Source organism: Mesoplodon bidens, assembly GCF_964165515.1.
Source record: "Mesoplodon bidens genome assembly, chromosome: 12".
Classification (NCBI taxonomy): Eukaryota; Metazoa; Chordata; class Mammalia; order Artiodactyla; family Ziphiidae; genus Mesoplodon; species Mesoplodon bidens.
The window spans coordinates 77,868,063-78,000,164 of NC_138168.1; the positions used below are offsets into that span (position 1 = coordinate 77,868,063).

The 132,102-nt window shown below is 40.1% G+C and overlaps 2 protein-coding genes across 4 annotated transcripts; one reads left to right on the top strand and one right to left on the bottom strand.

Moving 5' to 3' along the window:
• Positions 1–11,879: 11,879 nt before the first annotated feature.
• LOC308626251 (uncharacterized protein) lies at positions 11,880–12,674 on the bottom strand (the record flags this gene model as incomplete). Its single annotated transcript, XM_081251096.1, has 2 exons — positions 11,880–12,457; positions 12,512–12,674. The coding sequence occupies 2 exons, from the start codon at positions 12,672–12,674 to the stop codon at positions 11,880–11,882; spliced, it is 741 nt and encodes a 246-aa protein (XP_081107222.1).
• Positions 12,424–92,127, top strand: TAB2 (TGF-beta activated kinase 1 (MAP3K7) binding protein 2). 3 transcript variants are annotated; one of them, XM_081251038.1, is made up of 8 exons: positions 36,573–36,670; positions 46,523–46,577; positions 53,822–54,012; positions 61,569–63,069; positions 78,393–78,553; positions 78,769–78,862; positions 80,117–80,197; positions 90,161–92,127. In XM_081251038.1, exons 3-8 carry the CDS (start codon positions 53,911–53,913, stop codon positions 90,301–90,303), a joined length of 2,082 nt encoding a protein of 693 aa, XP_081107164.1. In that variant the 5' UTR covers positions 36,573–36,670; positions 46,523–46,577; positions 53,822–53,910; the 3' UTR covers positions 90,304–92,127. The 3 variants fall into 3 exon arrangements, with proteins under 3 accessions (XP_081107165.1, XP_081107164.1, XP_081107163.1); XM_081251039.1 differs by lacking the exons at positions 36,573–36,670; positions 46,523–46,577 and adding an exon at positions 12,424–12,443; XM_081251037.1 differs by lacking the exon at positions 46,523–46,577.
• The last annotated feature ends 39,975 nt before the right edge of the window (positions 92,128–132,102 follow it).

A 132,102-nucleotide genomic window follows, 5' to 3' on the forward strand; every position in this document is an offset into this window, starting at 1 on the left:
GGAAGAAGACAAGGTTGTCCACTCTCACCACTATTATTCAACATAGTTTTGGAAGTTTTAGCCACAGCAATCAGAGATGAAAAAGAAATAAAAGGAATCCAAATTGGAAAAGAAGAAGTAAAGCTGTCACTGTTTGCAGATGACATGATACTATACCTAGAGAATCCTAAATATGCTACCAGAAAACTACTAGAGCTAATCAATGAATCTGGTAAAGTAGCAGGACATAAAATTAATTCACAGAAATCTCTTGCATTCCTATACACTAATGATGAAAAATCTGAAAGAGAAATTAAGGAAACACTCCCATGTACCACTGCAACAAAAAGAATAAAAAGCTAGGAATAAACCTACCTAAGGAGACAAAAGACCTGTATGCAGAAAACTATAAGACACTAATGAAAGAAATTAAAGATGATAAAAACAGATGGAGAGATATACCATGTTCATGCATTGGAAGAATCAACATTGTGAAAATGACTATACTACCCAAAGCAATTTACAGATTCGGTGCAATCACTTTCAACCTCTCAATGGCATTTTTCACAGAAGTAGAACAAAAAAATTCACAATTTGTGTGGAAACACAAAAGACCCCGAATAGCCAAAGCAATCTTGAGAAAGAAAAACAGAGCTGGAGGAATCAGGCTCCCAGACTTCAGACTATACTACAAAGCCACATTAATCAAGAGAGTATGGTACTGGCACAAAAACAGAAATATAGATCAATGGAACAGGATAGAAAGCTCAGAGATAAACCCACGCACCTATGGTCACCTTATCTTTGATAAAGGAGGCAGGAATATACAATGGAGAAAAGAGAGCCTCTTCAATAAGTGGTGCCAGGAAAACTGGACAGCTACATGTAAAAGAATGAAATTAGAACACTCCCTAACACCATACACAAAAATAAACTCAAAATGGATTAAAGACCTAAATGTAAGGCCAGACACTGTAAAACTCTTAGAGGAAAACATAGGCAGAACACTCTATGACATAAACCACACCTCCTAGATAAATGGAAATAAAAACAAAAACAAACAATTGGGACCTAATGAAACTTCAAAGCTTTTGCACAGCAAAGGAAACCATAAACAAGATGAAAAGACAACCCTCAGAATGGGAGAAAATATTTGCAAATGAAGCAACTGACAAAAGGATTAATCTCCAAAGTTTACAAGCAGCTCATGCAGCTCCATATCAAAAAAACAAACAACCCAATCCAAAAATGGGCAGAAGACCTAAATAGACATTTCTCCAAAGAAGATATACAGATGGCCAAGAAACACATGAAAGGATGCTCAACATCACTAATCATTAGAGAAAAACATGACAGTGAGGTATCATCTCACGCCAGTCAGAATGGCCATCATCAAACAATCTACAAACAATAAATGCTGGAGAGGGTGTGGAGAAAAGGGAACCCTCTTGCACTGTTGGTGGGAATGCAAATTGATAAGCCACTATGGAGAACATTATGGAGATTCCTTAAAAAACTAAAAATAGGACCGCCATACGACCCAGCAATCCCACTACTGTACATATACCCTGAGAAAACCATAATGCAAAAAGAGTCATGCACCACAATGTTCATTGCAGGTCTATTTACAATAGCCAGGACATGGAAGCAACCTAAGTGTCCATCGACAGATGAGTGGATAAAGATGTGGCACATATATACAATGGAATATTACTCAGCCATAAAAAGAAACGAAATTGAGTTATTTGTAGTGAGGTGGATGGACCTAGAGTCTGTCATACAGAGTGAAGTAAGTCAGAAAGAGAAAAACAAATACTGTATGCTAACACATATATATGGAATCTTAAAAAAAAAATGGTCCTGAAGAACCAGGGGCAAGACAGGAATAAAGACACAGATGTAGAGAATGGACTTGAGGACACGGGGAGGGGGAAGGGTAAACTGGGACGAAGTGCGGGAGTGGCATGGACATATATACACTACCAAATGTAAAACAGATAGCTAGTGGGAAGCAGCTGCATCGTACAGGGAGATCAGCTCGGTGCTTTGTGACCACCTAGAGGGGTGGGGTCGGGAGGGTTGGAGAGAGACGCAAAAGGGAGGAGTTATGGGGATATATGTATACATACAGCTGATTCACTTTGTTATAAAGCAGAAACTAACACACCATTGTAAAACAATTATACTCCAATAATGATGTTTAAAAAAATCTACCATCGAAATTTCTCTTGCTCCTGACTCTTTTTTTTTTTATTGCCACAGGTTTGTTCAGGTTGTCCATACCTTTGCCTAGAAATGATTGGCTTTGTGGTCTTCCCACCTCCAGCCTCTTCTTTCTCCACCGAATAGAGGACAGATGAAGTACAGATGCAAGTATATTCCATTGCTCGTAAGACTTCAATGGTACACTACTGCCTACCAAACTTAATTCGTAGTGCTACCTTTTTCTGTCTTCTCTCCTACCACTATCCTACATTCTTCCTACAGTTCAACAAAACCAAACTACTGAATATTCCCAAAATATGGTCTATACTTTTCTGACTCTATGGCTTTGCACCTACTATTACATGCACCTGCAATGCCTTCCCTTGTTTTGTTTGTTTGGTTTGGTTCTGGGGTTTTTTTGGTCTTTTGCAAGCCCGTCACCTCTTCAAGGCCCAGCTGGAATATAATCCCCAAGAAACCTTGCCTGTGATCCCCTCCTCTTCTGAATTTCCAGAGTAACTTTGTTTCTCTTAAACTGCCCACCCTATTATTATCATCACTGTAAATTTTTTAAACAAAGAGAAGATGTCTTGCAGGATGGTATGGTGAAAAGGACCTGGGCTATGTGGTCAGAGGATCTGTTCAAAGTCCCACTGTTCACTTAATAATTGTTTTAGATTACCCAATCTAAAGTAAGTCATTTAACCTGTTGAACCTTAAAATCTTTAGTTGTGAATTGGTGGTGGTAGTAATAATGTATAAAACAAAAGAAACTGTGACAAACAGAGATGATAATATATGTGAGAAAACCTTGTAAATTGTAAAGCACTCTATAATAAATAGTGGTTTATAACTGGTAAATTTTATAGGCTCTGGGTTCCTATCACATTTGTGCATCACGCCAGTGTATCAACGTGCCATATTCTACATCAGACAGTTGCAACATTTTCTGATAAGGTCTTGCATCGTGATCTAGTCTCAAAAATGGAAATCAGCATGACTGGTTGGTTGGGAAGATAACAGACTTTTTAACTAATGGTTATCCAAAGGTGAAAAAGAGCCTTAAAAGTACTGAGCACCCAAGTCCAGCCTAAAGCTAGATTATGGAATTTAAACACTAGCTAATTATGCTGGCATAAACTATTCTGAATGAAACAGATTTTTATTCAAGAGTTTATGATCTAGGGTGAAAGGGAGAGACAAAGATGAGAATATTAGCCATTCTAATTCTCTCTGTTTTCAAGTCTAGTCCTGAGGCAAAGGGTAGCTGAGTCCATGAAAAAGACTGTTGATTTCTCATGGATCTGTCTGTTATTATTATTCTCGTGGAATAAGCTTTTAAATTATTCATAAAAACTTCTGGTGCTTCTACCAACAGTGGCATCACACAGCACACACATACCATATTTTGTACACATGAGAGCATGTGACATAAATCACATTGTTTATCCTAGAGAGAAATAAGACAACAATTAATGAGTGACCCCCTTCTTTCTTATCACTATCTCCTTTCCATACTTTTTTAATCCCCTTCCCAACACTCTTACTCTGAGCAAAGGACCTTGCTTTCTGCATATTTGAAAGCTTGGAGGCCACCACAACCTCTCTACTGTCCCTCTTTCTAAGATTAAATTTCTCTACATTGTCACCCATTGTTCTCCTTTTAGAAAATGTTTTTATTGAAGTACAAAATATTTTCACTAAAGTGCCTAAGTCACGCTTAACTTTAGTGTATATATAACTCGATGGATTTTTGCATGTGTTTAAATCCAAACAATCACCACCCAGATCAAGATGAAGAATATTTTAGTGCCCCAGTAGGCTCCCGCATGAGTCCTCCTAATCAAAACTCCTCGTCCTGTACCCCCCAGAGGTAACCACTATTCTGAATTGTATTACCATCAATTACTTTTGCCTGTTCTTGAACTTCACATATACAGAATTATACAATGTGTATTCTTTTCTGTCTTTTTTTTTTTTTTTTGCGGTATGTGGGCCTCTCACTGTTGTGGCCTCTCCCGTTGCGGAGCACAGGCTCCGGACGCGCAGGCTCAGCGGCCATGGCTCACGGGCCCAGCTGCTCCGCGGCATGTGGGATCTTCCCGGACCGGGACACAAACCCACGTCCCCTGCATCGACAGGCGGACTCTCAACCACTGCGTCACCAGGGAAGCCCTCTGTCTGTTTTTTTCTTCTCCTCTCAGAATGTGCATGAGATTCACTGATTTTGTTAAGTGTATCAGTAATTAATTCTTTTTAAAATATGTAACTGTTTTATTAAAATATAATTCACATACCATAAAATTACCTTTGCAAAGTGCAAAATTCAGTGAGTTTTAGTAAACTCAGAGTTATGAAACCATCACCAATATATAACTGTAGAACATTTTCATCATCCCCAAAGGAAACTGTGTACCAATTAAAAGCCACTCCATATTCTACCCTTTCCTCCAGCCTCTGGCAATCACTAATATACTTTCTATCTCTATGAATTCACCTATTCTGGACAGTTCATATAAATGGAAACATACAATATGTGGTCCTTTGTGACTAGTTTCTTTTATTTAGCAGAAGGTGTTCAAAGTCCATCGCTGTTGTAGCATGTATCAGTGCTTCATTGTTTGTTTTGTTTTTTAATTTTATTTATTTATTTATTTATTCATTTATTTATGGCTGTGTTGGCTCTTCGTTTCTGTGTGAGGGCTTTCTCTAGTTGTGGCGAGTGGGGGCCACTCCTCATCGCCGTGCGCAGGCCTCTCACTATTGTGGCCTCTCATTGCGGAGCACAGGCTCCAGACGCGCAGGCTCAGTATTTGTGGCTCATGGGGCTAGTTGCTTCGCGGCATGTGGGATCTTCCCAGACCAGGGCTCGAACCCGTGTCCCTTGCATTGGCAGGCAGATTCCCAACCACTGCGCCACCAGGGAAGCCCCGCTTCATTGTTTTTTATTGCTGAATAATATTCCATTTATCAGTTTTTTGATGGACATGTGCATTTATTTCTCCTGAGTGTTTACCCAGGAATGAAGTTGTTGGTGTATAAGAATTCTCCAGAGAAACAGAACCAATAGGATACAGAGAGAAAGAATGATGGAGAGATTATAGGAAATTGGCTCACATGATTATGTAGGCTGGCATGTCCAAAATCTACAGGATGAGCTGGCAGCCTGGATAGCCAGGGGGAGCCAATGTTGCAGTTTCTGTTCAAAAGCCATCAGGCTGGAGAACCAGAAAGAGCCTATGTTCCAGTTCAAGTCAGGAAACCGTCTAGTTGGGGAAATTCCTCCTATTTGGGGAAAAGTTTTTCTTTTGTTCTATTCAAGCCTTCAATGATTGGATGAAGCCCATCTACATTGTGGAGGGCAATCTGCTGTATTCGAAGTCCACCAATTTAAATGTTAATCTCATACAAAAACACCCTCACAAAAACACCCAGAATAATGTTCAGCCAGCTGTTTGGGCACCATGGCCCAGCCAAGTTGACACATAAAATAAAACAACATAGTTAGGTCATAAAGTAGGCATATGTTTAGCTTTAGTAGACACTGTCAAAGAGTTTTCCAATGTGGTTGAACCAATTTACAATCCCATCTGCAGTATATGAGAGTTCAGGTTGCTCTACACTTTTCTTTGCTAACACTTGGCACTGTTAGACTTTTTAACGTTAGCCCTTCCGTTAGGTAGGTACTGATATGTGATTGTGTTTGTAATTTGCATTTTCCTGATAAGAAATTATGTTGAACACTTTTCTGTGAACTTATTGGCCATTTGGAAATCATCTTATAGGGTACTTCTTCAAGAGTTTTTCCTTCTTTTAAAAATTGGGTTGTTTGGTTTTTCTTTTTGATTTATGGAAATTTTCTCATATATTTTGAATGTGAGCCCATTGTCAGATATATGTATTGAAATATGTTCTCTCTTTCTTATTCACTTTCCTGATAGTGTCTTTTGATTAATAGAAGCTTTTTTAAACTTCCCATTTAGGTCTATGATCCATCTTGAATTAATTTTTGTATATGGTGTGAGGTAGGAGTCAAGTATCCATTTTTTCCATATGAATGGCCAATTGTTCCAGCACCATTTGTTGAAAATATATCCTTTTCTCACTGAATTGCAGCAGTGCCTTTGTCATAAATCAAGTTCTATTTCTGGATTCTCTATTATGTTCCTTTTGTGTATTCATCTGTCTCTGTGCCAATACCACACTGTCTTAATTACTGAGACTTTTAATGAGTCTTTAAACTTGGTAGTGTTAAGTCTTAAGTTTGTTCTTCTTCAAAATTGTCTTGGTTACTACAGACCCTTCTATTTCCACATAAATTTTAGAATCACCTTTCAATTTGCACACACACATGCACAAACACACACAGATATTTTAGGATAGTCTTCCTTTCTTAATTATTTTTGTCTCAGAAAATGTCCCTTGTCCTAAAAAGCTAAACTCTCTTCTTGTGCCTTCAATATTATTCCTATGAGTTTCTCTTAGATGCTCGAGTCATCACCTCATTCTTGCACCTTCAGTCTTTCCCTCTACTTTGAATTTTTACCCCCAGCCTATAAACACAGCCAAATGTCTTTTATTTCTTGCCAAAGCAAAACAAGCCAAAAAAAGCAAATGTTTTTCAACCTTACAGTTACCTCAAGTTCCCAGTCCCTGTCTTTGCCATTTAATATTTTTAAATATAGGCAAATGTGTTTTAATTATAAAATTTCTATAACATACAAAGTTTGGAAAATATATATCCCATTGCTCAACAACCCCAAAACAATTATAATTATTTTATATATTTTATAGTATCCTACATATGCACACGTATATATACTTTTTGCTGTTACAATCCATGTCTTTGGTGTTTTTTTTAAGTTTCCTGTCTTCTTCCTTTGCTTAATAAATATTTTTCCATATTGTTCCATAATCTTAATTATTTAAATGACTGCATCACATACAACTGAGTACACAAATCCTAATTTTTTAAATAATAATACATTCATAAATTTCAGTTGCTTCCAATTTTTAGTCTTATAAATAAATATTGCTATAAACACCTTCATTCATATAGCTTTTCCTTTTGTGACTACTAAACTTTTTGAAAGAATAGTCAATATTTCATGCTTCTTCCTATCTATCTGCTTATCACTTAACTCCTGAAATATATCTGCTTCTATCTTACTATGAAACATCTCTCTTAAAGATCACAGTTACCTAGTTGGCAACCCAAAGTTTCTAAATCTTCATCATCCTGAATCTCTCCATAGCACTTAACACTGTTGGCTTTCTTGAAACTCCATCCATTCCCCTTGATTTATGTATAATATACGGCCTACTTCTCTGACCATACTTTCCCTGCATCCACTTTATTTTCTGAAATTGTGCTGTAGACTCTCTCTACCCCTCCTTTCCTTTGGCAGTCTCATGGCTTTGTTGATTTTCTCTCTGCAGAGGACATCCAATGCATATCCCCAACTTTGATCTTCACTCTGTACGTCAATCCCGTTTTCACATGCTGATCATTTCCACCTAGATACCTCAAAGTAGGACTCTCACAAAAATCATCATCTTTCCCTGAATAATTTCTCTTCTTCCTATGGACCGTAGTCATTTAGGCTTAAATTGTAGTCATCTTTGACTCTCATCTCTCCGTCTTTGACTCCTTCACACTTGTTCCATCATGTAAACCCAGGACTGATTCATGAATAGGCATGTGATTCAACTATGGCCTAGGAGATGGGAGGTAAGTCAGAGGGGGGATGGGGGAGTGGTTCTGGGAAACGTTTTCCCTCTCATAAGAAGAAACTCTTTACTCCCTCCAGACATTATGACCTCAGGAAATGATACCTGGAGCTGCCATTACCATCTTGCTGTTATTAGCTGGAGAATGATGCCAACACCCAAGATAGCAGAGCAGAGGTGGCAAGAGCCTGGTCTTTGACAACATTATCAAGCTTCTGAATCTTTCGAACCCAAAGTTTACTTTGTAATTACCAAATTTGTGAGATACAAATTTCCTTGTGGCCTAAGCCATTTTAAATTGGAATTTGTTACATCCTTACTGATAGACCGCTTTATATCAATTCATTATGTCTCATTTGGGCTATTGCAATGCTATGTAGTCTTTATGCCCTCAACTCTAATCCATTTCATACATGTGCTGCTAGATTATCCTTCCTAAAGAACTGTTTGATCATATTTTTTGTCTTGTCCAAAAGACAACTTCTTTTTTTTTTTGCGGTACGCGGACCTCTCACTGCTGTGGCCTCTCCCGTTGCGGAGCACAGGCTCCGGACGCGCAGGCTCAGCGGCCATGGCTCACGGGACTAGCCGCTCCGTGGCATGTGGGATCTTCCCGGACCGGGGCATGAACCCACGTCCCCTGCATCGGCAGGCACACTCTTAACCACTGCGCCACCAGGGAAGCCCCAAAAGACAACTTCTTTAGTAACTTCCCGTTGCTTAGAGAATTAGTCCAAGCTCAGCAGTTCAGCATTTGTGGTGTTGTACAGCGCTACACTCTGTTACGTACCTTGCACTATGGATACATAGAACAAAGTGCTATCCCTTGAATATGCCTCTCCCCTTCCTGCTTTGTTCATGTTGTCTTTGCCTGGAATACTCTTGCTCCATCTCCACTTGCCTGTACACAATCTTCTTGAAACTGTCCCTGACATTTCCTCTACTGCCACCCCCTGCAAAGTAAACTGTCCTTCTTCTAAGCTTCTGTGGTGTTTATTACCATCTACTTTGTATTGGTGTTATTTACAGTGTGTTCTCTTCTACTACCAGTGCTGTTCAATAATAGAACTTTCTGTGAAGACGGTTAATGAGCACTTGAAATGTGGCTAATGCAACTGGGGGCCTGAACATTTCATTTTGCTTAATTAATTTAAACGTAAATAGCTACAGGTAGCTGGTCGCCACACAGCACTAGACTAAAAGACTCTTGAATGTAGTATAGGGATTATATCTTGTTTTCTCTCTCTAATCGTTACAGAGAGCATCTGAAAGGCACAGTCTGCTTTCTTCCCTCATGTCTTCTCCACAGAGCCTTGTGGATAATAGACACTGAATATTTATTGGATCACTAAATATGGATATCACATTTACCAAATATATAGTAAGCGTTCCTAACTATTTCTGTTCCAAATTCAAGTAGATTAAATAGGTGAGAAGAAGGAAAAGTTGAATGACCCAAACTCCCATCTGTTACGGAGAAACAGATGGCTAGTTCCATTATGAAAGGATATCTATTTCTCTATCTCTACCTGTCCATCTCACAACATTCCTTCTCTTGGTTAAGTAGGGAACTCTGCAGTTTAAAGCTCTTTGTTTTTTAAAACTTATTTTGCAATAATTTCATACAGTGAAAAATTGCAAGAATAGTAGAGAAATTCCCATATTCACCAAGTTTTTAAAAATATTTAAACTATTTTAAAATTTAAAAATAACCAAGGGGACTTCCCTGGTGGTCGCAGGGAATATTTCAGTGTGTTTTCTGATGAACAAGAATATTCTCATACACAATATATATAATATCTAATATCTAATATAATATAGTATATAATATATTCAGGAAACTTAACATGGATAACGTACTTTAATCTACGGAACGTAGATTAAACTAACGTACTTTAATGTCCGGAATCTAGTTCATATTCCAACTGCATTGATTATCCCAATAACATCCTAAAGTATAGCATTTTCCTCCTCCAGTAAAGATCTAGTTCAGGGTCACATATTGCATTTAGTTGTTGTCTTTAGTTTCCTTTAATCTGCAGTTTTGTTTTGTTTTCATGACATTGAGTGTGTTTTAAGAATACGGGCCAGCTATTTTGTAGAATTTTCCTCTATTTGGGTTTGTTTGATGCTTCTCATGATTAGATCCGGGTTAAAGCTCTTCAGTGTTGGTGCAAGGATGTATTGTTATACATACCTTCTCTGCCACCCACTGGTTCTTAGACTTGAGCTATTCACACCTATCGTGTTCATAAGTTTAAATGCATTATATTTCCATTAAAATATGTATATATACATTTCATTAAATTTCTAACAATATTTCGTATAAAATATGTAATTCTACCATTTCAAAAGCAATTGTTGGCTCTATATTTTATAGTGGTTTCAAAGAGAAGTGAAATTTACTTAATAATGGATTCAATTTCTCTAAACTCATTTCATCAATTACTTCAACATTTAGTTCGGAAACAGTTCCTCAGAAAGGACTACTGTGAAGTATTAACGTTCAGTGATTTTTTTTTTATTACCAAGCATTGCATACATTAAAACTATAGTCTTCCCATTTTTAAAATCCTAATTTACTCCTCTTAATATCGACAATGGAGAGAAAAATACTTAAATTCTGATACAGTAAGTAATAATAAGTACTTCCGGCTTATGACGTGGTAAAGGTTTTGAATTGGTGCCCTATCCCAATATTTCAGGTATTTTTAAATGATGAGTGAAGGGAAAAGAACTGGCAAAAGTACCTTAACAGTAGAGAAGCCTGTACTTCTTAAGAGATTTTTGTTTTGTTTTGGGTGTGTGTGTGTGTGTTTAAAGGCTCTCGCTGTAACTACAGCGCTCATACTGGAAATAGAAAAATAAAAATGGTCCTTCAGGATTTTTCTGGGGAGTAAGAATTGTTTCAAGGAAGAAATTGGCAGAGAAATGGACCAAAAAAATTGTAGTGTTTTGGACACCATTAAAGCGCTAGAATGTTTAAATAAATATCTTACATGGTGAGAAACGTGTGAGTGTTAAACACGTTTCATTTTAGGAGGAAATTAAACAAATATTTCTTTAAGAAGATAGAGACAGAAGTGTTTGCTTCGCCTGACCCCCCCCACACACACACACACAAGTTAAAGTGTCTTTGGCTCTGCTTCTAGGACTTCTAGGAACGTGCAATTTAAATAAAATCGAAACAACAAAACCCTTACAGCATTTAGACTGGTTTTTTCTTTCCAGCGCTCAAGAAGACTCAGAGCCCAACATTTTTTTCCAAACTCGAAGCTGCGAGTTCTGAGCCTTCTAGGATGTGTCCCGCACACTCTCGGGACGACTCTGGTCTCCTGCTCTGGTCACCCCCATCAGCCAGCGGCTCTCGGCGCCACCCGCCTCCAAAGGGGTGTGTCCCCGCCCCGCAGCGGCCGCACAACCGGCTCCGCCGCAGGCCCACCTGCCGCCCTCGGCGGCCCGGGCCTGGGGAAGGCGCGGGGTTGCTGCAGTGCCGCGGCATCAGGTCCGCCCCCCGCCCGGAGCTCGAAGCCCCCAACCCGCGCGGCGAGGCCAGCAGCCCCACTGGTCCCGCCGCCCGCTTCCAGACGGGCCAAGACGCGGGGAGCTGAGTTCTTTTCTCCTTTCAACCCAAACTGCTATCGGCCCCCGTTGGGGGGTAAACCTGCTCTTTCTCTCCACACACACACCCCCTCCAAGTAACGGCGGCCGGGATAAAACTTAAAAAGTAGGATCCTGGGCCCTCCTCGGGCCGTTTGCCTCGGCGCCCCCTCTAGCACGGCCCCGGCGGCGGCCCGCGCCACTCCGCGCGACCGGGCAGCGTTCTCCCTGCAGCCTTCGCAAGACGGGTGTGTAGTCTGCGAGAGTCGGGGGAGGGGTGCAGGGCGGAGAAAGAGCATCTCCGCGCCACCGCCGCCGCCGCCGCCGATGGCCGCTCCCCCGCCGCCCGACTGGGGGAGGCCTAGTCACAGCCGCCGCCTCAGCAGCGCCCACAGATCTCGCGGTGTTTGCCGGCGGCCGCGCCGCCATATTGTGTGACAGTATTTTGATTTGCACTGGACTGGCGGAGCCGCGGCGAGAGCGAGCGAGAGCTGGGGGGGTGGGGGGAGGGCAAGCAAGCGCGAGGGGGGTGGGGGCCGAAGGAGGTAGGGAGGCCGAACGAGCTGGAGCCGAGGAGCGGGGAGCGGCGACGCCACCCAGCCATCGTTTTTGATCTGCAGCAGCCGCCGGCGGGGCGACTCAGCCCGACCCCCTCCCCTCCCCCTCAGCCACGAGCGGCGGCGGCGGCGGCGGCGGCAGCCGGAGGGAGTTGGCGGCGGCGGCCGATCGGAGGGGCTGAGCGGGGAGGGAGGGAGAGCTGAGGTGTCCCCCCTGCCGGGTGGAATCGGAGGCGGCGGCGGCGCTGGCGGCGGCTGTGGTGGTGGAGGCGGCGGCGGCGACGGCGACGGTGGAGACGGCTGCCGTAGTGGGAGAGGCGGCGGCGGCGGCGGCCGAGGAGGAGGAGGGGGAAGCGGCGGCGGCGGCGAAGGGTAAGCGGACAGCGCTGCGGGGCCTCGGCGGGATCCCCAATCCCGGCTCTCCCCTCAGCTCCCCGCACCCCCCCCCTTCATCTGGAAGGGACTCTGACGACTCGCGAGGCCCTTGCGGGGCGTCCGCTTCTTCCTCTCGCTCTTCCTCCCTCCGCCTCCTTCCTTCCCCAGTGGCGAGGCAGAGAGGGAGCCCCCCCCAAGTCCTCCAGACCGGGCGGGGGTGGGGAGCATCGGGCCCGGCCTGGGCTCCCGGGAAGAAGTGTGTAGGGGGAGGGGGAGATTCATTGGAGTCGGGCGCCGGGGAGAGCCCCGGGTGGGGGAGGGTGCCGGGGGCGGGGAGGGCCCCTGCCTGCACGGGTGCCCCCGGCCCGCCCCTTTGGCATGTGTGAGATATGGGGGGGCTGGGCGGGGGGGACGGAGATCTCCTCTGGGGGAGCCGTGGCCCGAAGAGGGATGACTTAGGGGCGAGGGTATTGCAGGCAGAGATCGAGGGAGTTATGTGGAGGTGGAGGGGAGAGCGTCGTTCCTTTTCCGATGTGGGTTTTCTGCAGCCTTCTGGAAGTGGGGAGCCAGCCCCGCTGTGAGTGTGTGGCCCTTAGATTTCAGAGGATGGTTCTAGCTTTCTGTCCTGTCAACCTCAAACCCTAAGATTGGGGTTGGGGCCGGGAGGCTGAAAGGGTCTGGGTATCGCTGAACAGGTGACAGGTGTATCTTCCCGTTGCTGATGCTGTAAGGCTGCTCGGGCTGGGTAGTATAGCAGAGTGGCGGAGCCCGTGTGGCTTCGTATCTATGCGTTTGGCCATGTTTCATTCCATATATAGTATATTTGCGATGTTCGGTTTCCATTCTTCAAGTCAGCTTAATTGTCGTGGAGGAATTCTTCAAATGTTTCTGATAAGCTGGGTTTCCAGGAGAGTGGAGGGAATTTGCAGCTTCACGGGGGTCTCGCAGGAGTTCATGCGTTTTGGGGTCCCCAATGCGAGGCTGTTTTGAGTGCCTCTCTTCATTGGAAGGTTCTTGAACACTAAGGTCGTATTTGAGGCAACAGTGAGGCAGTATACTTTTGCATCCATTTTGTCTGTTTTAGGTAAGTTTGTAAAGTGTCGAACTTTAGGGTCAGGTTGATTCGCATTGTATAAAAGGAATTCGTTTGTGCTTTAGCTCACTCTTAAAGAGTACGTTGCTCATTATGCAGTTTCAGATTTGGCCGGGAATTTTGGTGGGCATGGAATACAATTTTGCTTTCAGTTTTTACACTACTGCTGCTTACCACACTCTTCGTACAGTAGCAGAGTATTGACACCTTTTTAAAAGTATCTTTGAATTCCTTGGAACAGTGAAGTCGTGATTGGTTTTAAACCCTGACAGTTTGAAACTTTAGATTTTGAAACCACTGCATTTTCTAATAAAGACAGACACGCTCTTCATCTTACTGTAAGCTTTGGCTGAGCACGTAAATTAGAAACAATGGGAAGAATTGTCAGATAAATGAGTTACAAATTAAAATAGGGCCAAGTTTAAAAGGGATTCAATAGCTTTGAAAAAACGTGTCTGGAAGGAATATATTGAATGATGCCACTATCAGTGTGTTAACAGGAAATAGAACAAAAATTCCAGTGATTCAGAACTTCTGTTGGGGTTTTTTTCCCCTTAAACCTAATGAGTTTCTAATAGAGGGTGCTTAAGATTTAAATCTTTAAAGGATCAACTGAAAGTTGAATGCATTAATTAGATGAGTAAGTCGTCCACTGAATATACTCCGTTATTTCATTTTTCTCTTGGGCACGTGGAATACCTTTTCTTGAGTTCAGAAGTATTCTCAGGGGACACTGATGAAATGCAAGTGGTTCAACCCTCTTTAGTGAACTGTCGCATAGTAGAACCTGTGCTTTTGTAACCTGTTAAGAAGTGGGTAAATGATCGGTCTCATCTGATACAAATTTCCTGAAAAATAAGTTTCAACTTAATCTGATTTGATTGAAATAACACCTATATTTGGTCCTCTCTTTACTGGAAAGAAGCGCTTGCCTTCAGCTAGTGATATTGTTTAAAACTTGCATACAGTTATTGCATCTAATGAAATGAGGAGGTTTTTAAACTCTGCAGAGTTAAGTGGGCACACTACTCAGTTTCCCAGTTACATTATTATTGAGAATTGCTTGTTTAGTATTAGTAACACGTTATACTTGGGTTAAGTGTCTTAACATGATTAGTCTTGTGTCTTGACAGAAATAAAAATTTATTCTACTTCTGTAGTTTTCTCTGTAAGGAAAATTCTTTTCTCAAAATACTGTTGAGGATGAAATCTACATATGTATCTATGAACATATGGCATTTTGCAAAATGGGTGTGATGGGCACCACTTACATGAAACTTTGTGAGTTTCGTGCCAAAACAGTCCCATGAGGAATGTGTGAATTTTCTGAAACAGCATTTATTTTAGTTGTATAAATTCATCAAGACTAAAAGTGTATTTTTTAATGGTTATCAACGTATTTAAAAGGCAATGTTTACCTTGTTATAGATGTTTTGAAAAAAAGTTCCTGATAATCTTTACAACATACAAAGTTTGTAAGTTAAACTGTAATTCAGAAAAGCTTCAGTTTCATTATATCTCTACCTGGCCACGCTCCTATGACCCAAGAGAGAACAGTAGTAGCACTTCTCCATTGTTTCACTTATGTCATCTTTATTTGGTCCATCTAAGATTGGGACTCTATAAGATAGAAGGATTATGAGGAAATAATAGAGGCAAATGTGAAAATGGGGCAAAACAGTAATAAGGAGGAGAAGCTAGGGGATAAGATGCTAGTAGAGGATTAGATGCACAGTTTTAGGCAACTAGGAAAATGGAGATGTGGGTAGTGGTGGGTGCCAAGCACAGGAAGATGATCATGCTGAACGATTCTAAGGAGGTTTGGGCTGAATCTTTAGGTAGACTCTCACAGTCTATATGTCATTTTATTTTAGTCCTCTGTATGAAGATGGTAAGGATTTGGAGACTTGGAAATTGTATGAAATCTAAACGTATGCATGTTCATATTTATTTGCCTCTGGCTCGTATTTCCAAAATACTTATAATATTTTAACATGCCATTTTTTTATGATTCCGACCCTAAAAACCAAGGAGGACACTTACTTAATCAGAAAGCTAAAATCCCTGAGTAAGTACTCAAGGGTGGCCAGTACGGTACTTTTTTTTTTTTTTTTTTTTTTGCGGTACGTGGCCTCTCACTGTTGTGGCCTCTCCCGTTGCGGAGCACAGGCTCCGGACGCGCAGGCTCAGCGGCCATGGCTCAACGGGCCCAGCCGCTCCGCGTCATGTGGGGTCTTCCCGGCTCCGCGGCATGTGGGATCTTCGCGGACCGGGGCACGAACCTGTGTCCCCTGCATCGGCAGGCGGACTCTCAACTACTGCGCCACCAGGGAAGCCCAGTATTGTACTTTTTACATTCCCTTTAGTTAACTGCTAAACTCGCCTGTGATCTTGATAAGAGTCAGAGATTAAGAATGGCTGTCTTTTTCTTCATTTTCTAAGTATTCCATGCCTCAAAACACAATGTTTGGTACTAAGTAGTACTTACTACTAGCCTTCTAGCGTTAAAGTTATGCATTTCACTTAGACTTTTCACTTTGATTTTTATTGACTCATTTTACAAAGTATGCTTAGTTTCTAATTTCTTAATCCTCAGAAGGAATGGGCTACTGTTAAAAGCACAGTAAGATGCGTCAGCTGAGAACTTGATGTTTTAGAAGGAGATCCAAGTCAGAATTGCCACAAAACAAAATTGTGAATATTAATATCAGTGAAAGATCTCTGTGAAAATTGATTAAAGTTTTGCCACTTAAAAGTGCTTTGTTCAAAATATAATTCACGTAGACCCCCGTATCTCCTGACAGTGCTTTATAAATGAGGCTTTGCCGAATGTATCTTTTTGATTTGCCTCAACATTTTTAATGTAAAACTTGAGCAAGAAATTCTATTGGATTTCTGATAATCTGTTTCAGTTCAAAATTTGGTATCAAGGGAGTGGTAAATTTCTTTAGACCTTTAATATCTTAACATTAACCTTTTTAGTGTTTCCTGCATAGTAAAAGAGAAACTAATATTTATTGAATACCTACTAAGTGCCAGGGTTTCTATCGTTTCACAAATATTTATTGAGCACAGGGTTCTTTGCGATATTGGAAATGGCAGCAGTGGATAACACAGACAAAATTTCTGTCCTCATATAGTTTACATTTTAGTAGTGGAAGATATAATAAATGAGTAAAATCAAGCATGTCTGGGAGAAAAAAGTACTGTGGAGAAAAGTAAAACAGAACAGGAGGTTGGGGAACAGACATTGCATATTTGCTCTTTTAAAAACTGCATAGTGGATATTATCTTTGATTTCAAAAACAAAAACTTCCATACGTAAATTTTTTTCTTTAAGAATATACTTCAAAACTAACACAACGTTGTAAATCAACTATACTCCAATAAGAAACTTTTTTTAGAAATGTACTTCATAACTTGGGAACAACATTATGTTTGTGCTTCAGAGTTTTAGTTAATAGCGATTTCCTATTGTTAGTGCTTCAGAAAGCTGCTTTGTGGCTCAATAGAAAATGTGGAGTCTGCTATCCTGGTTTGAATCCTGGTTTGCCACATACTAGCTTTGTGATTTGGGGCCAACTACAATTTCTCAGCCTCTCTGAGCTTGTTTTCTTCTCTGTAAAATGAATAGAATACCTATAGTGTTGTTGTGATGCCAAATTATACATTTTGTGTAAATTATCTGATATATAGAAGGGGCTCAATAAACTGCAACTTTTTTGTCTGTTGCTTATCCGGAGTTCTGTTGTAAAACAAAATAGTTGATGTTGGTAACCTTTCCAAGAAGCTTTCATAGCACTGTGGGGGACATTGTTTAATACACAGTTTATTTGAACAACTAAAGCACTCTTCTCTGATAGAATAAGATTAATTAAAACTCAACTGTAATTTATGGTCACTAATACTTTCTGGAGCGTTTGCACATGTTATCTAGTCAATATGCTGTCAGGAGTAAACCTAGTCTTTATGATGAGGAAATGTTGTGACATATCTTGATGAGCTGGATTTCAGCATTTTGACAAGTAGATAAAAATATCGTATAAGATCCCAGTTCATGGAAGTACTTGTGAAACATTTAGTACAGTTTATGTATTCAATAAATGTTCGCTTTGTCATTAGTTATTATACCTTTATTGTGTGAAAAGGGGTAATTCAGAGAATTCACAAAGTATTAAGGAAAACTTTTATGAAGAGAAAGTAATGCAAATTGTGGATAAGTTTTTTGAAGAAAGAGTGGAATAGTCAGTCAAATTGCAATATTTGTTTTCATTTTTAGCCTGGGAAATTACTAAACTGTCTCAAGGACAGACCGTGTCTTATTTTCCTTTCAGTCTTGACTTCACCATATCTTCAGTGCCTGGCCTGTACTTAAGGAGCTTAAGAAATACTGTGCATTCAGTGCTGGATGGCTCTTAGTGATAGTTTTCCTGTGTATCACAACTCTTTTTGGTAGTAAGCACCTTCTGATTTTGAAAAGTGTTTGCACTGGACTTAAGTCTTTGAATCTCTAGTTTTAAGCGCAGACTCAGATATCACACAGTCTTCTGAATGCTATTTTTTTGAATCTAGCCAAAAGTTTGAAAAAACATCCTAGAAATTAAAAGGAAGAAAAGAAAGAAATTATTTGTAGCTAAATTAGTATTCATTAACCTATTCCTATGAAGTTGTTGACACTAAAGTGAAAAAGTGAATAGAAATTTTTAAAAGCAGAGTAGAAAAAATAATTCATATATAATTATGTGCTCTTAACCAGCCTTTAAAAGACAAGTTTGTCTTACCTCTTTAAGGCAATTTCAGTGAAACTGTACATTTATACTGACATTATGGATTAAATGGCTCAGTCACTTTCTTACATTCCTGTGATATGGGGAATATTGGTGTTTTCACGGGAAAGGGAAAACATCCCACCCCACCCTACCCTACTTTAACAGTAACCATTTTTCAGATGTTTGAATCTTAGCACCAGTAAGCTTTTTCCTGTTCTGTTATTCTCTGCCTAATGAATAATAATTTTAGCTTTCCTAAAACTGAAGACTTCCCTTAAGTTCTAAGATCTTTAGTCATTTATGCAAAATATTTCTTGGCTTTTAAAAAAATTCCCCTTGAAGATGTATAGAAACAAATTGCTTAATTTTTAAACTTGGTATGACACATACTGTTTTAGAAATGAGATAAAAATATCTACGATTGGATATTTTTATACTCTTGTGGGTTTTTGTTTGTTTGTTTGTTTGTTTTGAACTGTAACAACCTACCACTGGAAAGGGATACTACTACAGGGTGTCAGTTTGAGTGGCTTCAGAAAGAAAGTCAGTCTGATTTATCCACAAATAGGTACAACATAGACCAGGGCATTTTAAGAATTTGTAGTATTTTAATTGCCTTGTTAAAGAAAATAGCATTCTTGTTTCACCTAAGAAGAAAAACAAAAAACAATCCTGGTACAAGCCTCAGAAGCCAAATAATAAAGTAGAGGTTGGAATGGTCCTGCAGAGAGAGACAGAGAAGAGAAGCAAGAGTAAAGAAGTGTAGAATTTAAAAGATTTTGGTGGAAATATATGAATGCTGATTGTTTTTAATAAAATGATTCAAAAGAATTACTCTGTTAAAGAAAATTTGTGGTCTCTGCAACCAGCCCCTGCCCAAGCTTGCCAAAATAGTAAGTCAAAAGCAATGCCACATTCCGAGGTATAGTATAGAGATTAGTGCTACCATCAAAAACTTCAGAGTTTCTGGGGGTTGATTCTGACCATTTAACTTGTCTGTTTGGCTAGTGCAGAAGACAGGTTCTGGGAGAATAACAGATGACAGTGAATTATTGAGGGAAAAAAAGTGCACAAAAAGTAAATTTTCAGTTAGTAAATTCTTTTTATTCTTTGGTTTATTAACTATACTTTCATCTGAATTATTAAATAATACTCTTCTTTTGAGTTTTAATGTTTAAAGTTTTCCTCTAACATTTATATTAAGGAAAACTTATTTTGGCCCATAATATCTTAATGTTAACCTTTTTAGTGTTAGCAAAATGGAGCACATCACAAGTTTGCTTTCTGTCGGTTTGCCAGTCAGGCAGGCCAGATACTGCTTGTTTCATTAGTATAGAGCCAATGGCAGTTCAGCGGAATGATTTTCCATTCCCTATCAATGGGAGGAAGTACTTGCCAATACAAATGAAAACTTGAAATCTGCAATTTGACCTTGCTGAACACAGTTCTCACACCAGGCAAGTTTTGTTTAGTCAGAGAAATCAACAAAAACAATCATTCTGATATGAACTGGGAAAATAGGAGTAGAAGGGAGTTCACCTAGTTTTAATTCTCTCAGCTGCTGAAGAAAATACTACTTTTGAGTTTGAGTTGGTCTCTGTTAACTTGTCAACTTGTCAACCTCCACCCTTTTAACTAAACATCTTAATTTTATTGTGTTGGGAATCTGTGACGTATGATAAGAAAAGACCTGGTCTTTAAAGTCAGATGAGCCCAAGTTCAAATGTGAGTTCTATTACTAACTATAGCTTTGTGGTCTTAGGCTAATCACTCAAACTCTTTGAGTCTAGGACTTGTCTTTAGAAAAATACATAGGTATAATAATACCTACCTTGCATGGTAGTTTTAACTACATTATCTGTATTTCTTATGTTAGCTAGTTCTTCATTTATGTTACCTAGCACAGTACTTACCTGAACTTAGACGTCAATAAGTAGTAGTCAAAATGTCTGATATATCCTATGCTTTTTGAGGCAGATTTTTTTCCCTGTAACTTTCTTATATCAATATTAGCTTCTATTTAGCGAAGCTCAGTTTCAAAAAGTATTAATCTTTCAAACAGAACAAGGTGAATTATTTTTTCTAGTAGACATGTAGCTCAAATAATGGGAGGTAATCTTACATTTGGAATTTAGCTTTGTTAGGTTTTTCTTTCAGAATACCTGTTCAATTCATTTTCCCCAACAAGTAGAATAAAAGGGTAATAACTTCTATGCTGTTTAATTTACTGTACCTCTTCAGACCAAGGGTGAAATAAACAAAACATCACCATTATTGTTTTAATTACAAAATAAACATGCAAATTATTAATTCTTTGTATTTTTCTTATCTGTTCCTGTGAAAAAGCCCACATTTTTTATTTGAAATTAGTTTACAACCCATAATTTAGGTTTTTTTATGAAAAACATTAGAAAATTGGCATGGATCAGATTTTGAAAACACTGAAAATATATGAGCTTAAATATAATACTATAAAACATATACCACTTTATCTGTTTAAGGTGACCTTTGTAACTTTTTTGTTTTAAATTGCTAGTTAATATTTTTTTCAATTATTTTAATAGTATTCTTTTCTGTGTCCATATTTCACATTCAAAAAAGATACAGTGCTGAATTTCCTGATGTTCATTACTGGGTTAACTGTGATTTTTTGCTTTGAGTTTTCCTAAAAGTTTTTTTATCTTAATTCATTGAGTGAACTGGTGATTGTTGTTGTAGAATATTTTGCTGTACTAATTAGTATTAATTGCTATTTGTATAAGTAATATTTTAACCTACTAATAATACAGTTTGTATTATACAGTTATGCTTATACAAACATTTTCTGTTCATCAGCTTTTATTGGTGCTAAGTTATCACTAGAAAATAGTAACAGAGAAGATAGCAATATAGGCAAGAAAATTTGCTTTTTAAAAGGGCTTCAGAACAGAGTGTTTGTTCCATTGTAATTCATTGAGCACAGATTGTGGTATAATTGCTTGGTTAATTTTTAAAAGACTGTTAGTGACCTGACAAACGTGGGCGTCTACTCTTTGGAACTCAAGCAGATGCATGTAGGCATCACAGTTAAGTAGTTACTAGAATTGAAGAGAAAAAGTACTCAAGATATCTAAGGGATCATTGACAAACAAAAGTTGGTGAAAATACATGTACTGTGTGTTTGCATTGAGAGTAACTTGCTGTTTACCTTGTGACTAGCATATACCTGAACTGTACTTGACTAAGTACTGTTTGCTACTTTATGATGATTTTCTAAGGAAATAAACATGTGGAAGTGGGGTTTCAAAAAATAAAAAATTTCCATTCCCACAAAGCCAATTCTGCTTTTTTACATATGAAAATGTATTGACATGTTTTGGTTGGGCTTGATTTTTCTTTTTCTTTTTTGAGATTTTTCTAGCTGAGGTGGTGCTTGGCCTGAGTGAGACATCCTCATTCTCTTCATGAGATTTTCCCTTCATGAACAATGGCATGAATTTACAGGATGACTGTTCCGAGCCGTTGCTGTAGCTCTGTGAATGGAACAAGAAGTACTCTTTTGAGGAAGGTAACTGGTTCATGGGAAAAGTGAACTGGTGATCTTAGCCAAACCAAGCTACGGAATCAGTACTTCAATTTCTATAGGGTATCACATGACCAAAAGAATAGAAAGAAGCTCCATAGAGTTTGTTTCATATGGCTTCTATGATATACCTGTGCGAAATAGCTAACCCAAAAATCTGGCCTGACTCATTCACTGTGCCTCATCTCTGCCTTCTTTATTGGTCAACCTAATTCACCTATCCAGTGTTTTGAATTAGTTTTGAGTCCTGCTGTGTGCCAGGTATTTTGCCAGGTGATGGGATTGGGAAGATGACTAACATATTGTTCTTGCCCTCAAGGGACAGGTATACAGGCTATCAGTAGTGTGCTAACACTAGCAAATGCAGTGACAAGGTTAGGCATGAAACACTTCAGGAATCTACAGGAGGGAGTGTCTGACCCAGTGAGGGAAGGAGGGCTATAAGAAGGAATTCTTCATAGGAAGGCTGACACAATCTGTTTGTGTCAGATAGGCAGGGAAGAGGAGGACAGGTTGGGTGAAGAGAGGCCATTGCAGTCAGAGAGAACAACATGCATAAAGGAGGGAGGCAGGAAAGTCCACACCTCTTCAGTACTGTGAATAGTTCCCCAGTGCATTAGGCACCAGTGGTGGGTTAACTGGAAGTGAGGTGGAAAAGGAGAAGAAAGAGCATGAAAATACTTGTGTGCTCTGTAAAGTAGATTTGACTTCATCCCATAAATGATGGAATGTTTAAATTAACATTCTAGAAAGATTTCTCTGGCTGCAGTGTAGAGAATATTTAGAAAAGAGCGGGGGGGATGGTGGGGGGGGGCGGGAGGTAGCCTTATAACCATTTATTTGAGAATTGATAAAGACGTGAGTTAAGGCTGTAATTAAGGAGAAGAGTAGGTGATGGATTTGAGAAGAGAATACTGAGTGTGAAGTAAGTAAGTAATCACACATGCCCTGGCTTGAGTACCTGAGTGCATAGTATAATGCCTGCCATTCATCAATACAAGAGCATACCAGGGGCAGTAACAGGTGAGGAAGATATTTGAGTTCTGTTTGTTGGTTTTAAGGTTCCTAGAGAGAGAGAAAGAGGAAGAAATCATTTTATTTGGGAGGCAACACGGAAGTCTTCTCTGATTAGATGACATTTGAGCAGGTGCCTGAGTGAAGTAATAAAGGGAAAGAGCTTTCTAACTAGAGAGGCAGGAGCATGCTTGCCGTGTTCCAACAGCAAGAAGACCAGTGTAGTTGGAGTTAAGAGAGCGGGAGAAGAGGAGATGAGATCGTCTCATCTACTGATGTGCTTTCCATGTAGCTCTTCAGATTGTAGAAAGGATTTTAGTATTCAGGATGAGATGAGAAGCCACTGAAGGATTTTAAGACATGAGCTATTTGCCTTCCCCCCCCCCACTTCTTAGAATATGATTTAATTTGTTAGTGGTTGTGTGTGTACAATTTTATATTATTTTCATGTATGTAGATTCGTGTAACCATCACAATTAGGATATAGAACTAGATCTGTTCCATCACACAAAGAAACTCCTTTGTGCTACCCAGCCTTAACCCTTTGACAACCACTCATCTGTTCTCCATCACTATAATTTTGTCACTTCAAGAATTGTTATAAAAATGGAATCATGTGTTGTGTTATATATTTTGAGATTGGCCTTTTTTCACTCAGTGTTATGCCCTTGAGATCCATCCAAGTTGTTTCGTGTATCCGTAGTTCATTGCATTTTAATGCTAAGAAGTATACCATTGTATGGATGTACCACAATTTGTTCAGCCATTGATGGAAGGACTTTTGTGTTTCCAGTTTGGGGCACTAAAACTAAAGCTGCTGTGAACAGTTTTCCACGGGTTTTTATGTGAAAATACTTTTTCATCTCTCCAGAATAAATCCCCAGGAATACAGTGGCTGGGTTGTATGATAAATGTATGTTTAACTCTATAAGAAACTACCACTCTTCCAGAGTGGCTGAACCATTTTACATTCCCATCAGCAGTATATGAGAGATCTAATTTCTCTGCATCCTTGTCAGTATTTGGTATTGTCAGTATATTTTTTATTTCAGCCATTCTAATAGATATGTAGTGACATCTCTTTGTAGCTTTAGTTTGCATTTCCCTAATGGCTAATGATGTTGAATGTATTTTCATGTGCTTGTTTGCTGTCTGTATATCCTCTGTGGTGAAGTGTCTGTTCAAGTCTTTTGCTTATGTTCTGATGGGATTGTTTGTTTTCTTGTTGTTGAGTTTAGTGAATTCTTTGTATATTCTGGACACAAGCCCTTTGTCAAGTATGTGATTTGCAAATATCTTCTCCTGATCTGTGGCTTATCTTTTCATCCTCTTAGTGGGGGCTTTTGCAAAGAAAAAAAATTTTATGAAGTCTAATTTATCTTTTTTCTTTTATGAATTGTGCCTTTTGTTGTCAAGTCTAATAAGAGCTCTTTGCTTAACCTTAGGTTCCAAAGATATTCTCCTGTTTTCTTCTAAAAGGTTTCTAAAAAGCTTTACGTCTTGCATATGTAGATCTATGATCCAGTTTTACATAATCTTCACATAAAGGTGTGAAGTTTAGATTGAAGTTCACTTTTTGTCCGTGGATTGTTCGGCTGTTCCAACACCACTTGTGAAAAAAAATTATCCTTCCTCCATGAATTGTTTTTGCACCTTTGTCAAAAGTCAGGTGGCTGTGCTTGTGAGTGTCTGTTTCTAGATTCTCTGTTCTGATCCACTGATCTTTGTGTTTATCCCTGTTCTACTACCACACTGTCTTGATAACTGTAGCTATATGGTAAGTCTTAAAACCAGGTAGTAAAATTTCCCTAACTTAATTCTTCTTTTTCAGAATCGTTTTAACTATTGCATTTCCTTTCCATGGAAAATTTAAAATCTATTAAAAAAATCATGCTGGGATTTTGGTAGGAATTGCATTAAACCCTTAGATCAATTTGGGGAAAATTGACATTTTTATTTTGTTAAATCTTTCAAGCCATAAACACAGTTTATCTCTCCTTAGAGTTAGGTTGCCTGATTTCTTTCATCTGCATTTTGTAGCTTCCAACACACAAATTCTATACATATTTTGCTAGATTTATAACTAGATACATTTTTTTTGGAGCAGTTGTAAATGATACTGTGTTTTAAATTTTGGTTTCCAGTTGTTTATTGCTAGTTTATAGCAATATGGTTGATTTCTGTGAGTTCACCCTTTATCCTGAGACCTTGCTAAACTAATAAATTCTAGTCGTTTTTTTGTGGAGACTGTGGGTTTTCTAATGTGTCTATGAATAGAGACAGTTTTATTTCTTCCTTTCCAATCTGGATGCCTTTTATTTCCTCTTCTTGCCTTACTGCTCTGGTTAGTACTTCCAATACTGTGTTTAGTAGGCGTGGTGACATCAAACAAGCTAGTCTTATTCCTGATCTTAAGGGAAAGCATGAAGTCTGTCACCAGTAAGTACATGTTAGCTGTAGGTTTTTTGTAGGTGCCTGTCTCTTCCTAGTTTAAGAATCACTTGATATGACCATATGGTTTTTCTTCTGAAGTTACTGAAGGTAACTTTCCTTGTTAAAGATTCACTCTGGCAGCTCTTTGTGGAATAAACTATAAGAGCAGGGCAAAGATGTCAACAGGGAAGCCATATTGGAAATTATTGCAGTTATCCAAAGGAGAGCTGATGGTGGCTTAGACCAAAGTAACAACAGGAAAGAGTGTGAAGAGGTCAGATTTTGGATATATTACAAACCCTGGGTGGGCAGAAATTGCTGATGAATTGGATCTGAGGCATAAAAGTGAAGTCAAGGATGATGCCAAGATTTTTGGCCCAGGTATGTTTTCTTCATATTAAGGTATTCAGGAAAATACTTTTTTAAGTGGCATGATATTTTCTGTTATAACTGATTAATGCTTTTTCTTATTTATAATTTAAATATCTCAGCACTTTTTTCCCCATCACAGGATTGACCATATTTTATTATAATATTCTGTTTATTTTTCAGTTTCTCCCACTAAATAAGTTTTTACAGCATTAGTACAATGCCTTGACATTTAAGCTCTATGTAAATATTTGTGAATGAATGAGTGAACACACATACTACTAAAGTTTAAAGCTAGAAGATTTGCTTGCTTTTAAAAGTAAGTGAGTTTTTTGGGCTTCCCTGGTGGCGCAGTGGTTGAGAGTCCGCCTGCCGATGCAGGGGACACGGGTTCGTGCCCTGGTCTGGGAGGATCCCACATGCCACGGAGCGGCTGGGCCCATGAGCCATGGCCGCTGAGCCTGCGCGTCTGGAGCCTGTGCTCCACAACGGGAGAGGCCACAACAGTGAGAGGCCCGCTGACCGCAAAAAAAAAAAAAAAAGTGAGTTTTTGAGATTCCAGAGTATAGGTTGTGGTCAAATGTCTTTTCTGAGTAGTACCCTGATGCTTTCAAACAAATATTACACTCCTGAAGAATGCACCCAAACATAGCAACATTACTAACCCAAGGTCAGTGAAGCACGCATTTTTGCCATTTGTTATTTGTTCTTTTTTCCTAGTGGTAGTGGATTTATGCAAAATCATCTAAAGTTGGCCTAGACTTCTTGTACGGAATGGAGCACACATGGCAAATAGTAGACTGGGCTTAGAGTTCAGACCATAGTAGTATCTCATAGGAAATTTCCTATACACATTTTAAAAGAAAGTAACTTTCATCTGCCTTTAGGAGGACTAGGTCCTCCCTATTTCCAGGTAGATGGTAGGGGTATAAGCCTCTTTTCTCTTCAGTTAAAAACATTTTCATTTACCTTTCCTCCTTTGAGCTTTACAAGACAAAAATACCCTGAGCCTTTACTGTTCCAATTCAGATTTAAGCCCCAAGAGAAGAGTTATTTTTGAAAACCATAGTATTTTATTTCCAGATCCCTAGTGTGTTTTGTATGTGTATGTTTATGTACGTGTATGTATGTATATAGCTGTATATACATGTATATATTGTGCTAGTCAATGACATATTAATGAAATTCATAGGAAAAATGGCTTTCCTCTGGTATTGTTGACACCAACATAGTAAGAATGTAAATTGTTTGATGCTCTGTTTTAGGCATTGTGGGGAATAAGGCCGGGGCCAGAGGGGGCCGGGGCGCTATGTAAAATAATCCTTCTTTTCTCTGGGAGAGAACAATGTGTAGTCAGCTGAGTCTGATACAGAGGTACCTACCTCTCATGATTATTGAGAGCATTAAATGAGTGAATGCATTATAAATCATTTGGCCCAGTGCTTAGCACATACATAAATGCTTAATAAATGTTAGCTATTCATTGTTACAAAATTATTATAAAAATAATAAACTTAAAACTTCATTGTTATTCCTTTTTTCATTTGGCTTTCTTGATCCCATTCTTTCCTGTATTTTATCTAACGTTTCTGACTCCTTTGTTGTAAGTTCTTGGTCTTTAAGTCTCCTCTCTTCCTGCCCAGCCTCTTTTCCATTATTCCCTAGGTCAATGTCATCACCTTCTACCAAAACTCAGTACAATCTAATTCTACAAAATCTTTTACCTCTCTTGGGGAAGAAAGTGACATGATCCAGCTATGTTTAGGAGCTAGAAAGCTTGTTACCACTGTGAAATATAGCTTAGAAAGGCCTAAGAGTGGAATAAGCCATCAGATAAGAGATTATTGTGTTACTTTGATTATCCAGGTAAAAGATACCTGCAGAAGGAGGTTGTGGGACTAGAAAAGGGGATTAATGCAAGAAACATTTGTGGGAGTAATCAGTAGAACTTTGCCAGTGATTGTATATAGTGAGGAAAAGAATTGAAGACCCTGAGATTTCTAACTTCAGAATCAGTGCTCTATGGTTAGTAATTAACATATAGCTATATTATTGTGTGGGAGGCAGTGGGTTGAGTTTTGGACAAGATGACTTAAGGTTACTAGCATGGCATTGTCAGACTATTAGTTTATTTGTTCCAGTCCCACCCACTTATCCTTCCCCCTCACTCACTCAGTCTCTGAATTCCATTGCTATTAGTCTAAGAACTTCCCTTTAAGAAAAATAATTTCTATTTGGTCATAAACAGCACTAGAGATTGAAATGTGTGGAGAGCAGTTCCTTGTTTCCTACCCGCATTTGCATCCTCCTCCTCTTTGGGCTCTTCTCTCCAATTAAAAAGATTACTTAGAATAATATTTACCACCACGACTGCTATCACCCACCCCACTTCTGTGATATTGGTATTTAAGTTTATATATACATATATATATATATATATATATATATATGTGTGTGTGTGTGTATATATATATATATATATATATTTTTTTTTTTTTTTTTTTTTTTTTTTTGGCGGTACGCGGGCCTCTCACCGCTGTGGCCTCTCCCGTTGCGGAGCCCAGGCTCCGGACACGCAGGCTCAGCAGCCATGGCTCACGGGCCCAGCCGCTCCGCGGCACGTGGGATCCTCCCAGACCGGGGCACGAACCCATGTCCCCTGCATCGGCAGGCAGACTCTCAACCACTGCGCCACCAGGGAAGCCCAGTTTTTATATTTTTATATAAAGTAAATGAGGCAACTTGGCAGAGCTCTTTGAAGAAGAATAAAACTTCATGAAGTGTTTGTGATTAAAATATTAATCAAGTAGAGTAATACCTCATTCATCTAGTATCATTAGGCAGTAAATATCCTACAGACAATTGAAACTTATCCCCAAATCTATTTCTTGATAGATTTTATGTATAGAGATTTTAATGTTATATTTATATACTATGTAGATTATATATATATTTTTAATAGCTCCAAATCTTTTTCTTTAAAATGTTTTATATGATTTACTGCCTTCTGAGAACATTTCCCCACCCCAACTTTACTTATTCTGAAAGACAGAAACAGCTTTTTGTTCCAGAGCTTCATAATGAGAATCAGGAGCCCCAGGTTCTAGTCCAAGGCCTAACAGTAAATTCTTGTGTGAGTTGTTTTTGTTTTTCATTGTTTTTGGGTTTTCTGTTTTTCGTTTTTTTACCATTGAATCAGTGGAATCTGGAATTGTGCCTGGCATGTAGTAGATGCTTAGCAAATATTTTTTGAATGAATCATTGTTTTATGCCTACTTTAGCACTCCATTCCTGATTTATTACTTGGAATTCATTACTGCCTAGTAAATAAGTCTCTGAGTTTTTAATATAATATGACTATCTAGGTTCTGATTGAGGTGAATTATTAATATTAAGCTTAATTTATGAGTCTGTTTTTGCTGCTTAGTGGAATTTTCAGTCCTCTTGATGTATTTTCTGGTACTTAAACTTCCAAAAGAAATTGTCTTCTGATACTTGGTTTATTGAGAATAGTTTCTTTATTGAATACATTCGATGTGCCTATATTATATGTGGGCAGTGTCCTGTATACAAGCATGTCACCCATGTCCCCGGGGATCTTACACCTTGGATGAAGAGACACGGAAGTGGAACTATAAGAAAATAATTACATGTTGGGTCATTAAGCATTGACCCACAGGTACATTAGGAGTTCTAGGAATAGAGAGATCCATGTGGGCTGAAGAAGTAGAAAAAGAATTCGAAAAGGAGATGGAACATGAATTGCTTTTCAAGAGATAGTTAAGATTTTGATAAGCATCCAGGTGGAGAAATGATACCGTAAGCTAGAGCAGTAACATAGTCAGGAATGAAAGCAGGGTTGAACATGTTCAGACAAAGCCTGACTGAAGTTCTCTGACTGTGGGTATTAGTGGGAAATAAAAGTAGGTGGATTTAATAGAGTTTAACTCTAGACTCCATAACCCTGAAGAGCATCTGAGGAGAGAATTTAAAGGAGTCCCTGAAAAAAAAAAAAAATCTGTATATTTTTACCAACAAATAACCTGTAACTGAAATTTAATATTTCCTTCCATTATGATTTTAAACAATAAAGCACAGTAGTATTAGCAGTACCTGTGACTTTATTACTAATAGAAAAAAAGCACAGATATTTTCATATTACTTTACTGTTGTGGCTGTCTCTGAGTATAGTTTATGTAGATTACTACTTCAAAATTATAGTTGTTATTAGACCCCTGCTGGATTTTATTGTGTTGAGTGTTAATAAAGAAGCAAATATATAAATATATCATAAATATGGGTTCTAAAGAACACTTGATTACTGTGCTTTTCAGTATAATTGATTTTCCTTGTGATCATTTATTTTACTCATTAAAAATCATTCTTTTTAAAAAATAATTAGCTATATTTCGGTAAAACTGGCTTTTACTGAAAAGCCGGGGTTGGCCAGGGGGCTGTCCATGATACCAGTCCTAGAGTAACCAAACTGGAGAAGGCCTTGAAAACCACACTGAGGAATTTTAGTTGAAGTGATAAATAGGGGAGCGGCCTAGTATATTTTTCATTTGTTTGTGTTGTTTTAATTACAGAATTAATATGTCAATTTAGAAATTTTTCAAACTTCATTAAGTTTGAAAAAAAAGAGAACCTCTTCTTAGCTTACAGTTATAGATAAGGTTTAAAAGGTAACAAAAATTCATCTATAATCCCACAATCACCATCTTTACCCTCTTATTATGTATCTGTTCCAGTTTATTAAGTTCCTGTGCAAAGAAATGAAATATTTTAAGTGGTTATATAGGAGCCTTTCTTAATCTGCTTGATGGGTCAGATGGGAAGAACTTAATGGCAGGGAGGTAAACTATGGGTCTGGTCATTTAGAAATTGGGATGATTGGGATAGTGTGGTAGCCGTAGGAGTGGAGTAGAATTGGCAATTGTGGTATTTGGAAAGCAGAACCTATAGGACTTGGTGGTAAATATGGAGGCTGAAATGCATGGAGTGGTGTAAGGGAAAGTATCAAAACGAAAGTTAAGAATAGGGTGCCTAAATTAGGATTCTTGGAATAATATTGTACAGGTCCATGATACCTTTTCTGAAACCCTGGGGCCAGCTATGTTTTGGAATTCATAATTTTTTGAATTTTAGAAAGGTAACGTGTATATATTGTGTACTATGTAACATGCCCAGCAAGGTTTGAGGCATCACCCGGTAGTTAAACACTAGTATCTCTGCAGTGAAAAATGGAAATGTTTACAGTAAGTGGCTAAATAAAGCCTATAAGTAGCTTCACGTCAGTTCAAAGCAGATTTTTGCCACTACCAGATGAATTTTGACATGAAGCTTCATAAAAAATCTTTTCAGAACTTTTTAGATTTCAGAACTGTGGAAGTGACTGTGAACTGTACTGACTAATATCCAGTGAAGAGAGTCTCAGGAGTTGTGTTTTGAGGAATGTTAGTTATTAAATGGATGAAATTTGAAGTTGCGAAAGGTAAAGGAAGGCAAGAGAAAAGTTAAGGTAATTTCAGTTTTCAGGCTAACAAGAAAATTGCTATTTCTTATAAAAATGGGAAGTTGAAGAGGGGAAGCTAGTTTGGGGAAGAGTTTAAGTTTAAACTTAAGCACAATTAAGAGGAAAAAAAATCTTCCTGCTTCACATGAGATCCCCTTTTATTTCTCATGCATTCTGTATCATGGGTAAATGAGCTTAAAAGTTTAGAAGTGTTGGAGTAGAAAATTTCCTTTTAAAATGAGCTGTTAATTTTCAGAGCCTATAGACTCTGATGTTGAGATATTAAAGTACTTCTAGCTTGGGAGTTGTTGGAAAGGTATTCCTGGATAACTAAGGGTTGTGGCCCTGCTCACTAGAATAAAACTTGGACAATAGACCAAAAGGAGAAGAGTGAGATACTGGTCCTCTAACAGGATGCTTGTCTGTATGGCTGGATCATTAATACGGCCATATTTATAATCATATGAATATATTCAGAAGTAGTAATTTTTGGTGGAGAAGCAGCGGTAGCTGACACATTTTCAGTGCTTAATACATGTACCAGGCACTGTTCTAAGCAGTGTTCAGCAAACAGTCTAGTGGTATCTGTTCCTGCCTTGTAGACTAGGTCATGATTATCAACCTAGGTAGGAAGCATTAGGCTACGTAGTGGTGTGATTTTGATTCCCAATTCACTCTAAAAATCTGGAAGATAGATAATTAATGCACAAATATATAAAATTGAGTAGGTTTTAACTTTATTGCCATTCCATGTTTTTTAAAAAAAATTACTTTGGTAAGTGGACTCATACATTAGTATTGTCATATTAGAAATATGGACAAGTATCTTTAACAAAATGAAACAGGGGCCAGTAATTACTCTTGAAATTTTAGTTGCTTTCTATTTACTGTGTATGTATATATTTGTTTTATGATTCATAAGTTTAAAAAGGCAAATTTTGCTTAAACTTTTATTCAAATTCTGCTACTGACTTGTTTGAGTTGAACTTTATATTTTTCTTCTGTTAAATAAAGATGTTGGACTAAATAATCTCTAAGGTCCTTTCAACATCAAATTCTATGATTCTGAATGCTTACGTTTCATCAAGTAGAACAGGAAGCTTAAACTACAATTTAAAGGAGCTTCTCCCTAGATAATGCTGTAACTGTAGATGAGGTGCCAGAGCAAGAAGTGAGAGAATAAATGTCATAGTTTTTACTTATACATGCTTTTGACAAACATTAAGAAGTACCAAAATAAGGAACCTAGGATGCTAGAAGAATATGCAGTGTTGACCAGAAAAGTTTTAAAGAAGAGAATGATCAGTAAGTATTCAAGTTAGTAATTAATCAATCAAGGTAATAAAATATAGAGGAGGGAACCCTGGACCTGGAGTTAGAAAGCCACAAATACATCTCTGGCCCTAACTCTGCTGCTTATTGGAGTTTTGATAATCAGTAAATTGGTGTATTTTTCTGAACCTTGCAAATCAGAGTGATAATTACCTAGCCGTACTGGGTGGTTTTTCATGAGCATCAAATGATATGGTGAATTAAAAGTGCCTAGTAAAACTTAAAATATTCTATGGGAACTTCCCTGGTGGTGCAGTGGTTAAGAATCCGTCTGCCGGTGCACAGGACATGGGTTCAATCCCTGGTCCGGGAAGATCCCACATGCCACGGAGCAGCTAAGCCCGTGCACCACAACTACTGAGCCTGCGCTCTAGAGCCCGCGAGCCACAACTACTGAGCCCGTGTGCCACAGCTACTGAAGCCCGTGTGCCTAGAGCCCATGCTCCACAACAAGAGAAACCACCGCAATGGGAAGCCCATGCACCACAACAAAGAGTAGCCCCAGCTCACCGCAGCTAGAGAAAGCCAGTGTGCAGCAGTGAAGACCCAATGCAGCCATAAGTAAATAAATTTTTAAAGAATAAAATATTCTATGAACTTCCTTTTAAAAAACAAAATTTAACAGTACATTTGAAGATCTAATTGGATTTATTAAAAAAATATGAATCAAACCGCAAAGTTTTTGCAAAATGGTGGGTAAGGCTCCTGAAGAGGTTATTGGATTTGGTGATTTGAATAAAACTTATCAAGGGACAAAACTTGAAGGCAGATTAAAACAAATTTGAGACCATAGCATAACTACTCAATAGAGAAGTTTGGCAAGGCACAGATGGTAAGAGAGAGATGTCCTAGCATAGCTTGTTTGTTCTTTGCATTGCTATTGCAGTTTTTTGTATGCACGGTTGCGTTCCTTACTAGATTAGGAATAGAGGGCAGGAACTGCAGTTCATTCTCAGTTCCTTGAATAGAGTAGCAGTTTTAATAAATAGCTTTGTGAATAAATACTTGCTGAACAAGACTTAACTGGTAAGGAAAGTTTTTGTGGTACAAATGTGTTCATAGATGTATGTTTAAGATGGTTAAGACTTAAACAGGTTCGTAGGTTAAAGTGAGAGATTGAAAAGAAAGGGTGTTGTGGAAATGTGAAAGAAAAGGATAGGATCTGGAGCCACAAATGAAAATGCTGGTCTTAGCTGATATGAGACTCTTTCCTGCAAAAAGCACCAGATAATTAGCTGTGTATTTCAGAATATAGAGAAGAAAAGGTAAGCTTCCTGGTTCTTTTTATAAAGCCGCGTAACAGAAAATATGAATATAAAAGATTGCACATCAGTCTCACAAAAGTTGGTGCAAAAAATGCTTAATAAAACTGTCAAATGGAATCTAGCATTACATTAACAGAATAATACTATAACTGAGTAATATTCACTCTAGGAATGTAATGATAAATTAAGTCATATCAGTAGGTCACAGGGGCTATGAATATCTTGAGGGATATCAAAAAAAAGGGAAATCAACATTTATTTCTAATAAGAATGCTTAGTGAAACAAGAACGAATGAACATAGCCAAGATTTTATGTATCTCAGACCGGAAACCAGCATTTTGTTACTAGAAATGGTAAAATACTAGAATTCCTATTTTAGTATTTAGTGAAATACTAAATTCCTTTTTAAAAGTCATGAATCAAAAAAGGTCTGGCCAGCATTACTGTTACATAACATTGTCTTGGGAATGCTGGCCAATATAATTAGACCAAAAAACAAAATAGGAGGTGTAATTATTGAAAGGGAGGAGGCACATTTATTTGTAGATGACATTTTATATCTGGAAAATCCAAAAGAATCAACTGAAACATTATTTGAGTAATGAGATTTCAATATGATAGTAGTTATAAAATAAAAACAAAAATTAATGGTTTGTCTATAAAAGTGTTTTTCTTGATGTCTTTAAACTGAAAGTCTATCCATATGGGTTAATGAATAGGAATCCTCATTTTTAAATACTTTTTTTTCTTTTTTTTGCCTTCTGGCAAAATTTAGTTTAATCTTATTATCTCTAAGTAAATTGCAATCTCTTTTGATTAAGACTCTTTCTTTCCATGTTAACTTTTAAAAACTATTTGAAATAAAGTTGTAGCAGTGAATACATTTCGAGTAACTTTAAGGAAATTTTTTTTTTCTTTTTCTTTTTCTTTTTAAAATTCCTTGTGGCCTGCGATAATGCTCTATTACTTGGTAATGCCGGGGAAGGTGTAATCTGATCTTTGAACCATATTTGGTAAATAATAATTTTGTGTGGAACCCACTGTTCTATCAGTAAGAGGAAAATTGTTGCTCAAATGTAAGGCTTTTCTTTGCCCTTAAAGCATTTCCTGACTTAAAGACCTAGTTAGATCATATATTGATTCCTTTTGTTTTTTAAAAGGCACCGTATCCCAGATCTATAACCTTTTAACCTGTTGACAAAAGTATTTTCTCCTTTACTTGGAGGAGGAAGAATTACATGTCTACTTACTTGTTTACCACTAATTCTCTTTATATCCTAAATGTAAATTGTTCTATTTTTATTTATCATCAATTCTCAGAACTGAGCGTTCTTACATTTGCTTTGTTCTGAAATAAGTGTTGATAAATCAGTTATATCTCTTAGGATGTGACACAGTTGAGTTATTTAAACCTAAAGCTTGTTACACAGCTGTTGCTTTAGCATTTATGAAAATGAAAGCTTAAGTATACTCATATGTTTAGAACAAAAAAATAACATTCCATTATGCAGAAAAATGTATTGAATACCTACTGTGTGCCAGGTCATTAGGTGCTAATTCTCATGACAATCCAGTGAGGTGGGGGATGGTATCCTATTTAATAGACCGGAAACTTCTGCAGAGTTCTAGTTTATACTGGAACCAGATTTGAACCTAGATCTTTCTCTACCTGAATATTTTCACCTGCAACATGCCATCACAAAAGGTGGAAAATTGACATTTTTCTTAAAAACTACTTTCATTTTATTTTGCTTTGTTGTGTTTCTAGTTACTAGAAATGCAGGGAGTTAAGTTCTTTGAATCCTTGTCTTCACTACTTTTTTGTCCTGTTACAATTCTCACAATCTGCCATCATTTGACAGCAGCAGAGGGTTCAGTTTATTTTGACTGCTGTGGGATTGATTCGTTTCTTAGAGAGAGACTCCTAAGGGTATCAGCTCACCAAACACAAGGACATCATTTCCAGGCCCTAGTAATCTGATTAGTACAACAGTCTAACATTTTTAATAGCCTACCATTTATGTAACCTTTGTAGTTGCAAGTTTTGCGTGTGTGTGTTTTTTTAAATAATGTGGACCTAACCAAAAAAAAAAAAAAAATCATTGAATCTGTTTTGGTAATGGAAAAAAGAATTTCCAGTGTGGTTAAGAACCACATCTTATGAGCTGTTCTTTGCCTCCCTCTTTAAGAATTACGAAGTATTTTTAAAAATTGGAACTTGAAATTCAGTTCATTGCTTGGATATATCTAAAGCATTTCTTAAGAAACCTCTGACAATTGATTGTAGGAATTTAGGGGAATAATTAGAAGATGATTGGAAATAAGATAGCAAAAGAGAAAAGTGACCTGAAAATGAGGACCTTACAATTCCAATTTTACCAATGAAAATGAATTTATTGTTGTTTTTCTCGTTCTTTTATACTCTGTGGTCCCATATTGGACAGTCTATTGCTAAAAGCCAATAGAGATTTCATAAAGGCTACTGTTTTCGTTTCTAGAATTGGGAGTTCAGAGTGGAGTTGTGTAGATTAAGACAATGACTGAACTAATGCAAATGGCATCTTCTGGTAACTTGTAATTTAAGAGATTCTTTTCCACTTAAGAATATTTCATGTGAGAGACTTTGGGGACTACCTCACTGCTATTAGATCTCAATGTTATCTGGTCACGTTTCTTGTTCTGCCTACCTCTAGTTTACTCTAGTTTCTCTTCTGCTTTCAAGGCTCCAGACCCAGTTCCTGGACCTGCCCTGGAAAAGAAGTATCCAGTAGAGATGAGCTCACTGCAGTTACTTAATTAAAAATTTGTAAGCTGCAAAAATGGCAATGGGCCAATCAAGAACAGCTACCATTTGAATTTTTCTATTTCCAGGTATGCTAAAGTCCATGGTACCAGCCAAGCTTAGCCATGTAACTGCCTTACTATGAAATCTATAATAACCAAAACTTTACTTTCAAAATTTGTGGTCATCTTGCTTTAAAGTTTGGTAACATCCCTAACACCTAGATAACATGCAGCTAGTATTGACTTTAATGTACCTTTGCCTGAATATTTCTGATTTAACTTGTTTGCTAGTAGTAGCAAACTAATGCAAAAACCATTTAAGAAAAATAAATTTGACATGCTATTGAGCTAAGCCCTATAAATCTCCAAAAAGTATTCTGGTCTTCACTGAAAAGTAAACAGTAACAATAAAACTGTCTTCCTTTAAGAGGTTCACATATGGTACAAGTAGTTTAGAGAATTAAATGAAACTCGTTCTCTGTCCTGAGATCCTCAACTATTCTACACTACGAATGCCTTCACGTAAAGAGTTAATATGGCTTTCAAAAATTGGAAGAAGTAAGATTCCTGGATAGAATCAAGTAACGTATTATGTAATACTTTTGCCTGAAGAATTTAATTATATTTTAAATATAAGTATATAACTAGTATTTGCTATGTTTTTACTTGATTGCTCAAAAGAAACCAAAGTCATTAGTAGTTGGAATGTCGTGAAATTTAACAACAAAACTAAAAACTAAGGTTTCTTGCTACCTTAGATTTTAACCGAGAAAAAACCACTTACGAATGGTTAGAGGGCTGAGGTCAGTTAGCTTTTAAGGACATTTACTGCTTTTACCAATTTGTATAGATTTAGAAATAATTAATCCATAAAAGGTGACTTTATTTACTAAATGGGTAGATGACCTTACACATCGTTTGATTTTAAAGTTCAATTCAGTTAGGTTAGAGACTACCCAAAATTGAACAGAGGAATTTTATATCCCAATTGTTATTTTAAAAGATGATTCTAATATTCTAGCATATGCTTTGTATTCCTTCCTCCAGTGTTAATGCATAATGAATTTAATGTCAGCCAATCTTGTCAGCATTAGGTCACTGATTATGTGCCACTTCATTTGTTTGGTATGGAAATAATTATATCTCACTGAGTGTTGAATTAGGACTGGAAAGAGTTACTACCAGAGTTACTATAGGGTCATTACCACTGGTAGGTGAATTGAAGGGGAAATTAGAATTGCTTCTGAATTTCAAGTTGTACTGGTTATCACTGGGGCTATGAGTAATGGTGAAAGTTTTCTACATTATTAAATGCAAATTGTGTGTAAAACACTGTGCTAGGCACAGTAGAGATGTAAAAATTAAAAAAACTTGCTTTCAGTCAGTTTACAAACAAGTAATACAAAAAACATATCATAATAGAGGTACAAACAATGTAATTGAGAGTGCCAGAGAGAATCAACTTTGTAGAGAAGGTAATATTTCTTCAGAACTTTGAAAAGTAGATAGAACTGTTTAGCGAGAGTGACAAGAGTATTCCTAAGTTACGGAAGTCAAAGTATATAATATATTCTAAAAATTGTGAGCGCTCCAATGTGCCTACAGAATAGTAGGGTACAGAAGGAATATGATGGGTGATGGAGCTGTGTCACCCATGCTTTCAAATGTCTGATGAAGGAGTTTGGATTTAGTTCAGTAGGTAATGAGAATCCATTGCAGATTTCTTAGCATTGGCACACTTAAGTCAGTGAGGCTTTTGAAAAGCTGACTGCCGTACAGTGAGGGCTGAAACTTGATAAGGTTAGAGATGAAGCAGTAGGAACACCTATAAAGGACAACACTTACTGTTATGTGGTTGGGCGTTATGTGTGAAGAGTTTCACCTGCAGTTTCTCATTTAATCCTGACAGGAATGTTGTAAGAAGTAATTGAAATAATACAGGTTAACAGCGTTCATCACAGAGCCCAACCTGTAGTGTGTGCTAAACCAGAGTGATGATGCTATAGGTTCAGAGGAGGGTGCTCTTGTCCACCTTTATGTATGGACGTTTAAATCTCATCTGTCAAGACTCCTGATGACTGAGCGTTGTTGCAGTTGCTAACTGTATCGGTAACAGTTTCAGCATTGATAACATAGGCTTTGAGTTATTTGAAAGTACGTTGAGTTGGCTCAGTTCAGGTACTTGCAAATAATTCTTTCTATTCTGCTCTTAACTCTCCTACCCACATATCAGAATACAAGTAATGTTATGGGGAAATATGTAGGAAATAACTTTATAGGGAAAATATTCTGCTTTAAGCTCAATTGTTTATGCTTAATTATACAAGTAATACATGAATATATATCCTTATAAAAAGTTAAAACATAACAGAGATGACTAAATCTCCTTGGTCCATCTTCCATCCATGTGTCCCTTTACCCAGCCGGCTCTCATCAGTGCGTATCCTTTCAGAGCATTTCCTGTGCGTTCATATAAAAATAATCTGTTTAAAAAATTTTTTGTATCCTTTTTTTTAACACAAAGGGTATCATTATACATGGGTTTTGCATCTTTTTTCATTCAGTAATGTCTTATAGGTCTTTGCATATAATTACTTGGATTTCTTACTCAACTTAAAAAAAATTGTATGATGTTCTTTAGTATTACTATAGAGTAATTTATTTATTCATTCCTCGATGGTCATTCAGGTTGTTCTTTTAGTAATATACACTGAAGTGACATCCTTATATGCTCCTCTTTAAAACATGTGTTTGTCCATAGGTTAGATACTTTATATTGTTATAGATAGAGCTCTGGTACTTAACGATCAGTAACAAATTTCATTTACAACTGATTGCACTAGCACTGGCTAGTGACACCACAGTTGAGAGCTGCTGGCCTAGAATACTGCTCTGCTACTGACTTAGTTGGAACTATAGATATATCTCTTAATAAGTCTTTCCATGATTCTCTTCAGTTAAAAAGAAAAAAATATGGTTTACCAGTTGTCTTCTCTGCTTCACATGTGGAGAGGATGAAGTAAGATAACAAATATATGCTGTAAGAAGTCCAAAATAAATCTGAATTCTACTAATGTATAATCTCAGAAGCAGGGACTATATTTTATTCACCTTTGCATGTTTAGAGCACATTACCAGGCCTATAGTGGGCAGTGTTTGTGGAATGGATCCCAGATATCAAGGTGAACCAAAAAGTAGATCATATTTATGAGAAAGTTCCAGGCCAGTAGAATTTTCTTAGATCTTTTACATTATCTAGAATCTGTACATTTTTCACTGAAAACTTTCCACCTTTTTAGCCTTGTCTCACTTCCCTTCTACACTACAGCTATAATTCTTCAAATTTATTCTTTCATGGTCTTTCCCGCAACACAAACAGTAGTCAGTGATATCCTGCAAGACTTTTATGATTCATCTGTAATGGCTAAGTTCAAGCACTACATTCTTTGTGAAGTTCCTCCTGCCTCTCCTTAATTCCTAAGTTTTAGGCACTTCCTCCTGATCTCCACTGCAGCTTATACACCGCTAAATGGCACAGAGCGAATGTTGCTGAATGAATGCATGCCCACCTCTGGGACTTGGTGGAATGTCACAGAACCAGGCAGGGCTTGGAACTTCAGAGATAAATTATCTGAATCTGGAAAGTGAGAGGCATGTTCTTGCTGACTTGTGGGATTCAGCACATATGGTGCAGAGGAAAGCAATTAAGATCATCCATGATATGCCTGTGCCTACCCTACTTCTTCAGCCTCATCCTTTATCACACTTTCTCCCTGTTAGTCTCACTCCCTGCACTTCACCATTAACCAGCTACTTGTGGTTTCCCAAACTTGCCATGTATTTAAAGTCTTCTCCCAGACAACCACTTATGTTTGAAATATTCTTTCCCTCTTGCCTGACCATCTAGCGAACACATTTTTATCTTCCAAGACCCAGCTTAGGTGTTGCCTTCTTTATTTTATTTTTTTTAATTATAATCTTGTGATCATTTCATTTTTCATGTCATCGTTCTTTTTTTTGAATTTTATTTATTTTTTTATACAGCAGGTTCTTATTAGTTATCCATTTTATCCCAGTTCATCTCACCACCACCACCCTCCCCACCACTTTCCCCCCTTGGTGTCCATACATGTGTTCTCTACATCTGTGTCTCTATTTCTCCCCTGCAAACCAGTTCATCTGTACCATATTTCTAGGTTCCACATATATGCATTAGTATGGGATATGTATTTTTCTCTTTCTGACTTACTTCACTCTGTATGACAGTCTCTAGGTCCATCCACGTCTCTACAAATGACACAGTTTCATTCCTTCTTATGGCTGAGTAATACTCCATTGTATATATGCACCACATCTTCTTTGTCCAGTCGTCTGTCAATGGGCATTTAGGTTGCTTCCATGTCCTGGCTATTGTAAATAGTGCTGCAGTGAACATAAGGGTGTAAGTGTCTTTCTGAATTATGGTTTTCTCTGGATATATGCCCAGTAGTGGGATTGCTGGGTCATATGGTAGTTCTATTTTTAGTTTTTTAAGGAACCTCCATAGTGTTCTCCATAGTGGCTGTATCAATTTACATTCCCAACAACAGTGCAAGAGGCTTCCTTTTTATCCACACCCTCTCCAGCATTTGTTGTTTCTAGATTTTCTGATGATGCCCATTCTAACTGGTATGAGGTGATACCTCATTGTAGTTTGGTTTTTGGGGTTTTTTTTTGCGGTACACGGGCCTCTCACTGTTGTGGCCTCTCTCGTTGCGGAGCACAGGCTCCGGATGCGCAGGCTCAGTGGCCATGGCTCACGGGCCCAGCCGCTCCGCGGCATGTGGGATCTTCCCGGACCGGGGCACGAACCCGTATCCCCTGCATCGGCAGGCAGACTCTCAACCACTGCGCCACCAGGGAAGCCCCCTCATTGTAGTTTTGATTTGCATTTCTCTAATAATTAGTGATGTTGAGCACCTTTTCATGTGCTTCTTGGCCATCTGTATGTCTTCTTTGGAGAAATGTCTATTTAGGTCTTCTGCCCATTTTTTGATTGGGTTGTTTGTTTTTTTAATATTGAGATGCATGAGCTGTTTATATATTTTGGAGATTAATCCTTTGTCCGTTGATTCATTTGCAAATATTTTCTCACATTCTGAGGGTTGTCAATTCATCTTGTTCATGGTTTCCTTGGCTGTGCAAAAGTTTTTAAGTATCAATAGGTCCCATTTGTTTATTTTCGTTTTTATTTCCATTACTCTATGAGGTGGATCAAAAAAGATATTGCTGTGATTTATGTCAAAGAGTGTTCTTCCTATGTTTTCCTCTAAGAGTTTTATAGTGTCCGGTCTTACATTTAGGTCTCTAATCCATTTTGAATTTATTTTTGTGTATGGTGTTAGGGAGTGTTCTAATTTTGTTCTTTTACATGTAGCTGTCCAGTTTTCCCAGCACCACTTATTGAAGAGACTGTCTTTTCTCCATTGTACATCCTTGCCTCCTTTGTCATAGATTAGTTGACCATAGGTGTGTGGGTTTATCTCTGGGCTTTCTATCCTGTTCCATTGATCTGTATTTCTGTTTTTGTGCCAGTACCATATTGTCTTGATTACTGTAGCTTTGTAGTAGTCTGAAGTCTGGGAGTCAGATAGCTCCAGCTCCATTTTTTTCCCTCAGGACTGCCTTGGCTATTCAGGGTCTTTTGTGTCTCCATACAAATTTTAAGATTTTTTGTTCTAGTTCCGTAAAAAATGCCATTGGTAATTTGATAGGGATTGCATTGAGTCTGTAGATTGCTTTGGGTAGTATAGTCATTTTCACAATGTTGATTCTTCCAATGCATGAACATGGTATATCTCTCCATCTGTTTTTATCATCTTTAATTTCTTTCAGCAGTGTCTTATAGTTTTCTGCATACAGGTCTTTTGTCTCCTTAGGTAGATTTATTCCTAGGTATTTTATTCTTTTTGTTGCAATGGTAAATGGGAGTGTTTCCTTAATTTCTCTTTCAGATTTTTCATCATTTGTGTATAGGAATGCAAGAGACTTCTGTGCATTAATTTTGTATCCTGCAACTTTACCAAATTCATTGTTTAGCTCTAGTAGTTTTCTGGTGGCACATTTAGGATTCTCTATGTATAGTATCATGTCATCTGCAAACAGCGACAGATTTACTTCTTCTTTTCCAATTTGTATTCCTTTTTTTCTTTTCCTTCTCTGATTGCTGTGACTAGGACTTCCAAAACCATGTTGAATAATAGTGGCAAGAGTGGACATCCTTGTCTTGTTTCTGATCTTAGAGGAAATGCTTTCAGTTTTTCACCATTGAGAATGATGTTTGCGGTGGGTTTGTTATGTATGGCCTTTACTATGTTGAGGTAGGTTCCCTCTATGCCCACTTTCTGGAGAGTTTTTTTTTTTTTTTTTTTTTTTTTGCCGTACGCGGGCCTCTCACTGTTATGGCCTCTCCTGTTGCGGAACACAGGCTCCAGACTCGCAGGCTCAGCAACCATGGCTCACGGGCCTAGCCACTCCGTGGCATGTGGGATCTTCCCGGACCAGGGCATGAACATTAAAAGGGGCTCACTCAGAAGTAACTTTGTTTCCATCTTAAAGCCCTAATGTATTGAAAGATAATAATGGGGTATGAATTGGAAAATACACACAAGGTAGTTAGTTATATAATATGTTTTGATGGATTATAACCATTCTGCCTTAGATTTATTGCACTTTTCTTGATCCTTAGAAAATGGTAGCACTCACCACAAAACCACAATACATAAATTGCCAAGTGTGGCTGACTTGCACATTCCTTTTAGAGGAACTTATAACTGGTAAGCCTTTCAACTATAAGAAATGGTCAGCATTCAATGAACTTGAGGCAGTGTATTAAATGAGAAAATTGGGAAGTTTTTTTTTAAGAGGAGGTAATGTGGATCATATGTTACTTCAGTTATTAATATTTACTGTCTTTCTTTAGAAAATAAATTACTGTAGGCTTATAAAGTTGAGAGATACATTTTCTGGTAACATAATCCTTTGTTCCCTTTAAGCTTTTAACTAACACTAAATCTGAACATGATAGGTAACTTAAAGTAAGTAGCATTTAGGTGACTAACTTGGTGTGTTTCTGTTATTTTATTTTTGCAAATATCTATGTAAAATGATTCAGTATTACAGCTATTTTATGCTAAAGTTTATGCTACAGGTGAATTATACTTATCCTGTTTTTAATTGTAAATGATGATAGTATTTGAATTTTAGATTTTTAATTGCCATAGCTATAATTCTTACATTTTAAATCTTAGGAAAATAATATGATATTAAAGAATTTGGGGGGCAGTGAGTTTGCTTTGCCCTAATAAAGATGTAATATCATGCTCCAAGAAATACAGTTCTAAAAATTTGCTGTTAATTTTGAGATTTTTCATATTCAATTAATGACATTTATAAATTCTTTTAAAGTTAATCAGATGTGAAGTGCATCAACTATTACCTACTTGGCATTTGATGAGATACTTATACTACACCAATAATGAAAAGGTATTTTAAATAGTGTATATAATTAAGAAGGTAATACTTTTTTTTTTAAGTTTAATTCTGAAATCTTCATTGAGGCCAAAAAGTTTCAAAACTTGCTTTAACTTTAAAAAAGTTATAGTTAACTCACTGCACAGTCTGATCCTGTCAGCCAGTCCACAGAGAGACACAAGTTAAAATTAGTAATAAGAAACTGGTAACATCATATTGACAACCAAATATGTAAGTTGAAACATTCTACCTTCCAATTAGACATCCGGGGGAATTGAGTAACCGTTGTTGAGGTCAGGGGCTTTGCAGTACAAACGGTTCTGTTAAAATTTGACATATGTGTTCCTAAAAAACACCATACTGTGGAAAATAATGCAGTCAAAAAATAAAAAAACAAAACCCTACAAGACTTACGGGAAACATGGAATTGGGGTACAACACTCAAAATGTCATCAGTGAACATTTAGAAAGATAGGAACCTTAAAAACCATGATAGTATAGTTTTACACATGTTAAGTGGCTAAGAAATATGTAATATGTAAATACTTGTACAAATAAATATTGTACTTTGCTTTTAAACCCTCCTGAAGTTTGCCTTGTAAAAGAAGTTTCCACATAGTTGTGGAAGCTTGTTATTGTGAAGTGGTTGAAGAAGCGTTTTCTGAAATCACAAGGAAAGCTGAACACAAGTTGTGGATGGGTGTGACTGATTCCACGAAGATGCAGTGAGCTGAGGTAGCTGGCAGATGTTTGAGGTGTGTTCACATTTAAATTTTGTGTATTCACATGCAGCTTGTTTCAGCTGAGTATGGTTTTCTGCATTCACCTAGCGTTTCTGGCAGATGAAATCACAGCAAAATTCATTTAGTGTTCAAATTGTTCCCTAACATATCAATTGCATTGAAACAAATTTACAGTTTCAAAACAAGTATTACAGCAGCACTGACATAGCCGAGGGTAAGGCAAACACTTTAGTTTGGAGGGATAGCTACCATTTTTTATAGTAGTCTTTAATCTAGATGTATTCTGATCTGTATTTAGAGATTTATTGCAACAGTATTTTTTGAACATCTACTACTTGCCTTACACTTTCTAAGTATTTAGGGTACAGCAGCAGTGAACAAGGTATTCTCTCCACTTTGAAACTAACATTACTTGTGTAAAAATTTCTGTTTGTTGTCAAGGGTTAGTTTCAAGAGGTAAAATTGGATAGATGAATGGAAGAGGAAGTCTGGTTAAAAGAGTCTACTGGGCAGCAAGGCTTTTCTCTAACCTCTTAAATATATATACTTTTACAAGACAATTTCCTAGGGTTCTATCCAACTCAAGATTCCATTGTTATAGAAAAAATTATTGTCTCTGGAAGTCACTGTGGGAATCAGAGTTAAATTTTAGGATGGTATATATGGTTAAAGTGGAAAGACCTCCTTCTTGTCCATAAGCTAAAGGAGAATCCTAATGCAGTTGAGAAGTGAATTTTAGTTTTATATATTTCATCCTATTTCTCTGTGATATTTCAACATGAACTATATTTTTTGTTATAATAATTAAATTTGTTCCAGCAAAACTCAACCATGTACAAACTGGGCAAAGATAAAATATGTATACCAGTTTACATAATAATACTAAACCGTTAGTGTTAACTCAAGATCTTCTATAATAAAGGCCACTGTACACTTGCAGCCTTCATTGGCCTTTCTCGTCTTCTCTTGTAGATACTCACCACCCCAAACTCCTTCTTCATAATTCCCTTTCCTCCTGTCCCTCCTTCTTTTAGCCAGACAGGTGACTGACTCATTGTCTCCAGAACCTGCCCAGTATTTGGTTGCCTTGCTTCATACTTTAACCTTCTTATTTAAGTACCCATGATTCAAGACCCTCCCACACCCTCCCTCAGCCCAGAGAGCCCTTTAAACACCTATAGCACAGTTTATATCACTTATCTGGCACTTATATGCAACCTAATATTTGGTTTTCAGGTAGCTTTGTCTGAGTTACCCAATTAAAACAAATTATTTGTCCCATATACATGGGAAAAGAAGGCGTCAAAGGCTCAGTCAATTCCTTCAATATTCTTCAGCCAGAGTGGCCTGTAGCTGTGTTTGCTAAGGTTTTGTTCCTTTGTACTTTGTGGAAATTCATGATATTTAGAATAAATAATTATTACTACTAGTGTTTGTAGTTTTTGCTACAGGCCAGGCAAGTGTAATACCATTAATTTTCACTGTGTTATCACTACTCCTGTAAATTCTTGGAGTTTCCTTCATTTTACAAGGAAGAAATGATAGTGTTAATGGCTACCATTTACATAAGCTATTTTATTTACTTGTTTGCTTGCTCTGTGTTCCTTTTTATTATCTTATGTGTATTACTCATTTAATTCTAAAAATCATGTGAGGTAGCTACTCTGTCATCACCATTTTGTAGGTGAAGAAACTGAGACACAGAGGAGTTTAATGATTTGCCCAAGAAGACACTGCAAGTAAGTGACAGATTAAATTTCATAAATAAATGAGCACAAATTATAGAATCCTAGAATTTATACTTAACCAGCCATTTAATTGTCTCATCTTATTAAATGAAACAATGCCCACTAATGTAGAAATTGAGGGTGAAATATTTAGCAGTGTTATTTCTGTTTTTAACTATTAACATGTTCTTTTGCCAGAAAATTTTAGAAACAGATGGTTAGAGTATTGTTTCTTGAAATTCTACTGCTTAGGAAAGTTTTAAGCTTATCTGAGAGTTACATTTAATTTATTCTTTGACTTCTTTTTTTTAATAAGACTTTAATAATAAAGGCCAACACTTTGTCAAGTTTAAATTACGTAAATCTAAGTAGTTTATATGATACATTACCAGTTACTCCTTTTTTATTTATTTTTTTATAAATTAATTAATTTATTTACTTATTTATTTATGGCTGCATTGGGTCTTCGTTGCTGCGCGCGGGCTTCCTCTAGTTGTGCTGAGCAGGGGCTACTCTTTGTTGTGGTTCACGGGCTTCTCACTGCGGTGGCTTCTCTTGTTGCAGAGCACAGGCTCTAGGTGTGCAGGTTTCAGTAGTTGTGGCATGTGGGCTCAGTAGTTGTGGCTCGCAGGCTCTAGAGCACAGACTCAGTAATTGTGGCACACAGGCTTAGTTGCTCCGTGGCACATGGGATCTTCCTTGACCAGGAATCAAACCCATATCCCCTGCATTGTCAGATGGATTCTTTTTTTTTTTTTTTTTTTTTTTTTTTTGCGGTACGCGGGCCTCTCACTGCTGTGGCCTCTCCCATTGCGGAGCACAGGCTCCGGACGTGCAGGCTCAGCAGCCATGGTTCACGGGCCTAGCCGCTCCGCGGCATGTGGGATCTTCCTGGACCAGGTCACGAACCCCTGTCCCCTGCATTGGTAGACAGACTCTCAACCACTGCGCCACCAAGGAAGCCCTGTCAGATGGATTCTTAACCACTGCACCACCAGGGAAGTCCACTCCTTTTTTCTTAAAAGTTAGATCTCTGGGAATTTTGCTTTCCTCCATCATTTATTTTGTATGGTACCTCCTGGTCAGGAGCAGTCAACTTTAATCTTTTACATATCTGTATAGTCATACTTTGGGGGTTTTGTTTGTTTTTAATCTCTTATCAAAGTTTGTTTAAGAGTAATACATCTCATCTAAATCTATAATTTCAATAGTAGAATAGTAGTGTTTACCCCTATCCCCTCCCCTCTCATTTCTCCCCATTTCTCCTGGGGTTAGAATTGCGAGAGCTTTGCTGTTTTCTTGGACTTGATGGAAAGCCAGATTTTGGTCACATATGGTTAATATTCTACAGTCTTTTCATTAACAACACACATACTTTTCTTCCCAAAATGCTAGTAGGGGAAGGACCTTGGCGATATAATCCACTCCTCATAATAGATTAAGTGGTTAGACTAACAGTATTTACAGGAAAAAGTAATATAAATACTGAATATGGATTTAAGCAAAAAATTGTGAAGTAAGTATTGGGCAGATGGACATAGGAGTGAAGAAGCATGGTTATATTATGGGATGGGAACTAAGTTATAAAGCTAACTCTTCATTTTCCACGGTAGGAAATCCATAGAAAATGCATAAAATTGAAAAATCAAGAAATAGCCCTATAATCATCTTTGTAGGAATGTGGAGAAACAGCTCAGTGTTGACAGTGGAATATGGAATAGGTTAAAAGTGGAGAGGCATGAGACAGGGAAATTGCTGGTTTCTCGATAAACTTTGTAGTACTGTTTGGCTTTTTAAAAACTGTGTACATGTTTTCTTATTTAAATTTTTATTTAATTTTTCATTATAGGGTATATCCTTAAAATAGTTCCAGAACAAAAAATTAAGATATTTTAAAATCAATTTTTGTATATAATGTTTAGTGTTTGGGCTGGAAGGAATGTTGGCCTTTAGGGAAAAAATTAATAATGACTGTATAATGTTTTATACATAATATAACCAAGAATATATTTCTTTGAGTGTTCTTAAGTTATATGGTAGGATTGTCTCATCTGCGCTCAGATTTTAATTAATGCCAGCACCATAGATGCCTCTCAAATGTTTATCTGCAGCCTAGACCTCTCCTCTGAGCTCCAGGTCCATATATCCTAACTCCCTCTGTGATATCACTGTTTTGAGGTTTTAAAGGTACCCTAGACTCAGTATGTTCAAAACTAAACTTAGAATCTACCCCTTTGTTTTCTTGGACCTTTTCTGTTGTTCCCTAGTTTATAGATGGGACCACCATCTGAGCAAATAAGAAAGCAACCTTTATACCTCCTTCTTTACCCCAATATCTAATCCATCTCAAAGTTCTATTAAATTTTACTTCCTAAATATCCCTGAAGATCTTCCTTCTACTCACTGTCCATTGCTATCTCTGCGGTTACAAGCTATTAACTATTTCATGGCTAGACTACAGCATTTTTCTAACTGGTCTTCTCATATATTCTTTTGCCCCTTTTCTCTGTACTATAGCCATTCTTCATACATACAGGTCTTCTTCATCATGTCACCTTTCCTGCCTCTGAGCTTAAATCTTTCAGTGGCTTCCCATTACCCTGAAGCTAAAACCTCCAAATTCTAATGGCTCAAAAGGCACTTCACAATGTGACCCCTACCTTTTTCTTGCTGCTGCTCTTTATAGTTTTTCCTCATATACGCCCTTCCAGTCTGTTTCTGAATGATGTGAAAGGAATGAAAAAGATGACTGTGTCAGCAACAAGGTGGACTGAGATAGCAGGCAGCAGATCTGGTGGCAAGAGGCAGACAGAAGATAAAATAGTGGACAAGTTAAAATAGTTACTAAATTATGAGCTTGTTTTGATGTGCCTTTAATCCAGGAATGTCTGCGACCTGGAGAGCAAGGGTGTAGACTCTAATACTTGTATCTCCAACATGGTATCTGCTGCATACTAGGCACTCCTTAAATTCATGGGTTGTGGATGGTGATGATAGTCTAATTTTAAATATCCAGTTACCTCATAAATGCTCAAATTTTGATCAGACCTATAAGTCCTGTTGCTTTTCTTTATCGTTTTTTAATCTGAAGACTGTGGTCTCTTCTTGTGAGTACAGTTAAACCGTTATTTGTGTTATACTCTTACAGTACTGGAAGAATTCACCATGGTAAACAATAGTGAAAATGAAGACTTGATAATTATCATAACATGAAGTCTGAGTGAGCCATTAACTGACACTTAGTACTCTGCACTGTCATAATATTGAGAGGTCAGAAATAAATTGCTTACATACTCTAAGAAAGGAAAGAACATGGCACATTTTGTAAATCTTTCCAGTATATTTACGGTTGGGTTTTGTAGTACTGTGTATACTCTGCTACTGTTTAGAATCCTTAAGAAATTATTCCTCCTAGATCATTTGAGCTGGTGGCAGGTTAGGTGCCAAAATTTTGCACCTACCGTTAGAAGCATACCTATAAAGTATGACTTCTTTATTTTCTCAGAAGAGCAGTCATTTTGCATCTTAACCATAGAAAATATATTTCTGTTTATTATTAGAAATAATTTTCCAGATTAAGTTATAAAGTATTTCTTGGTTTTCCTTCCATAATTAAATAAATACCTGTTAGTTTCAGTAATGTGTTTAGTTGTAAAACTTATTCACTCACCCACAGAGGCTATATTTAAAAATAGTTGTCTTGCCTTGTCCTTAAAGTTTACTTTTGCTGGATGCAGAATGTGGATTCATTGTTTATTTTCCCTTTCAGCACTTAAATTTTGTCATTTCAGTGTCTTCTGGACTCCACTGTTTTTGATGAGAAGTCAGCATTCATTTGAATTGTTGTTTCCCTATATTTCGTTTCTTCGGCTCCTTTCAAGATTTTCTTTTTCTTTGGTTTTCAGCGCTTAAACTGTTAGGCCTCTGTGTGGTTTTCTTTGGCTTTTCCTGTTGAGGGTTTACTGATCTTCTTGATCAAGATCTTTGTGTTTGTTTGTTGTTTTTAAAACAGGCTCTGGCCAGTCTTATTATAGAAAAATTTTGCATGATTTACTTTCACCAATCTCTTTTGGCATGCTTTTAATGATATCAGAGTCACCTGGCTCATTGATAGCCGTTGTGCATATTCTTTGGTATTTCCCACACGCTGTGCCCAATTCAACATTATTGCCACTGTAGATGGATACCAGTTTTGGCCAACATGGCATAATACTCTGTTTCAGATTTCCTCAACCTGAGCAGTTGTTGGTGAGGATGACAGGTTTCACTTTGCCTTGTCTTATTTTCAGAGCCTGCACGTACCCCAGCATGTACTTTCCACTTTTCAACCTAGATTATTTGAAATGCATTTTAGAAGCAAAAAGTATGAAGAAACCATACAGTAAAACCTTTATTTCATCAAAAAAATGTTACATCTTTGACTTAGATCCTGGGGATACAGCAGCGAACTTCAAAGTTCTTAGTCCTGTGGAGCTAACGCTTTAGGGATAGGCAGGTGGGTAGGTAGGTATGTCAGATATTGATAAATGCTATGAAGTAAAAGCAAGGTATGAGGATGTGATAGGGAGGGAAGGGAAACAAGTGTGGCATTATTTTAGACAGAGAGATTGGTCAAGGAAGCAGTCTCTGAGGCAGTGACATTTGATCAGAGATGTTAATGAAGTAAGAGAGAGAGCCATGCAAGTATCTGAGTGAAAAGTGTTCCAGGCAGAAGGAGCAAGGAGTCTAAAAGCCCTAAGGGAGGAATGAGATTGGCTTCTCTTTGGAAACTAACCGGTGTGAGGGAACTGAGTTCGGAACTGAGGGAATAAAGATGGTGGTAGGAGACAAAGCCCCAGGGGTGATAGTTAGCCAGGGGCCTTGTTTAGGATTTTGCAGCTGGGGAAATGATTGTCCTGATTTACTTTCACAAAGATCACTCTGTTCAATAGAGTGGGAGGTGGGGGTAGAGCAAAGGGTTAAGGCAGGGAGGAGACCAGTTAAGAGACCTTCACAGTAGTAGTCTAGGGGAACTATGATGGCGGCTTGGACAAGAGCAGTAATAGAGGTGGGGAGAAGTGGTCAGATTCAGAATATTCTTTTGCAGATAACAGCCAGCAAAACTTTATAATGGATTAGATATGGCATGTGAAAAGGACCAACTGAATGACTGGTGGTGCCATATACGGAGATGAAAGAGACTGGGAAAGGTTTGGTTTGGATGGGGGAAAATTGAGAGTTCAATTTTGGACATAGTAAGTTTGAAGTGAATTTTAGATATCCAAAAGGATATGTGAGGCAGGCAGCTGGTTATATTAGTCTGGAACTCAAGAGAGAGAGAGCTCCCTTGGAGTTGGACGTACAGATTTGCAAAGCCTCTCTTTAAAGTAGTGTGTTTGGATGAGATTACCTTGAAGAGGAATGTAGGTGTAACTGAAAAGAAGCCCTAGATCTGAACTCCATAACTCACCAACATTTAGATGTTCCGAAAGGGAAGAGGATCTGACAAAGAAAACTGAGAAGGAGCTGCTAGTGGGTAGGAGGAAATCCAGAAGAGTATAGATCTCAGAAGCCAAGTGAAGAAATTGTTTAAAGAATGAGGGAGTGGTTGGCTAGTTCATAAGCTACAGAGAGGTCTGGTGAGATGAGGCCTGAGGAGTGACTGTGAAGTTTGACAACCTGAAGATCCAGGACAGCTTTGATAAGTGTAGTTTCAGTGGAGAAAAACTATGAAAACCTGACTGGGGTAGATTTAAAAGTGATAAGAGGAAGGAAATGAAGACAAAGTATAAACCACCCTTTCAAGGAGTTTAGCCCAAAAGAGGGAATGGGCAGATAAATGAGCTGGTAGCTGGAGTGAAGTCAAGGAGACTTTCTCAAGATGAGCAGTACTGCAGCCTGTTTATCGCCCCTTATTGTTATGTTAAAATATCTTTACTAATTTCCAGTACTTTTCTTTTCTCCTGCAACCCATTTCTAGAAACACTACATTGAGTGCTAAAAATTGTGTGTGTGTGTGTGTGTGTGTTTTAGAAATACATTTGAGAAATGTGTAATGCAGATAACTTGGTTTGGCAGTGCTTTTACCTGTGAGATGTAACTAAGCTGAAGTCACACAGACAAAAGAATTAAGGAAAAATTAACCAAATGATAATAAAAAGCTTGAGAGTCTTTACCAAACATGATATCTCAATGAGCTTTTATTGTGTTGAGGATTCGGGAGTCCTATCATAACTAACTTTACTCAAGAGTGTTTTACTATCTACTGTTATGCTGAAAACTGTCTACAGAGCTCTAGGTGTGTAATAATGGACAAAAGAGACCTAATTCCTATATTCATAGAGTTTACAGACTTGTATTTAAGCTTATGGAAAAGAGAAATACTACAGATAAGAAATTTGTTTTAAAGAGATTCTTATTGTCAAATTTATACTAAAATGAAATGTATTTTAATTATTATGCAAATGGAATGATTTTAAATATTTTAATATGTTATTTAGGTTTAATATACTTTATACTATTTATATCCCAAAGAGGCTTTCAAGATTAAACACGGTTTACATTAGGAATATAAGTAAGTTAGGTAATTCTCAACTTGGGCCATACGTTAGAATCACTTGGGGAGCTTTTAAATATCCACACGCTCATGCTGCTCCCAGCCAATTAAGTCAGAACCTCTGGGGTTGGGGCCCAAGCATTAGTATTTTTAAAATATTGATTTTATAGAAACAGAGGGAATCAAATGCTGCTAAGCCCCTGAGAATGAATTGATTACACATTTAAAGATTAAGTATATCTGAAAATTAAGGCAAAATATCAAATGTTTTGATTTACAGATCAGTTTTAGACAAAGCAGGCAAAGCTATTTGTAGGACCAAACTTTTTCAGGATCCAAACTTTAAAAATTTTAAGGAGAATAAACAAGATTACTTACCTTAGGCTGTCCTCTGATCATTAAGAAAAAAATCAGTAAAGTTACTCAGTTTTCCCTTTTAAAACAACCGTGACAGTTTCTTATTTGAATGCCTTTTGGCACAGCCATTATAAAGCATACAAATACATAGGAATTAGAACATTTTAAAGTTTGCCACCAGTAGTTATAAACTGAAAACACAGTATAACTATATGGGAAGCATTATAGGACTAAATAATATTTTTATAGTTTATATTAAATGTTAGGTACTAAAGCACATACCCTTTTGTATTGAAATTTTGAATCCACAACAATATTCATTCTATAACAGTTCTCATTAAAGTTTTTTTTCTTTCTTTCACAGAAAATGCTTGGACAGAAGAGATGAGTACTGTTTCCACTAAGGCCTAGAATTGCCTACTGTACAAATAGTCCTGATCAGGCAATATACGAATGGCCCAAGGAAGCCACCAAATTGATTTTCAGGTTTTACATGACCTGCGACAAAAATTCCCTGAAGTACCTGAAGTTGTTGTATCCAGGTGCATGTTACAGGTCAGTGTTCAATGATTTCTGAATTTATTAATACAAACTTGGTATTTTTTTAAACACTGAAAGAAAACTCTTTTATCTTCTTTGGCATTAGTGTACTATGATGGAGAGATGAGCTTTGGTGTCTGATAGTCATGTGGCCTTTAGCAAGTTATTAGGCTCTCTGTACCCCATCTGTCATATGGATAATACCTACCTTGTAAAGTAGATGTGAGGATTAAATGAGATCTCAATATAAAGCACTGATACATGGTCCACACTTACTATGAGCTTGCTTCACTCCCCCCTTTCCCCATTTTGCCAGAACTTTTAAAAATTCCAGGTCTTCATATGAAAGTGAGAAAATCATTCAATAAGGAGGAATCAGGAAACTTGGGATCTAATCCTAAATGGGCACCCTAAACATATTTGACAAGTAATATGCCTTCTTTTGTACTTTAGTTTTCTTATCTGTAAAATGAGGAAATTTGACTAGACAATGCCTGAAGTCCCAATTCTAAAGAAGAAAAATGTTTCTTTTTATATCTTTTAATTTAATCTGTAAGTTTTCCAATTAATACCACTATCTAATAAATTTTTACATTTTTCTTAGTATGTACAATTTTAGAAATCTGTAATTCTAAATATTTAGTGATAGTGTACCTTCTCATTTGATTAAACTGGAAATCTTTCTATCAAGAACTATTTTTCAGCTTGTAAAAATGGAGATATAAAAAAGTGATTTGGTTTCAGACATATTTATTCTTGATGAATGATTTTTAAAGTTTGAAATTATATGAAACTTTAAAGGCTAATATCTGATAGCAAGTGACTACATTTTGTTCACACCCTATCATCTTTTTATCTGTACATTTAATTGGTCTACCCACCTTTAGTCTAACCCAGCTTTGGTCTCTCCTATCTATCCTCCTCACTTCTGCTAAAAATGTCTTTTTAAATGCAGATTTTATCATATATCTACCTGTTTAAAAACCTCATGGTTGTTCCCTATACCCTTCAGAGTAAAGTTTATATATCTTGACTAGGACATACTAGGTCTGTGATCTAAAATCCTGCCTTCTTCTGCGGCATGATCTCTTACCCAGTCCTTCCTCCCCCACACCCTATGCTATAATCATCCTCAACTGATTGGAATTCTCCAAACATGTCTGGCTCTTTCTGTGGTATACTGTTTAAGAGCGTATGTTTTGAGTTAATAATACTGTACTGTATATTTGAAATTTGCTAGAAGAACAGATCTTAAGTATGCTTACCACCAAAAAAGAAAGAAAGAAAGAAAGAAGCCAGGGTGGGGGGAGGGATGGAGGAAGGAAGGAAAGAAGAGTTGACTATGTGAAGTGGTGGATGTGTTAATTGTAGTAACCATTGTACAATGTATATGTATATTAAATCATCACATTGTATACCTTTAAAAAACATCATGTACAACCACAATATATACAGTTTTTATTTATCAATCATACCTCAGTTTAAAGGTAGGGGGAAATAAATTTAAATAATAACAAATAGTATATATTTTGCTGATAAAGAGACTTGAGTTCAAGATTTGACAGTTATTAGCAGCAATTGAATTAACCTCTCCGACCCTCATTTTCCTCAGGGGTACAATGGGAATAAAGAAAGTTCACAGAGAGTTAAATGTGATAATGCAGGAAAGCAACTAGTAGGATACCTGATTCATAATGAGTGCTCAATAAATGTTAACAACCAATACGAATAACAGTAATAATAGTGGAAGGCCCATAATGAATATTTGGTGAATGAATCAGTAGTCCGTATTGATATCGGATGTGCAGTGAAATGAAAGAGGAAAAAAGGGTAATAAAAATGGAGTCAGAAGCTAAAGAGAGTATGGGAAGAAGCAGAGATAGTGAGGGGAAGGTATCTTCCCCTAGAACTCAGGTACCTCTTCCTAATTTTTCAAATAGCATTTTCTAATAAGACGATACTGAGAATGTTCAGTGAGTCATTGAAAAATACAAAAATACTATAGGTTCTTCAGTAAGATTGTATAAGATTTGCTACTGAAAGAACTGTCCAGAACATGGAGGGGGAGGGGAGAGAGGGAGGAGAGACAAACTCTTACAGTATGATCTTCAGGATATATTAAGTTAAAAAAAATATAGAGCAGTATATATAGATGTATGTAAATACATCTATAAATAAATATTCACATGTATGTATGTTTGCCCCTGTTTGCATAAGGAAATACTAGAAGGATTAAAAACAAAGTTAATAAAAGATGGTTACCCATGGTGGGTAAGGAGGAACAGGCCATATGGGAGTGAGACTTCTCAGCGTGTATCTTTTAATATTGTTTTGATCTTTGTAAATGAATTACCTAGTTTTTTAAAATGAATTACCTAGTTTTTTAAAAAATAAAATAAGTAAACATGTTTTCGACTTTACCAAAAAATAGAAAATAGATGATTTAGAATTTCTTTTGGGTACCCAGTTGTATCAACCTTCACTGTGTTAATCTGGTTTTACAAAAACAAACCTCCATATGACATGCTTCCCAACACCCAACTCTCTTTAAAGTGAGTTGCTAATCATTTGAATAATGTCCCTTTTAGCTGATATAACAAAAATGTGACAAGCAAGGAATGGGGAGGACTCCTCTGGGGATACAACTAAGGTGTAAGTTTTCCCAAATTTAGAGTTGCTTTTAAACTGTAACAGCAAATAAGCTACCTCTAAATGTAGTATAAACACCTCTTATTTGGTGACAGCCTTTCTTTTGGGAGCTGCTCTCCCTTTCTCAGTTGGGTAGGCTGTCTTTTCTCTGGAGAGATTCTCCCTATAATATACTGGTTCAGAACTTTTCTAGATGAAAAAAAAAGTATATAGAATATTGAAAATTAGTAGCTAAAGGATCATGTCACACTACCACTTTGTATACATGTTCTTAGGAGGAGAACAGAAATATCTATCCTCTGTTCTCTTCCTGACTTTGTTTACTGTTCAGCCCCCTCTTTTTGGAACTACTCACATCATTTCTTTGTGCTGTGGATTCTCTAAGATAGCTATGTTATCAGTGGATGTAATTCATATCTTTAAAATTTGGTAATTAAATCATAACTTAGAATAGTGTAAAAATATTGCATAGTTGACACTAATTTTTTTAACTGAAATTTTCACTAGTTTTTAATTCTTTTAATATGACGATTAAATCTGTAAGTTTAAAATTGCTATTTCTTTTCAAAGTAATGTGTTACTTACCATATCCTTAATTGAAGCCTTCTCAGGTACCCTCCACCCATAATCCTTATTCATATTTTTATTAAAACACCTGCCATTGTACATTATATTTATTTGCGTACACATTAATCTCCTCCACTGGACTGTGAGATCCTTAAGAGCAGCGATTATATTCCTTTCTACATCCTACTGGGATGCTCAGTAGATACTGGTTGAAAGAGTGAATGAATCAGAGTTTGAGAAGGATGATTATAGTGTATACTTTGATATTGTCTGTAATGTCTCTGTGCAAGAAGCTTGGGGAAAAATGAAAGATGAACTGAAAATAATGATTCAGACTCTTTTGTGGTTTTGAAAAGAATGCAGATTTGTATATATACAAAAAAGCAGTGATTTTTCAACCTTTTAAAAACTCATCCCATCTCTTTTGATACACTTCAAGGGAGTTCTATACAGTTTCCCACTAAAAGTAGCCAGCGCTTCTTTGGGAAACAGCTGGTCCCAGGTCTGGGATAAGAAGTGTACAAGATGATCTTAGACATCTTGTCATATTAGAAAGCAAGGAAGCTATGAAAGACTAATGAGCTCATGTCATATGTACACAGGAGCCAATTTGGAGTCATTCCCACTAGGCTGAAGATAGGATATAATGACCACAGTCAGTTGACACATATCAAAATGTTAAAGATACAGGAGTTTATAATAATACTGAAAATAAGTGTCACCTTTGGAAGTTGCTAGGGCACCAATTCATTATTCTAAAAACCAGTAAAGAGAACTTATTTATCCTGCCTCTTCTGTGCAAAGAGTAAGTAAATAGTTAAAGAGATCAAGTTCTATGAGGAAGAATTGCAGCTAATACATGATAAAGGAATCTTATATTTGGAATATCACCAATAGCGCCATTTTGCAACCCCTAATGAGATAAAGTTTCTAAACGGTGATTATCATTGGCTGATAAAAATCATTAGCTGGAGCTTCCCTGGTGGCGCAGTGGTTGAGAGTCAGCCTGCCGACACAGGGGACATGGGTTCGTGCCCCGGTCCGGGAAGATCCCACATGCCGTGGAGCAGCTGGGCCCGTGAGCCATGGCCGCTGAGCCTGTGCGTCTGGAGCCTGTGCTCCACAACGGGAGAGGCCACAACAGTGAGAGGCCTGCGTACCGCAAAAAAAAAAAAAAAAAAAATCATTAGCTGGATCAAGCTGTGACAACATCAGAACCTACCAATCAGCCTTAAGATCACAAAAAGACAGGCAGATATATTATTGTGCCTCCTGTGTGATACACTATGAAATAAAGCCCATACAGGGTCTTGCTAACAATTTGTATATGAACCTGCGCACACCTCTAGTTGTACCTTCTAGTTCACAGTGAAATACAGAAAATATTGATACCACAGGGTGCATTCAGCTGATCCAGATGGGAAATCTGCTGGACAAATGATCATTTTTCAAAAAACAAATGGCTTAGAAAATTTGAGAAAGAGGGGAGGATTAATTATTATTATAAGAAATCTAAGAGGCATATCAACCAAATGAAATATGTGGACCTTGCTTAGATCCTGATTTAAACTAACTAAGAAGATATTTATGAGACGATCAAGGGACTTTAACACTATTTGGATATTATGCGATCTTAAGTGTTGATTATTTTAGGGTATGATAATGGCATTGTGGTTATGTTTTAAGATACATATTGAAGTATTTAGAGATGGAAATGAAATAATGTCAGGCTTGATCTAGCTTGATGAAGGGAGCAGCTGGGGCATACACATTGGATGAAGAAAGATTTGCCATATATTGATATTTTTAAAGATGGATGATGAATATAGGAGTTTGTCATATTTACTCTCTATTTTCATACATGTTTAAAATTTTCTAAAATGAAATGTTTAATAAAAAGTACGTTTCCTTTTATCCTATTGTAGCCTTGTAAAATCCCTGTAAGTTCTTTTATGTTTTGCTGATAAGAAACTAATGTCTGTAGAGAGTAAAAAAACCTAAGGGCACGTGAGTTATGGCACAGCTGGGACTAGGACATATTAAATAATGAGAGATTATAAAGAATTGAAAGGATTTTTGAGAGCTCAAGAGAATTAGAGAAGAAGACTTTTTAAATAGGAGTGTCAGCTTTTAAAAAGGAAGTGTGGAATTGGATTTAGTAGGGAATATACATTTTAATTTGGGAATGTCAGAAAGGAGATGAGAAGAAGAGGTCTTTGTGAGCTTTGGCTTAGGAGGGAGAAGAATTTACTAAGAATATCAATAAACTTAGCTTGAAGCAAAAAGCACCAATTAGGTTTGGCAAAAGATAAGGTCTCACTATGGTAAGGAGTAATCAATTGATAAAGATTGTGATGAATTTTTAAATTTTCTTTGAAAAACTAGTATATATCAATTCAGAGTTATGTGTAGGATAAAAGGATTTTTATAGCATGAGAGATTTGAAGTGTTCATTTGGGGAAGAAAAAAAGTCAAATGTTGCTCACTAATCTTTTCTTTCGTATTACCTGGTCAAACTCTGGCCTGCCATTTCTTTTTTTTTTTTTTTTTTTTGCTGTATGCGGGCCTCTCACTGCTGTGGCCTCTCCCGTTGCGGAGCACAGGCTCCGGACACACAGGCTCCGCGGCCATGGCTCGCGGGCCCAGCCGCTGCGCGGCATGTGGGATCTTCCAGGATAGGGGCACGAACCCGTGTCCCCTGCATCGGCAGGCGGACTCTCAACCACTGCGCCACCAGGGAAGCCCTGGACTGCCATTTCTTAACAAGACTTCGAGATGCCTTTTAGTTCCATTTTCTCTAATAAGTTTTTATCTCATGTCAAACCACCTGTAGACATTTTAACTTGGCTATATTCATCCTCTTTACGTCTAAAACTGTCCCCTTTCTGTCAGGCTCTTGTCTTCCGGTTGTCTTTGAATTCTCTTTCTCCCTTATAGCCAAATTGTGTTGACTGTTTATTTGTAGTCTTTCATAATTTGTTTCCACCATCAGTCATTATTTCATATCTTCTAACCGATCTTGTCAAAAAGTTTTCCTTTCCTCTTCATCTTAAGTATCAGTGGAGTTCTTTATCTTCCCCAAACACCCTTTGTGTCTTCACTTCTTGTTAATGAATGTTCAGTGGCTCTCCCCATTGCCTGTATTAAAGCCCAAACTCTAGTATAACTCATTTTTAACAAGCCCCAATTATTTAACCGCAATCTGCTTTTCTAACAATTTGTTCCACAAAATTTCCAATACAAACCTTTAACCCCAGCCAGATCTGCTCCAGTCACCTTGTTTAGAACATACTTTTCCTTACTATCACATTTATGTCTGTCTTTAGGCATGCCATTCCCTTCACCAGGAATGCCTCTTTTCCTATCCAAGTCCTACATATACTGTGAAACCCATGAGATTATACCTCCCTCATTAACACAGTCCTTTCTACAGTAGCCTACGGTATTAACTCTCTGTTGAACTTCAATACCACTTATTATTTGACATATATTCATGTTTTAATAATGTTACCTTTTCGTAAATCCATGGTTTGTCTCCCTAATTGAGTTGCAAGCTCTTCTAGGGAAAAGTCTGGTTTTGTACATCATTTGAGTCTTCCACAGTCTCAAACAGAATGATGTACGTATCGTAGGTGTTCAGTAAATATTTTTATGGATTATTTATTAGTGGTTAGTTTCTTTTGAGAATTCTTTAGAAACAGTCTAATTTTTTTGGTTTTGTTTTTCATTTCTCTGGAGTAGAATTATATGATGCTATCTAAAGGCAAATATATGAACTCAGTTACTCTGGAGGCTACCTTGATCTCACATTACATATGTATATGTATGTGGTTTGTTTGTTTTTAACACAAGAGGAAGCACATAAGGAATTATAATGCCTTTGTTATGAATTTTAGAACTTTTTAATTTAAATACCACAAATAATAGTTTTTAAAAGGTCATTGGTTTAAAAGAATTACATAGCACATGAATATGCAAAATATTATACAGTATTATATGCTTAAGTTGAATGCTTATATTTTGTTCAAAATTCAAACTGCATTTTTAATTAAGTTGTAATTTTACTATATTTGCATGAATCCATTTTACTATAAAATAACTCCTAAAACAGAATAATGACTTGGTTCACTTTTAGCTATTGCTAGTTAGAGAACTTTTCCCTTACATTAGTAGTGAGGATTTTTAATTCAACTATTTGCATAAATACTAGTTCTTCTCAGGTAAAAGAGCTCAAGTGTATCTGTTATAATTGTATTAACTAATCTCTTGTTAATCGTGTGATATTTTAGTAGTGATGAGAGTATATGCATTGGCTTCTGGTTGTCAACACAAGCTGTTTTTATTTTGTCTTATAGAATAATAATAACCTGGATGCCTGCTGTGCAGTTCTCTCTCAGGAGAGTACAAGGTATCTTTACGGTGAAGGAGACTTGAATTTTTCGGATGATTCTGGAATTTCTGGTCTACGCAATCACATGACTTCTCTCAACTTGGACTTGCAGTCACAGAATGTTTACCACCATGGAAGAGAAGGAAATAGAATGAATGGAAGTAGGACTCTAACGCACAGTATTAGTGATGGACAGCTTCAAGGTGGTCAGTCCAATAATGAACTATTTCAGCAGGAGCCACAGACAGCACCAGCTCAAGTTCCTCAAGGCTTTAATGTTTTTGGAATGTCCAGTACATCTGGTGCTTCAAATTCAGCACCACATCTTGGATTTCACTTAGGCAGCAAAGGAACATCTAACCTTTCTCAACAAACTCCAAGATTTAATCCCATTATGGTAACTTTAGCCCCAAATATCCAGACTGGTCGTAATACTCCTACATCTTTGCACATACATGGTGTACCTCCACCTGTACTTAACAGTCCACAGGGAAATTCTATCTATATTAGGCCCTACATTACAACTCCTAGTGGTACAACTCGACAGACACAACAGCATTCTGGCTGGGTATCTCAGTTTAATCCCATGAACCCTCAACAAGTTTATCAACCTTCACAACCTGGTCCCTGGACTACATATCCTGCATCTAATCCTCTGCCACATACCTCAGCCCAGCAGCCAAATCAGCAAGGCCACCAGACCTCTCATGTCTACATGCCCATCAGTTCACCTACTACTCCACAACCACCAACAATTCATTCGTCTGGTAGCTCACAGTCTTCTGCCCATAGCCAATATAACATTCAGAATATTTCAACAGGACCTCGGAAAAACCAGATTGAAATCAAACTTGAACCCCCGCAAAGAAGCAGTTCTTCAAAACTGCGTTCTTCTGGACCTCGAACCTCCAGCAGTTCCTCTTCGGTCAACAGCCAGACCTTAAACAGAAATCAGCCCACTGTTTACATAGCTGCCAGTCCCCCAAATACCGATGAGGTGATGTCCCGTAGTCAACCTAAGGTCTATATTTCAGCTAATGCCACCACAGGAGATGAGCAGGTCATGCGGAATCAGCCCACCCTCTTCATATCCACAAACTCTGGAGCATCTGCTGCCTCCAGGAATATGTCCGGGCAAGTGAGCATGGGGCCTGCCTTTATTCATCACCACCCTCCCAAAAGCCGAGCAATAGGCAATAACTCTGCAACTTCTCCTCGAGTGGTGGTCACTCAACCCAATACAAAATATACTTTCAAAATTACAGTTTCTCCCAATAAACCCCCTGCAGTTTCACCAGGGGTGGTGTCCCCTACCTTTGAACTTACAAATCTTCTGAACCATCCTGATCATTATGTAGAAACAGAGAATATTCAGCACCTCACGGACCCTGCTTTAGCACATGTGGATAGAATAAGTGAAGCACGGAAGTTGAGTATGGGATCTGATGATGCTGCCTACACACAAGGTAATAATAATACTGGCAATGGGATCATTTTCCATTCTGGACTTAATTGGTGTACAGTTGATTTCACTGCAGAAGTGGATATCACTATCATTTTATCTTTTAAATGTTGCCTGAAGTAATACTACCTTAAGAACCTTTGAGAGTATTCATATAAATTTTAAATATCAGTTTTATCTTATAACTTGAAGCTTGAATGATAGCCTTATCAGATCTTCAGAGTAATCAACTCTTGATTTGTTTGTTTTCTTAACATTTATAAAACTTTCTTTTCAGTAACTGTCACCTGTAGTGATGCAGATTTTCCCTTAAATTTTCTTCAAATAAAAATTCATAAAAACACATTTTAATAAGAGATTAGTGAACTAATATAGTAAATCTGCCTTCTTTGACCAGAAGAATTCTCTGTTCTTCATTTTTCTAATACAACATTATTTGTCTTATTTTATAACAAAGTTTAAATTGCTGTGAATTCTTGAATAACTCAAAGAGAAATTTGAGTCCTGTTCCCGATACTTATTTCTTTCAGTCTCCCTTAAACATCAGTTAGTGCAACCTTTCTTTTTGTTTGGAATTGTGAATGAGGACATTAGTTTTAAATCTATCTCACTTGATTGTCCTTTTCTGGAATAGACTAGTTAATATTGGCATAATACTAAATTATATCTATATTAATTCAATTAGAGATAATTTCTATCATATCACATTTTATCTGACCCCTTAAGTTATTTAATCTTCCGTAGGAAACTGTTAAATTCATTCAGATAAAAAAGGAGAGGATGTTTGTCTTGACTATTGACGCAGGTTTTGTAAATTAGCTGGAGTCCTTTAGAGTAAGGATGTATCTCAATCATCCTTATATCGCCAATGAATTGTTCTAAGTATTATAGATTGGAAAATACTACATCATCACCCCATGCAGCATGTAGCCTCCTACTACTACTAGTACCACTTGTCCTTTTTAGAAATTCTAAAAGTAGTGATTTTACTGCTGAGTTTCTTAGAGGAGCCTGATTGTTTTGGTTTATTTTATGTTTTAAACAATTATATTCTAGTGATTCACAACACAAGCTAGGCTGTGGTGCTTTCAAATTCTTTAATCACCTACGAAGCTTTCAAAACATAAAAACACCCAGATTCAGTCCACACTTGCTCAGTTAGAGCTTCTTAATGGTGAAGCCTGGGTGCACATGTGCATGGGTGCTCGTGTGTGTTTTAAAGCTCCATGGGTGATTCTGATTTCACTAGAAATTGTGCTGAGACTTTATTTTCCATATATCTGTGACTAAACTGGAACCATTTTTGTTTAGTTTTGGCAGTAAATTATTTTTAATATAACAGTATTTTTTTCCACTGATACTTAATTCCTGTTCTTCCCTCAAAGTCCTTTCTTCTACTCTCCTTCCATCAAAATAATAGATTTCCTATGTTTGGATAGTTACTGATTCTTAAATGGAGAGTAATTTTTTTCTTCCAGTTTTATTGATATACAATTGACATATAGCATTGTATAAGCTTAAGGTGTACAACATAATGATTTGATTTACATATGTACATCATGAAATGATTACCACAGTAGGTTTACTGAACATCCATCATCTCATATAGATACAATATTAAAGAAATAGATTTAAAAAATATTTTTTCCTTCTGACTGAGAACTCTTAGGATTTATTCCTTTTTTTTAATATTTATTTTTTTGGCTGCATCGTGTCTTAGTTGCGGCATGCAAGATCTTTCTTTGTGGCACATGGGCTCTTTGTTGCGGCGTGCAGGCTTCTCTCTAGTTGTGGCGGGCGGGCTCCAGACCGCACAGGCTCAGCAGTTATAGCGGGTGGGCTCAGTAGTTGTGGTGCGCAGTCTCCAGAGTGCGTGGACTCTGTAGTTGCTGCATGTGGGCTTAGTGGCCCCGTGGCATGTGGGATCCTAGTTCCCCGACCAGAGATCGAACCCGCATCCCCTGCATTGTAAGGCGGATTCTTAACCACTGGAACACCAGGGAAGTCCCTCTTAGGATTTATGCCTAACAGCTTTCATTTACAACGTACAACAGTGTTAATTATCTTTACTGTGTTGTGCATTACATCCCTAGTATTTATTTATCTTATAACTAGAAATTTGTACCTTTGACTGCTTTCATCTAATTCCGCCCCCCGCCCACCTCTGATAGCCACAAATCTGATGTCTCTTTATTTGTTTTTGAAGTATAATTGACCTACAACACTGTATTAGTTCCTGGTACACATCATAGTGACTCAGTATTTCTATACATTTCAAAGTGATCACGATGATTCGTTGTCATCTGTCACCATACAAAAATATTATGTAATTATTGACTATATTCCCCATGCTGTACATTTTATGCTTGTGACTCAAAATTTCATAACTGAAAGTTTATACCTCTTAATCTCCCTCATCTGTGTCTCTCCTCCTCCCACCACCACCCCCAGAGAGTAATTTATGTTATGAAGATAACTTGATAAGGGGAATTTTTGCTTAAAGTAGATGTGAGATATTCGTACACTAACTGGAGTGTGAAAATAAAGTGTTGCTTAAATGTGCTAACTTCAACTTCTCTCCCATTCTCTCTTGAGTCTTCTCTAGTCAGGATTTTTCCCACTGCAGTCAGCCACAACTGCTCCTGTCAAGGTCATCAGTGACGGCATCATTACTAAACCCAGTGGTCTTTCAGCCCTTGTCTTCCTTGATCTGTATCAGTAGCGTTTGCCGCCGTCAAGCACCTTCTTCTCTGTGAAACATTTTGTTCATTTGGCTTACTATAGGATAGTACACTAGGATTCCACCCCTCCTTTTATTCTTTGGTGGTTCTCCCTCATCTCTCTGACCTTTCACCTCTTTGTTCTTCCACTTCTTTGTTCAAAGAAGTGAGATCAAAGCCTCAAGGTTCAGTCCTTTTTCTGTCCTTACCATTCCCTAGATGATCTCAGTCAGCCTTATAACTTTAAATATTATTCTATGCTAACAGCTCCCAAATTTGTAGCTCTAACCTGGACTTATTTCCTGAATTTCAAGCAGTTTGATTAACTGCCTACTTAACATGTCCATTTGAATGTTCACTAGGCATCCCAAGTCTACTATGTCTGAAACAACTCCGGACGTTGCCCCGAACTTACTCTTCCTATCTCCATCAGTGGCGGCTTAATCAGGCCAGAAACTTCAGAAATACCACTGACTCCTTCCTTCTTTCACGTTTCACATCTAATCTGACGATAAATCCTGTCAACTCTAACCTTCAAAGTATATCAAGAATTCGTTTTTCTTACCAGCCCCGTTCATTGTCACCACTCTGGCCTGAGCTACTGTTGTCTCTTAGAAGAATTATTGCAGTAGCCTACCTGCTTTCACCCTTGCCTACTTATGGTCTTGTTTTAACTCAGCATCTACTGGGATACAGTTTTAAAAACCAAAGTCAAATCATATGACTCCTCTGCACATGATCACTACCTAGTTCATTCAGCGATCCACTGCCTCTCCCCCGTCTCTTTTCCTTTTACTTACCGCCTCCCTCACTCTGTTCCAGCCCAGCTGGCCTTCATGCTACTATTCTTTGAACATAGAAGGCATACCTTAGGGCCTCTGTCCTTGCTATCCCCTCTGTCTGAAGTTCTCTTCTCCCTGACTCCACAGTTAACTCCCTCACTCCCTTCAAGTCTTTACTCAGAAGTCTACCTTTTCAATGAGACTCTCCCTGATCTCCCTATCTGAATCCACCCCCCAGCATTTCCTGTCTCTCCATCATTGCTTATATTTGCTCAACAGGGAAATGAATAATCTAATATTAAGGTATATAACAGCTAATACCTGCTGAAAACTTATAATGTGCTAGGCATTGTTCTGAAAGCCCATTTATTTCTCACAACCAACTATAAAATAGGCACTAGTAGTAGTCCTGTTTTCAGCTTAAAATACTTAGGGACGGATAGGTTAAATACCAGCCAAGGGACAAGTAGTGGCATCAGGACTCTCGAGTAGGCAGTTAACAGAGCCCACGGCACTGTCTGTCCAGATTTTCAAAACAAACCCTCTGGAAAGATGTTTCAGGTTTATCTGGTACCTTCATATAACCCCTGGTGCACCACTGTCGGGGCTGTGTTCGCCTCAGTTTGAGAAGCATGGAGCTAGATGATCACTCAATAAAAATAAATAAAAACAGGCAGCTATCACAAAAGAAATCACAATATAGATAATATATAGATATAATTTGAAAGAACTTGAAACAATAAAGTAATACCCTTGGTAGATGTAGGAAGCACCTTTTTATTTTTTTCTTTTATTTTTGGCCACGCTGCGTGGCATGCGGGATCTTAGTTTCCCGACCAGGGATCGAACCCGCGCCCCCTGCCATGGAAGCAGGGTCTTAACCACTGGACCGCCAGGGAAGTCCCAGAAGACCTTATAAAGACACCTGAAGGTAGAAAAAACTTTGCTAATGAATAAGGGCTCTGTTTTGAGAGCTCAAAGCCTACCCAAAAAAACCAGGTTTCCCCAGAATGGGCCACTCAAATTATTTCTCTTTACTGAACAACCCTCCAGACAGCTATAACAACCGTGATCACTTTCTTTAAGCATACCTACATACGTAAGGAATTTTCTGACATTCGTATGGCTGTGTACCCTTGTGTTATCTGCATGTGCACACTGTACTGGGGTGGGTGCTCTTCTGCAACCTCTTAACTCATTTCCTTCTGTTTAGTGTGGAACTGGTGTTGACCAAGATTTCTGTATCATCCAGTGTCAAAATCTTGATCTAGTGTTTCATTGACTTGGTTCTAGTCAAATCAAAGGACTGTTCTTTCCAGCAAAATGCATCTCTCGCGATGTTAACTTATACATGTGTAATGCTTCACAGTTTACACAGCACTAAATGAGGTGACCCGAATAGTACTGATCTTTAAGTAAGGATCTTTTCTGAACTCTAATTTGTGTGGTGTGGGTAATAAAGAGAAAAGAAATATCCCTGCCTCCTGCAGTGAAATTGATCTTTCTAAAGCTCCTGAATCATACTGTTTCAGAGTAGAAAAGCAAGTTAAGCCAAGTACTAGAATCATTGGAAAATATTTTTCTCAAATTGCGGCGAGAACATGCCTAAATAAATGTGGTAAACAAAACACATTATTTTTCATTTATTTATCATTTAACATTAGAAATATAAATATACTACAATAAAAATTTCAAAAATGAGAATTTGTTTTTTAAAGATCTATTGTTTCACATGCCCTCTGCTATAGAATGGAAAAAGAGGACAGTTAATGGAACTTCTTTCGTGACCCTGCTCATCTCAGCACCAAGTCTATCACCATCACCCCCTATAAAGGAAGTAAATTATACTTTAGTCCTTAATCATTCACTGTCTTCTGAGACTTTCTGGTGTCCTCCCCCCGTTCATAAAAGTATGCTTTTTGTAACACTGGAAACTTCTGTAGGTGTGGAGAACAAATGCTCCACTCATTCAAACCAGTTTTCATGGTTGGGGGTTGGGGGCAGTGGCCTGTGGTCTGTGTTTTGTTACAGTTGCCAGAGGCTCTTAGCAAACTAACATTGCTGCCAAAAATGATTTCTTCTTCTCCATTATCGCTACAGAAAGCACCTATGGCATTAATCTAGCTAAAGTAATAAGCATTTTTAATGATACTTTAATACTTTTTTTTCCAGTTACATTTATGGTCCCATTACATTGTCAAACTGCAGCTATGACTTTAAACCTAAAATAGAAATACAAATAAGAAAATGTATGAGACAAAATTAGCTTCTTGGACTTTCTCATTCCTTGTCATTTTTATCAGCAGTACTTCCCTCCAAATCACAACACCTTTCTATTTAATGAGATTTAATAAAAATGCTAATCATGACAGAAATTGAGGGGGCTAGATATTCTTTTCAAAAGGAACTAGAAATTAATTTAAATTTTAAAATTTGCGCTTTGATTCACCTGCTGATTGGAAATGCCTTTTTTCGAACGTTGACTCACTATGTTGACATTGAGGTCACCACATTAAATTAACTCAGTAATTAAGCTTGACTTCAAACCACTTAAAGAATTTTTTCCCTTTTGAATCTGGCCTACTTCTCATAGGTTCTTCCTGGTCTTAAGACTACCTACCTTTTTAATTTGGAATAAATCTCAAGGCTGGAAGAGACTTGTTTCATCTAGAACTCTGCAACAAACGTTATCCAGTCCAGTTAACCATCCAGCAGTTGGTCCTGCAGGACCCCTGTCAAGCATAAACCCATTGTGTACTGCGTGCTTTCTGAGGGACAAATTGCCTCCTAAGGCAGCACATTCCATTTCTGAAGAGTTCTGCCTACTAGCAAGTTATTTCCTATGTTAAACTGAATTTTTTACAAGTATTAATGAAAATAACATATCCATATGGTAAACGAAATTTAACCCAAAAAAGGGAAGATACAATAAAAATGTCTCCTTTTGACCCCTGACCTGTCCCTTCCCCCAGCCATCCCACCGTTTAATTATCAGAGGTAATCTCCATTAGCAGTTCTTGATCCTCCTTCCCTTTATAATTTCTCTCTCTCTCTCTCTCTCTCTCTCTCTCTGTCTCACACACTTTTTTAAAATGGGAATGTAATATATGTATATGGGTATACATAAATACATATATGTGGCATTATATAATCTATACATACTCTACAGTATATATAACATAAGCATACTCTTTGGGGATATATTATATACATTTTTTGCTTAACATATCTTAAGATCATTTTATTTTAGCATGTATGAATATTTCATTCTTTTAATTTACTTTAAAACAGTCTTAGTCATTATTTTCACATTTATTGAGATAAAGTTCATCAGTCATTTACAGTGTACAAGTCAGTGATTTTTAGTATAGTCACATGTGCGTAACCATCACCACAACCAATATTAGAACATTTGCATCACTTCAGAAAGAAGCTCCTATCCCATCACCTCCACCCTCAGCCCTGAGTAGTCACTAATCTACCTTCTGTCGCTGTAGACTTACATATTCTGGACACTTCATATAAGAGGAACTACATAATATGCAGTCTTTTGTGACTAGCTTTTTTCACTTAGCATAATGTTCTAAAAGCTCATCCACCTTGTAACATGTGTTAGGACTTCATTCCTTTTTATGGCCCATTATGCCATTGTATAGATATACTACATTTGGTTTATTCATTCATCAGTTAATGGACATTTAGGTTGTTTCCAGTTTTTGCCTATTGTGAATAATGCTGCTGTGAACATCTGTGTACAAGTTTTTGTGTGGACATATGTATACACATATGTGTAGGTATACACCTAAGAGTAGAATTGTTGGGTCCTGTGGTAGCTCTGTGTTTAGCCATTTGAGGAATGAACTGTTTTCCACAGTGGCTGCACCATTTTGCATTCCCACCAACAATGTGCGAGGGTTTTGATTTCTCCACGTCCTTCACCACAGTTGCTTTTTTCTTTGATTCTTGCCATCCTAGTGGCTGTAAAGTGGTGTCTCATTGTGGTTTTGATTTACATTTCTCTGATGGCTCATGATGTCGAGGATCATTTCATGTACTTACTGGCCATTCGTATATTTTCTTTGGAGAAATGCCTGTTTATTTCCTTTGCCTATTCTTTAATTGGGTTATTTGTTTTCATTACTGAGTTGTATGAGTTCTCTGTATATTCTAGATATAAGTCCCTTATATGATTTGCAACTGTTTTCTCCCATTCTGTGAGTTATCCTGTCACTTTGATAGTGTCCTTGAAGCACAAGTTTTTACTTTTGCTGAAGTCCAAGTTATCTTTTTCCTTTCATTATTTATATTTTTGCTGTGTCATATCTAAGAATCATTTGCCGAATCCAGGGTCATCAGGATTTACCCCTGTGTTTTCTCCTGAGAGTTTTATTGTTTTAGAGCTTAAATTTTGGTCTTTCATCTATTTTGAGTTCATTTCTGTGTAATGGTATGAGATAAGGGTCCAGTTTCATCCTTGTGCATGTGGCAGTCCAGATGTCCCATCACCGTTTGGGCTGTTGTGTTGTTGCTGCAAAGTGCTCTCCTGTACCATAGGTGGCCTTTTCTTTTTCTTTTTATACTGGAGTAGAATTGATTAACAATGTTGTGTTAGTTTCAGGTGCACAGCGAAGTGACTCAGCTATAGGTATACTTGTATCTACTCTTTTTCAAATTCTTTTCCCGTTTAGGCTGTTACAGAATATTGAACAGAGTTCCCTGTGCTGTACAGTAGGTCCTTGTTGGTTCTCTATTTTAAACATAGCAGTCCAGCACCATTTGTTGAAAAGACTCTTCTTTTCCCATTGAATGGTCTTGGGACCTTTGTAGAAAATGAGTTGACCGTAAACACATGGGTTTATTTCTGGACTTTCAGGGTTTTTTTATTATCTGTATGTCTATCCTTATGCCATTACTACACTGATTATTGTTACTTTGTAGTAAGTTTTGAAATTGGGGCAGGTAAGTTCTACTTTGTTCTTTTTTTAGGTTGGCTCTTTGAGGTCTCCTGCTATTCCATATATAATTTAGAATCAGCTGGTCACCTTCGGCAAAGAAGTCAGCTAGGATTCTATAGGGATTACACCAAAATATTTTTCTAAATATACTTGATTTTTTTAAAAAATGCAAACAGACCAAAAAGGGTTTATGATGGAAAGTTCCCCTCCCCGGAGACAACCAGTAGCTGGTCACAAACAGTTCATTTTGTGTTCTTCTAGAAATTGAAATTGTATATGAAGCATATATATATTTATACCTTTTTTTATACAAATGAAACATAGTATTTTACTCTCTGTCTTTATCAGTGTTTTTGTTTTCATCTCTTTGAGAGTATTCCATGTCAGGCATTGCAGATCTGCTTCTTTTAAAAATGACTGCATAGTATTTTGTACCATGATCTCTAATCAGTCCTTTTTTGACAGATCTTAGGGTCTTGTTTTTACAAACTGCTGCAGTAAAAAATTTGTGCATACAAATTTTGCCCACACCCAAGTATGTTGGCAGAAGAGATTCCCAGGAGTGGAAAACTGCTGTGTCAAAGGATATGTGTATTTTTAATCTTGATAGATGTATCATTTAGGCTTGGTTATGCTGCTGTAAGAAACTGTGTCTTTAAACAACAAAGGTTTATTTCTAGTTCACTTGCCAAATAGATTAGCTGGTGGGCTCTTCTACATCATCCTCACTTAGGTACCCAGGTTAAGGGAAGCTCCATCTCCGTGCTTCCGTGATTGTTCAGGCAAGACAAAGGACACACAGCAAATCGGCTCTGATTCCTTAAGCTTCTGCTCCGACACTTGTTACTCTTTAGAAAAAACAAGTCCACATAGCCACCCCTAATTCAGAGAGAATGGAGAGGCACAGTTCTACCACATACCTGGAAAGCAGAGAGGCAGAAATATTTGGTGAAGGACACTGATGACTGCCTCAGTACATGTTGCCAATTTTAATTTTGAGACTCTCTCTAAAGAGATTCTACCAGTTTATATGCCCATATTTATAAATGGGGAACATTTTTAGTAATATTTATAAGAATGTCCTTTTCCTCTTTCTTTCTCCCACCCATCACTATGTAGGTGATTGAAAAAAATACATCTTTGTCTGTCTGATAGGTAAAAATACATTGTTTTGGTGTTTTTAAATTTGCATCTTTGAATATGAGTGAGGTTGAGCATCTTTTCATGTATTAATTTTTAAACCATTTGTATTTCTTATTTTGTGAACTTGCTTGTTTTGTGCCTAGTCTGTTTTTTCTAATATGTTGTTACTTTTAACTTGGTCAATAAATTTTTTTGTTGTTTTATAAATTTTTTTATTTTTATACATTCTAACTTTTTAATCTTTTTTTCCTCTGGCTTCTGTTTATGTTTAGAAAGCCCTTCTCCACTCCAAGATTTTGAGAGAAAAGAACAGAAATCTCGTGTGTATCTTCTCTTTAGTTACAGTGATACTCCTTGAAATCATGTTGAACTGGCCTTATTTCTCTTTCATGTGGCATCCCTTCAAAAACTTGGAAATAACTACCATATCCCCTTTTAAAGTATAAACCTTTCTAAGCTATAAACATTCCCAGTTCCTATTATGGTTCATCCAGTTGTATTTCTTTGAGACTCTTTAGGTGTCTGTAGGCCCCAGTTCTAAAACAAAGCTTTTAGACAGTATCTGTATCATAATGCTGTAAGAGTACATGCAGCATCTTAATTATATGCAAATAAATGACAACAAAGTTGTCTAGCAGGGGTCCCATACTCATCTATTATTAATACTAATATATAAATAATTTAAATTTCTTGAAAATAATTACAGAGGTTAAGCATTATTTTTATGGTTTTGTTGTAAAATGTGTGTTGCCCAGATTACAGGCCCAGTTGCAACACTGTTGCAAGATCTGATTTCAAGCTGTCCTTAAAAGTGGCAAAATAGATTAAAACATCAGCATGCTTTATTTTAAAGAGTAATTGCCATCTCTGAATCTTGTGACTCAATCACCAAATAAGTGATTGTAATTATATAGTGGTATATAAAACATCTAAATATCCCTGCTGTCAGCAGTTACAGTCCAGAAAAATCTTGATTTATTGTAGAAGGTGACATTGTGCCTTTTTAGGTACAATGACTTAGGCCACATGGCACCACACTTGGGCATTTAAAATTGCCCTGACAGGCAAAAATTTTAAAGACACTAGAAATAAGTGTCTTATGTTTCCAGTGATAAAGTTTATCTCCTTCACTCTCTCTCTTTTTTTTTAAATAAGCCTAAAATCTTTGTATCCATAAATGCCTGGTACGTTTTCCAATGGCAAAGGCATCTTTTTTTTAATATGCCCATTCAATTCTCTTATTTTTTTTTAACTTCTGGAGAAATTAGATGTCATTTATACTTATAGAATGCCTAAAATTAGTAAAGCTAACACTGTGTGAAACTTAAGGTGAGTTTTTCTATTTACAAATAAAGTTGAGTAACTAATTGTCTCCATTGTTTATTGAAAGCTGGCCAAAGTTCGGTAAAGACTACGTTTTCGGAGATTACTGTGTGAACTATCTAGTATGCCTATAGAAGCAGTTTTAAGAGCCTTAGTATGTATTTTAAGTAACTAATTGTCAGTTATTTTAACAACCACCAGGGGGCGTTGCATGCCTAAGTTACCTTTATCCATTAAAATTTAATTTTGACTGAAAGATTTAAAACGTACTGAGTATTTTTTCTCTACCTGTTATTCCTCCTCCTTTTCTGTCTATTTAAAAGGACAAGGTAGATAGTCAAGTTTGGAAAACTAAAGAAATCGTTGTATGATTGAAATGTTAAATATAACCCTTATTTCCTTAGTAGAACTAGCATATAAAAGAGCCATCTTTCTGCAGTGTCAACAACCTAAAAAAGTCTTGCCATATTTTAAAATTATTAAAATTTTGCTAAGTAAAACATATTAGAAGTACACATTCAAGGAGACTTTAAAATAAATGTCCAATTTTTGTTTTAACAGTATTTCCTGGACATTTCTATTTCATTTTACTATCCATTAAAGTCAAATTATTGTTGTTATTTTAGATTTAATAGGTATTTATCAAGTGCCTACAATTTTCAAGGTTAAAAGTAGATACAAGATGATACAAAAATGTTTACCCTCAAGGAGATTGCAATTTAATTGAGAAATGTACTTTATCATGAAAAATCTAAAATGCTGAATTTTTCCAAGTGAAAAATGAAATGAACTCATCTAACAAAAAAAGATTCCCCTTTAGTGTGAAATGATTTATAAATACAAAGTAATAATATGTAAGCTCTTGACGTAGTTTATTCCCTTTGTTTCCTTCCTTCACACTTCACTCATGATAGTAATTTACTTAATGCCCTTTGAACTAGTACAAAAAGTAATTTCAGTTCCATTACTATTTAAATAATTTAGGGTTCCAGAATAGAGAAAATTAATGTGATTTGGCTGAATAATTAAAATATTATTACAATGCAAATATTACAAATGAAGCTGCAGCATAGTCTTTACCTGTGCCTTATTATGGTTTAACTACTTGTATATAATTGGATATTATTTTAATTTTATCAAGGTATACATACTTGTGTGTGTATATATATATATATACACACACACATATATTCTATGTATAACTACTCTGTATAGACCACAGTAATGTATCTAGGTATAGGTCTTTTTTTTTTTTTAATCGTCCATTTTTCTACATTCATTGGACCCCTTCAGTTTGAAGGCTAGCATCTCCCTTCAGACCAGGAAATCTCCTGATTTCCAGTTTCTTATTGCCTCTTTCCAGAACTTATTTAAATCAGCTATTTAACGTCCTGGACCAATTTTCTATTTATTTCTCATTGTCATATTCTCAGTATATCCCACCTCCTTGTCCTTCTGTTTTGTAGTTGAGATTTCCTTAAATTTTCTTTCAGTCCATGTATGAAATGTTCATTTCAGCAGTAATGTTTTTAATTTCTAAGAGCTAGTTCTCCGATTCCTTTTTCATAGCAGATTGCTGTTTTATGGATGCTCATTGTCTGAACTCTCTTAATGATGTTCATTAGAAGCTGAGTTCTCTCATCTCCCTACTCAATTATATTTACTTAGTGTGGGTTTAGTCTTTCTCTTTATCTGGGTCTTTCACATGTCAGATGTTCCTCAAATGTGTGGTGATCCTTGGCTATTGCTTCATATTTAAGAATAAAGGACTATGAGGGCTAAAAGCCCTGTGTAAGAAAGTGAGACTTGTCACTTGGCAGACTTTGCTTTGTGAGGAATAAGTGAAGAGCCTTCTGCTGCAAGAGAACACTCCACTATCACCACCTAGCATTCTTTGTGTATGGGAACCAGCTTGAGAAATGTGTGTTTGAAGGAGCCTTAAGAATAAGCATACAGCTACCTGCCCTTCCACAGGATGGGGAGAGATGAGCTGTTCCATAAAGAGATATCCAATTAACCCCCTTTTCTGGCCCACCCCTCACTTCTGCCTTCTGTTGTTACCTTCATTCTCCAAAGTTTGGAGCCTCTTTAGGTTTCTGCAGGCAAGTTAGCTGCCTCTTTGCAGTACAGTACTTGTCTATGAGACTGTAGCTTTCTCCTTCATAAGCCTATGCCACTTCATCTACTTTCATTCTCCAGAAACTTGTTGAAATTTCTCGTCCATTTATTGCCTTCTTCCTATTTTTTATCATTGTTGGATTCTATCAGTTTTATTCCTCTGTCATTTTCATGGGGTTTCAAGAGGCAGAAGATCATGTAAATGCAACGCTCAGTCATCTTTAAATGGAAGTCCTCTCTAATACAATTGATTCTTCGTATTTCGTTGTTATAACTCCTTACTTTGAGGTTCTCTCCTTGCCCTCGTGGTATGAATTTTGACCACTCAGCGTGTGATATAGGTTGGGTTTCAGTTTCTTAGAAAATCTGTTCTTATCCCCTCTCCATATATAATATTAAACAATATAACAAATGTGTATCTTATTTTCTAATTCAGCACAAATATAAATTATCACATATCGTTAGAACCACTAAGTAAATGTATTTTAGAAGAGTAGCCCCCGCTCGCCGCAACTAGAGAAAGCCTGTGTGCAGCAACAAAGACTCAGCGCAGCCAAAAATAAATAAATAGATAAATAAATGTATTTTTAAGTGTTTTTTTTAACATATTTAGGAAAAAACTTTTAGGGAGAAAATCTCCATTACTTTTAAGAAATACTGCTTTTAAGTAATCATTAATTTGAACAAATGTCTAATGCCACTTGAGACGTGTTGGTAGGTGGTCAGGGTTTAGAAATGAAGGCAAGTGTATTATGTACTCCTGGTTCTCCTCTGCCTTGCCCTTCATTCCCGCTTCGTGCCTCCGTCTTTCTCCTCTTATTATCCCACTCAAAAATTAACAGCCCACTCCTCATCTTTTTTAAGAGAATAAAATAAACCCTAATGCAGAATTCTTATATTTTGGAAATAGAGGGATAAAAGTCTGCAATTCAAATAAAATAAACCAAATTAATAAAAGCCTGACAAAACAAGCTTGGGGTAGGTATGGATGTACAAAGACACGGTGAGTTTTCTACCAGGAACATGTGTACCTCCAAAAACACTGCCCTGTGTTCTTAGAATATATATTAAAATGGGAGAGAGGGTAGCAAGAATCAGTCATGGTTTTTAAAACTTGAAACATAATGCCCTAATATTCTTTTCTTCCAAGAAGTAAGAAAGAAGAATTACAGAGGAAATACCTGTGGATTATATTAGTGTCACATTTTTGTTGGGAAAAATTATGTATTGTTTAAAGTTAATTTTAAAGTACTTGAGCCTAACTAGCCTCCCGCACCTCACACCCTAATTCTGATTCTAGAATACACTACCGGATTGAATGGCCTGAATGTTTATAGCCTTTTCCTTATTTTTTAGATTCATGGAAATTTAAGTTTGATTGATGATGACTATTTAGCATTAATCTAATCTGTTTAATCAACTTGACTTTTTCATTTTTAGAAGTTATTTATTGTATTTTCCCACATCTGCCTGTTTTCTCATGGTAGAATCGTCCCAAGCTGCCTTTTAATAGAAGTCTATTCAGGTATCTTCACTACCAGTCCAGTGTCCTAAGAAGTGAAGCTCACATTGTCCAGAGATGGCAAGAACATATACCAATTTTTATGGTTTAATAAGGTTTCCCAAGCAATTCATCATTCATGCGACAAGATTGATTGCTTATTTTCTTTCCTTAGGAAATCTTAGGAAAATATTTTCACAAAACGTAATTGCAATATAAGAAAATGTGTTTGATTCATCTGAATGGTATTGTTTTTAATTTTCAGTTTGAGGAATTTAATGTTAACATTCATGTGAATTGAAATCAGTTTTATTTGTTGTATACATCAAAGTGGATTTAACCTAACTCATGTTCCCGTCTAAAATATCTATAACATGTCTATATTAGGATACCTTATGTATAGTCCAAACATGTCAGACACTTTGGAGGAGAGGGGCTTATCCTTTCAAGGGGTCAAATTTGAATTAAATAGTAAGTAGGTTAATTGACTCTAGTAGACCTTTTGAGCGGCTATAGGCAAAAATGCTGTCATTGGCCATACTAAAACCTCCCCCCCCAAAAAAAATGAGTGACATTTGTATGCTTAAATAATTAAAATAATTTTCAAGTAAAAAATTTTGAAATTTTAGTTTCACTCACAATACTTTGTGTTATTGTTATCTTTGGGATTCTTGGCAGCCTCTTGTTTGTCACAGAAGTAGTCATTTGTTTTGTTTCCCCGAGGCTGTTTAAAGGTTAATTGACTAAACTGAGTGGGTCCTCATATTTACTAATCTGTATTGCAGCTCTTTTGGTACATCAGAAGGCCAGAATGGAACGACTTCAAAGAGAACTTGAGATTCAGAAGAAAAAGCTGGATAAACTAAAATCTGAGGTCAATGAAATGGAAAATAATCTAACTCGAAGGCGTCTGAAAAGATCAAATTCCATATCCCAAATACCTTCAGTAAGTCTTTCTTTCTCTAACTGTTGTGACTGCTATGCTTGAACATGAGACTAGGCAATCTGTCATAAGTATAAAACCTTGATCTTGTTTTCTAGAAATGCTCTTAATTCATACTTCTTTCTCTGTCCTTACCTCCCCCTGCAAAACTTCACTCTTTCTTAGCTAATAACACAAGAGTTCAATGTAGATCCTTCTCACATGGAATTATTTTTCAGCTCGAAGAAATGCAGCAATTGAGAAGTTGTAATAGACAACTCCAGATTGACATTGACTGCTTAACCAAAGAAATTGATCTTTTTCAAGCCCGAGGTAAAGTTCAATGCATACTCAGCTGAAATTCATTTTTACCGACTCTTTTCCCATGGCTAAAACCAGACTTATCCATTGTAATCTTACTGTTTCAGATTTGACCTTGGAGCCATATAGTGCTACTTGGATTTTTGTTTTCGCTCACTCTCCACTCCCCCCCAAAGTTACGTATTTGGTTGAGGAGTAATTTGATCCATTGTATAAGCTTCAAATCCCCTTTAGTCATGTGTTAAGGGAAGACAGTGATTAGTATGTCTGGCTGTATTGTCAAAAGTATTGCTGTTATGCATTAGTATAATCTGTTACAATATTTATTAAGATTAAAATGTACGTACTTCATAAACCTTTTTCCTTTTTCCCTTTCAAGAATTATGCTTTTAAGAACATAATTTAAAAGGCATCGCCACCCTAATGGTACTTTCTTAATTGCTAAAATAGAGACGAAAATAAAAATACGGCTTATATTTTTAGGACAATGATAGTTTATTATACTTGAGCTATTATTGACAAGCAATAACTGCTTATTGTAGAACAAAAAATGTTTACAGTTCAGTTCCATAGACAACTAAAAGGAATATTTATAACTTAAACCTAATTCTGAACTTTAGAAATAATAGAAATATATAAAATGGAAAAGACAGGAAAGGGAAGAAGCCAAAAAATAAGCCCTTAATCATACTTCTTAGTATGTGCCAAAATCCATTAAACTGAAAGATGATTTGTTTTATTTTAGTAAGTAAGCTGTTTATCTTGAAACATTCATTGAAAATGCCATAATTTAACTTTGGAGAGAAAAAGGAAGTTAGTGCCAGTCTAGAAACTATAATTCTTGAACTTGTTGCTTTTGTTTAAAATCTGAAGCACTGTATTACATTAGTACAAGGTTTTTATACTTACTTGAAGCCAAGCTATTTAGTTGCTTAAGACCATGTTAAAATTGTATTTTAAATTGTTAAATTTTAAGTTATCTTGTCACATAGAACAGGGGTCTAGTTCTAATTCTGTTACCGTCTTACTGGCATTAATTTGACTTCTTCCCCAATTTACCACTTAGACCTCTGTTATGGGTACTATATTATACCTATCTTAGCTGTTTTTGAAATCCTGACATGTAATTTGACATTAGAGGTGCAAAAAGTATTTCTTCTATTTATAATGTGATATTTTTTAGAAAGAAAATATTTGTTTTTTTAACAATTTTTAAAATATTTTTGAGCTATAAGCATTGATATACTTACTTTTTATGTATTTCAGGACCACATTTTAATCCCAGCGCTATTCATAACTTTTATGACAATATTGGATTTGTAGGTCCTGTGCCACCAAAACCCAAAGGTTAGTGTGTCCAGTAAGTGTGAGAACTGTTGCATTTTGAAAAGCAAGGTTTTGGAAAACCTTCCACTCTAGAAGTGCTTCAAACTTCGGCATTCTTGGATGGATTCATTCAGAAGATATTTATTTTCACTTACATGCTGGGAATTGGGGAGGGTGCAAAAATGTAATGTACTTAGCTCTTGAAAAGTAATATGCATGTCCTAAGGATTCATCATATACTCCCAAAATAGCAAATCTTGGCCAATAAAAAAAAAAAAAAAATCACCAGGTGCGGAAACTTGCATTCTTTGAAATTTTAGACAAACGTTAAGGAAGACACCTTAGGAAAGTTTATTTTTCATGAGTATTCTGTCCTATTTAGTTTACGCATCGTTCTCTGTAATCAAAATACTCTGAATTTCAGACGAATGGTTTTTTAAAATAATTACCCACTATCATTTTTACATCACTGATATTCACAGACTATATAGACACCAAACTAAGACATGTCGGAACATTTGTGTGGGTTTTTTTTACTCCAGGCATTAAAAAACATACAGAAATGGGAATAAGAAAGAAACAAGTCTGTTCCTAGTTTTTTCGTTTGTTACGGGAACGTTCATAGTCTCGTTCAGTATCCTGTACTGTCCACTCGTGTTTGTTCAAGTATAATTTAATGAGGCCTAGCTTTGTCTTCATATTTCTTAATTTAAATGTTTGTAAACATCGTTAGCTGGAACGTAATGAACTCTTATTACAAAGGAGCAAAAGTGAGATGAGGATATTTGGCATAGTACATGGGGAAGCCAGTGTTCAAACATTGGATGCTATTTGGATGTTAATTGAATAGAGGAATAAAGAAAAGAGTGGTATAGCCTAGCTTCTTAAAATAAGCAAAGTGGGTATTTTAGACTCTAAATGAGTTGCCTTAATACAATCTTTTTACTCTCTTTCAAAAACTAAAATTTTCGGGCTTCCCTGGTGGCGCAGTGGTTGAGAGTCCGCCTGCCGATGCAGGGGACACGGGTTCATGCCCCGGTCCGCGAAGATCCCACATGCCGCGGAGCGAGTGGGCCCGTGAGCCATGGCCACTGAGCCTGCGCGTCCGGAGCCTGTGCTCCGCAATGAGAGAGGCCACAACAGTGAGAGGCCCGCGTACCACACACACAAAAAAAAACCACTAAAATTTTCATATAAAAAGATCCTGTTTTGTTTCAACATACTCCAGTACTTACGTGTTGAGGTTAGGAGGGAGGTGGAATACAGATGAAGTAAGATTCGTCTTGAGAGTTGTAGAAGCAGGATAAGTGCCTGAGGGTTTATTTCACCGTTATCCCATGATGAAAAGTAAGAAAAGAAAAAGAAAAACTCCAGTACTTAAAAACCTTTGCACAAAAGATAGAAGCCTGTGTACTGGCTACTTTTGGAGAAATAAAGAATTAGTCAGTTTTGCCTTAAAGCTAAAATAGGGAGTTGCTAGTTTCACTTATAGAGGTTTACTTAGTTCTTGAAATCAGTTCTGCTTTGCAATGCAGGGGTTTTTTTGTTGTTTTCTTTAACAGCTTTATTGGAGTATAATTGCTTTACAGTGATGTGTTAGTTTCTGCTTTATAACAAAGTGAATCAGCTGTACATATACATATGTCCCCATATCTCTTCCCTCTTGTGTCTCCCTCCCTCCCTCCCCATCCCACCCCTCTAGGTGGTCACAAAGCACCGAGCTCATCTCCCTGTGCTGTGCAACTGCTTCCCACTAGCTATCTAGTTTACATTTGGTAGTGTATATATGTCCACGCCACTCTCTCACTTCGTCCCAGCTTACCCTTCCCCCTATCCGTGTCCTCAAGTCCATTCTCTACGTCTGCACGTCTTTATTCCTGTCCTGCCCCTAGGTTCTTCATAACCATTTTTCTTTTTTTTTTTAGATTCCATATATATGTGTTAGCGTACGGTATTTGTTTTTCTCTTTCTGACTTAACTTCATTCTGTATGACAGTCTCTAGGTCCATCCACCTCACTACAAATAACTCAATTTCATTTCTTTTTATGGCTGAGTAACATTCCATTGTATATATGTGCCACATCTTCTTCATCCATTCATCTGTCAGTGAACCCATAAGTTGCTTCCATGTCCTGGCTATTGTAAATAGAGCTGCAGTGAGCATTGTGGTACATGACTCTTTTTGAATTACGGTTTTCTCGGGGTATATGCCCAGTAGTGGGATTGCTGGGTTGGGTTGTATGGTAGTTCTATTTTTAGATTTTTGAGGAAGCTCCATACTGTTCTCCATACTGGCTGTATCAATTTACATTCCCACCAACAGTGCAAGAGGGTTTCCTTTTCTCCATACTGTCTCCAGCATTTATTGTTTGTAGATTTTTTGATGATGGCCATTCTGACTGGTGTGAGGGGATACCTCATTGTAGTTTTGATTTGCATTTCTCTAATGATTAGTGATGTTGAGCATCCTTTCATGTGTTTGTTGGCAATCTGTATATATTCTTTGGAGAAATGTCTATTTAGGTCTTGTGCCCATTTTTGGATTGGGTTGTTTGTTTTTTTGATATTGAGCTGCATGAACTGCTTGTGTATTTTGGAGATTAATCCTCCTCAGTTGCTTCATTTGCAAATATTTTCTCGCATTCTGAGGGTTGTCTTTTCATCTTGTTTATGTTTTCCTTTGCTGTGCAAATGCTTTTAAGTTTCATTAGGTCCCATTCGTTTATTTTTGTTTTTATTTCCATTTCTCTAGGAGGTGGGTCAAAACGGATCTTGCTGTGGTTTATGTCATGGACTGTTCTGCCTGTGTTTTCTTCTAAGAGTTTTATAGTGTCTGGCCTTACATTTAGGTCTTTAATCCATTTTGAGTTTATTTTTATGTATGGTGTTAGGGAGTGTTCTAATTTCATTCTTTTACATGTATCTGTCCAGTTTTCCCAGCACCACTTATTGAAGAGGCTGTCTTTTATCCATTGTATATCCTTGCCTCCTTTATCAAAGATAAGGTGACCATAGGTGTGTGGGTTTATCTCTGGGCTTTCTATCCTGTTCCATTGATCTATATTTCTGTTTTTGTGCCAGTACCATACTCTCTTGTTTACTGTTGCTTTGTAGTATAGTCTGAAGTCTGGGAGCCTGATTCCTCCAGCTCCGTTTTTCTTTCTCAAGATTGCTTTGGCTATTCGGGGTCTTTTTTGTTTTCATACAGATTGAAATTTTTTGTTCTAGTTCTGTGAAAAATGCCATATGTAGTTTGATAGGGATTGCACTGAATCTGTAGACTGCTTTGGGTAGTATAGTCATTTTCACAGTGTTGATTCTTCCAGTCCAAGAACAAGGTATAACTCTCCATCTGTTTGTATCATCTTTAGTTTCTTTCTTCAGTGTCTTAGATTTCTGCATACAGGTCTTTCGTCTCCTTAGGTAGGTTTATTCCTAGGTATTTTATTCTTTTCGTTGCAGTGGTAAATGGGAGTATTTCCTTAATTTCTCTTTCAGATTTTTCATCATTAGTGTACAGAAATGCAAGAGATTTCTGTGCATTAATTTTGTATCCTGCTACTTTACCAAATTCATTGGTTAGCTCTAATATTTTTCTGGTAGCATCTTTAGGATTCTCTAGGTATAGTACCATGTCATCTTCAAACAATGACAATTTTACTTCTTCTTTTCCGATTTGGATTCCTTTTATTTCTTTTTCGTCTCTGATTGCTGTGGCTAAAACTTCCAAAACTATGTGGAATAACAGTGGTGAGAGTGGGCAACCTTGTCTTGTTCCTGATCTTAGTGGAAATGTTTTCAGTTTTTCACCATTGAGAATGATGTTGGCTGTGGGTTTGTCATATATGGCCTTTATTATGTTGAGGTAAGTTCCCTCTCTGCCGACTTTCTAGAGGGTTTTTGTCATAAATGGGTGTTGAATTTTGTCGAAAGCATTTTCTGCATCTATTGAGATGATCCTATGGTTTTTCTCCTTTAATTTGTTAATATGGTTTATCACATTGATTGATTTGTGTATATTGAAGAATCCTGGCATTCCTGGGATAAACCCCACTTGATCATGGTGTATGATCCTTTTAATGTGCTGTTGGATTCTGTTTGCCAGTATTTTTTTTTGAGGATTTTTGCATCTATGCTCATCAGTTATACTGGCCTGTAGTTTTTTTTTGTGGCATCTTTGTCTGGTTTTCGTAGCAGGGTGATGGTGGCCTTGTGGAATGAGTTTGGGAGTGTTCCTCCCTCTGCTCTATTTTGGAAGAGTTTGAGAAGGATAGGTGTTCTCTAAATGTTTGATAGAATTCGCCTGTGAAGCCATCTGGTCCTGGGCTTTTGTTGGAAGATTTTTAATCATAGTCTCAACTTCAGTGCCTGTGATTGGTCTGTTTATATTTTCTGTTTCTTCCTGGTTCAGTCTTGGAAGGTTGTGCTTTCCTAAGAATTTGTCCATTTCTTCCAGGTTGTCCATTTTATTGGCATAGAGTTGTTTGTAGTAATCTCTCATGATCCTTTGTGTTTCTGCATTGTCAGTTGTTACTTCTCCTTTTTCATTTCTAATTCTATTGATTTGAGTCTTCTCCCTTTTTTTCTTGATGAGTCTGGCTAATGGTTTATCAATTTTGTTTAGCTTCTCAAAGAACCAGCTTTTAGTTTTATTGATCTTTGCTATCGTTTCCTTCATTTCTTTTTCATTTATTTCTGATCTGATCTTTATGATTTCTTTCCTTCTGCTAACTTTGGGGGTTTTTTTGTTCTTTCTCTAATTGCTTTAGGTGTAAGGTTAGGTTGTTTATTTGAGATGTTTCTTGTTTCCTGAAGTAGCATTGTATTGCGATAAACTTCCCTCTTAGAACTGCTTTTGCTGCATCCCATAGTTTTTGGGTCATCATGTTTTCATTGTCATTTGTTCCTAGGTATTTTTTGGTTTCTTCTTTGATTTCTTCAGTGATCTCTCGGTTATTTAGTAGTGTATTGTTTAGCCTCCATGTGTTTGTATTTTTTACAGATTTTTTTTCCTGTAATTGATATCTAGTCTCATAGTGTTGTGGTCGGAAAAGATACTTGATACGATTTCAATTTTCTTAAGTTCACCAGGGCTTGATTTGTGACCTAAGATATGATCTATCCTGGAGAATGTTCCATGAGCACTTGAGAAGAAAGTATAATCTTCTGGTTTTGGATGGAATGTCCTATAAATATCAATTAAGTCCATCTTGTTTAATGTATCATTTAAAGCTTGTGTTTCCTTATTTATTTTCATTTTGGATGATCTGTCCATTGGTGAAAGTGGGGTGTTAAAGTCCCCGACTATGATTGTGTTACTGTCGATTTCCCCTTTTGTGGCTGTTAGCATTTGCATTATGTATTAAGGTGCTCTTATGTTGGGTGCATGAATATTTACAATTGTTATATCTTCTTCTTGGATTGATCCCTTGATCATTATGTAGTCTCCGTCTTTGTCTTTTGTAATAGCCTTTATTTTAAAGTCTATTTTGTCTGATATGAGAATTGCTACTCCAGCTTTCTTTTGATTTCCATTTGCATGGAATATCTTTTTCCATCCCCTAATTTTCAGTCTGTATGTGTCCTTAGGTCTGAAGTGGGTCTCTTGTAGACAGCATATATACGGGTCTTGTTTTTGTATCCATTCAGCCAGTCTGTGTCTTTTGGTTGGAGCATTTAATCCATTTACATTTAAGGTAGTTATTGATATGTATGTTCTTATTACCATTTTCTTAATTCTTCTGGGTTTGTTATTGTAAGTCTTTTCCTTCTCTTGTGTTTCCTGCCTAGAGAAGTTCCTTTAGCATTTGTTGTAGAGCTGGTTTGGTGGTGCTGAATTCTCTTAGCTTTTGCATCTCTCTAAAGGTTTTAATTTCTCCATGGAATCTGGGTGAGATCCTTGCTGGGTAGAGTAATCTTGGTTGTAGGTTTTCCCCTTTCAACAGTTTATATGTCTTGCCACTCCCTTCTGGCTTGCAGAGTTTCTGCTGAAAGATCAGCTGTTAACCTTATGGGGATTCCCTTGTGTGTTAATTGTTACTTTTCCCTGCTGCTTTTTTTTTTTTTTTTTTTTTGGCGGTACGCGGGCCTGTCACTGTTGTGGCCTCTCCCGTTGCGGAGCACAGGCTCCAGACGCGCAGGCCCAGCGGCCATGGCTCACGGGCACAGCCACTCCGCAGCACATGGGATCTTCCTGGACCAGGGCACGAACCCATGTCCCCTGCATCAGCAGGCGGACCCTCAACCACTGCACCACCAGGGAAGCCCTGTTTTTAATTTTTGATAGTTTGATTAATATGTGTCTTAGCGTGTTTTTCCTTGGATTTATCCTGTATGGGATTCTCTATGCGTCCTGAACTTGATTGACTATTTCCTTACCCATATTAGGGAAGTTTTCAACTATGATCTCTTCAGATATTTTCTCACTCCCTTTCTTTTTGTCGTCTGCTTCTGGGACCCCTATAATTCGAATGTTGGTGTGTCCAGTGTTGTCTCAGAGGTCTCTAAGACTGTCCTCAATTCTTTTCATTCTTTTTTCTTTATCCTGCTCTGCGGTAGTTATTTCCACTATTTTATCTTCCAGGTCACTTATCCGTTCTTCTGTCTCAGTTATTCTGCTATTGATTCCTTCTAGAGAATTTTAAATGTCATTTATTGCGTTATACGTCATTGTTTGTTTCCTCTTTAGTTTTTCCAAGTCCTTGTTAAACGTTTCTTTTATTTTCTCCATTCTATTTCCAAGATTTTGGATCATCTTACTATCATTACTGTGAATTCTTTTTCAGGGAGACTGCCTATTTCCTCTTCATTTGTTTGGTCTGGTGAGTTTTTACCTTGCTCCTTCATCTGCTGTGTACTTCTTTGTCTTCTCATTTTGCTTAACTTACTGTGTTTGGGGTCTCTGTTTCGCAGGCTGCATGTTCGTAGTTCCCACTGTTTTTGGTGTCTGCTCCCAGTGGGTCAGGTTGGTTCAGTCGTTTATGTAGGCTTCCTGGCAGATGAGGCTGGATCTTGTCTTTCTGCTGGGCAGGACCATGTCCGGTGGTGTATTTTGGGGTGTCTGTGACCTTATTATGATTTTAGGCAGTCTCTCTGCTAATGGGTGGGGTTGTGTTCCTGTCTTGCTAGTTGTTTGGCATAGGGTGTCCAGCACTGTAGCTTGCTGGGTGAAGCACTGAGTGGAGCTGGGTCTTAGTGTTGAGATGGTGATTTCTGGGAGAGCTTTTGCCGTTTGATATTACATTGGGGCTGGGAGGCCTCTGGTGGTCCAGTGTCCTGAACTCAGCTCTCCCACCTCAGAGGCTCTGGCCTGACATCCGGCCAGAGCACCAAGACCCTGTCAGCACCCAGTCTCTCTCTGGAAGACAGGGCTGGACCTTGAGACAGACAGAAGACATGGAAGTGTGTGAGTGGTCTCTGCAGTCAAAAGTCCTGAGTTCCAGTGCTGACTTTCCTGCTAACGGATCTTCAGCCTCTGTTTCTTTATCTGCTAGTGTTGGAGGGTCTCCTGCAGAGTTGGGGGTGGCTGTGGCTCACTGTGGGGACAAGGACACTGGCAGCAGAAGTTCTGGGAAGTACTCCTTGACGTGAGCCCTCCCAGAGTCTGCCATTAGCACCACCAAAGAGCCCCATCCCATGACTCTTTTTGAATTATGGTTTTCTCAGGGTATATGCCCAGTAGTGGGATTGCTGGGTCGTATGGTAGTTCTATTTTTAGTTTTTTAAGGAACCTCCATACTGTTCTCCATAGTGGGTGTATCAGTTTACATTCCCACCAACAGACAATGCAGGGTTTTTTATGGGGTTTTTTGTTTGTTTGTTTGTTTGTTTGTTTGTTTTGCCGCACGCAGGCCTGTCACTGTTGTGGCCTCTCCCGTTGCAGAGCACAGGCTCCAGACGCGCAGGCTCAGTGGCCATGGCTCACGGGCCCAGCCACTCCGCGGCATGTGGGATCTTCCCGGACCGGGGCATGAACCCGTGTCCCCTGCATCGGCAGGCGGACTCTCAACCACTGTGCCACCAGGGAAGCCCAATGCAGGGTTTTTTAACAGCTAAAATGAAGTGTGGCAATCACAAGTCATCCTGTGCCACCTAATTTCCTCTTTTTTCAATTCTGGTGGTTACTTAGTTTCCAAATACCACTCATAAAAAAGAGTCATAATTCTAAGTACCAAAAGAGATTGTGCAGATGTCAGAAAACCATTGGAGGCTTTTCCATTTAAAAAAAAAATTTAGGTCCTCTATTGATACCTTAGACATTACGTAAATAATGAAGAAGATTCTGGCACTTCATAATAGATTGAAGTGTTAATATAGATTGAACAGCCTCCCTAAAAAACCTTTGTCATGAAACAAAAAGGAAAGACAAGGTTTTACTGAAAATGTGCCAGGTAGGAATGTTTTCTAGCCTTGCTGAGACCAAAATTCTAGTAAGTAGACTGGATTATCCCCAGATTAAAACAGTTATGCTATAAAATGTTTCCCAAGTATGGAGTGTGAAATAATTGTAGATGGTAAAAGTCAAACTTTTTTTAACTGTATTTATTTTAATGTGTTTTAGGGGATACTAATTAGTACTGTCAGACCCTTGATTTTTCAAATATTTTTACTTAGGTAAACCTTAAATAGATACTTGTTTTAAAGTTATCCGGTTTAAAGAAAATTACTGTATAAATAGTACTTCCATGCTGCTCATGCATGTGCCAGAAACTGTGGTGATGCCTAAAAAATTCTGACCAATGCTTAAAGGGGGAATTTTGCAATAAATGTTTAACGCCAAACAGTAAAGTGCTGCTAAAGGGGTACAAAGTACCAAACATTACTTAATTATTTTAAATTTGTTATAGAAACTTGATATTTTCATCTACTATATACAATAGCTTGTCTTTTAAAAGAGCAGAAAAGGTATCATTTAGTTATCAACTCCATGGAGCAGGTAGAATTTTCAAATTAATATACATTGTCTTAGCATAGTTTGGAAACTACAAATTATAAACCTTGACTGGAGAGATCCAACAGTGCATGCTCCTTTTACTTGAAACGTCCCTACAGTAATTTGTAGGGATACTATTCTAAAATTATAATGGTACCTCCCTCCCCCCAAAAAGTAGTTTCATAAACGTAATTTCATCTTAGATACAACCATGGAGGAATATAATTATTCCTTATATTTAAGTTACCTCTGTACATGCAGACATTCTAGAACAGTGGCTTCATAAAGCTGCAGTGACTTTATTTTATAAGTAAGAAAGATTAGATGTAGAGGATACATGATTTATTATCTAAGGTCACAGAGCAAAGAAATTAGGAGTTAGTAGCAGAGCCAGGAGTAGAACTCCATTCTCACAACTCTTAATCTAATAGTCTTTCTAGTGTTCCATAATAAATATGATTTTTAAATAAAGTGAGAAATAAAGTCTGGTAAAATTTTATACTGATTTACTCCTCCAAGGTCTATTGTCGATATTTAGTTAAATAAATAAGATTTTAGAAATTAGTTCATCTTTATATTTTATTTGCGTTGTTCAGATAGAGAACATTTAACAAAAACTTCCATTCCTGGTAGAAAACAAAAATATAAATACTACTTCAGTGAGAAATGAAACTCAAACTTTAATCAGACATAAATGCACTAGCAGTATTGCATTGTAGTTGGACACCTTTTCACCCTCTTAGGTGACATTATGGTAATCTTGGTTATTAGTTACCATATGAATTGATTTCCCTTTTCACCTACTATGAATTGGGGGAAATGATGCTCTTTTCCCCTTTGAGGAGATATTGAGGTGGTTATGTCATGTACATGTTGCTGTTCCCCAGCGGAGAAGTGCCAGCCTGATAGAGACAGGTTGTAAGGATCAAGCATGTGTGTCGGTTTCAGCTAGATGCTTCACTTGTTTAACAAGCTGTTTCATGCTGTGCAGTACAAATAGTGTTTAAAGTTGCCAATAATTTATGACTTTGCGATTTTTGCTTCCTTACAGATCAAAGGTCCACCATCAAAACACCAAAGACTCAAGACACAGAAGATGATGAGGGGGCTCAGTGGAATTGTACTGCCTGTACTTTTTTGAACCATCCAGCCTTAATCCGTTGTGAACAGTGTGAGATGCCAAGGCATTTCTGAGCCAAGAGGCACTATATCTTCCCTAAAACCACATCTGAAGTTCAAGAAACTAGTCTGTCATCAGGGGAAAAGTTTCACTGCTACATAGGATTTTGTCAACTTGAAGGTGTGGCAAGATGGTGTTGTGCTAATGTTAAATGTCAACCCACAGAGCTAATAATACCTCAGTCTAATGTCATGGGCAGTTGAAATTCATCACATGAAGGTAATCTGCTGAAAAACTTGGTTGCCCACTGCCTAACCATGTACAGTGTTACCAGTAGCCCGTTAAGGATAATTCTCAATATATTAATACCTAGGTGTTCCCAGTACCTTTTCCCCTCATGTCACTACTGAATTTTGACAGGAGGAAGGAATAGAACAATGGCTTTTTTTTTTTTTTTAAAGCTTTCGGTGAAACACTACAAACATGAAGAAAAGGAACAAGATTTAACTATTTAAAAACTGTTTGCTGCCATAAAGTGCCAATGGATAGGGGAAGAACTTCACAAATCTGTGGTACTCTTGGCCTTGTCTTTGTCTTCCCTGAAAACGTCTCCACTCTGTGAAGCCAGCATCTAGGGTCTAAAGATGAAAAGAAAAGCAGCATGCATTGTCTGTACAAACATGGAGTGAAATATCCCAAAGCTTTTCCTACTGTACAGATCTCTCGAGTCTGCTTTAAGTGATTTCTTTTCTTCCTTATTATTTTCTTGTATTTCTATATGTATAGCGTAATAGTCTTTTGTTAACTAATTTTCTTTTTTCCTTTTAGTGATTAAGCACGATCATGTCCCTTTTTAAGCCTTACCTGAGAGAAGCAACGCCTTAAAATAAAAAAAGCATTAATGAAATGAAACTATGCACAAAATAACTTTCCTCTACTTATTCTGTACTTTGCCCTCATGAGTGCCGATGTTCTGTGAAGACATACAGATGCTGCACAGTGACTTGCAGAAAATATTACAAGACTTACGTCTATAGGTCACACTATATACTGACTTCAGCGGTGGGTAACACAACACAGTGTTTTATCTTCCACAGGGAAGCTTAAAACAAAAGATATTTTTAACCCACTGACAGCAACAAGGTTAAGCTTGCTTTATCTGCCTCGTGTCCCACAGAACTCTCACAAGAGATTACTATTGGGAAAGTACAGTTTCAAAACCAGCAACAGCAGCAGTACCTACAGCCCTTTTTTCGGAGAGAAGTTTAAATGCTTTACTGTTGGGGCCATCCGTTTCTAAACCTGACTTGGTGGCAGTATCGTGTATATTTATAAAACAAGGCTAGTCATATTTAGGACAACTGAAGAAGAGCTGGAAAAAAGAAAAACAAGCAAACTTGAACACTGAAGCAACCTCAAGCATCTCTTTATTTTGATGATATATTTTTATAAGGAAAATAAATATTCAGATGATCAGGAATGTATATAACTAAATGAAATCAAGAAAAAGAAAGAACAGTATGCATTTTAAAAAACAATTATGGAATTATATATCAGTGCTTAGAATGGGGCTAAGGGAAGTGCTGAAATGTAGCAAAAGATAGGAGGTAATGTAGACTGTCACCCACTGTAAATGTTTGCAAATGAATATTTTTAAATAAACAGGATTATTACAGGTGATTCTATATGAATGTCAAAGCCTTAACTTCCAGGCTTTGCATCTTGTATATGGGAAGAACTATGACAATCCTAGTTAATTAGACAATAAACTCAAAGCCCTTACATTTGATGCGTTTTGTTTTAAAAATAGGCCTTGTTTTTCAGCTTCATCTGCAGTTCTATGTGAAGATTGATAAATCAGTTTTTACTTGTTTTATTAATAAAACGTAATTTGGATATCTTGAGTTGATGGTTTTGTGATTTAGCTGGGTAAAAACTATCTTTGTAACAGATAAGTTATTTATAAAAATTAAAAAACTTATATTCTAATGTGGATTTTGTGACTTGTTTTTAAAGTTTGTGGGACAGGAGATAATTTATGCCCCAGCAGAACATTTGATAGTTAATATAAACCAGAGAAAACTCATTGTCTAGAGTCTTCTCATGACATCATGGCATTCCACTGCATTTCTTGGATTATTTGTATCAATTTCCACAGGCTTCTTTTTAACTAATGAATGAAAGCAATCATGTTTAAGCTAAGGCAGAAAAATGAATATTGCTTTTCTCAGAGTTTATTATAGCTTTTTCTTTTATTTGGGGGTTTTTAAACTTTACCCCGTTGTTGAAAATGTGATCTCTTGGGCCATTTAGCCTGAGGAGTCATTTAGTTAATATTTGCTCTCCCGTATTATGTGTAAGTACTGAGGATGGTGGTGCTTCTCTTGAAGAGAACCTTTACATTTAGTTTTCAAAAAATTATGACTCAGTTTTTCTGAGCTTGAAAAGAGCAGAATAGCCCTTGCTGAGCTTGTTATGACATAACTTACAGAAAGCTCTGCCTTGCCTTGACTGGTGTTATAAACCTAGTAGGACATAAATATTCTTTGCCAGGGAATATGAGGTCTGGATATGTTGGTGGTCTGGAGACTTACCTTCAGGAATTATTGCACTAAAATAGAATTACAGGTACTAAGAGCCTCAGATGGAAAGATGGACTTCGTTTCTCATTGCTGATCATCCTCAGGTGCTGACATTCTTTATATTGAAAGGGGAGGTAGGCAGTTAGCGGTTCATGGAAACTGGACTTCTCAGGAAAACTTTTATTTTTTTATTTTTTATTTTTTTTATTTTTTCCTATGTCTTTTGTTTTGTTTGTTTTCTGCAGTACGCGGGCCTCTCACTGTTGTGGCCTCTCCCGCTGCGGAGCACAGGCTCCGGACGCGCAGGCTCAGCGGCCATGGCTCGCGGGCCCAGCTGCTCTGCGGCATGTGGGATCCTCCCAGACCGGGGCACGAACCCATGTCCCCTGCATCGGCAGGCGGACTCACAATCACTGTGCCACCAGGGAAGCCCCAAAACTTTTATTTTTAACAAAATGTTGGCCAGTATCTACTATATAACTAGTATGTTGTACAAAGATGCACGTTGTATTGAGAATTTTTGTGGAAAAAATATAAACATTTATTTTTCTTTTAAAATTTCCATTTTTTTAAATGACAAGCAGGGCCAAACTACAGTGTCATATTAATTGACTTTATATTGGAGAATTGAAATTGTACATAAACTCATATCTATGATAGCTCAAAACTATATTAGCTATTAACTTTTAACTTATATTTTAATCAAAGCATGTATAAATAGCAAGGTTAACTGACATTTCATCAGTTTCCTCTATCCCGGTTTAATGTTGATGGGAAATTATAGTGAACAATGATAAGTTTAAGTAAATGGTATGAGATATAATCCTCAGTCTGTGAGTAATTGAAGTTGACTGGGTTGCCTTAGAAAATAATATTAAATGGCACCAAACGCCATTCCAGATTTGATATCTGCGTGCCAGGTATTAGCATAGTTTCCTATATAATATTACAAAATACTTATATTTCTCTGTGACAAGTGAACATATTTTTTATTCTAGTTTTTAGAAACTATAATTGTATCCATTTCACTTGAAGATGAAATGACTCCTGCCTTTTAATTTTTATTGTTTCCATCTGAAAATATAATTAGGCAACTGAGAGAAAAGACTTCCTCTAAAGAAAGTACAGTTTTGTAGCTTTATATTTGTTAAGTTGGATTTCCCCCCCTCGATATGTAGTAGGCTGTTTGGTGTTTCTTGATGTTGTTCTTGTTGTTTTTTAAGGGAGTGTAGTTAGTCATTAAAAATGCTTGGTAATGCATTGTCTTTGCAACTATAAATTTCTTCCTGTATTACAAGTTCAAAAATAGAATTGCCATGTTACAGTACAATAGTTCATTAATTTACCTAGTTATTTAAGAAGATTTTGAAAGCAGTTGCATTTTTAATACTGTGCCACCTTATTCCCCAGATAAACCCCTCAAATCTTAGGACAGTTGGGATCCAATTCGGGCATCTCCCTAGATTTACTCTGTAACCCTGGGATAGTCCTTTGCTTTTCTTTCCTTGCCTTGTTAAAGGAAGATAATTATATTAATGTTAAAACCTCCTCACAGAGGTGTTGAGGGGCTTAATGTGAAACTATCTGAGCCAGCCTCTTTTCTCTCTAGGAACCAGATTATCCTAAAACTGGGTTATGTTTCTGTATGAATGGGTTTTGAGGCATTTTTCTCAACAGTATTAATGAACAGAATGGTAAGTTTACTATTTCTCTGAATTGGTCTAAGGACATCTCAGTCGATCAGAATTTGGTATTTCAGTCACTGTAATAATTCTTTCCCTCTTTTAAAGTCAAAAGGTTGATTGCTTTGCAAAGGTTACAAAGCTGACCTAGAGATCAAGTGTGTTTATATTTCTCTTGCATGTCCAGCTCTCTAAAGAATGTACGTTTTATGATGGAGAATAGCAAATTATTTCTCTAGGAAAATAAACACTTTCTTCAAAGGACTTAGTCCAGTGTTTGCACATCTGCATATTTGTTTTAAGCCTAAAATTGACCCAAGGTCCACTTCATTCTAGCCTCTCTTTACAGATACACTTCTTTTACCTCTTTCTTTCCCCCCCCCGCCCCCGCTTCTGAGGGCAGAAATACATCTTTCCTCTGATCCCAACTGCATTCAGCCCTCCATATCTGCAGGTTCTACATCTTCGGATTTAAGCAACCGCAGATCAAAAGTACTCAGGAAGGGATTTCCCTGGTGGTCCAGTGGTTAAGAATCCTCCTTCCAAAGCCACGGTTCGATCCCTGATCTGGGAACTAAGATCCCACATGCTGCAGGGCAACTAGGCCCACACGCTGCAACTACTGAGCCCACGCACTCTGGAGCCCGTGTGCCACAACTAGAGAGAAACCCACACACCGCAATGAGCCCACGCACAGCAATGAAAGATCCCGCATGCCACAAGGAAGATCCTGTGTGCCACAACTAAGACCCAACGCAGCCAAATAAATAAATAAATGTTGGGAAAAAAATACTCGTGGAAAAAAGTTCCAAAAACTTCCAAAAAGCAAAATATGAATTTGCTGTGCACCACCAGCTATTTACATTGTATTAGGTATTATAAGTAGTCTAGAGATCATTTAAAGCATAATAAATACTACACCTTTTTATATAAGGTACTTGAACATCCTTGGATTTTGAATATCTTGGGGGCGGTCCTGGAACCAATCCCCCGTGAATACCAAGGGACGACTTACATAGTAGAACCATTACAACTTACCAGTCTACATTCCAAAAATGCTTATTGATCCTCATAGCATAGTGAATAAATACTGTGGTATCTTCAACGTGGCAATGCTTCCCAGAGAGTTTAAAAAGAAAAAAGCTGGACTTCCCTGGTGGCGCAGTGGTTAAGAATCCGTCTGCCAATGCAGGAGACACGGGTTCGAGCCCTGGTCCGGGAAGATCCCACATGCCATGGAACAACTAAGCCCGTGTGCCACAACTACTGAGCCTGTGCTCTAGAGCCAGCGAGCCACAACTACTGAAGCCCGCGTGCCACAGCTACTGAAGCCTGCGCACCTAGAGCCCGTGCTCCACAACAAGAGAAGCCACGACAATGAGAAGCCTGCACACTACAACGAAGAGTAGCCCCTGCTCGTCACAACCAGAGAAAAGCCCGCGTGCAGCAACGAAGACCCAAAAGCAGCCAAAAATAAGTAAATAAATAAATTTTTTTAAAAAAAGAGGGCTTCCCTGGTGGCGCAGTGGTTGAGAGCCCGCCTGCCGATGCAGGTGACACAGGTTCCTGCCCCGGTCCGGGAAGATCCCACATGCCGCGGAGCGGCTGGGCCTGTGAGCCGTGGCCGCTGAGCCTGCGCGTCCGGAGCCTGTGCTCCGCAATGGGAGAGACCACAGCAGTGAGAGGCCCGCGTACCGCAAAAAAAAGAAGAAAGAAAAAAGCTCCCTCCCACCTGTGAAACCACCCATTAGTTCCTAGTAGGCTCAGTGCCTTTCGCACTGTGATCTAATTGGTTCTGCCTCTGGCTTCTTCCTCTTACCTTGCACCTGCAGCTAGGTTAAAGAGAGAACATCATCTCCGTGCTCTCTTCAGAAACCTCTACTGTTTCCCCACTGCTGACTGGGCTTAACTTGTACAATTCTGTCGTCTTTTCAGGATGGTTTGTTACTTTCCAGCAGAATACTCTTCCAGCTAAATTGGCCTAATCGCTTCCCTGAAGAGATCTTGCACCGCCCCACATCACCCCAATGTACTTTTGTCCATCCCATTTCCCCTGTCTCTACTTAAGTTTAACCTTTCAAGCATCAGGTCAAGGGTCAAGGTTGTGAGAACTTTCCAAACTGCACCTTCTCGTGGCACTTGCTATATTTTCTGCCCACTGGTCATTCATTGCTACTTTGACCTCTCCATTTACATCCTGACAGGGCAGGTATTGTTACACACCCCCTTTGTGTCCTCACAGTAAATACCCTTATGTACAGCAAAAAGTCAGTAATTGTTGATGGTGGTAATGATTCTTGACGACCAAGTTAATTTCTAACATTTAATTCCAAGTTAATCAGTGGGTACAGCCATTTTGAACTTGATATGTATTTCTCATAGGACCAATATCATAAGTGAGAGGTTCCCAGGCCAGATCGCTGATTAACTGGAATGCTTTGCATTTGAAATACTGAAATAAGGTGCAGTACTATTGGGGTAAGTAAAGTAACAACGAAATTAAGTGAAAATGTTTCAAATCTCTTATGTGCGTTTCTGGAAGAGGGTGGAGAATTAGAGACCTTTGTGGATATTCTGGGAAATTCAGAAATTTGGCATTTGAAATTGAGTCTCCTGATTCTGCTACATCTGATTTCACTTTAGAGCTTGAATTTTGCCTTTTTCTTCGATAAAGATGTTTGCGTGGCTTGTTCTTAAACATAAGAAGGATCAGTTTTTTAAAAATTCACAGTTGAAGCAGAGAAGGACATGAGAGAATATTTTTCCTGAGGAAACTGGTCTAGAGAAAAGAAAGAAGAAAGTGAAATGTGAAATAACTCCTCCCCTTTCCCAAGAAGCGGGTGGAAAGCCGGGCTTCCGACGTAAGGAACAATAGCAGAGAGAAGGGACTAGGTGTATATTTGTGACTCAGGCACGTATAACCAAGACACTGCCTGTGTGATGGGCACCATGAAACAAGGGAACATTTTATTACACGAATTGGCTTGAAGTCATAATGACTATCTTTTGGGGTTTTAATAAATTATTTCACAAACCCTTTCACTGAAGCGCCAGGTTCAGTATCCCAGAGCATAACTGCATTACTATTGAATGGTAAAAACATACAGCAAAGTTTTTTAAACTTGTCACTGTATTTCTTTATCAACCACAATTTTATTCTTTTCTACCATTCACAACCATTAACGTACCATAGTTAAAGGCACTGACTTCACATTACATGAAACAAATGGCCTCCACGTTCCAAGACAAATGAAGTAAAGAATAAGCAGGACTCGCTGAAAACCTTCAGCCAACTGGCATTTTTTTCCTCTGATCACATGTGCTCTGACATCTATGTTCGCTACGGTGCAGAAATCTTGAGACCTTGAGTTGTATGAAGCTTTCGTTTTTCATGGCATTTTTACATAGTCATGAGTCCACAAGTAAAAGGATTTTGTTACTAGATTGAGTCATTGGGTTCTATTTTCTCAGGTTTCTACAAGGATACAGAGGGAAAAAATGCCCTTCCGTTCTCAAAGAATACAATTCAGTAACCCTTCAGCTTTCTCCTCTAGACAGAATAACGACCTTCCGTCTTTCCTCATACACTCTGTTTTCCTTTCCTAAGGCCCCAGCTTCCTCTACCACGCTTTATGAATTATAATTGGACATAGAACCTTTGGCATCTTTATTCGTTCAGAAAATGGGCTTAGGGCTTCCCTGGTGGTGCAGTGGTTAAGAATCCGCCTGCCGATACAGGGGACACGGGTTCGAGTCTTGGTCCGGGAAGATCCCACGTGCCGCGGAGCAACTAAGCCTTGCACCACAACTACTAAGCCTGCGCCCTACAGCCCATGAGCCACAACTACTGAGCCCGTGTGGCACAACTACTGAAGCCCACGCTCCTAGAGCCTGTGCTCCGCGACAAGAGAAACCACTGCAATGAGAAGCCCGTGCACCACAACGAAGAGCAATCCCTGCTTGCCACAACTAGAGGAAGCCCGCCCACAGCAACGAAGACCCAACACAGCCAAAACTTAATTAATTAATTAATTAATTGACTAAAATAAGAAAGAAAATGGGCTTAATGCTTGTTTTCTGGCACTTGTATGTCCTGTGCTTTTGGCTACACATTTGGGGCATGTGGGAGGTTTCCTCCTGTGGCGTTTCTCACACAGCTCTCTGCCTATGCTCTTCAGGGTGATTTCATGGACTCAGTTGGCCTTAGAATTGTGCTACCCAGTTACTCACTCCGGTTTTTGCTTTTGTTACATTTTGTTTTCTTAATCCATCAGTGCTTTTACTTCATGGCTACTGACTTTATGCTGTTGCGGTTTTTTTGTTTGGTTTTTTGTTTTGATTTTTTGGCTGTGCCACGTGCCCCAACCAAGAATTGAACCCAGGCCACTGCAGTGAAAGCATGGAGTCCTAACCACTTGACTGCCAGGGAATTCCTTATGCTGTTTTTATAGAACCTTTTTTTTTCTAACGTTTTAGAGTATTTAAACTTTAATTTCTCTTTCAGTGTTAACCATCCATCCGAAGTTAATCCTTTTCTGCGTACTGAGCATTTTCTCAGTAGGTTTGTATGTGACTCACCAGGAGACGAGCAGAATGGGGTGGCGATTCTTAGCCTCAGGACCAGCCGTGACTCAGTCCTGATAACATCTTGGAACGTCTCTACTCTGCACGTCCTCAGACTACACAGTTCACCTGAGAGCCCAAGACCACCTTTCCCGGCTTGACAATGAGACGCCCAGGAGATTATCTACCTCATATTCCACTTCCCTGTTTCTCTTTAAAAGGTAATCACGTCGATCTGACAAGGTTTGCTTCTTCGGCAGATGAATTGGGCACTGTGTAATTTTCAAAATATGATTAACACCTGCCTTTTACTACGTGAGGCACTGTTCCAAATGCTTTACAAATATTAACTCATGCGATCCCCATAACAACCCAAAGAGGTAGAGGGTATGGTGTTCCCATTTACAAAAGAAGAAGTGAAGCAGAGAGGTTAAATAACTCTCCCAAGGTCACACAGCTAATAGGACCAAAATTAAAAACCGAGCAGTCTGACTCCAGTCATGCTTTTAACCACTACAGTGAGCTCCCTTCAGGCTCTCCTGAGGGGCTTGCAGATGGATTTTTATTGCTATTTATTCCAAGGTAGCTATAGTAAGTGATCAGCTCTCAGTCTCTGGAATCTTCTTTCCATCTGAGGAGAAATTTTACATTTCAAGTTTTGCTACTCCTTCTGCTAGGCTTCCTGTTCTTACTCCTGCGAGTGAGGACAGGGTCTCTTGTTCACCACTGTGTACCTGCTCCCCATGTGGGCCTGGCACATTGAGGTGCATAACAAATTTTAAGTTACCTGATAAATTTGGTGACCTAGTGTAACTTTATTTTTCTATCATTTTCCCCCAAATGCTTCTCAATATCACATTCCTCCCATAGGCCAAGCATTGTGTTAGATGACATGGCAGATACAGTCACTGCCCTAGAGCTTACAAAAGGGAGATCAGTACAGTCAATCCTCGTTATTCTTGGAATTCCATAAAATTTGTGAATTTGTCTACTCACTATAGTCATTCATGGACATGCACAGACCGATGAAAATTTTGAGTTTCCTGACACTCAGACTCAGGTCAGACAGACAAGGTGAGGACCCTGCCTTTTTGTTTCAGCTCTCCTACTATAAACACCTGTCCTTTTTTATGGTCTATTTAGTGCCATAGTTTTTGCATTTTTGTGCGTTTTATTGGTGATTTTGCTGTTTACGATGACCCCCAAGCATAGTGCTGAAGTGCTGTCTAGTGTTCCCGAGTTCAGGAAGCCCAGGATGTGCCTAAGCAGAAGAGACGGTGTGTCAGGTAAGCCTCGTTCAGGCATGAGTCATGGTGCTGCCAGGGAGGTCAGAGTCAATGAGTCAAGAGCACCTATGAAACACACATAGAAACAAGGTCATGTATTACTTGGTTGATGAAAACGTTGTGACCAGAGGCTCATGGGAACATAACCCTGTATTCCCCTGGGAGTAGGAGTTTAGTATTCACTAATACAGTGCTTGTGGAGACTTCGTAGAACACAACTACCATAAATAACAAGAATCGACTATAATTATAAGGCAAGTGCTGTACAGAGGGGTACAAAGTCCAGTGATGGGAGAGATGACTTCTAATGGTTGAGTCAGAGACAACTTATGAAAGGGAGGCATTTGAAATGGGACTCATGGTAGGCGGGAATCTGACAGAGGTGGGAAGACATTCCAGGTGCGGGAAACAGTGTGAGCCCCAGTGGAGTCTAGAAGCTACAGGGGCTGTGCAGAGATCTGCAGGGAACCTCGCTTGGCTGAAAGGTGAGTACAGGTTGGGAAGAAAAGACAGGAAAGGTAATTTGGACCATTCTGTGGAGGATGATTGAGAGTGTGCTTAATTTAATAGGCAATAATGAGCCATGGAAGGTTTTGGGGTAACTTGCCCAAGGAAATGAAAACAGAAGTCCACATAGCAAGTTTACTCATTATAGCCAAAAGCTGCAAACAACCCACATGCCCATCAATAGGTGAAGGGATAAACAGATGTGATCTATATATACGTTGGAGCACTACTCAGGATTAAAAAGGAACAAATACTGATACAACAACATAGACGAATCTCACATGCATTATGCTAAGTGAAAGAAGCCAGACAGGGGAGTACATTCTGTATGATTTCATTATTGTGAAATTACAGAAACAGCAAAGCTAATCTACAGTGACAGAAAACAGAGCAGTGGGATAGAATTCACTGAAAAGGGCACAAGGGAACCTTTGGGGTGATGGATGTGTTTACATCTTGATTGTGGCAAAGTTACATGGGTGTATCCATTTGTCAAAACTCATTTAAAAGTGGGGATTTTTGTATAAAAATTACACAATTTATGTGAGTGTACTTTATTGTATTAAAACAGTACATATTAAAATAAATTAATACATTTATCTTAAAAGAAACTTTAGGGGAGGAAACATCGGTTTTAATACCTTGGGGGGAAAGCTGATGAACAAACACCCATGAGAAAGACAAATAAGGGGAAAAGCAGAAACACAAAACAAGTTGCCAGCTAGGTGCCCTCTTAGTAATTATCAGCTATAAGGTGGAACCTTGTCACATCTGAAGTTAAAGACTCACAGACGTCACCCTATGTGAGAATTTCAATTATCTATACTGTCACTAACTTGTATCTTACTTACAGGTACATAGTAGTAGGGTATATATGAATTCCTCTGAAAGCTATCACCACTGTCTATCAGATAATCAGTATACCTGGTCAGTTTTGTTCTCAAACCATTGCCTGAATTAATGCTAAGCAAGATGAGGTCAACCTGTGCTGAGAAGCTTCGTGTTGTCATCTGTTCTGGGAGCTCAGCATGAGGTCAGTGACCGTGAGGACGCTGTGAAAGCGGCCGGGTGAACTCTGCCACATGTGCACCAAGATCAGTGCCGTCCTAGGACTTTGAGTCCTCAGGTCCTTCCAAAAGATCATTCTTTGTGAGGGAGGGAAGAGCTGCCTTGTCCTGGCGGTCCTCACTCCCATGCAGCCACCACTGGATGTTCCATAAAGGAACACAGCCTCAGCATCCCAAGGACACAGCCTCTGGCCTTCTGGCAGCTTGAATTCTGCAGTACAAACAGATGTTCTTCAGGGAGCGACCCATGTTTAACTTTCCCAGTTCTGACTGCCTTTTTCTTGAACTATTTGTTTAATTCTAGTAATTCTCTTGTATATAAAATTAACATCTCTGGTTACACTCACCATGTAACATTTTATGCTGACAAATCCCGAACAACTATCAGATGCTTCTGCTTTCCAGAGTTAAACCTTGATTTAGAAATGTCATTTCTTTTTTATTCATTCAAAAAATGCAGTCCTATGTGCCAAGCACCCTTCTGGGGGTTCTGAGGACGCAGACTCGGCGTTACAGTTACCACTGTGCCCACCTGTCCCCCGGGATCTCTCACAGCCCTGGACTGCCTCTCACATGCCTTCTCTGTATGTTGCCCAGTTGCTTTGAGAGTGGTCTTGTCATATTTTGGTTTCAGGCTCTCCCATTAGTAGCATGTGCTCAAATTCAAGAGAATACATTTCTAGTAGTTTTGGGGGGTTTTGGGGGTTTTCCGTTTTGTTTTGTTCTGGCTGAGCTTCAGGGCATGCGGGATCTTAGTTCCCCAAGGAGGGATCGAACCCACGCCTCCTGCAGGGGAAGCAAGGAGTCTTAACCACTGGACACCAGGGAAGTCCCGAGAATACATTTCTAAATGAGAGCAACCATTTCTTTTACTGAAGAACGATAAACTGTGATACTTTCCTGGCTTCTGCTTCTGCGATATAATGGAGAACCTCACTTGTCAAGACGTGTTGCAAAATGCTCCAAAAATTAGCTGTTAGTCTCTTCAGAGCGGGTCTTGGTTGTCATATTGTTGAGGCGGGTGGAGAGGAAAGCGGGCAAGTGAACAGCTCTGGGGTCACTGCTCCCGAAAGGCTGGAAAGTGTCGCTCTGACCCTACGCTCGTTTGTCTCTTCATGTGCGGTCTGCTCAGCAGCAGCTGATTTTAAGTTGGATGGATTCCTAAATCTCACATCGTTTTTCGTTCGTTTCTCACGTCTTTAAATGTTTTCTTTAATAAGGGAGGGAGAGTGGAGGGTATCTCAGAAAGATGATGCCTTTCCCCCTTAACCGCCGTGCTGGGGAGGACGCAGCACACGTGTGGCTTCTCCCCTCGGGCTCCCCTTTCTTGCTTTCTAAGCACATCATGAGGACGTCTTCCATCAGCTGAGCCCTGTGTGGCACGGCTCCTAACTGCTGAGTAAACAGAATGGAAGTCAAGCAGAAGAAAAGCACGAATACACACAGAGGCATCATTACACGGGAACGTTCTTAAGTTTAAAACATTGCTCACTCGGAAAAAACTTTAGAGAGAGGAGTTTAAGCTGTTTTCAGTTTTCCCTTTAGAAATATTTTCTGACAGGGTTGATATTTCCATAGTTCAAAGGAAACTTTTTGAGCAGAGGATTAAAGTTTTGATTAATTCCAAAAGACAGCACAAACGTGGTAGCAGCCTTCAAGAGCACCTGTGATGCTGATCCTAGGAAACAGACATCAAGCAGAGGAAGCAAAGACTCCACGGAGGGGTCTGGACGCGAGCAGAGCAGCCAGCAGCCAGGACCTCAATGCCGTCACCTCCAACTCCATCTCAGAAGGGGCTGTCTGAAAAGCCACGTGAAGCCGTCACCTCTACTGCCCGAGAACAAAGTCCTTCCCACAGTGGGCCTTTACCCACGACCTGTGTTGGCTGGGCTAGGGCATTTATCCTGCAGTAAGTCCCATCCCTACCCCTCTTCACAAATCATTCATAGGAAAAACACAGCAGCTGCCACAAAGAGGGCGCAAGTTTAGTTCACGGCTCATCAAGAGAAACAGCAACAGAGCCGGGGGAGACAGGAGAGCCCCCAGGAGGGACTTCTACTCTGGCGGCCCCTCAGTGCCAGGCTTCACGCTATTCCCAATCCACACTGATTCCTTCAGCAATCTGGAGCAAATAAAAAAAAATGAGAACAATATGCTGCATTTTCATAGCTGATTTTGTTTTAAAGGCTGCCTTTTGTTCTAAACATTTTTAAACTTCTTTGGAGACCCTTAACCCCTTGAGAAATGTCCCAGCAGTAGAGCTTTTAAATCCAAAAAGCCTCTCTATGGGACTTCCCTGGCGGCGCAGTGGTTACGAATCCGCCTGCCAGTGAAGGAGACACGGGTTCGGGCCCTGGTCCAGGAAGATCCCACATGCCACGGAGCAACTGAGCCCGTGTGCCGCAACTACTGAGCCTACGCTCTAGAGCCCGCGAGCCACAACCACGGAGCCCATGAGCCACAACTACTGAGACTGCGCACCTAGAGTCCGTGCTCCGCAACAGAGAAGCCCCCGCTCGCCACAACTAGAGAAAACCCGTGTGCAGCAACCAAGACCCAACGCAGCCAAAAATTAATTAATTAATTAATTAATTAATTAATTTTAAAAGTTTTTTTAAAGAGCCTCTCTGTGAGTTCACACCCTCCAAGAAGCCGACCCGAGGCGAGGCGAGATTAGAGATGCAAGAGATGGGCGTGGGGAGGGCGGCAGAGCGCAGCGTGGCCTGAGCCCTGGGAAGCCCTGGGAAGCCCTGGGAAGCCCTGGGAAGCCCTGGGAAGCCCTGGGAAGCGGGGAGGAAGGACTGGGCACACAGACTCGGGCCTCAGCACAGATCTAAGGAAGTTCCAGCCGGGGCGGTGGGGAGCCCTGAGCAGTGGTGGCCTGTCAGAAGCGCCCATGCCTTCAGGTCCTGGTACCCCCTGGGCTCCGTCAGTGGCTGGAAAATGCCTCAGCGCAGAAGCGGCGACGGATCCGCTAGGACAGCAGCTGGGGCCTCGGTCACAGCGGGACGTCCGGGCAGCTCACGTTCACGACTGTCACGGTTCAGCCACATGCCTCACAGACCTACTTTACCTCTTCACGTGGGCCTGGGGAGCAGCGCCTCCACAGTTTCCGTGGGCCTCTTGCTAAGGAGGGAGGCTGGTGGGCACACTCCCACTCCTGTCTCTGCAGTTGATCTGGGGGCCACAACGGAGACTCACCCCCTCCCTCGTCCACTACCAGTTCCCAGTTCCCCTCACCCTCAGCCTTCCCCTCAGCAGGTCTTTGGGGTGTCTCTGGTGTAACCCAAGCCTCCTGGCCTGAGGGCTCGGAGGCCCGGCAACCACAGGCTGCACAGCCCAGGGGCTGCCAGGGTCTACGAAGAGCCACGCTGAGGCAGGAAGCAGGAGGTGACCACAGCGGTCACCCGGGCCCCCCCCACTCCCCCCAGCCCCCACGATTGTGATCGTGACCCCTCACGTGCTGGGCACTGGACACAAGGGCGAAGGTGCCACAGCAGTACTTGTAGTCCAGTGGGACTTGCTGTGCACTCTAGCAAGAATGCACCCCCTTCCTGGGCTGGGACCTGCAACCCTGCAGGGCCCAAAGCTGGGGAAGGAGAAGCACACAGTCCCCCAGGGGGTCACCGGTGGTCATGGTAAGCAGAACCACTTCTGTTCCACCACTTGTTTCCTAGCCCCATGGACTCTTACTGGGGTCACAGTCCCACAGTAGAGATTTCTGACTCCATGCCCGAGCTGCTCTCCGAAGGGTGGCACCTCTCCTTTTCCGAATGTTACTGCTAAGCTGGGGCTGCAGCTGGGCTGTTAGCCACTTCAGTGCTCCACGAGGCCAGCGTTCCTGGCTGCTGCAGTATGCGATGTGACCAACAGGTCTCACGATCGAGGACACGCCCCTGCACCTCGTTCACTGTGAAGGTCATCCCCCAGCCTTACAGCGTGCTGTGTGGGATTCTGTGCCCATGGATACGGCGTTCAGGAGGCCCCCAGATAGTGGTGCTGGCTGAAGCTCTGTGGGCAGGAAAGGCAAACCCACACCAAGCATAGGTATCTACTCCGATGAGGAAGAAGTGAACAGAACAGGAGGGGCCAAGTGCAGCTGACGTGCTCCCAAGAGGTTGGCGGTTGTCCTTTGAGGAAGACTACCATATCAGGGGCTCAGCACTGGCCTTCAGGGGCCTGAAGCAGAGAGAGTGGACTTAGGGTCCATGTTAGGTATTAATACGTAGCCTCCCTCATTGTCACCATGGCCGCTCCACTCGTGCACCCATCGTGCCAGTTCCAGGGGGTCAATAACAAAGTTTGACCGATGTCAACCGGCTAAGTCATTTTGTCTACTTGGTTGTTCAGTGCCTTTTCCGTAGTGATGCTTTCTGATGGACATAATGTATGATAACTTCTCATTTCATGCCCTGCCCCGTATGTCCATCACATGGTCTAACCCCGACCTCCTTGTCTCCCATCTTCCAATCCTTTTTATTTCAAGCCCCTGATCAGACATCCAGGCATTGGCCACTGCCCAGGGTGATGTATCGTCTCACCTTAGGCCGTTTCTCCTTCCACTTAAAGTGGGAGGCCACAGCTCACAGTTCCACTTCTTGGGAAGATTTTCCCTCTCCACTGTCTTTCAAGGCACCCCTGGGTGTAGCTGTAATGCAGCCACCATACATTTGCAGCTTGTACCCACATACTGATGCACCCATCCATTAACCAAGGTTGGTTTTTTTCCTCCTGCTCATATAGGATCCCCCTTAAGGCCATAAGTGTGAGCTGGGGAAATGACACCGGTGGTGATGTGGGTTCTGGCTACCTGCTCATGTAGCCCACCTGTGCCATCTGGCCCTGCTTAGGCTTGATTCTGGATGGACCATTTCCATCTTACAATGGACTGATAGTGGGTCCATTCAACTTTATGACTTGCTGAGTCATATGATAGGACCCATAAAGGACAGCCCTGCATGGTCACTTGGCACCCCATGATCAAGGCCCAGTAACATACCAGGAACTATTTCCCAAAAGAACTGGATAGCATGGCCTTGTTCCAAATTTCGAGGGTCTGTGCTGTGATTCTCCCACTCGAGGGGTCTCCATAAGCTCTACCCTGCATCTTCTTTCACCACTGACACCTTCAACACCATAGGGTCTGATGGATATTATGGGCCAAGCAGCCTGGGCCGGCTACAAAACTGTTCCCTGCCCCCAAACCCATGCAAAGCTGACAGACTTTCATGTCACCGGGTATATGGGCTGGAGGTGTGGAATGTGTTGCTACCAGAAGCCAAAGAGGCCCATCAGACACTGAGTTTTCTTCTCTGTGATGGACAATGCAAGATACAGTCATTTGTCTCTTATTCTGAAGGAGACATCTGGGCACGCCCCTGACCACTGGACCTCTGAAAACGTCCCTGAAGTGGTTGGTCCCTAAATCTTCATAGGGTTTATCTCCCACCTCTAGTGAGCGTATGTCTTACCAAGGCCTCTGCTTCCTATCGCCTCTTGCTCTCCTGTCTGATCAGCATATCATCAGTGTGGCTGATGGGGCAGTGTGACGTTCCATGGGTGCTTCAGGCAGTCTGGCTCTCTTTGGACTAGATCATGACAGAAGACAGGAGAGTTAACATAGCCCTGAGGCAAAACTGTAAATGAATTTGTTGTCCAGTCAACGTGAATGCACTGTTTCTCGTCTTCTTTTCTAATTGGAATAGAAGAGAATGCATTTGCCATAGCCTCCAAATGCCTGGGTAGTGTCCTTCCTGTATGCAGTCACCTGAGTAACTGGCCACAGGTCCCTCCAGGGAGAGGCTGGGGGATCATCACAGTACGCACTTGCCACGGTGTTACACAGTCCTTCTTCCTAAGGACGTGGCCACTCATCAGTTAATGGGTTCCAGTCCTGAAAATAGACTCTGGTCCAGGAACTGAGGAGAGGATCATGATTTTATCTGGGTAAGTCCCCTTGGCTTTCCGCTCTTCCAGTCTTGCCTTTCTCTGGCTGTAGGTGTTAAGCAGTGCCCCTGTTGGCTCCCCATCTACTTGGCCTCAAGGGTCACCGTGCTCTAATGACCATCCCCATGATTCTTGCTGGTCAAGCCCCCTCCCGTCTTGCTGTAAAATCATTGTAGCCTCCAGTTCCTGGTAGCTAAGCATTGCCACGCAGTCTTTCCTACTTCATGGGGGTGGGAAATGGATATCAACGAGCCCTGCTCTGTGCCATCCCTTTTACCATCAACCCTGGGCTGCAGCAGAAAGCCACTGCTGAACTTCCTGGTGATGCTGGGTCCCTCTCCCCCATGTGCTCCTGATGGCCCCGTCTGGAACCTCTCTGTGGGTCTTTGGCCTCACAAAGGATAAGGTTTCCGGTGTGGCCATTCCCCTCCGTCTCTGTTCCTTCCTTCACCATCTGTTAGGGCAACTCAGGCCTTTTCACCTCACTCGGTGTTGGCTGCCACACTTCTGGCTTCTAACGGCCACCTCAGCAGCAGTCTGCCCCTCCTCTGGAGGCCTTTCCAGGGTGTTAAACCCCACGTGTGATAAAGTGCCCCAAATCGATGCATTCTTGCTTATCCAATCTTATGTTCTAGCCTCTTTGATGAGGCCCCTCAAAATCCAATCCCAGACGGACTCCCCTGGCTCCTGCCCACACATGCTTGCTGATTCTCCCAACACCTTTGGAATATAATCATTTTCCTCCCTGATCAGGAACAGTCTATGCACGGCCAAATTATGCTGGAATTGAACCCTAGTTGTCAGCCTGGCGGCCAGGAGAGGAGGTGAGGGCAGGTCCTGAGGGGACTCCTGCCGCCCTGCAGGACTGTGGCCTCCGTAGTGTCTTTCCAGCACAGGGAAGGGCCATCTTACTGGGGAGGGGCCACTTCCACAAGCTCTGAGGAGGTCTGCAGAGCCAACATCCTCAGAGGCATCCATCCAGATGCCCCCATCACGTGCTCATGGGTCAAGTTTTCCCAGCCAAGGCAAAGACCTCAGCAGCCTGACAGACCTGCCTTGACGGAGTATTTAAACATCTCTGAGGTTCTGAGCCTATCAGGTCCTCAATCCACTCTTCAGCTGTGTCAGTTCTTCTACTGCAGGAGATAAAAGCCTCTTTACCAAGAGGCCTCACACCCAGCCTTTAACTGCTCATTAAGGGCATAATAATAGTAATAAGTATTTATTATTCCTCTGCGGGGCCTTAAGGCAGCTTAGCAGTTACCAAAACTCCACTCCTGTAGACATTGTTTTCCCATCTTCACCTTGGAAGGATAATTTCCACCACCGGGACCTTTTTCCTGGATCACCACTGATGAAATCTTTCGTGACGGGGCTGCCACGGTGTGTCAGGGGCCCACATACCACTCAGCACGGTGCCCTCCTCGCCCTGGGCGGTGAGCCAGCCAGTCCTCAACCCCAGCTCGTTTCCTGGGACCCCTCCTGGCACCACTTGTGTTGCTTCAGCTTCCCACTGAAGTGGATACCAAGATGGGTTAGATGTGTGAGCTGCGCTGGGGGAAACACCAGGGTAAAGGAGAAAGGAGTGACGCAGACCTCACCCTGTGTGTGTGTGTGTGTGTGTGTGTATGTGAGAGAGAGAGAGACAGAGACAGAGAGAGAGAGAGAGACAGAGAGAGAGTAGGAAGGAGTGTGGAGTGCGGAATGTGGGGGGCTCAGGCTGCAGGTGACTCTAAGGCAGCCGGACCAGGCCAAGGGAGCGCTTGAAGGAATCTGTCCACCAAGGAGCTCTGATGCCTCAGGAAGGGGTCTGAGCGGACGCTCCTGCCCTGTGCCCCACCCTGTGTCATTGGCTGGGGCAGCTCGTGGGAAAAGTGGCCTCAGCACAGACACAGCGGGGGATCCAGAGAGAAAAGCTGGGTCTGTCCCGCAGCCCAGCCGTCAGCCCGCAGAGAGAGCTCGGAGGGCTGCGTCCCCGCGGCGCCCCTCCCCCCACCGTGAGCGCCGAGGATGACAGCTCCCAGGGAAGTTCCCACGGCTCCCCGACGGGACCTCCTCCCGGCCAGCGGGGAGCAAGGCCATTCCCAAAGGAGCCGGCCGACTGCGGGACGTCAGAGAAGGACAAGGGCCAGACAATCCCACTTACGGGTGGAATCTGAAAAAGCCGAACTCAGAAATAGGGTAGAATTGTGGTTGCCCAGCCGCGCAGGTGGGAAATGGGGAGATGTCGGCCGAAGGGCACAGACTTCCAGCTAATAGGACGAATGCGTTCTGGGGCTCTACGCACAGCATGGTGACTGAAGCTTACAGTACTGTGTTATATACCTGAAAGTTGCCAGAAGAGAAGATCTTAAATGTTCTCACCACACACACACACACACACACACACACACAAAGTAACTAGGTGAGATGATGGGGGTGTTAATTAACCCTGTTGTGGTCAACACTTCGCAATACACTCACGGATCGAATCATCACCTTGTGCACCTTAAACTTACACAATGTTATAATATCTCAGTAAACCTGGTCGGCGGGGAGACCTGAGCAGGTCAGCAAAGCCACACTTTCTCAGGCTCTCTTGGTCCAGTATTAATAATGCAGTACCACGCTTTGGGTTTTTTCTCTTGTGAAGGCTCAAGCGCCCATGAGATTTAATTACACTCTGAGGAAGGCCTTCGTTAGACGGAAGGGAGTCCAGAGACATTTAACCACACACGGTAGTGGGGGCCTCAGACAGCTCTGGTGCAAGCGTTCATCACTGTATGCATTTTTCTTTTCTTTTCTTTTTTTTTTTGGCCCCGCCTCATGGCTTGTGGGATCTTAGTTCCCCAACCAGGGATCAAACCCGGGCCCTCAGCAGTGAAAAGTTCAGAGTCCTAATTACTGGACCGCCAGGGAATTCCCTATATGCATTTTTAAATCTCATGATAGCTTGCAGCCTTGATATATATAGAAACTGTATCTTATCCTCCCAAGTCTTACCCGTTTTTATCCAACAGGGGCTTGAGGAGATGGGGCAGACGTGGCAGGAGTTGAATGAGGGAAGGGAGAGTGGAAAGATCTAGCACCTGTGCATCCAGCATCTTGTCTTCACACCAATGAGACCACTGGCGTCCCGGGACCCAAGAAGATGTGCAAGGACCCGGGAGCCAAGAGGCTGCTGGGAGCACGTTGATCAGGCTCCCGGGGCTTCCCTAAAGGGACCCTGAAGCCCTACACTCTTCTGGGCTTTGAGAGTTTCAGGAGGTGGGAGAGGAGGTCGGCCACGAGTGGAGAAAACTGTGCCTCAGACGCCCTGAGGCAGGAAAGAGCCTGGCACATCTGAGGGACTAAGAAAAGTCCAGGCAGCTGGTGTCCAGAGAGATGAAGGGGCATGGCCGGAACGGAGGCCGCAGTGGGTGGTGCAGGTCTGAGGCCACCTTATGAGTCTTGGGCTTTGAGAAGCAGGGGGTTGTTAAACAGAGTGGATGCCTGGTCAGGGCTGCCTTTTCTAGAAGCTTGCTCTGGCAGCAAGTGCAGGGAATAGACTGGAGAGGGCAGGAGGCTACTGTGGGAGTAAAGGTCATGAGCAGGCAACTCACAGAAGAGGAAATGAACAAGGGGAGTGACACTAAGCCTCACTTGTAAACAGGAAAGTGCAAATCAAAACCGCAGTGAAATGTGATTCACACCCATCAAGTCGGCAGCAGTGGAAAAGCTGTCAGTACCTTTTTGGTGAGAATGTGGGAAAACAAGCCCTCAAACCCTGCAAGAGGACAATTTAGCAGAATCTAATGAGGTTGCAGATGTGTTCAGTCAGCAGTTCTACTTGTAGGGACACCTGTGGACACCATCGGCACGTGAGAGAAGGTGAGTGTAAGAACATTTATTAAAACGTGGTTTGTCATGCAAAAAGGGCAGGGGGCGGTAACTTAATGTCCACCAATACGGGAACAGATGTGTAAGTTCATACTGTGGAATCTATACAGCAATTAGAATGAACTGGAGCCACACATGCTAACAGAGCTACATCTCAAAATATAAATTTAAGTGAAAAAAACAAGTTGCAGGCAGAAGGATTATGTGGCATTTGGTATCACTTATATAACACTTGAAATGCATCATACCCTGTATTTGCACACTTATATGGATGTTGGAAGTATAAAAATAGAAGGGAGGCCACCAGCTGTAGAACACTGGTTACCCCTGGGGAGAGAAGATGGGTGACAGGATTTAGAGCCATAAAGAGAGTTCAACTATATCTCGTATTCTCATTCTTTTAAAAATGGGATGCATTTAATGGCTAATGTTAGCATTTATTAAGTCTGAGCAGTAGGTTGCATAGTTGTATAACATAACTTTTTTTTTTTTCATTTATTTTTGGCTGCATTGGCTCTTCGTTGCTGCACGCCAGCTTTCTCTAGTTGCAGCCAGCGTGGGCTTCTCTTGTTGTGGAACATGGGCTCTAAGCCCATGCTTCAGCAGTTGTGGAGTGCGGGCTCAGTAGCTCCACAGCATGTGGGATCTTGCCAGACCAGGTCTTGAGCCCATGTCCCCTGCATTGGCAGGCGGATTCTCAACCACTGCGCCACCAGGGAAGTCCCAACATAACTTTTTTTTTTTTTGAAGATGTTGGGGGTAGGAATTTATTAATTAATTATTTATTTTGGCTGTGTTGGGTCTTCGTTTCTGTGCGAGGGCTTTCTCTAGTTGTGGCAAGCGGGGGCCACTCTTCATCATCGCGGTACGCGGGCCTCTCACTATTGTGGCCTCTCGTTGCGGAGCACGGGCTCCAGACGCGCAGGCTCAGCAGTTGTGGCTCACGGGCCTAGCCGCTCCGCGGCCTGTGGGATCCTCCCAGACCAGGGCTCGAACCCGTGTCCCCTGCATTGGCAGGCAGACTCTCAACCACTGCGTCACCAGGGAAGCCCCCAACATAACATTTTATATGTTGAAAATTCTTTATTAGGAAAGTTGGGGAGGGGGGAATGATTCAAGTAATCCAGGAGAGAATTCACAGGAACAACCACAGTGGAGGTGAAGAAAGGGCAGGTAGGAAGCAGAATGGACTGGCTATTTGATAGTATAAAGTGGAGAAGGAAGTTGGTCAAGGATGTCCCCCAGCTTCTGGCCGGGGCAGCCAGGTAGACAGTGGAGAGCATGGAAAGAGGCGGGTGTGCAGGGGGAGCAGCTGGCTGAGCAGGGAACACAGATAAAGGGGATCTGAGGGGAGAGTCACGACATCAGATGAGTGTGAGTGTGCTGAGTCCCAGGCACCAGTGAGTCATCCAAATAGAGCTGTCAGGGGGCGGTTGAAGCCCAAGGTGTGTTCTAGGCTGGAAAGGCAGCTACTTGTCAGTGAGGATCAAGCCCGGAGTAAGATTGCCAACAGAAGGGATGTCGAGTGAGAAGAGGACAGTCTGACCAGTACTCCTGCCCATCACGGTCAGGCAGAGCAGGAGAAGGGGGAGGTAATGAAGTGCAGGGTCCCCTGCATTACTGATGGGGGGTAGATATGCACCCCTTTTTGGATAGCCGTTGGGCAATAGGCATCAGAGACCTTAAACTATGTGTTACTTTGCTTGTGCCCAGTAATTCTACTTGGTGTAAATTCTGGAACGGTGAAAGAGCTTTATGCCAAAGATATTTATATTCGTAATAGCAAAAGAGAGGGATAAATAACATGCAATAAATGAAGTAAATTATAGTCTCTCCACTGCAAAAAATATGTAGTTCTAACAGATGGTGTTTACAAAGTTTATAATAAGAGGAAGAAATGCTCATGTTATAATATTATAGGAAAAAAACAGGATTTTAAATTATATCTGGAGAATGATCTCAACTGTGCATCTGCAAACAAACAACAGCAACAAAAACTTATATATTAAAAGCATATGAGAAGGAAATACACCAAAATGTTACGTGGTTGATTTGATTTCTTTTTCCTCGTCATTTTTCTGTATCTCCTGTGTCTTCTCTAATGAATATGTATCTCCTTAACAGTGGAATACACATACACATTATTTTCCCAAGAAGAGTTGGTGTTAAGGAGTTGCACTCAACGTGTGGATGTCTGCATTGTCTGGTAAAGTGAGGTGGGGCACAATCCCCCTGCTTATGAGAAGGAGCACGAAACAGAAGAACCTGCGGTGGTGGCTGCTCTGGCTGTCATGTGACTTTTCACCGCATCGTGGTTTGGATTCAGCTGCCTTTTTATATTTCCCCAGGAAAAGCAATAGTCTATCGCATTTCCCGAAGAGCACATTCAAGGGAATAGAACACGGGAGATAAACCCCGAGCAGCATCACAGGTTGGCCAGCACCAGGCACGCAGCTGGACTTTGTGTAGGACAGCAGCCATGAGCCACGTGTGGCTATTTAAATTTACAATTAAATTAAGCAAATTAAGTCAAATTTAAAGTTCACTTCCTCAGTCACACTAGCCACATTTCAAATGCTCAGTAGCCACACATGGGCAGTAAGAACTCTCTCAGAGCGGAACATTCCCATCACTGCAGAAACTTCTACTGGTCTGCACTAATGGAGAAAACTAACGGGCTTTTCCCATATGCAAAGGTGGTTCAACATTAGTAAATTATCAAAGAAATGCACATTAACAGATTAAAGGGGAAAATTGAATCATCTCAGTAGATGCAAACAAAGTATTCGGGGAATTCAAGATTTATTCATACAAAATAAATACACCAAGAAGAGACTATGGGAAAGTGGAAAGAAAAAAGAATTCATTTATAATAATAATAAAGACTACAAAGTGTCCAGGAATAATTTCAATAACATATGCACCCACACCTTTGCAGAGAAAATTGCAAATTATTACTAAAGGAAATAAAAGACAATCTAGATATATGCCATGTTCCTAAATGGAAAGATTCAGTATTATAAAGATGTCAATTCTCCATGAACTAATCTATAAATCTATAAATTCAAAGCAATTCTAATAAAATTTCCAGTAAGGATTTTTGTGGGACTTGACAACCTGATCTTAACATTTATCCAGAACAATTAAGGACCAGAGATAGCTAAGACACTCCTGAAGAAAAAAGGACAAATGAGAAAAGAGACTTGCCCTACCATTTATTCATTCAACAAATACTTATTGAACACCTACTATGTGCTATAGCTTTAGATGCTGGGAATATGACAGTTAACAAAAGGGTCACTGATCCCTGCCCTTGTAGAGCTTAGTAATATTCCAAATGTCAAGACTTGTTCTAAAGTTGTACTGATGGAGATGGTGTGTACAGACACAGGCGCAAACAGAATAGAGAGCCCAGAAACAGAAACTTGACGTGGAATGTGGTTTAATAGAGGAAAAGGACATCCACATGGAGAAAAAAATTCCTCACCACATACAAAAACCAATTATAGGTGGATTAAAGACCTAAAGTGAAATGTAATTTTTTTTAATTTTAGAAGAAAATGTAGAAAGATATTTTGGTGACCTCGGGGTAGGGAAATATTTCTTATAAGATGTGGAAATGTTGATAAATTTGACTACATAAAAATTTACAACTTTTGTCTGATACAAGTTCCTAGAGTTGAAATAAGCCACAGATTGGGAGAAGATATTTCCAAAGCATGTAATTGAAAAAGAATAATTATCCAGTATATATACGAGACTGCTACACATCAGTAGGAAAAGACAGTACTTTAGTAGATGAGCAAAGAATATGAATAGGCAATTTACAGAAGAGGAAATGCAAAAAGCCAATAAACACCAAAAGATAGACGTTAGGAAAATGCAAATTAAAGCAACAAAATAACTACACAAATCAGATTGGCAAAGAAAGGAACAAAATTAAAGAAAATAATATGGCCAAAGAAGAAGTCTAGGGCTTCCCTGGTGATGCAGTGGTTAAAACTCTGCCTGCCAATTCAAGGGACATATGTTCAAGCCCTGGTCCAGGAAGATCCCACATGCCGCGGAGCAACTGAGCCCATGCGCCACAACTACTGAGCCTACGCTCTAGAGCCCACAAGCCACAACTACTGAGCCCACGCACTGCAACTACTGAAGCCTGTGCACCTAGAGCCCGTGCTCTGCAACAAGAGACGCCACTGCAATGAGAAGCCCATGCACTGCAACGAGGAGTAGCCCCTGCTCACCGCAACTAGAGAAAGCCTGTGTGCAGCAATGAAGACCCAATGCAGCCAAAAATTAATTAATTAATTATTTTTAAAAACATGGTTTCATTTAAAAAAAAAAGTCTACACACCACTAGTAAGAGTGTAAATTGATTCAACCACACAAGGCACGATAAAGCCACAGTTGAGAATTGAAATACACATGCCCATGGCCTTTGTAATTCCACTCTTCGAGAGAGAAGCTGTCTTGCACATGAGCACAAAGAGACTGTAAGAATAATCATTGCACAGAAAGTAGTTAGTAGTTGCCTGGCTGGCCTGGGACTGGAAATTAATGGTAAATGGGCATGGGGCCTTATTGGGATGATAGTGAAATGTTTGAAACCTGGATTGTGGAAATGGTTGCACAACTTGGTAAATTTACTAACAATCATTAAATTGTATACTTAAAGTGGATAAACTATATGGTATGCAAGTTATACTCGAATAAAGTTGTTTTAAAATTGTCATCGCAGCCTTATCTGCAATGAGTAAAACATTGAAAACAGCCAATAATTTTACAAATTGATTGCTGTAGAGATTCACTTGAATACAATAAAGTGGTCCAAGTAAATAAGCCAGAGCTACTTATATCAACATGAATAAACCTCCAAAATGAAAAATGATGGTTGAAGTAGTTAAAGCAACGTGCAAAACAATACACATAGTGCGGATGGTAACATTTACCTAAAAAGTGAAAACACGCAGAAGGATACTATATAATCCTTATGAGTACGTAGAAATACGTTGATGGCATAGAAATACACAGGAATGAAAAACACCAAATTCAAGATAGTATTGTCTCTGGAGAGCCAGCAATGGAGATTCCACTGTATCAGCAGTGTTTCATTTCTTTAAAACAAACACTGAAACAAACATGGTAGATGTTACAGTTCAACTGTTTCTCATAGTAGTCTCTGCCATTTTCTGTATATTCAAACTAGTTTACGATGAATTTAAAAATACAATGTAAAAATATATTTTATTTGCCTTTCCTGATGTTCGTGATACCCACAGATCTTACGTCTTCCACTAACAAGGAGCTGTAACTGCCAGAGCACACGTGTAGTGAGTTTTACCTATATTCTGTAAACACTGTCCACTGTTTACTGGTTACTGACTGGCCTCAGGCCGGGCACTGCTAGATGGTTAAAGCTGGAGCACTGTCAAGCGCCTGGAGTCCAGGTCAATACAAGTTGTGTGCAACAGGGACACCTAATGGTCAGAGAAGGTACTTACCTGAGCTCTTGGGTCTGAAGGACTGGGTAGCAACAGGCCAACGCTACCAGCTGTATTTGGAGGCCTGTTCTTTCGGCAGCTAAGTAAAACAGAACGAAGGATTCCGTAGTGGAGTGGATTACAGTTGGTCAGCTCCCTTCTCAGTCGAAGCAGATGAACACACCCCAGAAGACCTAAACTAATTCGGAGAATTTCAATGGTGCTTTTCCTCTCCTTCCAGGAGCTGAGCCAAGTCCTAAGTCCTGAAGAAGCTTTCTTCCGGCATCCTCGACAACACCAAAGCAGCGTCTGGAGCCCTTTGAAAATAACGTCTCAAACCCACATGCAAAGTGAGCTTTGAGGGGAAGAAATGTTTCTGTAGTTGGGTAGGAAAGACTGCATGGGGTAGGGACATGTACTTTTATCCATTTCAAAGCAAGCTGGTTAGTGATGCTACATAAATGGGGAGGAAGTAGTTTTCAAAAATCATGGGGTGTCAGGGCCAGACAAGACCTTGGCGCTCATGTTACCAACTCCCCACAGACACTGGATGTCTTGAAATGTCTGAGAATGTACATGTGACCAAGAACAGAAGTAACTCAATAACACTAGTATTTCTAGCACTACACGGAGGACCAGTGACGTGTGTGTTCCCCCAGACAATACACTCAGATGCGCCAGCCTTTCTCCTTCCACAGCCACTTATAAATCCTCCAAGTCTGCACAGTAACAGGCCACAAACAAAACTGACTGCTTATTTGCTTTGACATTGAAATCATCACCAGCCTGAGCCTTTCAAAATTACTAAAAATCAACATCTTCATTTGAAGGTTAAGTAATTAGTGCAGGGAGAGAGCTAAATTCATGTATAATAAAGGTTCTCCAGAGAAATAGGACCAGTAGGAGGGAGAGAAAGGGAGAGAAAGAGAGAGAGGTTTATTATACAGAATCAGCTCCCACGATTACGGAGGTGGACAAGCCCCAAGATCTGTAGGGTGAGTCGGCAAGCTGGAGACAGAAGAGCTGATGAGTTAGTCCCTGTCTGAGTCCAAAGGCCTGAGGGGAGTAGTTCCTGTCCAAAGGCCAGTAAGCTTGAAACCCAGGAAGAGCCAATGTTTCAGTCAGAAGGCTGTCCAGCAGGAAGAACTACGGGGAGGGTCAGCCTTTTCATTCTTTCTAGGCCTTTGCCTGATTAGATGAAGCCCACCCTTACTGGGGAGGGCAATCTGCTTTACTCAGTCTCCAATTCAAATGTTACTCTCATCCAGAAGCATCCTCACAGACACACCCGGAATACTGACCAAACAGCTGGGCACCCTGTGGCCCAGTCAAGTTGATACATAAATTAACCATCACAGTCAGTAAGAGTTAATCCCCTGGAGGATGAGGGTAGGAGCTGAGAGAGGCAAGTGCCCACTGCCCCACAGGTGCCTTGGCCGAGGGCCTGATTCCCTACGGTCCAGCTTCTTGTTGTTTTCTGTTCCTGGAAAACGGGTTGCCAGGCTTGTACCAAAACCCTCCTCTTTCCCTTCTCCAGGACACATTCCCGTCGTTGTGGCTATCGGAGCAGAGGAAGGTGAAAGCCAATTCTTCTAGCATGTCTGGAGTCTTTTGACCTGGCAGTTTGCCTCAGGGGTCATGGATTTGTGAGGAGCTGGGGTGACCAGCTGTCTGGTTTGCCCAGGACTGAGGTGTTTCCTGGGGATGTGGGGCTTTCAGTGCTAAAACTGAAGCAGTCCTGGGCAACCTGGATGACTATCACCCTAGGAGCCCTGCCTTGCCTGAGGGGTTTCAAGTGGTTCCAGGTTCTTTGTCTCCTTTGGTTTAGATACCTTGTCAACCCTGGACCCACAGAAGTGTCCAATGGTCTCGTGGTCAAGCGACTCTGAGAGGGGGCTCAGCTGCAACTTTGGATGCCAGATGTTTTCTTGGTGGTGCAATAGTGATGGATGTTTGGTGGCTGCTTCAAGTCACTGCTTGATGTGCAGCCCTTGATACTGTGATGGGGCAAAGCCCTGCCCACAGTCCACAGCCAGGCTCAGGTCATTGCCAGCGAAGTGCCCACTCCTGGATGAGACCAGGCTGTGCCTGTCTCAGCTCCCAGACACACTGCCACCACTTGCTTATCTGGGAAGCATGGGGCAGTCGGTTCCTTGCAGACGCAACTTTAACAGGAGCCCTGAGATGTTAGAAGCAGAAGAGACCCAGGATCTCTTACAGCCAAATACTTCCATGTGGTCCCTGCCCCACTGAGAGATGCAGGAAGATTCGGGATGTTACTCAGACCAGCTTTCTTTCTTTTCCTTTTCTTTTCACTTTGTAACAGCTTTAATGAGGTGTAACACACAGGCCATACAATTCACCCATTTAGAGTATACAACTCAAGGTTTTTAGTACATTCACAGAGTTGTACAACCAACACCATGATCTAATTTAGAACATTCTCATCATCCTAAAAAGAAAGCCCATACCCTTTAGTTATTAACCCCTTACTTCTCCCAACAGTACCCCGTTCCCCAGCCCTAGGCAACCACTAATCTACTTTCCATCTCTATAGAAATATCTTTAGTTACATAACTCTTTCATGTGTACTGGAAAAAATGTAGCTAACATATCAACCCAGGACCTCACAGATACTGCTGCTTGGAAAATGCTAGATAAAAATGGGTAGCTGGGGCTTCCCTGGTGGCGCAGTGGTTGAGAGTCCGCCTGCCGATGCAGGGGACACGGGTTCGTGCCCCAGTCCGGGAAGATCCCACATGCTGCAGAGCAGCTGGGCCCGTGAGCCATGGCCGCTGGGCCTGCGCGTCCGGAGCCTGTGCTCCACAACGGGAGAGGCCACAACAGTGAGGGGCCCGCGTACCGCAAAAAAAAAAAAAAAAAAAAAAAATGGGTAGCTGTACAGACACAAAAATAAACTCCAAATGGATTAAAGACCTAAATGTTAGACCGGATACTATAAAACTCTTACAGGAAAACATAGGCAGAACACTCTTTGACAAAAATTGCAGCAAGATCTTTTTCAATCCATCTCCCAGAGTAATGAAAATAAAAACAAAAATAATGGGGCTTCCCTGTTGGCGCAGTGGTTAAGAGTCCGCCTGCCAATGCAGGGGACATGGGTTCAAGCCCTGGTCCAGGAAGATCCCACATGCCGCGGAGCAACTAAGCCCGTGAGCCACAACTACTGAGCCTGTGCTCTAGAGCCCACGAGCCACAACTACTGAACCCATGTGCCACAACTACTGAAGTCCAGGCGCCTAGAGTTCATGCTCCACAACAAGAGGAGCCACCGCGATGAGAAGCCCACGCACCGCAACAAAGAGTAGCTCCCGCTCACCACAGCTAGAGAAAGCCTGTGCAGCAATGAAGACCCAATGCAGCAAAAAAATTAATAAATAAACAAACAAACAAAAATAAACCACTGGGACCTAATTAAACTCAAAAGCTTTTGCACAGCAAAGGAAACTGTAAACAAAACAAAAAGACAACCCACAAAATGGGAGAAAATATTTGCAAACGATGCGACTGACAAGGGATTAATCTCCAAAATTTACAGACAGCTCATGCAACTCAATATCAAAAAAAAAAAATCAAATAATGGGCAGAAGACCTAAACAAACATTTCTCCAAAGAAGACATACAGATGGCACATGAAAAGATGCTCAACATCACTAATTATTAGAGAAATGCAAATCAAAGCTGCAATGAGATATCATCTCACACCAGTCAGAATGGCCACCATCAAAAAAATCCACAAACAGAAAATGCTAGAGAGGGTGTGGAGAAACTGGAACCCTCCTACACTGTTGGTGGGAATGTAAATTGGTACAACCACTGTGAAGAACAGTATGGAAGTTCCTTAAAAAACCAAGAAAAGAGCTAACATATGATCCAGCAATTCCACTCTTGGCATATATCCAGAGAAAAACATTGTTCAAAAGGATACATGCACCCCAATGTTCATTGCAGCTCTATTTGCAATAGCCAAGACATGGAAGCAACATAAATGTCCATTGACAGAGAAATGGATAAAGAAGATGTGGCACATATATACAATGGAATATTACTCAGCCATAAAAAGAATGAAATAATGCCACTTGCAGCAACATGGATGGACCTGAAGATTATCATACTAAGCGAAGTAAGTCAGACAGGAAAAGACAAATATCATATGATATCTCTTATATGCAGAATCTGAAAAAAAAAAGAAAAAAGAAAAATCCAATACAAATGACCTTATTTACAAAACAGAAACAGACTCAGACTTAGAGAATGAACTTGCAGTTACCAGGAGGGAAGCGGCTGGGGGTGGAGAGGGTATAGTATAGATTGGGAGTTCTGGATTGACATATCCACACTGCTATATTTAAAATAAAAGGCCTTTCCATGAAAAAGAAAGTATGAGAATAAAAAATAAGAGATTAAAAGAATGTGTAGGCAAATGTAAAATAGATAGCTAGTGGGAAGCAGCTGCATTGTACAGGGAGATCAGCTCGGTGCTTTGTGTCCACCTAGAGGGGTGGGATAGGGAGGGTGGGAGGGAGACACAAGAGGGAGGGGATATGGGGATATATGTATAGGTATAACCGATTCACTTTGTTATACAGCAGAAACTAACACAGCATTGTAAAGCAATTATACTCCAATAAGGATGTTAAAAAAAAATGGGTGGGTGTAAAATCAAGTAAGGAGAAATGCCAAGTAGACACTAGCACTGGTACTCTGACGAATGGCCAGAACTGGAAGCTGGTATTTTCTTGTGCTTTCTCCCTTTCTCCTGTCACTTTCTCCCTTCCCTGCTCCTCCCATTTTCCAGCTGTTCCTGGAGCACTTATTTAAGAAGCTGCCTGTGCCCCACGTTCCTTGTCTTTCCACCAAATCTCCTCCAGGGCATTTCAGTGCTGGGCCTGAAATGAGAAGGGCTGCCACATTCAGGAACTTCCCCGCCCTCCACCAAGGTGTCCATGAAGGGCCAGAGAAAAAGGCCCTGGACAGCAGAGCAGGGACTGGACGGGGGTCAGGAGAGCGGTCCAGCAGCCCAGCCACAAGGGGACCTACCTGGAGGAGTGGGCCCTGGGAACAGCCACGACAGGGCCCTGTGCTCCATGGAAGGCCCGGCAGCCCTGCGGTCTCTCCACAGACCGCCCCCCACGTGCCCCTGAGCCTTAGATGGACCCACCTCATTCCGTGGGGACACACAGGGCAGGGGCCCCTCCTGCTGGACTCCGTGCGGGACAGAGAGGCGACGGGGTGAGGCTGGGAACCAACTCACAAGACACAGTGAAAGCCGGTCCACATCAGACCCTCCAGAATTAGTTCTTTTGGGAACACGTTTCTATGCAGTTTTTGTTTTTCTTCTAAGGAGTTTTACTAAAATATAATTAACATACTACAAACTGCACATATTTAAAGTGTACAATTGATGAATGTTGACATCGGTATACACCCACAAAACCATCACTGCAATCAAGATGATGATGTATCCATGGCCCCCAAGTCTCCTCGTGCCCCTGGGTAATCCCTCCCTTCTCCCCCTCCCCACTCCCTTATCTCCAGGTAAATGCATCTGCTTTCTGGCACTAGAAATCAGATTACATTTTCTAGAGTTCTACATAAATGTTATCATACATTATGAACTCTTGTGTGATGGGCTTCTGTCACAGGCTCATTTGAGATTCCTTCATGTTGCACATACCAGGAGTTCATTCCTTTCCCCTGCTTAGTGGCATTCCATCACATGGTTATGCTACAAATTGTTTATTCAGTCACCTGGTGACTGGGCGTTCAGGTTGTTTCCAGTGTTCGACTATGACAAATAAAAGCTGGTATAAAAATTTATGTGGGGGCTTCCCTGGTGGTGCAGTGGTTGAGAGTCCACCTGCCGGTACAGGGGACACGGGTTCGTGCCCGGGTCTGGGAAGATCCCACATGCCGCGGAGCGGCTGGGCCTGTGAGCCATGGCTGCTGAGGCTGTGCGTCCAGAGGCTGTACTCCACAACGGGAGAGGCCACAGCAGTGAGAGGCCCGCGTACCGCAAAAAAAAAAAAAAAAAAAAAAAATTTATGTGGAAGTCTTCATATGGATATATACTTTCATGTCTCTGGGGCAAATACCTAGGAGTGAAGCGGCTGGATCACATGGCAGGTGAGTGTTTAACTTTTTAAAAAACTTCCAAACTGTTTTCCAAAGTGGTTGTACTATTTTATTGATGGTACATTCCACCAACAGTGACGCAGTTCCAGTTCCTCCACTTCCTTGCCAGTACTTGATATGGTCTATCTTTTTTATTTTAGTTATTCTAATAGGTGTGTAGCGGTATCCCATTGTGGTTTTAATTTGCATTTTCCTAACGACTAATTATGTTGAGCATATTTTCATGTGCTTATTAGCCATCTATACATCTTCTTTGGTGAAGTGTCTTATTCAGTATTTTTATTGGTCTGTTTTATTATTGAGTTTCAAGAGTTCTTTATATTGTCTGGACACAAGTTATTTAGCAGGTACATGTTTTGCAAATGTTTTCTCTCAGTCTATGGCTTATCTTTTCATTCTCTTAATAGCATATTTCGAAGAGCAGTCCAATTTACCCAATATTTTCTTTTATGGATCATGCTTTTGTATCTAAGAAATCTTTGTCTTAAAGGTCAAAAAGATGTCTATGTGTTTTTATAGACATGAAACTAGAAGTTTTATAGTCTTAGGTTTTACATGTAGGTCTACAGCCCATTTTGACTTAATTTTTGTATATGGCACAAGTTCAGAAAATGATCTGAGTTTGAGATTTTTTTTGATTTGGTTTGTACATGGACATTCAATTGCTCTAACACCATTTGTTTAAAAAACTATCCTTTCTCCACTGAATTGCCTTTGCACCTTTGTCAACAATCAGCTGTCCTAAACAGGGTTTCGTTTGGTTTTGTTTTCCGTTCTGTTCTCTGGAGCTGTTTGGAGCCTCCCTTAAATCACAGGGGATGGCAGCCCCTGCACCAGGAGCAATTTGGTCTTTGCTACCTGTTGTCCAGCCCTCGTCAAGGCGCCCTCCGACCCCAGCTCCCCTCACTCCTTCAGTGAGGACTGCGCAGTTTTCCACATGACCGTCTGTCCCCGTGATGAAAGTGGTCACTGACTTAAGCAAACTGCTGCAGCCACACGATGGGCCCGAAAGAAGCTCCTCCCACCTTCCCGAAGCTTCTGTCCACTCTTTATGGCCTCCATGTCCCCAGAGGTCCCAGCAGACAGCCATGCTTTCTCCTTCGCAAAGGAGAGAACTATCGGTCCCTGCCCGGAAGGGTCCTGGGGCTGAAAGCTCCCCTGGGCCTTGAGCGAGCCTCCCAGGAAGGGAGTCCCTGGGAGTTTCCTTCCAGCTCCATCCTGATGGGAAAGCACCATGTCTGGTCCACCAGCCACAATGGCTCCAGCACAGCCCTCACCTACAGGCCCCAAGAAAGAGGCCCGAGCCACCGGAGTCCATGGGCACCACAGGCCCTGGCTGTGCTCCCAGACTCTGTAATGAGCTGACCCATCAGAATCAATACGAAGTCGTGTGGCTCAGCTCCCAGCGAGGAAAGAGCAGGTGTGGAAGACGCCGGGGACGAAGCGGAGCTGCAGGCGGCAGCCGTACGGTGAGATGCACCACGCTGGGAATCTCCTCGGGGGCTTCTGGAAAGGGGTTAAAAGCCGGAGACTGTGAGCGACGTGGTCCAGGGAGTCCAAAGGACAGCTGCCTCTCCATGTGAGATATGAGGCTGAGCTCCGACCAGGGTGTGAGCCCTGAGGGCAGGGGCCACGCGGTCAGGTCCTGGGGCGGAAACGCTAGGGACCCCTTCTTGGCACTGCAGCTCCTAAACCACTCTTGGTAAACAAGCGAAGGGAAATTTCCCCAGGGCCCCAGGCAGGGACTTGCCAACAAATCAAAGGTCAGCAGAGCCACAAATCAACTGTATTTGCACCAAATAGTTTGTGAAGAGTTATTTTAAAAATGCCTTGGCCAGAAAAATTCCCTGGAGCTGAATCAACTCAAAGAACACAAACAGAGATTGGGAAATGTCCATCTTCCTCCTCTCCCAGGCGATCAGCTGGACAGTAAGGGCTGCCCCCTTTGCCCCGCAATAGCACGATCCCAGATGTGAGGGTTCGTGGCCCAGGGTGCCAAAAGGTCTTCATGCAACAGCCACTGCAGCCGGCAGACATAGAGCTTGGGTGGGGCCTGTTCAGATCCTTCAACCTTCCCGGGATCCAGGGCCGGCACGAGATGCTCTGGCAGTGGAACCAGCGTGAGGCTCTGCTCACCTGGACTGTGATGTCACTGACATCAGCCAGGTGTGGCCTGGGCCCTAGCCCATGAGGATCCTCTTTCAATTAAATATGCATGTATGGAAAGAGATCTGGAAGGATCTACACCTTGGTGTTATCAGATGTCAATTCAAGATGCCTGAATTTTCTCAATCTTTTATAATGAATGTGTACTTTTATTATTTTTTTAAAGGCAGCATTGTTTAGCAAGAAATTGTTTTCTTGTTACCAAAGTTATTAGCTATAGAAGATTTAGAAAACTGTAGCGACCAAAAGGGGGAGAGGGTCACCTGTGACCATAATCCCCCCACCTGGATATATTCTCTTGAACTTCTAGTAAATTTCCTTTGGTTCTTTTCTATAAATGTAATATGCATTTTTTACACAAAAAAGAGAGATCATATGGTACATTCTCTTTATAATCTACTTTTCTACTTCATACTGTATGCTCAACGTTTTCTATGTCATTAGCATCTTCCTACGATACCATTTCAGTGGCTTACAGTGTTCTATTAAATGGATGTACCATGCTTCATTTAATTCATTCCTTCCACTGAGGTTTTCAGTCAACAAACATTTCTCTCTAAGCCACTGCAGGCAAATTGTCATAGTGCTGTTCTACAAATATGCCTACCATATGCAGACAAACAGTAGAATTGCATTTTCCTGCCCCTGGGGAGTTAGGTGTCATCATGTCACTTGTTTTGGCCAATGAAACGTGAGTAGTGATGAGCCTGGGAGGAGCTTTAAGCATCTGTGCCCAATTGAGAGCAGTCTGTGCACGCACAGCCCCAGCCAACCTACAACGGACACAGAGCCCAGTGGGGAAACGAGCTCTGGGGTCTTAACCATTGGGATTAGGGACCGTTTTGTTTCTGTAACCTCTCTGGCCTCGACTGCCTGGCCTCAGGACTGATGGAGAGACAAGGTTAAAGACAGAGTCCCAACCCTCCAAGTGTGTGTGGTCTTGTTGGGGACGTCCAGTCTGAATACAGGGAAAGAGTTCAATGATGAGCCGCCAATCACCATTCAGAGCCAGGGCGCCGTGCAGCAGACGGGAAACGTCCAGCCCCTGAAAGGACAGCAGAACCCCATCTGAGCAGAAGGTGCTGGGATGGCCGGGCAGGCTTTGTGGAGGAAGCATGAAGGCTGGGGAGGTTTGAGGGCAGGAGTGGGGGACAAGAGGTCAAGGGCGGTGGGAGAGCAAAGGCGTCATGATCGAGCAAAACACGGCGCCCAGAGGACTGCTGAGCAGGTGATTTCGTGTGAAGCAGGGGTTCTGAGCAAATAGGGGCTAAAAACAGTCAGAGAGAGAGAAAAGGGCCTGCTTGGGAGAAATCACTGCTGCAAGGAGAGACGTTCCCATTCTTCCTTTGGAGAAAAAAATGCCTCCATAACCTGCCTCATCAGGAATGGCATCGGTGAAACTGAACGTTGGAGGTTTAATAGGGCTTGTTTTAGTCAAGCATGCGCTTGATTTAAGACAAGAGTAAGGTGAGTTCAGATAAAGTCAAAACTGTTGTGGTTTTCAAATCCTATTTGAGTAACCTCTCCCCACAGCTACAGGCGCTGACCACACTTTCCATCTTATCCGTCAGCCAGTGTCAGTCAGTCAGCCTGTCAGCCTGTCAGTGTCTCTCAGTATCAGTCAATCCACCAATCATGGTCAGTCAGCCAGTGTCTGTCAGTCAGTCGGCTAGTCAATAAGTACAGTATTCAGCTGCTTTCTGAGAGCCGTGCCCATTTGCCTCTATCTACCCAGCACCTTTCCTGTTTCTGTCATGGGGATAGGTGTGTCATTCCTCCACGAGGACACCTAGGTGATGTTGTTTCCCCAGGAGTTCAGAACAAAGTAATTCCCCAGCTGGGTCAGGCCCGCAGCCCCTCATTTTCAGCCTGGCTGCCAGCTGCTGGGCTGAGCTGCCATGATCCCGAGGCTTCCTGAGGGCATCAGCTCAGAAGTGACTGAAAGGGAACCAGGTCACCTTTGACTCTGGGGAGGCACTTCCTCCCCCGCAGGGGTTTTGGAGGCTTCCCACCTAAGTGCTCATCTGGCCGCAGTCCCAGGACCGGCAAGATGAACACAATGGTACCTCGGGTGCTGTAGCAGCAGGGCCTCCCAACTGCTTCCCACAGAAAGCTCTGCCATCTGCTGTCTGTGGATGTGGGGGAAGTGAACAAACACAGCAGCTCCTTTCTCGGGTGCAGCCAGTGTTGGGGGTGGAGGAGGGTGGGGACGTCCTAAGTCCTGGTGCACAGGGACCTTCCCCAGTGACAGACCCCCTGTGTTCCCCATTTCTTGCTTGTAGAAAAAGCTTTAGTCTCCTAGGCCTTCCCTGAGTTCCAAAGGACAGACCCAAGCAGTTAATGATTAGAGAAATAAAAAAGCAGAAACAAAGGAAAAGCAGTCAAGCAAAAAAGTAATAATAACCTAAATAATAGGCCAGCCATAAAAGAATCACAAGGCTCCGAGTTTCTCCTTGAGGGAGATAGATAAACTTCTGACTCACATTTTTAGTTGTTTTTACAGAAGTCAGGACCCCACCAAGTGAAAATGGCTGACCATAAACACACAGACCCTAGACTGGTGGGACCAGAAGGTTGATGATTGAGATTGCTGAAACATCACACTGTTACCTCACCACCAACCAATCAAAAAACTGTCTATGGGGGCTTCCCTGGTGGCGCAGTGGTTGAGAACCTGCCTGCTAATGCAGAGGACACGGGTTCGAGCCCTGGTCTGGGAGGATCCCACATGCCGCGGAGCACCTAGGCCCGTGCGCCACAACTACTGAGCCTGCACGTCTGGAGCCTGTGCTCCGCAACAAGAAAGGCCGCGATAATGAGAGGCCCACGCACCGCAATGAAGAGTGGCCCCCGCTTGCCACAACTGGAGAAAGCCCTTGCACAAAAATGAGACCCAACACAGCAAAAATAAATAAATTAATTAATAAACTCCTACCCCAACATCTTCTTAAAAAAAAAAAAAAAACTGTCCATGTACTGTGCAACCCTCAGCCTTGATGTCGCCTTTGAAAACCCTTGCCTGAAAGCCATTGGGGAGCTCAGGTCTTTTGAGCACCAGCTGCCCATTCTCCTTGCCTGGCTCCAAGCAATAAATGCTGTACTTTCCTTCCCCACAGCCCAGTGTCAGTAGATTGGCTTTGCTGTGCATGGGGCATTTGTCTTGTCTGCCTGGACACTGTCCCCACTTTTTTGAGGGAACCACTCACCATCCCCAACTCCCCACAAACTACCTGGGTTCAGGTGTGAGCTGATAATCAGTGTGCACCTAAGACCCAGCGAACCAATGGTAGAACCTCACAGCAACTGGTTGGGATGGACACACGATCCAAGCCAGGCCAATCAGAATTCTTCCCAGGATTTTTCCGAGGCTGCCTCTTGAGTCCTTTAGCCAGAAGGATATGTGCCTATCTGCCAACAGAATGGCTTTCACAGTGCAGGGAAAATCTTAAGGGAGAGGATAATCACACATATAGAAGAAAATAGATGAGAGAGTCCTGACAGGGTTCGAGCCCCTAAATTCATTAAACCCACAGCTGTCTCCATCCTGGCCTCCTGCCATTTGGTTTGTGAGCCTTGCTTGTAAAAAACCACCTTGCCTGGGGTTTCCCTGGTGGCGCAGTTGTTGGGAATCTGTCTGTCAATGCAGGGGACACGGGCTCGAGCCCTGGTCTGGGAAGATCCCACATGCTGCGGAGCAACTAAGCCCGTGAGCCACAACTACTGAGCCTGCGCGTCTGGAGCCTGTGCTCCGCGACAGTGAGAGGCCCGCGCACTGCGATGAAGAGTGGCCCCCGCTCGCCGCAACTGGAGAAAGCCCTCGCACAGAAACGAAGACCCAACACAGCCATAAATAAATAAATAAATAAATAAATAAATTTATGGGGTTCCCTGGTGGTGCAGTGGTTTGAGAGTCCGCCTGCCGATGCAGGGGACACGGGTTCGTGCCCCGGTCCGGGAAGATCCCACATGCCGCGGAGCAGCTGGGCCCGTGAGCCATGACCGCCGAGCCTGCACGTCCGGCGCCTGTGCTCCGCAACGGGAGAGGCCACAGCAGTGAGAGGCCCGCGTACCGCAAAAACAAAAAACAAAAAAAACACCTGCCTGATACAAATGAGCATGCCTGCTGCCCTGTTAGAGCCACCCCTACGTCCATCTGGTACTCACTTGGAAGTGGCCAATCCAGTGTGCAGTTTGCCCAATCCCCCCGACTTCTCCTCTTCAGTCTCTTGCATCAGAGGTGGGCACTTAGAAGGGCCCCATGCTTGTTTCAATGCTCAGCTGCCAACGTCTTAAATTCTTTATCACTTTTGAACAAGGAGCCCTGCTATTTGATTTTACATAGGGCCCCACGAGTTAATTTTGCACAGGGTCCTGGCTCCATGCGTTCCCTCATGGTGGGATCTGCGATTCCACTTCGTTGCTCCAGTTCCCAGGGCCCCCTCCCCCATCACCCACTGCTTAATAACCCTTCCACTCACCCCCTCGCCTATGCTCTTCTCTCCCACAGGAGGCTTTTTTCCCAGAGGCAGGGAGCCATACCCGTGCCAGCTGGGAGTTGTCTATTTGCTCCCCATCTGAGGTCTGTGTAAAATCCTGAGAGCAGGGATTCACTTGATCTGGAACAATGCCTACATGAGTGGCTTCTCTTGCTTCTAGCCCTTAACCCCCAACATTCTGCAACTGTGTCTCAAACCACCTTCCAGAGGCCTCTGAGGAAGCTACACCGCATAGTAAACAACAGTCCAGCACTGGGAGCCTCAGATCTGAGTGACGGAGGACTCTGCCTGTGTCCTCGGGTACAGCCTGCTGAACGGCCAGCAGAGGCACGTCCTTGCCTTGGGCTTCGCTGCTTCTCCTGGAAAAGGTGAATTCCAGCCCTCTCCCCACCTCCCCCAAGGGGGGAATAACACTGAATAAAGCAGCCATAACCTCAGCCTTCACACCCACAATATTTAATGTGAGAAAACCGCCCTCAGGGGGGAAAAGCCGACATAAGAGAAACTGACATACAATTTGACAATGGAGAGTCCAGGTGTGGGTAAAAGTGATGTATTTTTGGAGCACAGTAATAGTTACGCAACTAGGAACATTTCATTCACCCCCATCCCATTCATGTTTTGTGTCACAAAGACATACCAAGACTTTGGAAAAAATTCCAAAGGGGATTACATTGAAATGTGTTGTTTCTTCACTTGTTTTTGTGCTTGTCTTAATCACAGTGCACCAAATAAAATAGCTTTACAGCTTACTAAAACTCAAACTTGTCCTCAAAGGAAGCAGTTTAAACACTTCTAACTGTAAATCAGCAATGCAACGATTCCAAGTCAGGACACAGACCCAAGAGACAAAAGCAGCTCTAACATAAAGCTTGTCTTGTCAAAAGAAAAAAAAACCACACCACCATGAGGGGAATCCAATTTGCCTAGAAAGAGTGGATCTTCTTCAGGACTGCAGTCCCCAAATATTAAGATACAATTGTGGGTGTCATCTTTGGGGAAAAAAAGAGGTGAGGAAGAGATCTGACCTAAGCCACACTAAGAATCTGGTTTAAAAAGATGAAAGGGCTCAGAGGGGACACAAGGACTCTGTATCTCCAAAGGAAGCATTTACCCCATTGAAGGGGGCAGGAGCAGATTCTCCCGGGAGGTGGGGGGGACCACTGGGCTGTGCCAGCCGTGCCCACAGGGAGCGCTTGCCAGTCTGCAGGAGGCTTGCCTGGGTTGGGAGCTGGTTTTCCACTGGGAGGTACCTCACACTCTCCTCATGAACAAACCAGCCAAGATCTGTGAGCTGGACTCATAACCCTGAGTGAATGGGTGGACGCCACCCAGAGATGCCAGGGCCCCTGAGGACTCAGGGCCCGCATCCTGGCAGCACTGTCTCATCTCTTGTCCTTTGCAAATGAGTGGGCCCCTTCCCCCCAACATTCAAAGCAGTAGTTAGCTAGGAGAGACAGCCATGGTTGAAGGTGGCGAGAAACCTCCATGACTGAGGCTCACCCCAGCCCTGACCAACCCCCCAGAGGTTTCTGAGCAAAAGTCCTGACTCACAGGGCTTGGGCTCAGCTGTGAGGGGTAGCTCAGAAGGCTCGGCCAGTATAGGGCCTGGGCTGGAAACTGCCGTGATGGACGGCTGAAAAACAGGGACGCTTAGCCCTGAGTCAAGGGGCGTGTGTGTGTGTGTGTGTGTGTGTGTGTGTGTGCCGTGTGCCTGTGTGTGGTGTGTGTGTGTGAAGGGTGTGAAGGCCCCGGCCAGATGCCCCTGCCACACCCCCACAGACCAGCACAGCCCTGTAATCTCAGAGTGACAAGTGGAGCCCACACGTGGAGGCTAGAACTGGGCTCCCCTCAAGAGGTTAGAAACAGCTCCTGTGAAAACCTCCTGATGCCAACATCTGCACCGGCCAACTGACTACCTATTTAAAACGTGATTTGATGTAATGAAATTCAAGGCCATTTACCAGTTTTCCACCTTTTGGCCATGGCCCACATTCAGTTCACATGGCCGCCAAGGGTACACAGGCACACCTGTAGCTAACAAAGGAGAGTTTCCCACTTAGCCTGATTATGTGGGGTGT

What these genes read in the sequence shown, in the direction of transcription:
- TAB2 (XM_081251039.1), top strand. Translation starts at nt 53,911, where the DNA reads ATGGCCCAAGGAAGCCACCAAATTGATTTTCAGGTTTTACATGACCTG. An exon ending in TGATGCTGCCTACACACAAG is followed by an intron (nt 63,070 to 78,392) that starts GTAATAATAATA and finishes TCTGTATTGCAG; the next exon opens with CTCTTTTGGTACATCAGAAG. An exon ending in TGTGCCACCAAAACCCAAAG is followed by an intron (nt 80,198 to 90,160) that starts GTTAGTGTGTCC and finishes GCTTCCTTACAG; the next exon opens with ATCAAAGGTCCACCATCAAA.